Genomic DNA, 118,580 nt, shown 5'->3' with positions numbered 1-118,580 from the left:
CCCCTCGCCGCCCTGCCACCCACGCTGCTGCTGTCCCTGACCCGCTGCCATCGCCTCCAAGCCCTGCGAGCCTGGAACCGCTCCTGGCTCTGACCTGTGGCAGTAGTGACAGTGGCTGTGCCTCGGGGCTGGGCTTCAGAAGCACAGAGATGGAGGCAGGGGGGAAATCAAGCCGAGGCACCCAGCAGGGCTTTGTCTCAGCTCCACGCTGAGCTGTGATCACCTCCGAGCTCTCTCTGGGGGTTGAGCTCCTACCCCCGGCACTGTACGCCCGCCTAGGTCCCAGCCTAGCAAGGAAAATCAGTGGCTTTTTCTTTTTTTTTTTCCCCTTCCTTTTCTATTTAAACCTCATTTGCAAGCTCATTAAGAAACTCAGGAAATGTGGTGCTGGGAGCTCGTATGCAAACGAGCAATAAAGCCTTTGTCGAACAGCTGCTGGTGTGATGTGGCTCTGGTTACGTCTCAGGGCTGATGCCGTCCTAATGCCGAGCTCCAGCAGATTACATCAGCTCTGGGGCCGGAGGAAAAAGCGCTTCGGGAAGGGGGCTGTGGAGGGGCTGGGGGAGCAGAAATGTGGAGCTGAAGGGGTTGTGGCTGCCTCAAAGCCCCAGGAAGTGCTGGGCTGGCTCTTCCCTGGGGTTTTCTTCCCCACAGCCTTGGATGTCGATGTCAAGGTGCTTCTGTAGGCCTGCTCCAGGTCACGGTGCTTGCTCCGAGCACGGCAAAGGGCTGTTCCCCAGCAGGTGATGCTTCAGGGTAGGTTTGGGGCTGTGACGACAGATTGAAGGGTCCGTGCCTTTCTTTGCCGAGCCTGATGTCCTTGCTCAGTCCTAAACTCAGCCAATGCCCCGGGATTTGTGCTGGGCTGTGGGAAAGCCGTGGGCTGATCAAGGTCAGCGAAGGGCAGGGATGGAGATCGGAGCCCAACAGCCAGAGGAAGGGTAGCTGTGGTTCTGCAAATCCTTACTCAGCACCTTCAGCTCCCCCTTCCTCTGCCCCGGCTCCCCATCCCACCACCTCCCCATCCCCGTCGGGTGCCCTCTGCCCCTCTCCAGGGCCCTGGGCGCCTCCCCCTTCCCCATGAGGGTGTCATTAGGTGATGCTGGGAGGCTGGGAACGGGGAGCAAAGAGGTCCCCAAGGTTGGGGTCCCGCACCCCAGGGGTTTTCCAGCCGTCTGAGCAGCCCAGGCACCCTGCCAGGCTCCTGCGCACCCCTGGGTGCTGCTTTGGAGCAGAATTAACCAGGTGGGAGCGGGCACGGCCTGCCTGAGCACCCACGGCCCGAGGGAGCTGCCCGTGTGCTGGCACGGGGCAGCCTCCCCCTGGGCTTTTGCTCTCCCCAGCAGCGAGGAGGAGGAGCAGCAGCTCTGAAAGCACTTCAGGAGCCGGGAGGATGACGCTGCGGGTGACACCTGCCTGCTCTTGGAAGGAGGCCTGAAAAGCTGCCGGCATCGCTGCCAGCTCGTGACGTGGGCTTCCCTGCCCCGATGAGTTACGGCTCGGCTCAGCTTTGAGGAAACCGCACAGAGCTGCTGAGGCTGGCAGGGCTTGTTAGTGTGGGATGGCCTCGAGACCCGCTGGGCTGTCCCCTCCTGCAGCTCCCCCCGTGCCACCCTTGTCCCCAAGAGCTGGGGACGGAGCAGAGCCCGGTGCCGTGGGGTGCTTTGGCTGCACAGAGTGGGGTGCTCTGCTCTCGGGGCTTTGCACCCCCCGGTGTCCTCCAGGCACCCCCCGTGCTGCCCTGCCTCTGCCTCAGTTTCCCCATCCCTTAGAGCTGCGTGGCCCAATTCTGCTCCACCCGGGGCGGGCTGTGGGCAAGGGACCCTGCCTTGCACGGGCTCTGGGGCAGCTTGGAAGAGAAGATGGGGAAAAAAAAAACAAATCCAGGATGTGCCAGGGGCTCCTGGGGGTGCTGCACGCTGCAGATACACCTGCGAGGAGGGCAGGCTCTGGCTCTGCTACCAGGCCGAACCAGCCCTTAGGGCACGTGAGCCAGCAGGGTGCCGTGTCCTGGCGTAAGGGAAAAAGCTTGAGGCAGGTTTCTGGCCCAGCAGCGGAGAGGTGAGGGGCCATTTAGAAACCAGCTCACGCCACCAGAAAATTGGTTGAAAAAGGGTTTTCGGCGGCGTGGCTAATACACAATTTTGCAGGCACGCCGGCTCTGGAGGGGAGCAGAGGCGGTGCCCAGGCAGCCCCCAGCCACACACAGCTCCTCTTCCCCCATCCGTCTGTCCTCAGGCAGGGATGGGGAAGGGAAAGGGGATGAGGCTGGGGTACTACTCACTGGGGTTCCCAAATGCCCTTCCCTGCTGCCCCAAGGGAACCCATTCCCTCTCGGCACAACCTCATCCCCTCTCCAAAAGGATCCCAAACACATCCGTGGCTCCAGAACCCCACAGCCTCCCAATTTCCACTCCTGCCCTTAAAGCCCCGATCTTCCCAGTGCTCTGCACTACCCGAGTATTTTGGAGGCCCCAAACCACGACGGGGCTGAGATGCCTGGCTCCCCCAGGCACTGTGCCACTGAGCACACCGATGCCACAGTCACCAGGGACAGGCACCCGTGCCTCACGCTGCCCCATGGGAATGGGGCCGGAGGGTTCCCCCCTCGGGGTTCATTGTGGACATAGGGCTGTGAGCTGCTTTGCTGAGGCTGGGAGGAGAGCAGAGAGAAGTCACAGCAGCTGCTCCGAGGAGCTATTTAGGGAAAGGCGGTGAAAAAAGTTGTTGGAGGGACGCCCCAGGAGGAAACCATTTCCTCCCTCCCTGGGAAATTTCCATGTCCAGCCCCAGCTCCCACTGCCTCGGCTCCCCCACTCCAGGGCAGCCCTGCAGGCAGCTGCCACCGAGGGGAGGAATTATCCCTGCAGGGCCAAAAGCCTCCCCGTTTATTTCAGATCCCTGAATTACCCTGCAGGTGGGAAGCTGGGCAGAGCGGGGCCGTGCCACGCGTGCCCTGCTGCATCCACCCAAAGCCCCAAATGCTTTTCTGGGACGTGGCAGACAGCAGGGCTCCAACAAAGGCGATGTTCACCTGCATTTCGGTGTCTAACGAGACCTGGATGACAACACGTGGGCAGTTCCCAGTTCAGGCATGGATGGTCTCAGACCACAGTATTTTTGGCTAAGCCTGGAGGGGAAGGGAGGGAGGGAGACCCTGCAGTCAGGACCAGGGCGGTGCAGATCTGGGGCTAAATCTCTGCTCTCTGCCATGTGGCTCACCCACAAGGCTCAGCCAGCCCGATGAGAGGTTCAATTGGGGCTGGCATGGGGAGCCCCGGGTGCGCAGCATCCCCAGGAGGGTGGTGCCGAGGGACCAGGGAAATTGGAGGTGTTAAGGGTCGTCTTGGGGTGCAGCCAGTGCTTTCTTTTTTTTTTTTTTTTTTTTTTTTTTTTTTCCAGGCTGACCTTTGTAACGGCCAGGGCAGTGGTTCTGGCTGCAAACAGGATTTGTGTTGCCGACTTGTTGAAATTGGGCATTTCTGATGGCTGCAAGGCAGCTCCCGAAGCTGGGGCTGCGTTACGAAACCGTGCGGCACAGACCCGGGAGCAGGTTGCGTCGGGGGAAATCTGCATTTTTGCACGGGGAAAAAAAAAAAATGTGGGTTTTGTTCGTTTGTTTGTTTTTAAGACCCTGAAGGGCTTTGCCAGGAAAGCTGGAGACACACACAGGAGCTGGGGCTGCAGACAAGCCGTCAGCCGGCGCTGTGTCTCCTCGCCGCTGCAGCAGCGGAGCTGGATGCTTCCTCCAGCTGCTTGTGGCTCCCAGGGGACAGGAGCCGTGGCTGTGGGGGTGGCACGGGTGTCACCACCCCCTGAGCTGCTCGTCCCCGCTGCGAAGGCATCCGGCTGTGCACCGGGTCTGTCCGTCCGTCTGTCCGTCTGTCTGTCCCTCAGGTGGGGTCTGGGCTGGGAGCAGAGAGCCCCTGGGGGAGGAACATCCCATGGGGCTGGCCAAGGAGCACTTGGGGAGAGGGAGCGGATTGGGGATCCCATGCCAGCCCCAAAGGACCCAGGTCTCTGGAAAATCCCAGTCCAGGCCTCGGTGAGGGGGGATGAAGGGGTTAATCGCAGCCGAGGTGCTGCTTTCTCCTTCGGGCTGTTGAAACCTTTTTGTTTTCATGGCAAAAGGATCGGAGGCAGCAGTGACCTGTTGCTAACCCCTAAATCTCGTTTCCCTGGGCAGGGGAGAGGCCTCGCTGCCTGCACTGGGCAGGGCTGGGCAGGGGCTGAGCCCAGAGTCCCTGCACCACGTCCCCGAGCCTGCAAAACCCTGGTGCCGTGGGGATTTGGGCAAGCTCTCCTGCAGACGGCGAGGCTGCTGCTTGTAAATCTGTTAAAATAAAGGCTGGGAGCTAAATGCAGTTTCCATGCTCTGCGTTAGGGCACCTCCAGCACCCCCCAGGGCATTGGCAGCCCCTGGGCAGCACCCTGGGGACAGGCAGGTCCCGTGTTCCCAGCCCAGGGCTAGCTGCGAGCACGGGGGTCTGTAGGGTAAAACCTCTCTGGAAATGGGTTTTCCACACCCCGGCAGTGCTGCAGGTACGTCTGCCCTGGCCATTGAACCGTGGTGGGGAGGGACGTGGATGGGCACTGGGATCGTGGTTGGTGATGGTGGGGAGTTTGGTGGCACAGGGAAACGCTGCTGCTGCTGCTGGTGCTGCTGCTGGTGCTGCTGCTGGTGCCGCTGGTGCCACTGGTGCTGCAGGTGGCCACAGTGCCACCGTGGGTGGCAGCCACCCCCCTGCCCTAAAGGTTTTGCTCTGGGGTGGCCGTGGCCCCGTGCCGGGCACTGTCCCCTTCCCCTGGGGCACCGCATGCAGCCGGGGCTGGAGGAGGTGTGTGGGTGCTTTTGGGGACGATTTGTGGTGTTTTGGTGGCTCCAAGCCGGGGCACGCTGAGGGTTTGGAGCAGCTGCCCTGCTGGCAGAGCCCGAACTTGGCTCCAGCCCCACGGGGAGCTGCGGTCTCGCCACCAGCACCCCTGCAGAGCTCAGCCTGGTTTTGGGGCCGTGAGGCAGCAGCGCCCAGCCTGGGGGCAACGGGACCCCACCGGGGCCCCTGCCCATGTCCCCCTTCATTCCCTGGAGCCCCCCCTTTCCCCCCCCGGGCCTGGTTTGCTCTCAGGCAGTGCCGGGGATCAGCCGCTGCCTTAATGCTGCTCCTGCTGACAGCTGGAGGCTGCTGCTGCCTGCGGGGGCTTTGCTCTCTGCGCCCCCCCTGCCACCGATGGGGGCCCCGGGGCTGCTCTGTGCCCCTCTGGGGAGCACCGGGGGTTGGGGGTGGCCGACCAGTCCCCACCAGTTAAATCAGCAAAGGGGCTGGGAGGTACTGGTGGAAGTGGGGGGGACGGGAGCCGAGTGCAGCCCCAAGCCCTGCGCACCCACCGGGTGCCCCTGGGGGTGGGCTGCAGGGGGGCAGTGCCCGGCTGGGGACATGGGGGGGACACGGGACGGGGGGCTCTGCATGGGCTGTGCCGGTTCGTGGTGTTCCTGGTGTTGTTTTTCCCTCCTGGGGATGTCGGGGGGGGGAGCCGGGGGGGGGCTTTGCCCCCTGCGCACCCCAAGCCTGGGACCACCGCCGGCTGCAAAGGCGCAAAGCGGGGAGGGGGCTGCGGGCAGCCCCGAGGTGGCAGCAGGAGGGCAGGAGCCCGGAGGACATCTGTCTCGTCCTTCTGCCAAGCCTCCTCCTCCTCTTCCTCCTCCTCCTCCTCCTCCTCCTCCTCCGCCCCCCCCGGCCCCGGCCGTGCCCGCATCCCAGCCTCCGGCCCCCAGCACCGCCGGCTCCCCCCGGCCCGTCCCGGGGCATGGCTACGGGGGGGCGGCCGGCATGAAGCCGAGGGGAGGGGGGAGGGAGCCCGTCCCCTCTGTCCTCCCCATCCCCCCAAAAAAACCCAAAAAACACCTGCTGGCATCGGGCGAGCTCGGGCCCCCCCTCCCGTGCGCACCCACCCCTCTCCCGCTCCCTCCTTCCTCCGCTCCCATCCCTGCCGCAGCTGCAGAGCTTCCTCCTCCTCCTCCTCCTCCTCCTCTTCCAAGGACGAGTCCGGGACCGACGGGCGGCCGCTGGACCCCCCCCCGGACCCCCCGGACCCCCGGCTCCCCACCCTACATCCCACCCCATCCCTTCCCCTTCCCCTTCCCCCGCGCATCCCGCAGCCGGGCCGGGCGCACCGGGGACCGCTCCTGCCCCCGGGGGCTGCCCCGCGCCGGGGGGGGGGGGGGGCCCTGGGAGCCGTGCCCCGGCCCCGGGACGTGCAGCCCCCCCCGGAGGTGCGGGGCATGTAGGCAGCCGGAGCAGCGCTGGTCCCGTAAGTACCGGGCGGGTTGGGGGCGGCCGAGCCCCCCGACGGGCTCCGCTGCCACCGGGAGGAACTTTTGGGGGGGAGTCGGGTGGGATTTTATTCGGTGGGGGGGGGCTGCTTGGGTTGTTTCCTAACCCGTCCCCTCTGCTCCAGCATCCCCACGTCCCGGGGTGAGGATGAAAATTAAGCTTGGGTTGTTTTTAAGGAGGGTGGGAGGGTGGGAGGGAGCCCCCCACCCCAAAAAAAAAATAAATAAAGGGCCCCCCCTTGGTGCCCCCAGCCCCGTCCCCCCGGCACCTTGCGTAACGCAGCGGGAGGAGGACGCTGGGGGTTTATTTTGGGTTAATCCAGCTTCGACCTTTCCTAAGCTGCGTTTGGGTGCGTGCGGGTGCGGGGTCTGCCGGGACCCTGCCCGCAACTGGTGCCCGGTGAGGAGGAGGAGGAGGAAGGTGATGAGGAGGAAGGTGATGAGGAGGAAGGTGATGAGGGGGAAGGTGATGCTGGGTGCTGGAGGATGAAGGTTGAAAGGAGACGGCGCTCGCCGCTGGCTGCCGCCGCTTCTCCCCCCCCCAACAATCCCCAGGTCTCCAGCCAAGAGTTGGTTTTGGGGAGGTTTTGGGGAGGTTTTGGGGAGGTTTTGCTGCTTTTCCTCTTTCGGGGGGCTCCGTTGAGGTCCCTGGGCAGCACCAAGCCCGTTTCCCACCCCCAGCAGTTCCCCGAGCATCCATCCCCGCCAGGGTCCGCTTCCTTCTGTCCTTTCCATCCCCTCCCCTGCCCGCGCTGTCCCTTCCCCGTGGTTTTCAGGCTCGGAGGCTTTTTTTTTGGGATAAGGTTTCTCTTCCTCGGGAGGTGCTTTGCGTTTTGGGGTTTTATTTCTCCCCTCCCTGAGGTCAAAATATCTGCAGGAGCTCTGCCCTGGCTGCGCTGGGGCTCGGAGCTGGGGAGGGAGGGATGGGGGAAGGAGCTTTAAAACCAGGAGCAAACTTTCCCTGTTGCATTAAAATAACATTTCGGGAGGTGGAGGAAGGTGAGGGCTGGAGCAGTGCCTGGAGCAGGTTTCTGCGAGCGCTTGGCTTCTCGGGTGAAGCTGCGCAGAGGAAAGCTGCCAGAAACACCCCAAAAGCACCAAAAAGCCACGGAGCGGCCCCGTTGGTGTCCTGTCATCCCCGGGGAGGCTGCAGGGAGGTGGCATTGCTGTGCCCCAGCTGCACGGTGACCAGAGGAGCCAGCGGGGTTCAGCAAGTGTCCTGGGGCACCAAGCAGGATGTGCCAAGTCATCCTCCTCCTCCTCTGCCTCCAGCAGCCTTCCTGTGTTCTCCTTCTCCCCCCAAATCCCATTTTCCCACCCCCCCCAGAAGAAGAAGAAGCTGTGGGGCACCGTGCTGGCTGCTCCCCAGCTCCTCCCTGCGCTTCGCAGCCCAAACCCGGACATTTTGGAGCGGGGCTGGCCCTGACCCGAGCCCCACCAGCTGCCCGAGGGGCTCGGCCGGCCTCGAGCCCCCGCCAGCCTCCTCTGAAGCCACAGCGGGCTCGATGCTGCACCCCGCTGCTGCTCCGACCCCAGCCCCGCAGCCCCAGCCCCTCCACGCTGGCTCCCTGGCAAGGATGGGGATTTATTCCCCCGGTGATCTGAGCGGCGGCTCAACACGGTTCTGTGCCCGTGCCCACCTCCTGTCCCTGCAGTCATCACCGTGCTCTGGGAGCGCGAGCCAGGGGTTCGCTTTTGGTCCATTTTCCCTAAATCCGTCCCCATTCGGAGCCTGGCTGGGAGCAGCTCCTTCGCAGGCAGCACCTGGCTTTGCAGGAAGGGTTTTTTTGGAGTCTGTGTGTGGATAAACCAGTGCCGGAGGAGTCCCCCTGAGCCCAGGTGTGAGGAAGAGGAGGAGGATTTGCAACCCGGCCGTCCCGTGCTGGCCGGGGATGGGAGAAGCACCAGGGCTGGAGGAAGGAGCCTGATCAGCCACCGCGAGGGCCCGGGGTATATTTAAACGTCCTTGAGGAAGAATCAGCCGGGCAAAGCCGCTGGGAGGGCGGCTCTGTTTGTTTTGGGTGGCGTGCTGCTCCCCTTCCTCCCCGCTCGGGTAGCCGGTGCCGGATTCCCGATGAATTATTTATTTCGGGACTAAAAATACCTGGGAATGGCGGCGAGGAGCGGGCGGCGCGGGCCAGCCCGGCCGTGCCGTAGCGTGGGACGGTGCCAACATGAGTCACCAGCCGCCCTGCCTGGCCAAGGGGCCGCGGCCATCGCCTTGGCGTCGTGGCTGCCGCGGTGCGGGGCGGCGGGAGGAGGGCCGGGAGGGCAGGGAGCACCCCCGGGTGCCGTGGGGTGGGGTGCCGGGGGTGGCCGTGCCCCTGCCCCCAAGCTGATGCCCACACTGCGAAGCTGGGTCCTGGCATCAGGGCGCACTCCTTGGGGTCGTTTTGTGGGTTTCTGTCCCAAATGCCGGCGGTGTTTTTGGCAACGAGGGAGTTGTGTGCTGAGGGGCTGAGCATCGGCACGGCGCGGAGGGGTCCCCAGGGCAGCCCGCACCCCGAATCCAGCCCCAACCTTGGGCTGTGCTGAGGGCTCGTTAAGCAGCAGTGGCTTTTAATTGCCAGTGACGATTCCGAGCGCCAGCTGGCAGCTGGCACCTCGCTGCACGCAGTGACACCGGGCCATGGCCAGCGCCACCGTGGCCGGTGGTGGCCCTGGGGCAACAGGGCTTGGGGAGGGAACAGAGTCGGCGTTCCCTGCAGCTTTTAATTGTAGGGTGAGCTCCGGCACAGGGGAGCAGCACCGTGCACATCCCCGGGGGGACGTCACCCCCTGGCACAGGCTGGCGTGTTGGATGCGCTGGGGTGGCAGGCGCTGCAGAGCCCCGAGGCAGGGCTCCGTGTGGCTGAATCCTCCCACAAGGGCACCTTTCGGGTGGCTCCCAGCTCCCCTGGCTGCTCGGCCACCTCGCACAGCCCCGGGGCCAGGGGGAGAGAAGGGCACCTGCAGGGCACGCGTGCTGCAGGGGGGCTCCTGCCCCAGTGAAGCAGCTGTGGCTGGTGGGAAGGGGTCACTACCAGCCCTGGAGAGCCAAAAATCAGATATTGTATTGATGGCGGGCAGCTAAAGGTGATTTATTTTTTTTTCTCCCCTCTATACGCACTGCTCTCACCCTGCGTGCTCACCCTGGGTGCCAGCACGGCCGAAGCTGGCGGAGGAGGCGCTGATGGGGGAATTTGGTGCTTGCAGGCACCAGGCAGGCAGGCAGCCTCCCCGGCAGCAGCACGGAGCTGGTGGGGGCTTGGGGCAGGAGCCGAGGGGCTCTTTCTGCCCGTCCCCAGCCCCGCTGCACCTCGAACCCCTTTGGCTGGCCGGGGAGCTGCTCTGCGCTGCAGAGGAGGGTGCGGAGGGGGACGCCAGCTTTCAGCCCTTAAATATTTCAGGTGCCTGTCAGCTGCGGAGGGAGGCATGAAGGAGCATCCAGCTCCTCCTGCCACCTCTAGCTCCTGCCACCTCTTGCCAAGGGGGCAAGAAAAAGCACCCTGACAGTGGTAGCCTGCAGGGGAAGGAGGGCAGTGGGGCTGGAAGGGGACGGAGGTGGTGGGGTGGGGATGTTAGGGGGTGGGAAGCAGGGACCAGATGGGAAGGATTTGTGGGGATGTGGCACTGGGCACCAGCACCCCCAAAGGGGCTGAGCTGGGGGGTGCAGCCCTGTGCTCACCCCTGCACCGCATCCAGCCTCTAAAGGATGAGGGTCCCCTCGTTTATGGGGGTCACCCGCCCTGGGGTGGCGCACAGGGGGTGGGTCTGGGCGAGCGGGGGTCCTGGCGGAGGGCTGGATGCGAGGGGCTGTGTCCGTCCCCGCAGGGACGCGGCGGTGGACATGGGCAGAGCGCCGGCACCCGCTCTGCTACTGTCGCTGGTGCTGGGCTGCTCGGCCGCCTTCAGCGACGTCCTGCTGCCCGGCCCCGAGGAGCCGGTGGTCAACGTGGCCGTGGTGTTCGGGGGCACGTCCTACCCGCTGCACATCCGCTCCCGCCTGAGCCCCCAGAGCTTCCTGGACATGCCCCTGGAGATCCACCCCATCACCGTCATCGTCAACGACACCAACCCCAGCAGCCTCCTCACCCACATCTGCAGCGTCCTGGCCAGCCACAAGATCCACGGCATCGTCTTCGAGGACAACGTCGGCACGGAGGCGGTGGCGCAGATCCTTGACTTCGTCTCCTCCCAGACCCAGGTCCCCGTCATCAGCATCAGCGGGGGGTCTGCGGTGGTCCTCACCCCGAAGGTGAGGCTTTCACTGGGGTTGTTCCCCGGGGGGTGACTCCCTGGCTTTCCAGGCAGGATTTGGCTCATCCCCCTCTCATCCCCTCCCTGGGTGCTTGTCCTGTACCCGGCACTTGGGGGGGGGTCCTGGTGCTGGTTCCACCTGATGGTAGCAGCAACTCAGCGGGATCCCAGCTGTGCTCTTCAGGGCAGGGGCAAACATCTGGCCACCCCCCCCAAGCTGTTTAGGGGTTGCTTTTGTGCTCTGGGGTCTAAACCCCCTGGGTGTCCCCTCTGCACCTCTGCCTGCACCAGGCTCCCCAGGTAGGTGGCAGTACGTGACGTGGCTTTGCAGTAGGCTGGTGTCCTGCAGCTATCCTTGAGGGGGTTTAAGGGGTGGTGCCCCCACTCCCCAGCCCCCTCTGGGCACATCTGTGGCTTCAAAGGAAAAAAAAATCTGGAGGTGGAGGCGGTCTGCGTGGCGAAACGCTGCTGCCTGCTCGTGACCTTCTGCAAATGCCATTCGCTGCATCATTTAAGACAGAATCAGCTCAATTAAGATTTGCTAATGAGAGGCCAGATGGCCGCGGAGGTGGGGTGGGCGATGGGAGGTGACTGCAGGTAGCAGGGCGGGAGCTGCTCCCCGGCACGGTGCGGGAAGTGCCCGGCCTCTGCTGGACACCCCTGGATGGGTTTTGGCCAACAACCCGGGAAGACTTGGCCCTGAGCAGTGGGGTGGTGGTCACGGCTCGGCAGATCCCGTGGGGATGAACTGGTCCCATTTTGGGTGTCCCCATCCCACGGACCCACTGTCCCATAGTTCCTCCAGCTCTCCACAGGGGTCCACAAGGGTGCCATGATGCCAAGCACCCCCTGCCCCCTCCTCGTCCCGCAGGAGCCCGGCTCGGCCTTCCTGCAGCTGGGCGTCTCCATCGAGCAGCAGATCCAGGTGATCTTCAAGGTGCTGGAGGAATACGACTGGGGCTCCTTCGCCGTCATCACCAGCCTCTACCCGGGCTACAACATCTTCCTGGACGTCATCCGCGCCTTCACGGACGCCAGCTACTTCGGCTGGGAGCTGCAGGAGGTGCTCACCTTTGAGATGAGCCAGGAGCGCAGCGGCTCCAGGACGCAGCGGCTCCTGCGGCAGCTGGACGCCCAGGTGCTCATCGCCTACTGCTCGCGGGACGAGGCCGAGTTCCTCTTCTCCATGGCCGAGCAGGCCGGCCTCGTGGGGCCGGGCTACGTCTGGATCGTGCCCAGCCTGACGGTGGGCAACATGGAGCTGCCGCCCGCCTCCTTCCCCGTCGGCCTCATCAGCGTGGTGACGGAGAGCTGGAAGCTCAGCCTGCGGCAGAAGGTGCGGGACGGGGTGGCCATCATCGCCATGGGGGCGGCCGGCTTCTTCCGAGCCCACGGCTTCCTCCCGGACGTGGGGAGGGATTGCCGGGCGCCCGCTGGCACCGTGGCCAACAGCAGCTTCTACCGGTGAGGCCCGGGGGGCTCGGCGTGGTGGGGGGGGTGTGGGGAGATGGAGGAGGGGAGGGGAAGGGGAAGGGAGGGCGATGGAGCTGGCGGGCAGCGGGGTGGTGGTGGTGGTGCCTCTGGGCTTGGTGTCTTCTCCTGCGTCTTGGAGCAGCTCTTGGCTTCTCCTGTGCAGCTTCAGAAGCCCATGGGGCAGGGGGCCAGGAGGGGTTTAAAGCTCTTTGAGGGCTCCTTTGGGGGCTGCAGTGTCAGCAGCCGTGCTTCTGCCCCTCCTCACCCCGCAGCGGTCCGTCCTCATCGCCTCCTCGCAGGCAGGGCTGTCCCGGTCCCCCCCACTGCTCAGAGGCTAAAGCGGGGCTCCTCTCCCAGCCCTACATCTCCTCCTGGTGTTTTTGGGATCCAGGACCCCGGCATGAAGGCGGGGGGAGCCGGGGCCGTGGGGGCTGCGGGGCTCGGGCTCACCGTGCGCCGTGTCCCCACCAGGCACCTCCTCAACGTGACGTGGGAGCACCGCGACTTCTCCTTCAACGAGGGCGGCTACCTGGTGCGGCCCACCATGGTGGTCATCTCGCTCAACCAGCACCGGCTCTGGGAGATGGTAGGAGCCCGGGGGCCGGGAACGGGCCGGGACCCCCCCAAAACACACACCGGGTTGAACCATGCAAGCTCCAGGGCTGACACCAGGGCTCTTTTGGTGTTGTCCCTGCCAAACGGGGGCCCTGCAGATCCCCCAGCCCCGGCGCATGCCCCTGGCTTTGTCCCCGCGGTATTTTCCCCCTGCAGATGCATTTTCTCCCCCCCATGAGCCTCCCCGTGCAGCACCGTGCGCCCCGAGGTGCCCGGCACTTCCCAGCCCCCTGGCCCCCACCCCGCTGAGGTCCCTCAGTGCTCTGCCATGCCTGGTACCTCTGGCCATACAAATGCTTAGACCCAAAACAAACTTTCTACAGGTGTTTTATTTTCCAGTTTAAAACAGTTTTGGGTGAAATTTGGCCACTTTTGCGCTCTGGTGCTGATGTAACCCCAAGAAAAAAAACCCTCAGCCTGTGGACACCGGTGTAAAGAACCGGAGCAGAGGGGAGCTGGGCTTGGGCTCACCGTGGCTGAGCCCGAATTTAACGATGCTCTGGGGTGGGGGATGAGCCCTGAGGGCACGGGGACCCCCCCATGTCCCCCCTGGTGATGATGTCCTCTCGCCCGGGGCAGGTGGGGAAATGGGAGCACGGCATCATCCACATGAAGTACCCGGTGTGGCCCCGCTACGGCGCCTTCCTGCAGCCCGTGGTGGACAACCGGCACCTGACGGTGGCCACGCTGGAGGAGCGGCCCTTCGTCATCGTGGAGAACACCGACCCCAGCACCGGCGTCTGCGTGCGCAACACCGTGCCCTGCCGCAAGCAGACCAACACCTCCGCCAGGTGAGCTGGGCTGGTGGCCCTGTCCCCACCACCCCCCGGGACACGGGCAGGGGCTGGGAAGGTGCTGGCTTCAGCTGGGACAGGGCTGAAGGCAGGGCAGGAGGGGGCCCCGCTGCCTGCCTGGTGCTGGGAAAGGCTCCGTGCTTACCCACTGGGGGCTGGGGGAGACCATCAGTGTCTCCTCCTTCTCCTTCTCCTTCTCCTTCTCCTTCTCCTTCTCCTTCTCCTTCTCCTTCTCCTTCTCCTTCTCCTTCTCCTTCTCCTTCTCCTTCTCCTTCTCCTTCTCCTTCTCCTTCTCCTTCTCCTTCTCCTTCTCCTTCTCCTTCTCCTTCTCCTTCTCCTTCTCCTTCTCCTTCTCCTTCTCCTTCTCCTTCTCCTTCTCCTTCTCCTTCTCCTTCTCCTTCTCCTTCCCCTTCCCCTTCACATTCCCCTTCCCCTTCCCCGCTTGCTCCTGCTCCTCCTCTTCCCTGTTCCCCTTTCCCTGTTCCCCTTTCCCTGTTTCCCTTTCCCTGTTTCCCTGTTTCCCTTTCCCTTTTCCTCCTTCCCCTCTCCCTTCTTCTCCTTTCTCCCTTCCCCATTCCCCCTTTCCTATTCCCTTTCCCCTTTATCCCTTTTCTCTTTCTTCTCTCCCCTTTCTTTCTCTTCCCAATTCTTCTTTTCCCTTTCCACTTTTTTCTCCTTTCATCTTTTCCCCCTTTTGCTGCTTTCCCCTTATTCCCCTTTCCTCTTATTCCCCCTTCCCCTTTTCCCCTTTCTTCTTTTCCCCTTTTCCCCTTTCCCTTCCCATTTCTTCTTCCCCTTCCCCTCCCGTGCTGCCCCCCGCACTCCCTGCAGCGAGCCGAGCTCCCCAGCCCCGCGGTGCCTGCGAGGCCCCAGAGGATGTCCCGGGGACAGCTCAGGTCTCTGCACCCCCGTGGGGACCCGGACCCACATTTTCTCATTGCACTTTCAGCGGCGATGGCCTGGCGGACCCCTACACCAAGCTGTGCTGCAAGGGCTTCTGCATTGACATCCTGAAGAAGCTGGCCAAGGCGGTGAAGTTCTCCTACGACCTCTACCTGGTGACCAACGGCAAGCACGGCAAGATCGTCCGCGGGGTGTGGAACGGCATGATCGGGGAGGTAGGGGGGCACGGGGCATCTCCTCCTCCTCCTCCTCCTCCTCCTCCTCCTCCTCCTCCTCCTCCTCCTCCTCCTGCCCTGAGCTCTCCCTGCCCTCCCCAGGTGTATTACCGGCGTGCCGACATGGCCATCGGCTCCCTCACCATCAACGAGGAGCGCTCCGAGATCGTCGACTTCTCCGTGCCCTTCGTGGAGACCGGCATCAGCGTGATGGTGGCCAGGAGCAACGGCACCGTCTCGCCCTCCGCCTTCCTCGGTGAGCACAGGCGGCCTGACCCCAGCCCTCCCGCAGGGGTGGGTGGGAAATGTTGCTGAGTTTTAATCTTTTCGGAAAAAAAAATCCTGTTTGCGAGCCACAGGGGAAGGTTGCGGTGCTGCCGTTGGGGCTTTCTCCTCCTCTTGCCCAAGTAATCCCGTTAGTATGGAGATGGGGGCAGGGAGTGGGTTTTCCTTGTAGTTATTCACACGGCAGAGGAAGGATGAAGGTTTGGGGTCAGAGGAGCCGGGGGTTTGCTGGCAGAGCCCTGCTTGGGGACCCGAGCCCCCTGCTGCCCTTGCCAGAGCCAACCTAAACTGGGAAATCCCAGCCACTGGGGCTAAAACTTCCCGTGAGTTTTAAACGAGCAGAACTGCAGCCTAGGGAGGAGAGGAGAGCAGCCAAGGTCACCACGAAATTCAGGCTGGAAACCCAGGGGGGTCCTTGAGGCTTTCCATGGGGGCACAGAGACAAGAGCCCAGCCTGGCTGGAGCGGGGCCGGGCTCCTGCTGGGAACACGGCGGAGGACAGGGGTGGCCCTGAGCACGTGCCCCCCACATCCCCTGTTGAGCCTGGGGGCAGTGCAGGGGGTAGGTAACCTCTGATCCCATGGGAAACCCCCACGGATGGCCCCAGAGGTGAGCAGTATCCCACGAGCATCCCCCTGCCGACGGTATTCCAGCACGTCCCCCTCGCAGCATCCCCCGTCCCCCTCGGCTCACCGAGGATCTGCTCGGTGATATTTGGGAGATCGAGCCCAGGCTTTTGGGGAGGGCTCCAGGGTGTCCCTATGGGGATATGGGGACACGTCCCGGGACCGATGGGGACCCCGCTGCCCTTTGCAGAGCCCTACAGCCCGGCCGTGTGGGTGATGATGTTCGTGATGTGCCTCACCGTGGTGGCCGTCACCGTCTTCGTGTTCGAGTACTTCAGCCCCGTCGGCTACAACCAGAACCTCACCAGCGGCAAACGTGAGAGGGGAGGAGGCGGCCGTGGGGTGGGGGGGGGCGCGTCCCCGGCCGTGCTGACGCCTGTCCCCTCCGTCCCCCATCCCTGCCAGGGCCGGGCGGTCCCTCCTTCACCATCGGCAAGTCGGTGTGGCTGCTGTGGGCCCTGGTCTTCAACAACTCGGTGCCCATCGAGAACCCCAAGGGCACCACCAGCAAGATCATGGTGCTGGTCTGGGCCTTCTTCGCCGTCATCTTCCTCGCCAGCTACACGGCCAACCTGGCCGCCTTCATGATCCAGGAGCAGTACATCGACACCGTGTCGGGGCTGAGCGACAGGAAGGTGGGGGTGCACGCTTCTCCCCCCGGGTCCTCCCCCAAAAATTAAGGTTATCTGGGTGGGGACACCTTCCCCCGGGGAGGTGGGGGCGCATCGTTGCGCCAGCCTGGTTGTGCGTGGGTGGGAGGAGGGGTGGGTGGCTTTGGGGACCTGGTGGGGACACGGGGGGACCTGGTGGGGCCATGGGGGGACTTGGGGGGGACTGGGGGGACACGGTCCCCGTGTGACGGAGCTGCTGGGCTCCGTGCTGCAGTTCCAGAAGCCGCAGGAGCAGTACCCCCCCTTCCGCTTCGGCACCGTCCCCAACGGCAGCACGGAGAGGAACATCCGCAGCAACTACCCCGACATGCACACCCACATGGTGAAGTACAACCAGCGCTCCGTGGAGGACGCCCTCACCAGCCTCAAGATGGGGTACGGCCCCCCCCGGGCTGGGGTGGGGGTCCCAGGGTGAAGCACAGCTCCGTATGGCTCCCCGCAGCACGGGGCGATCCTCCCGGGGGGGGGGCATGGCTTCTGAAATGGGGTCGGCCCCTCCAAGGGAGCTCTCCAAGATGGGGTTTGGCTCCATAAAGCTTGCCCAAATGGGATATAACCCCCCCAAAAAAGTGTACAACCCCATGCAGAGGGCATAGAGCTCCCTACAGCCCCCCCCAAATAGGATGTGTCCACCCCAGATTGGGCTCCTCACCCCCAGATGGGTTTTTGGCTCCCCAAGCTGGGCTTAAGACCCCCCCAAAAAGTGCCCCATCCACTCCCGCTGGGTCACAGCCACCCGAAAGAGGCGCAGCTCCCCAAAAAGGGGTCTGCACCCCCCCTACGAGACCCCCCCTCACCCGTCCCTCCCGGCGGTGGGCAGGAAGCTGGACGCCTTCATCTACGACGCGGCCGTGCTCAACTACATGGCGGGCAAGGACGAGGGCTGCAAGCTGGTGACCATCGGCTCGGGGAAGGTTTTCGCCACCACCGGCTACGGCATCGCCCTGCAGAAGGACTCGCGCTGGAAGCGGGCCATCGACCTGGCCCTGCTGCAGTTCCTGGGAGATGGTGGGGTGCCCGGGGCAGCTTCTCGGGGGTCCCGTGCTCTGTGGGTCATTGGAGGGTGGTCCCAAGGGGCTGGGGGGAGGTGGGTTGCACCTTCGAGGTGGCTTTAAACCAGGCTGTGGTTCTGCAGTTGGGTGGGTGGGGGTTATCCCCTCGGGGGTCTTCTCGCAGGCTGGAAAATCCCAAATGGCCATATGCAAAATCGGAGGGGCTGGGATGTGGGGAGGGGACAGGGCACAGATGGCACAAGGGACAAATGAGATGGCAGAAATCCTGGAGGATTCAGGGGATGCTCAGGCTGAAAGCTGAGCTGAGAGCATCTCCAGTGGGTTGGGGGGGATTTTATCCTCCAGGGGCTGCGCTGGGTACCCGCGGTGGGTTTTCACCCCCCTGTGGCTCTGCCCGGCCTTAGGGGAGACCCAGAAGCTGGAGACGGTGTGGCTGTCGGGGATCTGCCAGAACGAGAAGAATGAGGTGATGAGCAGCAAGCTGGACATCGACAACATGGCCGGGGTCTTCTACATGCTGCTGGTGGCCATGGGGCTCAGCCTGCTGGTCTTCGCCTGGGAGCACCTCGTCTACTGGAAGCTGCGGCACAACGTCCCCAAATCCCACAAGCTCGACTTCCTCCTGGCCATCAGCAGGGTGCGTGCCCCCTGCCCCGGTGGTGCTGGGCATGGCAGGGAGGGGACATTGGAGAGGGGACGTTGGGGAGGGGACACCAGGGAGGGGATACCAGGGAGGGGACATCGCGTCGGGGCTTTGGTCTCTGCTGGCTTTTCGGTGCCTGGGGTGGTGCTGGGTGAGCGTTGGGGGACAGGAGCCACCCCGAGGTGGGGCAGGGGGCTCACATGGAGATCTTGGCTTTGCCTTCACCCAATCGACCCATCTCAGGCCAGCTCCTGGCTCTTCCCATCCCACCCAAACGACTTCTTGTGCTGGGGATGTTTGCATGGCTTGGAGGGCTGCTGACGGTGCGCGGTTGCTGCTCTCCCCGCAGGGCATTTACAGCTGCTTCAGCGGGGTGCAGACCCTGCCCAGCCCCGGGCGGGCGCCCACGCCCGACGTGACGGCGAGCTCGGCCCAAGCCAACGTGCTGAAGATGCTGCAGGCCGCCAAGGACATGGTGTCGACGGCCAGCGTGGGCGGCTCGCTGGAGCACGCCACGCGCACCATCGAGGACTGGAGCAGCCGCAGCGAGCACCTCCAGACCACCTTCTCGCTCAGGACACCCCAGCTCGTGGTGCAGAACAGCACCGGCACCCACCGGGGCCTCTCCTCCGGCCCGGCCCCCGCCGAGAGGCTGGGCAGAGCCCACGCTGCCAAGGGGGCCCCCCCGGGGCTCCCCCTGCCCATCCCCGTGGACTCGCGGCTGCCCGGGGAGGAGAAGCGGAGGGCAGCGAGCGAGCACGTCCCCCGTGTCCTTCACCCCCTGAAGTTTCGGGGGGGCTGTGCCGGGGACAAAGCCCCCCGGGGCTGCGTGGTGGGCAGCTTGCCTCATCTCCTGGCGAAGACGGCGCCGGAGGAGGATTTTGGGGAGCACACGGTGATGGGGAACCACATCGGCGCCCCCATCGGCACCCCGACACCGCCCAGGGAGCTCCCGCTGCCGGACATCTACAGGGAGCACAAGCGGGGGGACCGGCTGCCCAACACCCCCCTGCTCTACGCGGATGGGGGACACCAGGGCTCGGGGACAGTGCCCCGGCTGCTCCCCACCTTGGAGACGAGGAGGGAGGTGGGAAACCCTTCCCTGCCCCCCGCCTGTGCCCGCAGCTCCTTCCCGAAAGCCGCCAGGACTTGCAGAGCGGAGCGGGAGCATCCAAGCCACCGGGCGAGCTCGGCCAGGGCGTCCTGGGAGCGGGGCGAGAAGCACCGAGCCACGGCGCCGCGACGCTGCGGCACCCACCAACCCACCGCCCGCACCGACATCCCCGACCTCTTCCCCGAAGCCGAGGCCGCCCACAGCTGCGGCCCCCACTGCCCCGAGGCCGCCGGGCGGCTGGTGGGGCCAGGCCAGGCGCTGAGCTCGCCCGTGGCACGGCTGCCGTCGTACCGGGAAGCGTGCCGGCAAAAGCCCCGCGGCACCGCGTGCGCGCCCTACGCCTACGTGGACTCGTGCGCTCACCTGCCCCTCTATTTAGGGCACCTCTCCCGTGGGTCCCTGCCACCCCGCGAGCACCCTGGGGTGCTGGGGGGCGGCTGGGGCTTGGGGCGCTGGGACGGAGCCTGCAGAGGCTGGGGGAGGCGCGGGGAGCCGGGCTTTCTGCGGGCAGTGGGGCCGGAGAGGCTGGCGGCTCGCGGGGTGACGAGCCCCTGCGCCGGCGGGTCCTGGCGGCGGGTCTCCAGCCTGGAGTCGGAGGTGTGAGGGGGGACGCGGGGGCCGTGCTTGCTCCCCTCCTCTCCACGGGGAGGAAAGCAAAGTGCCCCTTGCTCGGCTTCCCCGCGGGTGAGCCGGTGGCTCCTGGCTGGGCTGCGGCACGGTGCTCCTCCCGGGGATGTGCTCGAGCACCTCGGGGTCCTCCACTGCTGGCAGCGGGATGCTCCAAGCCGGGTCCGTGCCCTCTGGGGGCTGGGGGAGCCTCCTCGGGGCCGCACTGGGTTGGCCCCGCAGGCAGGGCTGGCCGGGGACGCCGAACTCATCGCTGCCGCGTTTCCGTCATGTTTTGGCTCATCCAAGGGACTCAAAGCTCCACGTCTAGGTCATTAAAGAGACATTTTAAACCGGCTGGGGACCCTTCTTCCATTGCTGGCCGTGAGCCCCGTGCTGCCCTTGGCTTTGTCCCCCCAGCCTCAGCAATGCTCGAGGTCCTGAGCCCCAGCCCCGCTCGTGTCCCCGTGCCCGGCTGGCACCACTGCCCCCGGGCGCAGGCTGGGAGAGCACCCACAGAGCAAGATCTGGGGGAAATGTCCTTAATTCCGTTCCAACCTGCTGGTTTCAGCCCTCATTACCAGCACAGCGGGTCCAAGGTGTCCCACAGGGCCACCACCCCCCAGGCTCGCTCCTCCTTCCCTTGCCCCATCCCAACGCAGCCGGTCGGGTGGCTGCTGGGCAAGGGCACCAAAGGGGTGGCTGCCAAGCCCCACAGAGGTCAGGAGAGGCCTGAACGCTCCTTGCCCGGGGACAGAAGCATTGGCAAGGCCTGCCTGTCCGTCCATCTGTCCGTCCATCCATCCCTCCATCTGGCTGGGGCGAAACCCAGGCAGTGTCCCACCTCCCCCCCACCCCGCAGCCTGGCTGCCATCGCGCTCCGGCGCTGACACTTTAATTCCCGTTACTTATTTGTCACTGCAATTGTCTCTTAATTGCTTTGGCAGCCCCTCCGAGGGCCGCTCGGGGAGGGAGGAAGGTGGCGATGGAAAACTAAAGGTGATAAATGAATGAAGCTGGTGGGGGGAGCCTTCCCGTGCCACCCCTGCCCACGGCACCACTTTACATGGGGCAGCTCCGGCCAGGCTGCTCCCCACCCGGCTCCAAGTGCCCTGGGGAGTTTTCCCCCAAATTGTGGCTTTCTGGCCCAAAAATCCAGCAGAGAGCATGGCAACTTCAGCTGGGCTGAGCGGGGTCCGAGGCTGAGCCTGAGCAGAGTTTGGGGGCTGTAGGAAAAAAACAGAGCGGAAAAGGGGCTGGAAAAAAAAATCCTCAACCCACTTTTTATATTAATTAGTTATATCCCCGGTGACTCAGCAGAAGCCAAATGGATTCGCCTCATGTTTTATTGAAGGGCTTTGCTGCGGGAGGCGGAGGGCAGCGAGGGATGGGGCACCCCGGGGTGCTGCCAGGGGAGGTGGCCCGGGGGTGGGTGCCCACAGGGCTCACGGCTGGACCCGGGGTCGGGCAGTCAGGGCCAGGGGCTCCCCCATGTGCCCCCAGCACCCAGGTCCCCCCCCCCCCATGGTGGAGGTATTTGCATATCTAATTTAGATGCTAATTGGGATGGGAAGAGCTGCTTTTCTGGGGGTAATTCGGGGTGCTGATGGGAGAGGAGCAGCCCCAAGGTTGGTCGGCGGCGGCTCCGGGCTGTCCAAAGCAGAAGTTGGGTATTTAATGCTTAGCAGCCTCCGAGCCGTGCTATTTCTTCCCGGCGAGATGGGCTAATCAATCACTTTTTAATTTGGCCGCCTCTGGCACCCGCGCTGCCCCGGGCTGCCGTCCGTGTGCGCCCTGGGCGAGGAAACCGCTGCCGGCGGCGCTGCTGGCACCGCGCCCCCCGGCACCCACCCTGCTCAGCCCCTGCATCTGCCAGCCCCGGCATCGCCGTGTCCACGGGAGCTGCCCCAAGGCGCCCACCCCCAGCTATTCCATTAGGAATGGTTTTCCCTAAAATCGGGAATCTGCAGCCAGAAAAGGAGAAGGGGCTGGGAAGGTGTCGGTCCCACACGGGGATGGTGCAGCCACCACAGCCACCCCGAGGCGAGGTGCTGCGCCTCGGTGAGGTCGAAGCCCTGCCCCAGCCCCTTCTCAGCCTCCAGGTTTTTATTTCCCCGTCCGTGGCTGTCGCTCCCTGAAGTGCCACAAAAGCCCGACTCCATCCCCGCCGCCACTTTGGCTCCAGATTTACAGCCCGAGCCCCAAAATCCTCCGCTGCTTGTGAGGTCCTCGGAGAGAAGCACGGCAGAAAGCGTTTATTTCCATCATAAAGCTGCGTTTTAATATTTTAACATAAATCAAGCCGCGCTTTATGGCGATAATAAATTTGTTGGCAGAAACTGCCTTCGCCGCCCGAGGCAGCCGAGCGATTCAATTTGTTTGGTTTTAAGTGTGCGGAGATGTAATTGAGAAGGGGAAAGTGCAGATGTTTTAATTGAGTTTGCAGCCACCGGCCCGAGCGGCAGGAGGCTAATGGGGAAGCAGAGGTGAGGTCTCCATTAGCTTCTCCGCTTGCCATTTCTCCTTGGCTCGTGGCCCCATCCGTCACAGGAGCCCCCCCGGGAGCCGCTGCCCGGCGAGGAGGGGAAGGAAAGAGGCGAGGCAGAGCCGGGTGTAGTGTGTGCGTTTTATTGGGTTTAATCCCTTTTTTTTTCTGAAAACCGATTACAGTCGGGACGAGCACGGCGTGAGAACCTGCGAGGATGAATTGGTGGTGTCAGGAACAGGCAAATCAAACCAGGTTTGCTGCTGCTCGGTGAGAGGAGGGAGCTCGCGCCCGGCCCCCAGCCCCTCCTCTGCTGAGCCGCCCCCTGCCCGCTTCCCCCCCGTCGTTTTTAAGGCATTGCTGTCACATTTGGGGTGAAAAATTGAGTTTCTCTCCCTTCATCACCCCAATTCCTCGGACAGATGGGGTTTGCTGCTGCATGAGGGCTGCAGGCATCTGGGAATATTCTGGGTTATTGATCCAGGAACCTCTCGTGCGCCTCAGAGCTCTCCAGGCAAGGTGCCACGGCAGAGCAGAGCTGGTCACCTAGGCCAGGGCAGAGAAGGCACGTCTGGGCTCGTGAGACCATGAGATGGGATGACCAGCTCCTGGGAGGAGGCTAGGAGAGGGTGTGCAGGGCCGGGAGGTCTCAGCCCAGCCCCTGCACGTGGAGGCTGCTGGAAAAAGGGGCAGGAGGGAAGGGGAGGCTGCGGGCAGCCCTGAGCGGGGACAGGAGGATGAGTGGAGGCGCAGTAACAGCAGTGAGGGATGCGCCCCTGCTCTGGCTGGCACTGAAATGGGGCAGCAAGGACCTCAAACGGGCACTCGGAGGGCTGAGGCTGAGCTGAATGAAAGGACAGGAGGCTGAGGGGGGATAGGGAAAGCCTCGGCCCCCTGCACCAACCCACACCCGGTCTCCTTGGCATCACATCCCTCCCGCTGGCTGCGCCCACTGCAGCTGCACCAGGAGGAGCGGGGGGGCTCAGCTCAGCATGCCCCAGCCATCGGGGTGCCTGTGATGGGCTCAGATCCAGCAGCCGAGGCTCTGCAAGAGCAGGGGAGCGAGCAGGGGAAGGGGGCAGTGGCAGACGCCTGCCCCACGCCACGCAGGGTGCCCCCAGCCCAGCTGCCCCCTGGTTTTGCTCTCCAAACAGCCCAGGCGAGGCAGCAGCCACCTGTGAAGCTACGTGTCGTGGAGCCACGTGTTCATCTGGCAGCGAGGATGCCCCATCAGCCTCCCCGCAGCACCTGGGGATGTTTAAATTCGCCAGCAAGGGCTGCCAAGGGCTGTTTTGGATGGAGCTGGAGCAGAGAGAAGCAGGCCCCCTGCATCCTCTCCAAGCAGCTTGGCAAGGACACAGGCGCAGCGCTGGGGCTCGAGAGGCGGAGGGCTCTGCTGTAAAAAACCATCGAGTGTTTTTGTACAGCTCCAGGTACTTGCATAGTCCCCCGGGAGGAGCACTTCAGGTCATATGGAAAGGAGAAAGTCCTACTTGAAAACGGAGCTTGATTAAAAAGAGCTTAAGTTCAAAGCTTGCTCCTAGCTAGCGGTGACACTCAATGCTGCAGCAAGTGCAGAGGGCAGGAGGAGAGGATGTAAGGGACATGCACCTGGCTTTGAACCTGCTTTAAGAAGGGCAGAGGAGAAAAAAAGGATTTAAAATATTCCAGGTGAAAACTTTAAGTTCTTCCTTTTGTTACAAAACCCCCTCGGATCTTTGCCTGAGAGCCTCCCACCCCGAAGCGGTGCTGGCTGTGGCCGCGTGGTGCTGCAGTGACCGACAGAAGCCTCAGAAGTGCCTGGAAAGCTGCACTGATCACCTCCAGCACTGCCTGGCTAAGGAAAGGGGCAGCCCGACACACACACAGAGGCACCTGGGGGCTCAGCAAACCCAGCTAAGCCGAGCAGGACCAGCCAAAACCCACCCCAACCCCGTGCAGAAGAGAGATGGGATTTGGGACTGATTTAGGACCAGTTCATTTGCCCTCCCCTGTAAGGCCTGGGAGCTCAGCTCCCGCAGGGAGGAGGCAGAGCTGAGCCACGGCACTGCCTTCCCCTGCTGGCACCCGCCTGCTCCCTTGAGTTAACACCCACCTCGTTTCAGGGTTAATTACCCAGCACAGGAGGCTGGGAATGCAGCCGTGTGCACAGCCAGAGCTCTCGCAGGTAACGCCTGGCAGCACGGGGTAATTAGCACCTTCCCAGCCCGCACAAACCCTGACCACTGCCGTCAGGGTCTGGCCTCTTGCACCAGCCCGGTATGAAACGGGAAAAGGTTTTGCCAGCTGAAGTCAGCGGGCAGCAAGGCCGCGAAGCTGCCACAGCAAAGAGCAGGGTGAGAAGTGTGAGAGTAAACTCCCAGCCTGGAGAAATCCAGCTCTGAGAGATCCCAGATCCTGGGCAACTCGTGGTGTTCCTTCCCCGGAGCACAACCAGGTTAATGCCTCCGGAAAAAGAAAGTGTAACAGAGCATAGGGCCCTTCGCTTCAAGCTAGGGCTGTGCCCACCCTGATTTCCTTCCCCTCCCCTCAGCTCCCCGGGTTTTGGGGACTCCTCTCCCCCACCCTCCCGCTGGTTCTGAGCTAATGGCTGCAGCGAGCAGCCCCGGCTGCCTCTCCCCCCGTGCCGAAACCCGCAGCACCAGGGGAGCGCCCCCGGCGACGCTCAAACGGAGCCGAAGGCGGCGATGGGCTGAGAACCAGGGGGACGAGGCTGAGCCCTCTCCACCCACATGGGGGGAGGAAAAGGCCGTGTCCAGGCGGGACCCGCACCGCCACGCCGACAGCCTGGAGGAAAAGTTTCCCTCCACGCCACCTCTTCCCCTCCAGTCCCAGCGGGGTCGCGGTCTCTGGAAGCCGAGAGGGAGGGCGCCGACCCCCGTCAGAGCTTGGCCTCGCTCAGCACGATGTTGGCAGTCACAAAGACAAAGCAGGAGAAGCCCCAGATGAGCACGAAGACTATCCAGAAGGTGTGGCGGAACGGGGAGAGGTGCTTGTTCACCGTCCCGCTGCCGAAGACCAGCTGCGTGTCCTTGCGGCTGCAGTAGGCGAGGCAGGCGGGGATGAGGTACTGGATCCCGTTCCCGGCGTAGGCACCCGTGATCCCCACCAAGGACTCCAGGTCGTGGGTGCAGAAAGCCACCAGCACCGGGGGGAAGAGCGTGATGGCCGGGAAGACGATCCTGTCCACCACCCAGGGGTAGGTGCCCCCTTCCCGGTGGAAAAGGGTCTTCCAGTTGTTGCGCAGGGTGACGGCGATGATGGGGAAGTTGGTGCTGATGGTGAAGACGGGGAAGAGGCCCAGGAAGTAGCGGATGAAGGCGACGCCGACGATGTCGCAGTTGGTGAAGTTGAGGGTGTACATGTCCATCAGGGTGTCGTTGCGGAAGCAGTAAATGGCGGTGAAGGACAGGAGGCTGTAGAAAGCCAGGATCAGGACGTAGTCCAGCAGCACCAGCTTGTTGACGTGCCTCTTCTTGGAGATGGGCGTGACGAGGGAGGGCAGCGAGTGCTGGCACATGAAGGAGTAGACGCACACCCCGAAGAGGTTGCGGACGCCCGACAGCTGGGCCATGGAGGGGTGGCCTTCAGCCTGGCCTCGGCTGATGCGGATGAGGGCCAGAATGATCATGAGGATGAAGGCTGGAGAGACAGAGAGAAGATTTGGGGTCAAACCCGGCCCCGCGCTGCCCCCAGCCCTCCTCCCGGCAGCACCTCGGCCTTGGCCCCAGCTCTCGCCCTGCTCCTTGTGTCTGGGGAATGGGGGATAACAAAGGCAAAGAGCACAGGAACTGATCAGCACTTGCTGTCAGCACATCAGGGAACAGGCTCAGGGCTTTTGGCAGGCATCTCCCTCCTCCGGGACTCCCACTCCCCCCCCCAGCAGCAAATAATTGCTCGGGGTCCCTCAGATGTGTAACACGAACATTGCCGGGACCACTGCCCTCTTCCTCCACGACCCCAAGGGTGCTTTGCTCTGCACCTTGGCTAAATATCCCCGTTTAAAAGCGCCTGAGATGTCTGAGCTTTGACCTCTAAAGGAAGAGAAGGCTAAGCCTGGCTGCAGAGCCGAGCCCAGCAATATTTCTACACGCTTACAACCAGACCAACGCTTCCAAGCCCTCACCCACGAGCGCAGGCAGGTGCAGGGGAGCAGCAGCCATGCAGAGCTGTCCCGTCCCTGCGATCTGTCAGGCACGACAGCGCCAGAGCTAGCCAGCCATCGCCCAGGCAGGAGGAACAGGCTGGCTGCAGCTAATCCCAGGGTGGCACAGCCAGTCTGGAAGGGACTAAAACAGCACCGAAAAGCTGCTATTAAAATTCATCGCTTCTCGGCACGAAGTCTGCTCGTCTACCCTTCACTCGTGTCAGGGAAGAGCCTAACAGCGTTTCGCAGAGCTTATCACAAAAAGCTCCGTGCCAGGGGCACAACGAGTGGAGGTGGTTGGGCCGATACCCTGATTTACTCTGCTGCTGGGAACGCCAGCCAGCAGCAGTTATCGCTGGACCATTATCCCTAGCATGGCACATAAAACCCGCAGAAAGCCAATTCTGGCATCGGAGAAATCACATCCACCTGGGAAGGATGATCAGGGGCTGGAGTTAAAAAGGAGCAGGGGAGCAAGCTGCCTGGCAGGGCAGCAAGCAGCCAGATTTACAGCCCGACGCTGGCGCTGGATGGGCCAGGGTGGCTCGCGCAGAGCCGTCTGCTGCGCTGGGGTAAGGCCTCGGAGCCCGGCCATGAATTATCAGGTAATGAGAGAAATAACAAACTGCTGACACCGGTATTATGCATGGCTTTCAACATCATAAATAAAAACAGAGGAATTAAACGGAGCAGCAGGCAGCTGTGTGGCCATAGGAGGCAGGCCAGCGGTACCCAGCGCAGGGTGACAAGGACACGCGCTCCGTGCCCAGGAGCAGCCTGCCTGCTGCGGGCAGCTGAGGCAGGAAAACTCGCCAGGAACGGGGCTAGAAGTGAGTTACAGACCTGTTGGTGCTCGCTGCCTCCATCCCCTGCGAGGCCGGGTTCACCACAACCCAGCATCACCCCCCCAGCACCCCCACCCCTCGCTGGCTCCTCTCTCAGCAGTTCCCCTCCACCTTCCCACAGCAGCCCTGTGCTAAGCACTTACCAACCACCCCATTTCGTCTCTTACTGCCCAAGGAAACCTCTCACTTCCAGCTGTTTCCCAGCAGCAGGACAAGCCTCACCACTCTCCACAAACCCAGGGCTGGGGGATGACAGCCCACCCATTCCTTCACAGCTCCGGGAGAGCCAGCCCAGCCCAGGAGCGCTGAGCACCATTTCCAGCCCCAGCAGCAGGCACAGAGGGCTGCAGAGAGCAGCAATTCACTGCTCGGGGTGCCTGCGATTTCCCTCACCTTCACTCAAGGCAGCGAGAGGCACACCGTGGGCACAGGCAGGGCTGGTGTCTTCCCCTGCTCCCCATCGCCCTCACCAGAGGAGACTCGTGCCAGGCGCACCAGCCAGAGCAAGGCAGCCCTAAGAGACAAGGCACAGGCTCCGAGGAAGGGAAGGTGCCCTGAGAAGAAGGCAAAGCGGGCTGGGCAGCTCTGGATGCACGCTGACACCTCCCTCTCCCCACCTGGGAGGCTCCTCTCAGAGCTCCCCTCTGCCCCGGCATGGTTTTGGTACGAAGCACTGACAGACGGGGTTCCCAGTGGATTCCCCAAATGATGAGCTGAAACCTATCCCTCCAGAAGCTAGAACTCCCATACACTTTGGTTTTATTTCCTTACAGACTTCTTCCAGAGATAAAACCCATCAGAAATTAAAGTTCTGAGGAGCGACAAGCCAACACTGAGATCCCAGCCAGTGCTGTTTCCAGCGAGGCAAGCTGTGCTCCCCCTGCCCACTGCTGCTCTGCAGATGCACTGCCCTTCAGAAAGATGGTGCTGGGAGGACTGGATGTGTCCCCCGTCCGATTGCAGCCCCGTGCTGGCAGCAGCCCTGCCCTGGGGGCTGTTTTCTCGCTGCCTGCAGCAGGTGAGCCTCTCGCCTCGCTCCTGGAACCAGAGAGTTAAAGCATTTGCATGCTAGATTTATCTGCCTGTCCCTGGGAGGAGGCAAGCCCAAAATGAAACTCTGAAACCTAGTTATGCCGGATGATAAATCAGGATGAAAAGAAGCTGGCAGGCTGTGACTGACAGGCAGCTCTGAGCGGACAAGAGGCAGCGCAGGACCCTGCGGGCACACAAAGCTCCCGCTCCCATCCTCCTCTACCCGCACAGCGGGCTGAAGGACTCACACCACAATATTTCGTGGCACCTGCAGGTGCCACATCAACTGTCCAGCAGCTGCTTTGCCAGCAAGAACCCCTGCGAAGACAGACACGGGGTCATCAAAGAGCCTCAGCCTGCTCCGTACGCACAGAAGGGAGCGGGCGAGCACCACGCCGCAGGGATGAGCCCTTCAGGCACCGCGGCCACCAGCAGCCAGGGCCACAAAGCAAGGCTGCTACGGACTGCTAGGAGGTTCCACAAAAGCTTTGTTTTGATCCACGTTTTGTACAGTCCCTAAAAAGCAATCGAGGGCTTTGCCTGCCCTGATTTACAAGGTGTTAGACCCGCTCCAAGCCCACGCACCGCGGAGAAGCTCTGCAGCCAGCAAGGCTCAGAGGACACCGCTCGTCTCATCTGCCCTCCCCTGGAGCTCTGAGCATCCTTTGAGCTGAAGGATGAAAATGAGACTGTGGGTGGAAAAAAAAGGGGGACACAAAGCAAAAACTGTGATGCATCTCATCACCACTGACCAGTCACATCCCCTGCAGCCCCCTGCTCTAGCTGTAAGGAGATGTTGTCTTTTCCTCCGAGATGAGCAGCCCTTGCAGACTGCTACTGCCACCTGTCCTGCTTGACTCAGGAGATGATTCAGAGACAGGGCAGCTCTGCCATGGTTCTTGCAGGTGGAAGAATGAATATGAATGAGAACACATCCAAATACCAGCACGCCGAGAAAATATGGGAGCCTGGGGATATTAAAAATACAGTTTGGTGAGCTTTGACAGAAGCATAACAGAGCTCAGAGAGAAGCAGTGGAGGTAATCTGCCCATTCCACGTTTATGGATAGTTTTGCAGAGTCAGAACAAACAGCTTTGTAAATGCTAAGTGCTGTCTCATAGATGAGCTTCATCTCTCTGTAGAAAGGCTACTGCAAGAGAAAAAACCTCCAAGAATAAAACAGTTCCCACCCCGGTAGGTTCCTGAGGAACTGGTGCTCAAGATGAGTTTCTGGCTTAGCTCTCCCTACACCCCAGGCAAAACACGATGCTCTGGAGATGTTTCAGCTGGTGGCCCACCTCTGCCTCTCCATTAGCACGCAGAAGTAATGAAGATGCCAAATTGAGCCACGCTGGGAAGCGTGGAAGGGAAACGTGCTGCCGGGGAATTCAGGGGGCCACTTGGTAAGGTGGAAACAAGCACAGGAGCGAGGTCCTGCAGAACTCGGGATCCTCTGGGATCACACCGTGTGCTCAGAGCCAGAAGAATGACCTTGCCCCAGCTCGAGCCACATCCTCTCCAGCACCGTCCCCTCTCAATCCTGCACCAGCAAGCCCAGCACAAGCACCCCAGTACCACCAGCTGTCCCTAGGGAGAGGCAGTGCCGTGCAGCCCCCCCGGCTGGCTGCTCCCCCACCCCAGGCAGGGCCATTTGTTGGAGCAGGCGCCGTGCTGCTGACACATCTGCGGCAGGGCCATCCGTCACCGCTGCCTGTCGGTGTGACAGAGTTTTTTTTTTTGTCGGAGCGGAGAATCAATATGCCAGGAAATAATGATAATGAATCGCCCTTCCCCAACGTGCGCCACTCGATTCCCTTTGCGCACATCAGCCGGCACGATGGATCCCGAGAGGAGGGCATCGCCCCGATCCCACTGCCCCTTCTCTTTGAAAGGATTGAAGGGGAGGAAGGAGCTCACTCCTCGTCACAGCCTTGGTCTTGAACCTTCATCGGGCTGAAAACAGGAGACCGCTCTTGAAGAGGATGATATTAAGCAGACCCCACTTAGTTTAACAGCAGGCAGCTTTCAGGAGAGGAGGAGTAAAAAAGCAAGAGCACCCGCTCCGTATACACCCAGCACAGCCTCTGTGAAGACACAGGCACCTTCCACGTCCCTAATTAAGACCTGTGCTGCCCACCCTGCAGCCGATGCCTTTCCATGATGCCGTTCCCCCAGCTCAGTGCCAGCCGCCTGCCTGCGGTGCTTTGGGCAGGCGTAAGAGCCCACGGGAGCCCTGGAAGTGCCAGGCATTAGGGATGCTGTGGCATTTCCAGTATCCGAGTACAGCTGGAGCTCACCACGCTGGCGGAACAGAGGATCTGAAATTCAGATGCCGATTCTTAAAAGCCAGTTACCCCACGTCTCCTGCAGAAGCCCTATCCTGCCACTTGCTAACGACCTGCAGCTCTTGGAGAAACCCGGAGCACCAACTGATAAATTTCTGCAGCCTTCAGAGGAGGTTTCTACACAAAATGATGGTGAAGAGATAAGAGGGGAACCGGATTTACTCCCTCCGATGTGGGAGCTGGAGTAGTTAAGGATCAGACTTGGCACCGAGCCTAAAGCAGTCTCTGGGAAGATGAAGGATTTATGAGAGCAGAGACCGTGGGGAAACACGATGGATCTCTTCGTTGAAGACAGCAACTCTCTTGGGAAACGTCAGAAGGAGAAGAGGAGGGAAATGCCTTTCCAGAAGAAAGGTACGAGCAAAAGCTGTGGGACATGAGTGTGGCTCCTTCCTCTGCTGGGCAGCGGGGACCTGCAGGGGTAACTTCACCTCCCTGCTGCAAAGCCTGAGGCGCAGCCCAGGTGGCAGGGGACTGCTGCTCACACAGCAGGGGACACACAGCCACACGTGGGATGTGTGAAGAGCCCAGAAGTGTGATGCAGCTTACCCCAAAGCCAAGAAAAAGGTGCTCTGAGAAGTGGAAGCAGTGGGTCTCCGGCACCTCCGCCCTGCCACCTCACCGGGCTGTGCCGGCTCCTGCTGCAACCACCTCGGGTGCTGCTGCTGCTGCCCTGGTCTTGGGCCAGGAAGAACTCATTTTGTAAAGGAATAAAACCTTTAGACATCACCTCGCTGCTTTATCTTGGTCCTCCGGGGTAGCATTTGCTAGGCTCTGAGGTTACCAGGCAGCCCCCCAGGTACCAGCAGCTGCTGGGGGCCCCGTGGAGCTGCCCCCAGCCCCAGACACCTGCACGCCAGCAGCCGTGCACAGGGAGAAAAAAAACTGCTCTGCACTCCGGCGTTTATCACGGATGCTTTATCTCAACATATGGGAAGGGAAGAGCAGCCAAGGCGTTTGTTTGCTTCTGGTGGAAAATTACCCGCGTTGTTTATTGTCCTCTCTCCTCTGGTCACCTCCGGCAGCAGCACCATAAAGCCGCAGAATTTGGGGTTGTTCTGAGCTCTGCTCCTGGCTTGGCCTTACTGTTAGCTTTGACAGCCGCTTCTCCCCACATGACAAGTTACTTTTTTATGAGAAAGGAGTATTGCACACTTGGGTGTCACCATGAACCCGAGTTAGGGTCTGGCATGCTTTGGAAGGCACTGGGGGCACAGCACCCGTGTCCCACGAACTCCAGGTACTCTGCAGCCTCAGCCACACGCTCCCCTTCTTGCCTTGAGCCTTACCCAGCACAATTCCTATCCTCTTGTCCCAACAGCACACCCTTTCACCTGCTGAACAGCAGAAAGCAGCTCTGTGTGCCACACACCCACCCTGAAATCACCTGGACCCTCACAGCACGGGGACGTAGGGCTAAATGCATCCTGCAGCTCCCCTTCTCCAGCTCTCAGACCCGTCGGCTCATCTCCTGCTGCCTGGATGAAGTGCTCTTTTCAGGAACGTCAGCTCCTCAGGCAGGATCTCAGCGGTCCCGTCCAGCACCGCCCGTCACTCTCCATCTGCATCTGAAGCCAAGGAGGCTCCTGCACTGCCATCAGCCCCGCTTCGCCCCGCTGCCCCCACAAATACCACTGAGATGAGCTCCTCAAGCGACAGCTCCGAGAGCGAGCATGACAGAAGCACTGCCTTTTAGCTACCTCTTCATAAATATATTCACTTCTTAGTGAATTATTTACCCTGGGCTCCGGCAGCAGCTTTCTCTGCTCCAAAAAGGATGCAAGAACACGAAGTTACTTGGGTGAAGGAGCTTGCCTGAATCCCTAAAACAACCGAACATGCAACAGCGTCCTGGCTCACAGTAACTCCCTCTTCCTTGTCCCTACCATACGCCCTGCTCTGGGAAAGGGGCAGAGCTGGGATGCTCCCTCCCCTGCCTGCTGCTCGGAGCAGCGAGGAGGCCACCCTGAGGGCTGCAGCCCCTGGTGGTAGGGAAGGAGCTACCAAAGAACTGAACAGACTGGGGGAGTCAGCAGCATGCCTCCGGAGAGCCCTTTCCTGGTTTCTTCCCTAGGAAGCCTTCAACCAAGCACCCTGGAAGGGAACAGGGGGTAGCAGGGGAATATTTAACACACCTGCCGGCTGTTCTTGTCCTTTGTCTCTCCACCTTACTGGCCAGAGGAAGGAGATTTAATTTCTGGGCATATAATCGTGAGATCATTACCTGGGCAGGGTTGGGAGCAATCTGTCTCTGGGGCTGCAGTTAGGAGAATGGATGTGGCACCATCCAGCTGTGCTACAGCGCAGGGAAGGAGCCTGCAGCCAGCAAACCCCGAAGCTTCTTCCTCCATAAAAGGGCTTTTTATTAAAATAAAATACTTCTGCTAACTACGATACGGCACCGAGAGCAGTCCATAAAGCAAACCTCCCACGTGGGAGCTGTCTGGGAGCATTTGCCACAGACTACTCAGTAACAGCAGCAATAAGCACGCCACCAATAACTCCGAAGCCAGCAGCCCCCACCTACAGAGCCGGGCATCCCGGGCTGTAACAGGCTGCAATTAATCGGGTTAGCTGCTTAACACACAATAGCCCAGTGTTTGCTGCTGAGCTCCGCCGAGCCCTGTCCCCTTTTGTTATCTGTCTTAATCCACGTCCTTTCCCATGCCACCGCCAGGCAGTTATTGTCCGGTTATAAAGAGCCAGGGCCGGGCCCCTCTGCTGCCAGAAGTGCATCGGCTTGGCTGGGTCACCGTCTCCAGCACAAATTTAAAGCCTTTAGGAAAAAGAGCCTGAAGTCCAAACAAAATTGAAAATATTATTAATGGTTTAGCCTTCTGCAGGCAAACTCCTGCGCCAAGAATCCTGTACAGGACCTGGGGAAAACTCCACAACCACCACGGGACTTGGGCTACCAAGAGCTCTGCACTCCACAGGGCTGAGGTAGAAGGGAGCTGGCAGGAGGGAGGAAATTACAGGCTGGGGAAGGAATCCTCCCCGCCCCAAGGGGACGGCTGCCACTGCTGATGTGCTTACAGGGTCCCTGTGTGCTCTTGGCAACATACCTCCAGAAGTGGGTGAGCCAACGAGGTTTTAGCCCCAGGTCAAATCCAGGCTTCACCTCAAGCACCTTTACCAGGATTTTAAACGAGTGATTTTTCCTCATTTTTCCCCACAGCTGACTGGGGCCAGGGTGCCTGTGCTCTGACCACTGACACCTCCCCAGGCAGTTCTGGCACAAGCAGGAGCGGGCTGTCCAAGCAGGGCCAGCAGCTCTTGCCACTGGAAAAGGCACCATTCACACACCAGCCAACTCCAGGAAAAGCAAGATCTTTCAGCACGGGTAAGAGCAGCAACGTGAGCACCACGCTGAATTTCACCAGGGGCACTCGCCCTGCAGCGAGCAGTCGGCTCTGCGGCCAGGTGTGTGAGCTGCTTCTCCAGGAGGCTGCCAACAGCTCCGTGCCTCTGGCAGCCCGCTCCCTGCCCCAGGCCACCTGCAGCTGCAGATCCACCCTCGGTGCTCCTACGGTCCTGAGAGGAGAGCACTCACCGTGCCAGCCTTGTTGCTAGATGAGCTGGTCCTTACCTGGGATGAGCGCTAGTCCCTCACCTGGGGTGAGGAACACCTCCAGACACAGGGCTCACCCCTGCTGCACCTCCACATTGTTCAGACCGGCCCGTTTTTTCCTCCCAGTTCAGGTCGTTTAAGACTCAATTTTTCAGGATTTTTTTTTTTCCTGTCCACCAGGTGCGGACAGAGACGCCTGCAGGCTTTGCTAGCGGACGCGCCGCCTGCGACGAGCACGAGGAGCCCGGTGACATCTGATTAGTGCTCAGATCAGGGGAGAGAGGGGAAGCGGCTTCCAAAGGCAGCGCTGCCGCCGTCGCAGCCACCAGCAGCAGTGACCTTCACACGCAGCGAGCTCTGCCCGCTGCCAGGAGCCAGCCTCAGCCGCTGCCAGCTCTGCCATGCGGCACCTGGGGCGCTGTGTCCGCACGGCAGGCAGTGCTGCTCTGAAATCTGGGGCGTTTTCATGGGGTCGGGGAAAAAGGTGCACGGCAGGACTCGTGGTAAGCATGTTACAGAGCCTTACTGGCCTCCCGGCTCTACCAGGCTTGGTTTTAAAAATCCTAATGCAGAGTATGGGTTGGCTTCCCACCCGTACCGACCTGTGGGCTTGGGTGAGCTGAGCCAGCCCCTGCCCCTGGGGAAGTTTGCACCCAGCAGAACAAAAGCGAGGCCGGCAGCTCCGGCATTCATGCTGCTGATCTAAGACAGAACCACGTTCAGAGCCACGAGGCTAACCACAACCAAAGGAAGTCAAAGAAAAGGCAGACACCAGGACAGGAGTCCCCATCTGGCCACTGGCATCCAGGCAGGACAAGTTCAAGAGACCCCAAGGCACCAAACAACTCCATTTTTTAGGATCTAAGTGCCAACAGAAAGCTACACCTAACTCAACGTCCTGCTTTTGGAGGAGAAGGACAGCAGGTGACGTGAGGACATGGGAGAAGCCAGCTTGATAAATCTGAACAGTATGGGATCCATCCTTATCCCAGAACCTGCAGCAAGAGCTTTTCTGTTCCCTGCATCACATGGCTGCTTGATAAATCGTCCCTCCCAACAAACCTATCCCTCATCGCGTGCATACGGAATCTGTTGCTCTAAGTAGGCACCGAGGTGCTGTCAGGGTCATTAAATATCATTATCTGGGGCAGCTGTTCTCCAGCAGGCTGACGCAGGAATCAATCAGGCTGGAGCACGAGTTTCCCCTACACCTCTCCAACCAGTGCCTTTGTCCCTCTCCATCACGGGAGGGAAGAGGCAGCTCTGCCTTTACACCAAGGCTCAGCAATCACCGAACCGAAGGCAGCTGGCTGCAGGGAAAGCAAAGGCAGGCCAGGCAGGTTGTCACAGGGACAGGGTGAGTGAGGTCTGACTGATGTCTTTACTGGGAAAGAGGAGGCTGAGTCATTGGAAGCAGGCCAGTGAGCTGAAGGGATTACACTTTAAAAAAATAAAATAAAAAACCTTCCTTTAATACCCCCTTAATGAGATAACCTCTCTCTGCGAAGGACATGGTGGGGGGGCTTTCAAACCTTTCATGTGCTCAGACAGCAACATGGAAAAATGGGAGTTGAGGATTTTCACACCAACTGAGGTCAGCTTGCGTTAACTCAGCCGCTCAGCATCTGAGACTCGAGGGCTTAAGATCCAGCCTCATTTTCCTGGGTGATGGCTGCTTAACCCCATCTGAGGTGTTCTCTGGAACAGAGGCTCTCTGTTCCTCTGCAGCAACTGCCAGCCACCTCCAGACAGGATCACAGGCCTTTGATCTCCTGGAGAAGGGATATTATCTCCAGCTGAAGTCAGGTCAAACGTGTGCGTGGTGGGAAAATAGTCTGAGAGTCATCTTTTTGTCCTGTTCTAGGTCGGTGATGGGTATAAGCAAAGAGTTCTGTGCTCAAATGGTCTGGGCCCACGAACGAGGAGATTTTTAACCTGCCAAAATGCCACTGGTGCTGGAAAACTGCTAGCCCTGAATAGCAGTCACCCTGTGTAGGTTACACAACCCAAGACAAGTCTCAGTGTAAGCCTCTGTCGCACACTCCCACCTCTCACCCTTTTAAGTGCATGTACACACACAAGCCAGGTGTGAGGCAGCTGCACCTTTGGATGACACCAGTGCTGCAAACACTGATGGCTCACCTCCTTTAAGAGAAATACCTGTCCTTCCAGAAGAGCTTAGCAGTAAGATTTTGGGAGAGCTCATGCTTCCCAAGGGCAACATGTGTTAATTTAAGGGTTTTCAATGAGCACATTCTATCAAGACCCAGGGAAAACATGCAAACATGGTAAAAAGGACAGAAAGTCTCAGATGAAGACACCTTCATCTACCAGATTGTCTGATTGAGAATATTTTGTTTCAATCAGAAACTTTATCCTAAAACCACATTCTTTTTCTTCACCACAGATAGCAGGCCTGGCCAGTCCTCCTGAAAGAGGCTGTTTTTACAAGCACGCACTTACAAACACAAATATCTTGCCAAAAAAAATGCATCCGTGGCATGAGTCAGGTTCCATCTATGGCGAAGAGGTGGGGGCTTGCCAAGACTCACCTATCCATCTCATCAGAGACGTCATGATTTGAAGATACTTGGTCTTCTGCACATTGAAGAAGGTAAAAGGACCCAGGAGTAGAGTGAACGCTGCCTGGAAGGACAACAAAAACACCCAGGTTAAAAAACAAGTTCTGCTAGGAAGACAAATTTATCAGTAAAGCAAAGCTTGCCTTGCAAGTTCACCTCCAGACATGTCTGTCAGAGCCTTCTTTGTTGCTTAATTTTACAGCTAGGTTGGCTGAGACACACCAGGGGTCAAGCAAGCTGCTCGTTATCAGAAGTTGCCTTGGGCAGGAGCAGAGCACAGGATCCTCTTGGCTCTCAGCCACTCGCTATCACTGCTCCAGCCTGGCTTTACTGACACGTTTCAGAACAGGCTCTCACAGCAGCTTTATGAAACATTAAACACTAAACAGTAGCCTCTTTGTCCAGGTACGTGCTCAGTTTAGGCCCGGGCAGCAATAGCTGGGAGCAGTCTGCTCACGTTAACACTGATGGCTGGCTTTGAGGCTGAACAGCGACAGAACCAGGGCTGCCCAGGACATTTTAATTCACACCGAGTTGCACGTTTTCGAGCAGGAAGCTCAAAACTGAACAGTTACACTGCTGACTTGGATGCTGGTCTCCTCACTGCCCCCTTAGGTGTACGCTGAGAGAGCAGCGGGTCGCAGCCACCTAACCTGGGAACGCCGCGGCACCCGCCTGCTGCTCCTCTTCCAGCAGGGTTGCAAAATCTATCCACCAAAACAGAAAAAGCATTAAGGCTGCTGTTTCCTACGCGTTTCCTCTAGCTCTCTCGTGCAGCACAACACAAACCTGCTGTCAGCCCATGCCTGGAGCAGCAGTGCCCTGTGCAGCACCATCACAGCTGGCTGGGGCACGGGGCAGCACGCAGAGCACCGCCTCGTCCAGGCGGAGAAGAACTGCTGCAGGAAGACAACAGACCTTGATGGAGGTCTGAACGTGAACTGGGAGAAGATATTTCTGCCAGGGACACAAATTGGTGCTACCGAAGAGGTTTGCCTGCAGTCCACGGGGCAGCACAGGCTCTCAGCTGCCAGCGGTGGGGTAGCAATGCACCAGCAGGTCCACGAGCAGCACGGAAGCATCGAGGAGGCTGCAGAGCACGCCGTCAGGATTTGTTCAGAATCCCAACAGGATGTGAAAGACAAATACTCAACATTAATATTTACACGCTGCTCTTTTCCATGACTTCTTAAAGCAGTTCCCAAGTAAAGGTGTCACCAGAAGGGAAGAACTGAGACTCAAAAGGGCAGGCGGCGGAGCCTCCGGGTCTCTGTCGACCCCAGAGTCGGTGACAGAGCAGGAACCAAGCTATTTTAAGACAAGTACAACGCCAAGAAACCTTTTTTGAGACTGTTTCAGAATATCTGCAAGGCAAATTGGAAGTGCCTCACACTGCAAGTATTCTCAGACGACCAAAGTAAATCCAGCAAGGGGACCAGAGGAGAGAGCCCCTGGGTTTCACACGCTGCTCGGTCAAGACACTACGACCTCGGGGCCACCATTCACGCTAGATCTTGTGTTTTTTTTTCTTTGCAAGCAGAAAAAACAAGAGAGAAAGCATACAGAGAATTCAGATTTGCAAAACAATTCAGGATGCTTGGAGGAAGTGCTGAAATGACACAGAATACAGCATCGCAGGCATAACTGACAAGACTACGAGCTAAAACAGCCTTAACTATTAAGACACTTTCCATTTTAACACAAGCAAATCAGCCAGTTACAAATCTTTTTTGTTCTTCCCCCTCTTGTTCCTCTCTTCTAGTCATCTTAACTCCCTCTCCTACCCTTTACAGATTGTCATTCAGTCCTAGGACAGGGCACAAACCTCAGAGGACTAAAACTTTAGCCTAAAGAGTAGGTCAAAGATCCAGAGAAACCAAAGTAGACACCAACTCTATTGCTGGAAATTATTCTGGAGTTTGACACTGATTTGTCTCAGCCCCCTCCCAAAACACGCGCTGCTCAGCACAGCCTCCCTTCAGGTCCCGTTATTAGCTCCTGCAGCAGGGAGAGCTGAAACAAAGGAAACAGGGGAAGGATGGTGCTAATTAAGGAACAGGTGTCCTCTGCTAATTGGGATGCAACGGAACCAATTGGCAGAACAGCACCTCAAACCGTACCAAGGATTGACACGAGATCACTGAGCACCAAACAGCTGGCTCTGAAACCTGGATTCCTCTACATCACTGAAGAGCTGCTTTAGGGTGGATTTGGGGCTCTGCTGCTGAAGAGCACAAAAAGCAGTGTCAGCTGCTGGAAGGACCTGGGGCTCCTGTACGTTCCTCCAACTGCTAATGAAGCACAAGGAACTCTTCTGGATTTTACACTCCATTTTCTGCGGGCAGTCTCCAGTGCTTAAGGCATATCACACACCTCAATCCATCGAGCAACTCTTCCAATTCTGCAGGCTTTACTGAAGTCACGGTGCAGGGCAAGGGGTTTGTGGCCGAGCGGTCGGGATCCCCTCCTTTAAGGCAAGCAGCGCCTTCTGTGCCTAACAAGATCCTGGAAGCGGTCCAGAGAAACCAAGTGGGAAATGAATTCAAGTGCAATAGAAATATATTACCTCTTCCACTCGATTTCTGTTAGGGAATGGAGATGGGTATCCACGGATTGATAGGAGCGATGCTCAGGCCTGGAGGGAGGTGAGGTGGTGCTGCTCCACAGAGATTTGTGCCAGCTGCTTTGAGGGAAGTCACAGCACACACTGAGCAGCTTGGGGGGAGATGGGCAGGGCAGGGGAGGACGTCGAACCGCAAGATTAACATCCCTGAGGGGTGAAACAGCTCTGCAGGATGCAGCACAGGTCAGGGACGAGGGCCAGCTCCTCAGCAACACCAGGACATGAGGGGTGAGGGCTCAGTCCCTGCATTAGGCCCGAGCCCCTCAAACCTCAGGAGTGTCCCACAGCCAGGAAGGCTGCTTAAAAATCACACCCCAAAAATATGAGACCACAAGGCTCAGAACGAGGATGTCTAACTTCTCAGCCTCCCTGTGCCAGACACCTCAATGTTCCTCCTACCCACGGAGCTAATTAGTTTCATAGCCCTCCCCGAGGAGAACGCAAGCCCAAAGCAGCGCCTCAGACACACACCAACCCTTCCACCTGATGTTTTCCAAGCTCAAGCTTTCCCCAGAGGGATATCATTCACAGAGTGCTTCATTACGTGTGCAGTTCAAACAGCCTGAAACCTCCACAGAAAACTGAAGTTGGCCCTGCCAGAAGTCGAGCTCTTAGAGATGAAAAAGCTCTCCCAACTTCTCCAGTTCACCTCTCGAGCTCGCTCAGGCAGCTAAGAGCTTATAATTCTCTTCCTGAACTTCAGCAAATTAACCTGAGGCAGAACAAGCACAGTCTGCATTGATTAAAGATTTCTCTTCTAGCAAGAAGAATCTTCCCTGGTAGGAAGCATCAGGCGTACGAGGATGATTCATTTCCAGCTTAAACAGGGGAAGGGAATCCTCCCCTCAGCTAAGGAGCACCAGATCCATCAAACCCCGTTTCCATGCAGAGGATGGCAGAGAGAAGCCTTCCTGCCGTGTTTTTACGCAGTGACCTGGCTGCAAAGAGCAGTTCCCTGATCTCTGCCCACCCTTCCCCACCCAACGGGGAGGACCAGGCAAGCGGCAGATAAATGCAACAGGGGCACAAGAGCTGACTTCTCCTTATGCTGGAGGACAGGGGGGGAAAAAACCCAGCACGTTACTAACCAAACCCCACTTTTTCTCGCTTTTACTGACATTTCCAGGCAGAAAAGTAAAAATGCAGAGCAGAAGAAGGAAGAGCAGCTTGTCACCCTGAGTTACACCCTGCCCGGCAGACCTGCTGGGTGCCCCGGGAGGCTCTGCAGACCCAATGCTGCCATGCCAGGAGCACACCGAGGGCTGGGAGCTGCTCTTCACCCACATCTCAGCTGCTGCCACCTTCCCAGCCTCCGTACCTGTCAGCCCTTCGCATTTCAGCACGAGCAGCAGGCTGGCACACTTGTGTCTTCTTGCCACGGGGGAAGCCGGCTGGGGTGTACTGTATTTTCATAAATATTTCTAAAAGTGCACATTATTAAAGCTCTTATGTTAAAGATTAAAGGTTATGTTGCTTACATAACCTTATTTATTGGCTTATCTTAAAAAAGCAGGAGTAAGATCAAGCGTTAATAGGACATCTGGCTGCTGGAATCAGCTTAGTCTCAGCCAGGACCACCACCAAGGGAGCTCCCGGCCGCTAAGCGACGGCCAGCGAACACCAGCAGCCCTCCAGACTCCACAAATACGCCTTATGCCACAGCCAGAGGGCTGCATTGACTAAACAGCTTCTTTATTGACCTGAAGGGTGCATATATCACTCCCAACCAGCGCAGGTCAATAGCTTTCATCTGCTTCCCGGCGCGTGGCTTTTCCACCACGAGCCCGTGCCGCTCAGGAAGCGCAATCAGCAGCCCCAGCCCGGCTGATTCACACACTAGCTGCAGCCCTCACGGCGTGACGGCCCGCGTACATCTGCGAGAGGATCAACTGACAGCCAGCTTCCTTCGTGACCGTCATCAGAGCTCGCTTGTTTTCTTGTTTTCAGGCTCATCTGTAGCAGCAGCATCTGCGCTCGGTGCTCTGAGCACTGCTTTTAAGAAAAGCAGCCGCCGCTTCCTGCTGATTCAGGACCTGGGCACTTCCAGGCAGGTCGGGTGTTTACCTGAGGGAAGCGTAACAACGACGACTGAGTTGATCAAACCAAGCAAATACTGCCAGAGTAGAGTAAAATGTTTGAGTTTTTTTGGATAAATGCAGAGGGGCACGAGGCTGTCACACCACCACAACCGAACAATCCCAGCTATCAGGCCATCAGTTTTAACACCGAGATAATGAGGCAAGCTTGACTGAACGAGCACCTCCTGGAGCAAGCTCCGATTCAGCGCCCAGACAAGGAAAGTCTCCTTGAGCGTGGCAGCAGAAAGCAGGCAGCGCATACACGCTGCCAGGGCAGCAGCTCCCACACCCCTCCTGCTCCTGCAAGGCATCCCTGAGCTCAGAGCTGCTGCAAAACCCAGGTGAGTGCTGCGAGGGACAGGCAGAAAATACAGCAAACCAGCCCGAATACGTACAGGGAGTACAAGGTGTCAGGAGAACAAGATACCATGAGTGCCAGGGCCTGGCTGCTCTCCGTGTTAGCTAACCACGTTGGCTTCTCTCCTCTAGACTATGTCAAAAGGGACATCTGGGGGAAAAACACACCAAAACAAGGGATTTACCTGCACTGACACAGATTAGGGGTTTTTATCCCTGGGTGGAAGCCTGAACCAGACTGCTGCTTACCGGGGACAATCTGTTCCGTATGCACTGGTGTCACTACTCACGCCCTCGGGGAGTACTTTAGGGCTGACTTCGGACAAAAGCGTTAAATTTGCACTGCCTTCCCCACTCCTATTTGAAATGTTTGTCCCTGAAATAAAGGAAGCAGAGCTTGGAAACACTCAAGCTACTTCCAGCTTCTCCCACCAGCCCCGGGAGCTGCTTTGCTCCCAGCGCAGACTGCAGCGGCCGCAACCCTCCCAGCAGCACTCCGGCTGCTCCCACCTGGGCTCTGATTTCCTAAAATCCATCTGGGGGACAGGGTCTCGAGCAACGTGTCCCCTCTGCCATCTCTCCTCCCCTTTGCTGCCGTGACAGGGCCACGTTTCTCTTCGCATGAGCTCATATCTCCGGCTAAAGAGCCAGATGGCACATTGCTGAGGGCTGCCGTCCAAGCCTGCCTTGCTATGGCTTTACCCCTTGCAGCGGGCAGTACAAATATAAACACACGGAAAGGGGCTGACTGGTCAGGAAGGAGCTTTTCAGAGGGCTGAATAAATAAAAAGCTGAAGATGCACAGCCACTCAAAGCTGGAGGCAGGGCTGCGGCAGGGGCCGTGCTGATAGGCAGCAAGATATCGGCCGACCAGTGATTAGGGAGCTCTTAAAGTTGGCTGAAAACAGATTAAAAAAAGATAACCCGGCAACACAACACGGATTGCTCAAAAGTGAGGAGCCTCAGAAGCGGGAAGCAAGAGGGATTTTAACCTGCAGGTCCCCCACGGAGTAATCAAGTCGTGATGGAGGGAGGATGCAGCCACCAACCATCCCCCAGGAGTTATTTATTGCATTTCTTGCTGAGGAAGGAGGGCAGGTCACAGGAGAGCAGCAGGCCCCTGCTGCCACAGCAGCTCTGGTAATGAACGTGCCACTCCCGGGACAGCTGGCAGCAGGTCACATAACCCACATGGAGCACGCATCCCCCAGAACGAAGGCTTCAGCTGCTGTCCTAACAGCTTTTGGTATTGAAGCGAGTGGCATTTCGCCCCTAAAGTGCCCTCAAAGCTGGGTGCTGCCTCTCGTGGTCCCTGTGACAGCACCCTGAGCACCTCCAGAAAGGAAGACCTTTGGCAGGACACGGAGAGAAGTGCCTGCACCCTCACAGCTACGTAGCTGAGTGGGTCTGAGCACAGCCTAGAGGTTTAAAGAAGCTTTAGGCCAGCAGCAGCTGACACAGCTCGCATTTGCCCACCCAGAAAATGAGCATATGTGTCGTGCTGTCGTCACTGCAAGCCGTGATCCTGCTGGGCATCCTACACCAAGGACCAAGTGGCAATCAGCCTTCACGTGCAGCAGACAGCAGCACTGGGAGGTGCTGCCCTCCTCTCCCCACCCCGATGCGGGGCAGCAGCCTGTTTCTGAAGCTGGCCCCTCTTGGGAAGGGCTCCGAACTTCCCACTTTGGAAAGAACGCCCTAGAAAACCACTTCTTCCTCCTAAACTGAAAAAAATATCAGCAAAGTGTCTTCAGAAAGTCATTCGGCGCAAGGATCCTGGCACACCTGGGTGTGCAGGACCACAGCCAGCAGCAGGCTTGCACTCTGGGGTAGGCGCACTCCCATCATCATTTTTCACACCAAGAGAAAGTTGGAGGCCGGCAGCAACCCCGAGGTGACCGGCGTCTCATTTTTCATCACCGGAGTATTTATGGCACCACCATTTGCAGCATCTTGTAATCACTTTAGCGCCTCCTTGACCCCTGGCTCCCCCTTACTCTGCATCTCCTAATTGCATCTGAGCAAGCAGGAGGGAGGCAGCAAAGTGGATGGATGCAGGAGCAGCACGCTGGTGGTTTGTGACACTGGGAAGGACGGCAGGGTGGCTGCAGAGCCCTCTGCAGTGCCCCTACCTGCTTGCTGTGACCTCCCCCAGGCTACAAAACAGGGTCCTCTTCCTTGCCGACACCTGGAGTCGTTGCTGGCCCTCCTCACCGTGCAGTTTGTTAGCACTCTACAAGAAATTAATGAGGTCCTGCCAATAAAGTGTGAGGACAATCATTCGTACACAGACACTGCCCCCAATTCTTGCATATTCACAGCCTCTCAAGGCAGAGTATTGGCAACCAAAACTATATTTCTATCGCCTGCAGAGGCCCCTGAGTTAGGCAGCACGGAGAAAAGGAGCCCAGCGTGCCACCAGGGCCCTGCAAACAAAGCACCAGGGGTAGGAGGCTCTCGGGCTCTGCCAGGACTGCTCCTGAAGGCCACCGACCCCTTGTCTGCCACAACACAAACCTCCACCACTCCTCCATCACGTTCCCTCTCCACTTTTTCCCCCTGTGAATACCTCACCTGAGATTTCAGTTTCACACCACTCTTCAGCTGCCTACGAGCTGCAGTTTCAGGGACAGCATCATCCCATTCTGTGCATTGTCAGGCAGGAGTTGCCTGGAGGGGAAGGAAACGTCCCAGCCCTTAGCTATTTTGCAGCAGCACAAAAGCAAGAAAAAAGCCCCATTGCCCGGGGCGAGCAGGGAGCCTGCTTGCTCCCAGCCTCTGCCTGCACAGCACACACCGAGCTGGTGCAACAGGCTTCGGAGATCAGCTCTGCCTGAGAGCATTACACTGACTTCAACTTACAAGATAAATCCCAGCTGCATTATTTGTATTTATAGTCCTGCTTACAGAAGCATGAGCCACGTGTGGGATTTGCTGATGTAGTCCAAAAATCCACATTTTTGGACACGCACGTCAGTGATCTCACCCAGACAAAGTGCAATTTAGAAGGATGTTAAGAAGTTGCAGACTTATTTCGGAGCCTGAAGAGATGCCGTTCTGGCCAGAGCTCTTCCCTCCGCAGCCTCCGGTGATGTTCAGGGTGGCACAACCATGCCATTGCGCAGCCCTGGTGCTTTTCCTGTCTGTATATGAAGGAATTAATGAAAATTTCAGGGGAAGAAAGATCAGGAGCGCTGCCTTACTTGATGAAAACGTTGATGAAGTCAGGCAGGCAGCAAGGTCGGAGCTCTGTTTAGAAACAAGCCTGGTGTTAAAGCCCTGAACAAAACACTGGAAAATACACCGCTGAGAAAAAGGCTTGCATTGAATCTCCCAGGGGAGTGCTTAGCTGACTTCCCAGGCCGCCTCCAACTCTGCTTTCCCCATTGCTGTCACCACTATTGCACAGAATAACACCGCACAGGGGAAATGTGTTTATAACTTATTTTCTACAAAAGCATTCCAAAACCAACAGATCAATGAATCTCCCCGAACAGCCTCGCCCGGGAAGGAAATTTAAGCGGCCCTTTTTCAATTTTCCCAAGTCTGGCAGCGAGCTGCTGATCAAACAGCCATCGGTTCTGACACCTGCCCCATTTAGCAGAGCCTGGGCTCCAGTCCCCAGAGAGCAGTGTCACTTCGGTGCCTTGCTGCCCGAAGCGAGCTTACTCCGAAGGACAGCTTCCCTTGGGAAGGAGGCAGCGTGGCCAGGGACCTCTGCCGGGCAGCAGGGGCTGTGGTTTGAGCCCAAAAAGCAGCTTTGGGGGGCTCAGAGCTGCAGGACGTGCACAAAAGCAGAGCTACCTAGAGCTGCGTCTTTGCCCAATGTGTTTGGAGGGTTTCCCAGCCCGTAAGCCCACCAGGCACTGAAGTGTGCGAGAGGCTGGTGTGCAGAAGGCACACGGGGCACGGGGCTCCTCCTGGGGCTGGCGGTGCCTGCAGCGTGTCCGAGCTGCAGGAAGGGAGCAGCCCAGCACCTCCACCTCGCACACAGCCCCTGGCAGGCAGCTGGAGGCGGGGAGGGGACCAGCCCCTGGTAGGCAGCCTCTGGGACAGCTCGGTGTCCAAGTGACAGCATAACTCAAGCCCCATTTAAGAAAAAAAAACGCTTCTCACCACGAAGCGAGCTGACGGCTCTGTGCAGAAAACACATTCCAGTCCCCTGCACTATCGATTTTCCTGTGAAAAAGAGACAAGCTAATCCGTCAAAGTTAGTTGCTTCAATCCACGCTCTTGCGGTTTCTTTCCCTGTTGCACCAGCCCCAGCAGCAGGAGGCGAGCCTCCTGCCCAATATTTCTTTTATTCCAAATGCAGTCAGTTACAAGGCAAGAGGAAAAAAAAAAAAAATCACATCAGCAGCTGAACAGCAGCTCTTGTGTCACCAGCACAAGTTTATGCTCTGTTTTCACAACACCACGCTCCTTTCCACCACTCCTGCCAGCCCAGGAAAGCCTCTTCCCTCCAAGGCCAGTTATTATCTGAAGTTCCCCCTGCATTAGGGAACATGAGGGATGTGGGAAACTCTCTGAAACAGCCAGTTTGTCTGTCGCAGGTGCATGATGAGTGGGCAATTGAGAGAATTTATTGACAAGTCCACAGAAGAAGAATGGACCGGGATGAAGGAGACAGGATTTATGCCATATTAACAAGGCCGTGTGCCAATTTCAACCTTATTAGTTCCACAATAAAGCAGCTAAGAATTGCCTTCCTGTCCCACACCCAGACACCATTTATTTTAAACGAACTTGGCTCCTGTCCTTCTTCAGCTACTTCAAAGCAAAGCAGCAACTTAATTGACCTCAGCTTTTGGAAGCAGACTAGATGGGAGGCATGAGAAGACTCCAATCAGCTCCTGAGACTGGGCTTTTAGCCAGCCAGAGCTGTAATTTTTGAGGCACCTGTAACAAACAGTGAGGGCTCTTGATATCTGTGCTTAATGCAGTATTAATTCCTCTCCTAGCACAGCAACAGCTCGAAGCTCAGGTGCCTGTACCTGCAGCAACAGCACGGCACTCGGGGTGCTTCGGAGGCGCTTCCCTGTGCTCAGGGCTTCCAGAGCTGGATTTATGCACGGCAGAAACAAGTGCACAACCAGGAGTGTGACTGCCATTTCTGTATCAGTACCATAATAAAAAAAATATTAGTGTTTGTGGTAGGGAACATAATGCAGTAAATCTGGCCAGGCCTTACCACAAATAACTTCTCAGGTGACGGGTTCATAGCGCCCCAGTCCTGCTGCATCCTCACTGTAAGCTCTGGTAGCCCAGATCACAACAATGCTACAGCTCAAGCGATTTGTTTAGCCAAGATGACTTCCTACCAGCAGGGAAACTTCCATCAGCCTTCCTTCCCTTCCCCCACCTCACCGGGGGAGCCCAAGGCAAAAGCCCCAAACCTGATTGATGTGCTGTGAAATCAACCCTCAATGCTCCAGACACCTCACCTGGTGCCGAAGCAGCTACCTGCACCTCCACCGGCTCTCAAGGTCTCTAGACAGCGAGACCTGTAAGAATAAATATCCAGGAGAGAGCAGCTGTGACCCATTTATTGCCGGATGCTGCTGCAGGGCACAGCTGAGGAAGGCAGGACAGGAAAAGCACTTGCTGCAGAGGGAACATGTGGATCAAGCCCAGGTGTCCTTGAAGAAGTACTCCACTTGCAGCACGGCTCCAGCTCTGTTTCTCCAGCTCCCAACTGGCCAGAGAGAGCTTAGATCAAGCAGGGGTGTTCAAGGACCGCCATGAGGGGTCCTCTCCTAACTGCTGGGAGGTAAAAATTAAAGAAAAAACAAAGAGCAGAGGCCAAAAGGCGATGTGGAGCTGGAGACGTGGAAAGAGAGGCTATGAGCCTCATGTGCACTAGGGAGGTTTTATAAAGAAATAACTGGTTAGACAATACAAATCAGGGGTACCTTCGCACAGTGCAGGGGAGCTAGCACTGGGTGCAGCGGAGCACGCACACCGGAGGTGCAGAGCAAGGAGCTGCAGCCGGAGGGGGCCCAGGAAGGCAGCACCACGCCGAGGCAGACGGAGACAGACCTGCAGCCACACTTAGCAGTTCAGCCTTCCCCTTTGCCGATTAAGTTCTGCTGGCACCGAGCAATTGCCCGTGTCCTCAGGCTACCTCTCGTCCCCCCTGCCTGCCTCCCGCAGCCCGGCCCCGCTCGGATCAGAGCGTCAGGCTGGGCTGACATTGTCCCCCCCGCTCCGAAGAGGGCCGGTAAGCGCCCGCGAGCCCGCTCGTTTTATTCACTGCACAAGCACGTTTCCAACTGGGATAATCTCCATTAAACCATCTGCGCTCCCATCCTCGCTCGGCCCGCACCCGCTGGGCCGCCTGCGACACTGCAGCATCTGCGAGCCCGGCCGTGCCGATGCCGCGGCCCTTCCTTCCCCAGCACATGCACCCGGGGGCTCCGACACGCTGCCGAAGCCGTGCCTCTCCCCCCCGAAAGGCGTACAGCTTCCCCCGAGAATTAAAACCATCTCCTTTCCGCTCAGGGAAGACGCCGTGCCCCGAGCTGCCAGCAAAGCAGGGCTGGGAGGAGAGGAGGTTTTGGCTTCCGCGGCTGCCCTGGTGCCGAAGAGGAGCCCCACACTTGCCAGGCTTGGATGCGTTTTGGATCAGACACCGCACGGCCGCCGGTCCCCAGGATTTAATGGCTTATTTATCTCAGTGTCTGCTTTCTAGAAACAGGGACTGCGGTGTCAGGGTTCTGCCTCGGTGTGACACGGGAGCAGGAAGACCGGGCAGTGTCCTGAAGGGAGATCTGGTGCCTAAACCTGCCCCTTCCCTCAGCCTACACGGGACATCCAGCTCACCTCACAGGGGCCGTGCCAAAGCCACTGCTTTCAGGTGTGAAGGCAGCACAGCCAACTCAAAATCCCAAACCCTGTCCTCAGCACTGCCACCGGAACAGCCAGGGGACTCGGGACTCACTCTGTCGAGGACATGACAGCGCCGTGACTGATCTGCAAAGACAGAAAGCCATCGATCTGCTTGAGCTGTAATCAGTGCTCGCCTTCAACAAGGTCGCTGGGCCGGCTGACACAAGCTCTCCTCCCGGCCGATTCGCCCCGTGAGGGCTCTGCCTTGCAAAGCCTCCCAGGCTCCGGCTGCCCAAAACGAGAAGGCAAACATGAGCAGCAAGCGATGGGACACGAGCAAACACCTAGCTCAGTATTTCCTGCACTTCTTTACTTTGCAAGCCCTTGTTTTCCAAGGCAATTTACAAACAAGAGGCGAGATGGCCATTTGTTCAGACACAGGTTAATAGGGGCCCAGCAGTCCCCCAGGACTCTGCAGTCACACGTAGGTGAGGGAATCTGGAGCAGCAATAAAGACGCTGCGCAGACGAGCAGGTCTCAAGAGGAGGATTTAATCCGTCTAAATATTCTCATTATGTTCGTAGTCTTCAGCTCCCATTAACGGTGATCAGAGCCGAGACAGCTTGCAGAGGCTTTTTGGGACAACAAACCATGAAATAGGATTTATACATCAGTCATTCTTCCTCTTGCCCCTAGCTGAAGGGTCAATGCTTTTTGTTGAAAAGACGACAGCACCGGGAGAGAAAGAGTCAACAGGATGAGGGCAGGACCAGCCCTTGGCAGACTGGTGGCACTTGGCACAGGAGAGCTCCCATTGGCACCGTTTTCTCCAAAAACCTCAAATAGACTGTGCTCACCCTGCTAGTCCAAAAAAGGCCTTCTGTGGGGCCACGCACAGAGGAAGAGCTACAGCTACATCCAGTGACCTGCTTCACGGGGAACAGGGACAAGATTCTGGTTATGTTCCTCCATCGTGCTCCTAAAAAGCACTCAAAACCTAAATAGCGTCCCAAGACAAGGTGAGAGGACTAGAGGCAGACATCTAGGACACAAGGACTGACCCGAAACCTCAGCTGCTTTCTTTTGGGATCGCAGTGTCCATCTGTCCCCTTGCCACAGGGGAACTTCGCCGGCAGAATGAGACCTTGCTTGTCCACTGACACGTGGAACCAGAACTATTCCAACAGGAAAGAATTTAAACAGAAGAAAATTTGAGAAGAAAAACAAGAAAACAGAGCAACCCTTCTAAAGGGTAAAATGCATCTCACCCCTCCTCAATCTTCTGAGGTCTTTTCCCTTTCAGACAGGCACATTCTAGCTTTTCCTGCGCGTCCACGACCCCACATACACAAGAAGCTAAGACAAAATTCATAGAGCTACACTTCCCAAGGCTGAGAGTGCTCCAGAGCCTTGGTGATAGGTCCAGGAAATACCAAGAAATACCTGCCAGACCCCTGCCACTGCAACGGAGCAGCCAACGCTTCCCATACCTGGGTTGCGTTACACCATTCAGATTAAGCTTCAAATAAATGCTCCGTAATTCTGGCAGCATCGTGTTCGATAACCAGAAGCTTGATGACCCTGTAGCCTGGTCCAGGGAAAGATGAGCAAATTAGAAATAATCTGGTACAGAGACAGCACCCCATGCCCTGCACGGTGCTTTTCTGGAAGCGGAGGCTGACATTTACGTCTGACTGCATCAAGTCCTCTGGTTTATGCAAGCCTCCTAAAGGGGGGTGAATCTTTCTACAGCATAAAGCTTCGGTACTTATCAAGTGCTTAAGCCACAACAACCTAGCAAATTACAAAGTCTCTTCACTCCTAAAATATCTCAACTGCAACTTCAAGAGAAGCTTATGTTTCCTATGATAGCTATAGCAAAACATTTGTAACAATTTGGTGGACAACATAAAAGCTGTTTTGCTATTAATTTTTCACTCAAAAATCAAGATGCTTCCTACCCATCCTAATCCCACGCTTCTCTTCAAGAATTTATGATTTGTAACGACTGGTCATTAGTTTTCCACATTACAAATAGGACAGGAGGGGAAAAGCATTAACTGGCATAATCCCTTCAGAGGCAGTCCAAAGGCGAAGGCAGTGCCAGTGCTGTGGGTCTTAATGTCTCGTAAACGATTACATCTCCTCTCCCTCCCTAGGGAAACCGTCACAATTTTTGTTTTCTAGAGAAAAAGGCGCACAGATCAAGCAGGGAGTAGGACCAGGGCTGGATGTTGGACAAGCCCCAGTTTGCTCCTGTATTAATGGAACATCAGAGGCCTCATAAAGCCACAACTCAGAGGTAATGCTGACACTCAGGAGTCTCCTGAACATGACTGCGGGACGCTTCCTTCCCCCAGTAATCCACCACAGACACGTGTCTTCCCACAAACAATCCCTCCCTGCTTGTAGGGAGGAGGGCAGGAAAGCACTGAAACCCTCCTCTCAATTACCAGGCAGGGCAGGATTAACCACTACCGAAGACTTTGCAGATATTTATTCTCCAGATCCACGAGAGACAAGCAGAGGGAAAAAGCACCTCTAAGGGTTGTATACACAGACAGCAAGTCTAACGCTTACAGTTTTGTGGTTTTTTTTTTCCCCTCAAGTCCTAACAATTATCTTCATGAATTATAGACACAATATCCGAGAGACACAGGCAGTAATTAATGCATGTCTGCTGTTCTGACTAGCTCCTTCTGCTGGGTAAGGCAGAGTTATTGAAATTCAGGGAAGAAGTCCTCAATCTTGTGGAAATTTTAAAGAAACAGACCAAGACAATTTAATAAAACAATAATATTTCTCTTAAATAATTAACTAGGTGTTGACATTCACTAATATTCCTGAGGCCCAGCTCTTTCTTTTGCAGTAATGGAACAAACACCCTCAGATGTGATCTCCTGCACAACCAGGACGTACCAACCACAAAATGACTTCAAGCAGGCTTTACTCATGGGTTTCTCCACTCACACATGGGCACCTCCAGAGCCTCATCACTTTTTTTCTTAAAACTCACCGAGATCTTTACTATCACTGCCCAAAATCCCCACGATGCAGTACTTACATACCTCCTCGTTTTGCCCTGCTAACAGTTACCTCCAGGTACAAGTGCTTGACTCTCACCAAGCTCAGGAGCAGCAGTGTTTATCATCCCATGAGGAAACCTTGGTTTCACAGCAGAACCAAAGCACACTAATAGATGCAATAGACAATCACAAAGTAGACAGCAAGCTATTACTAAAGCAGCGTACAGCGCTGGTGTTAAGCGGTCTGTTTCCATCATCTTTCAAAAAAGCAGATTCTACTGTAGCATAAACAATTTTATTCACATAAAGAACGCACTCAAGAGAGCTTAATATGCTTGAGTGTATTGAGAACAATTATCTCCAAGTGACAACTACTTCAGCCAAACACTAGACAAAACCTGTCATGGACCCATCACCTGCTTAAGTAAAATAGAACTATGCAACAAGGACAGATCTACTTAAACTTGAGATCAGGATTATTCTGATGGCCACCAAACTGAAACAAAGACATGTCACCAGTGCTGGAAAACAGGCATTTGGCTAACAAGGTCAGACTGAATTGAAAGCTTCACATCCCCGTTTTTCACTTACACCGCATTACCTCTACAGGGAAAAACTCCTCCTCACCAGAAGGCAGGGCAAGTAAAATAAAGGTCATTCCAGCCTGAGAAACTCACCAGATACAGTCTGTAAGCATCAATCCTTCGAATGGGCCCCCAGCACTTGTCTGTATCGTTGTACTTCGTGCCATCTCCAACGCTGCAAGAATGGTTGCCAATAGCACTGCTAGGAAAGAAGGAGAGAGAAAGAGAAGACAGCGATCAGCTCCCAGCAGATGCCTTCCCCTCTCCTGTGTTCACGGAAGAGCAATGGTCAGAGGCTGTTTAACAGAGCAAGTCACTGAAGACCATGCATTTGAAGACAAATTATTTGATTACCCAGTTACAATCTGGTCATTAGACTAGCAAGTTTAGAGTCATACATGGAACACCGCAGTTCTCCATTCTGAAGCTTTGAGCACCAGTGCAGCCCAGCCCAGCCCCAAGCAAACCAGTCTTTCACTATTTCTTTAGGAAGGAACTTGTCTCAAGCCCAGAGCTCATCAGGTAAACACAAAGTAGTGTCACCACTCGCAGGTCACAAGCTTGATAAGCACCACACCTCCCAGCTCTTATCTAGAGATAGAAGCTAAGATACTGCACAGGGGATGGCATTCAAACCAGTGAGCAACGAGCCCCATGCCTGCAAGGTGAAGCTGAAGTATTTTACACCCAGGGACTTACCTGAAATCAGGTCAGGTACTTTTCAGGCATCCAACAACAGCTTAGCCTGCAGCAGGCACTTGGGTGGGGAATACAGAACAACTTCACCTTCCCACGCACAAGCATTGAGATGTCCTTGAGTCATTTCTCCGCTTGTCTTCAGGAAGGAGAGCTGAACCCAGTCAGACTTATCACCCCATCAAGCCCCAAAACCTGCCCTTGTCCCTGTTAGCACGTAACTGCCCACCAGTAAGCACACTTACCAGGTCACTTGCATGAGAGAGACTGGCACAGCTGCTGCGTAGATTGCCAGGTCCCCATAGAGGTAGATAATTATGCAGAAGTAGAAGAGGTTGACACCCACTGCAAGAAAAAGAAATATTAGGGATTCTTGAACTCTGCACTCTAACTCAAAAATTCACAAAAGTTTTTCAACATCTTAAAAAAAAAACAAAAAAAAAAAACAAAAAAAAACACAACAAAACACACCATTTCTTTCCATAGTTTACATTTTCTGCAGAAAACTGCACAGAAGGGTCACACCAGCAGGTTAGGAGACAGTTACAGCACGGGAAGCGATGGGACACGAGGCCTCAGAGCTCAGCTCTGCCTCCTGAAATCCCTGGCCTTCACACCAGGCACTCGAGCTTACACCCATCCTCCAGTCGCTGCTCCAGGCCCACAGCTCTCCCGTAATTGAACTATCAGATGAAGCTGACAACCTGGAAGAGTCACAGGCACGCTAGCTGGTGGTGACAGACCTGGTGTGAACACAGCTTGATGAACAGTGCAGTGAAGAAACAAGAGCTGTTAGTACTCTGCCAATTCGAACCTGCAGGACCTTCGCAGTGAGAATTTAGCCCTGCAGAGATCCAGTTCCACACGGCTGAGGTGGAGCCATTTGGGATATTCCTAAACATCAGCATCCCGAGGCAAGATTCAAACTTGCAAAGCTTTAAAACTGTTTCTGCAGCCCTACTACACCCTAGTGCCACAATGAATGCTGTTTCTGTCCCCAAATGTTTTCTTCTGTGGTTTGTTTATTTCTTAAGTTTGCTCTGCCTTCAGCTATGAGATTAGAAATGTCTTACTCAAGCAGTCTGGGTGCACAAAACAGCCTTTCTTGGGCTCAGGAAGACACTGCTGCAGAGGGCTGAAACCAGCAGGAATAAAGAGATGATTGATGAGACCCTGGGATTCTTGTCTTCCCAGAGAGCTGGCATAAATCTCACCAACAAAAACCAAACTGGAACATATTTCAGTTCAGAAACAGGTGAGCTACAAAAAGAAGCCTCGAATTTGTTTCATTTAGGAAGTAGATACTGAAGGAAAGCTGCTCAAGGAACCTGTCCATACTTTCCAGTTGTGATACCACTTGATGCTTAATCCTAATGCAGCTTGGGCAAATCAATTCACCTCTCTGAGACTCATATGACAGCTATCAAATAAAAACGTCATTACTGCAGGAACAGGGATTAATATTTCCACAGCACTTGGTTGCCCTCAAGTTTCACCATCACATTGTCCCTGGATCCCTGCATGTCAGGAGACGTTAACAGGCATTCCACTCGTCTTAAATAAATTACTCAATGTGCTCAGCCTACTTAGCAGAAAACGTTTCTACAAAAAGGGCTGGATGAGGAAGCAGCACAGAGACTTCCCTGCTCCTATAAAGCACTAAGCCAATACACGAGGGTTGTTCCTGGTTTGTTTGAATAGATAAATGGAGAACGTCAGCCCCTCCAGAAATAGCCTGAAAATTTCTTATAGGTCCCTTATTTTTCCCCCCCTCTGTGAAAGATTTGAGATGACCACACAGCTAAGGAGGCTGCATCATTCTGAAGACAACAGCAAACTCCCTAGCAGTTTTCTCCACTTCCCTATTAAAAAGGGTTGAGTATTATAACAAATATCTGATGTAGGACAGAAGCTGCAAAATCCACTAAGCACTAGACAGACTTAGATGTAGATCCCCAAACCAGAACCTACTGCTGCCAGTTCTTTTACAAGCTGCTACTGATCCTCCCTGATCAATATTTTCATTACTGGACAAAAATGGGAAAATCAATGGCTTCCTGTGGGGGGACAGCATGACAGATGTGCCCAGACTCCATTACTGCAACAAATGACTGCTTGGTCCCAAAAGAAAGCACCCAACATTGCAAATTAAAAAAAAAAAGCAGCTCTTCAAAGCCAGCTTTTTTGAAAGAGCATACAGGCCTACCACAGCCTAAGCCTAAGACACCTCCCTTTAAGAAAGCAGACAGTCTGAGATGGAGATTTATCCTCAGCTTACCTCCCAGGACTGCAGATTCAACTCCTGTCAGATTGTTTAAGTAAAAAAAAAAAAAAAAAAAGTTAAGAGAAAAGAGCAGAGAACTCCCTAGGTCTCCGAGGCTTTAAGGTCTATTACAAAGCCTTCACCAGCCCTCCCTCTGAAGGCTGTAAAGAGCTCAGACATCTTGGTTTTGGATCCACACTTCATATAGCGTGAGCAAAACCCACCCAGACACTTGCTAGCTGTGAAACAGCAGAGGGTGGTGCTTGGAGCCAGGACTTCCCTAGCATGACCCAGTTTCTCAGCCCCAGGCTGCAGGAAGGGGTCACTGAGCAACTGCCCTCAGCCAAGGCCTCTCTGTGTATCTGTCAGCACGAGAACTTCAGCCGGGATCTGCAGGAGGCACCTCACCTGCTCTCTGCAAGTGCTCAGCAGACCTGAGCGTGTCTGAAGGAGGACTCAGCACCAGCTCCTTGCTGCTGAGTACAGAGCAGGGGAAAGCAGCAGGTGAGCTACAGCTGCCCCAGCCCCTTTGCTCTGCGTTACCTTTCGGCTCATCTCTCAGCAGTTGTTTCAAGCCTGCAGCTGTTCCCGCTGACTCCCCGCAGATTTATCCCTTGGCACTGGCTTGAGTCAGCCCGGGGGAGGATCCCTGACACAGAAATCAGATAACTCTGGCTAAAACAACATTAAGAAGGGGGATTAAGATTCAGAATGCTAAGCAGTTAATATCACTTCGCTGGGAAACCTCCCATAAGCACCAGAGGAGCTGTATTTCCAGCACCCTCTACTGGCTGAGCAGCAGCTGGCACCGAGGCAGAGAAGCTTTCTAGAAGGCAACTGCTCAACACCTGGCTCACCTGAGGGGTTATCACCACCTTCCTGGGAAGTACACGAAAAAGATGCCTTCCGAGACTTGTCTGCACGTTCCCCCAGCCCACATGCAGCAGAACAGGACTCCATGCCTAAATCCTCAATGATGGTGCTAAGCCACGGTGTCCAGGGCTTGCTGTCAAAGCAACATCCTAGTATTACTCCTCAGAGGAATACTGAGAGCTAAGGAAGCATCCACAGTGTGTTACAGACGGCAAAGAACACGGACAAAAAGCTTGCCTAAAGTCAGAGCATCTCAAAGCAACAGACGAGAGTAGGAACAAGATGTTTCTGGGTCTCCAGCACACAGCCAAGTCACCTCTCCTCTTCTGACTCGGAAAAGTGGCCGCCTGATTCAATGTGGATTTAGACACCCCTGAAATGTTTTACGTCTACAAAGACCCACACGGGGCATATAGGGAAATCAAGTTTTTTTTTTTTTCCCCAACTGGACTTTAAAATCAGCAATAATACAGTTGAAACAATCTTCACTCTTTAAGCCCAGCTGTCCTTCAGAGGCAGTCTCAGAATGGCATAAAGCTGATGTAATGTAGTGGAAAAAAACAGCCCATCACATCTTCGTAAGGTGGCTAGCGAACAAGAGAAAATGTCGCTGTCCACAAGAAATGGGGCCTGACAGGCTCAAAATTGCACAACCATGGTGTCTGATGATTTTCTGGCTCTGCTCAGCATTTCAAATGTACTCCTCACCCAGCTTCAGAATGCCTAACATCAGAACTTGTGTTTCTATTGTATTCAGCAATGGCTTTATTGCAGTATAGCTACAGGCTCATTCCCTGACATACAACAAAAGACACTTAACCGCAAAAAGATAAAACATCTGCCTACCAGATGCTCACCAGGGACCCTTTTTCATTCAGTAGTTTCATGTCCTAGCAGCTGACTCCCACCCCGACACATACAGCTCTCAGGAACTCTCCCCAAAGCCTCTCTCCTTCAGACTGCCACTTATAGGGTTCAGGAAAAAACAAATGTTTTATTCTCAAATGCTGCCAAGGTGGAACCAGTAAACTCCACAGCTGGGCTCCAACACTGCAAAGAGCAGAGGTCAGAGGATAGACTCAGTACAGGGTTGGGTTAAAAACAGTCAGAAGGGGCACTGACTTAAACTTACCTGTGTCAGCCAATACCCACAGTTGGTAGTTTTGGCCACACTACCACAGCACCCCCCCTTCATGCAGGTTCTGGCCCACAAATATTCTGCTTTAGAGAAACACTACACAGAGGGATGGATACTTGGATGGAACCATCACAAACTCAGGATGTAAACCCACACTGAGAAGCACTCAGACTTACCAACAGACATACACACAGTATGCAGCAGGACTGTGAGGGACCTTTAAACGCATGAATCTCTTACCTTTATTGAAGAACATGGAAGCCATCTGGCCCATTTCCACCCTTTCAGTGATTTCAAAGATATTGGGTGAGCCACGTCTCTCTGCAAATTGAAAACAAGGAGGTTTCAACCAGTGCCTTGAGTAAAGCCGAAGGCCAGACTATCTGAAGACACCCACGAAGCTCCAGCAGCAGCCTGAAGGACACTATGTACTATCTACCACTCCACAGCTGCAGCGTCACGGGTCCAATCACTCTGCTGAAGTTAGTTTAAAATGTTTTCAAAATAAGGTATTCTCATCTTAGTGACCTAGAGGGAAGAGATCTTTATCAGCCTGCAGAAGGTAAACTGAATTCTCAATGAGCCTTATCTCGCAAGTGCTAAGGTCTTCGGGATGCAAATGTGAAATTAAGGGCAAAATGGACAGCAGAGTCCTGCTCTGCTTACTGGGGCTCACAGGAATGCTGCCTGCAGAGAAAAAGTCTCAGTGAAAGCTGAGATACTTACGAACTGACAGGATAGGTCGCGTCTCTGCTCGCTCATAGCCATCTTGGAGGAGAACATCACTGTCAGATACTCCAGAGGAAGAATCCTCATCCTCATCATCCTCCTGGAAGAAAAGGCAAGACCACTGCTCAGACTTCCACTACCTACAGCACCACCAGCGTCACGGTCTCACTTCCAGCACCTCAGAGGTAGATCCCATGCAGGGCTGGGCAGAACAGGCTACCAAGCAGGGGCAATACCGGGAGCCCTTGGCCCAGGCTTGAGACACTGGAGAGCAGAAAAGGGCACCAGCAGAGCAGACTGAGGTGAGTGCCAGGCTCTGCTCTTAGCAGGTCATACAGCAAGTGTCCGATTCACACAGGGATACCTGGCACAAGAAAATTGTGGCTCAAGTGTCTGGTAGATCTACAGGGTTACAGAACTGGAAAAAGAAATCTTAGTGTTTTTATTGGCCATTTCTTCTCTGTCTGGCTATGGGATCTCGTAGCTCCAGCCCAATAACATACAGGCAGGGATCTAAATCAGTGCAAACAACCATACCTCACACTGATCCAGAAAAGCCACTGAAGCCAGGATCCAAAAAAGCCACAAGCAAATTTTCCAGCAAGGACATACTTCAGGACTGTCCACTCCCCGGGACACATCCTGACCGGCAGCAAGGACGTTCCTGCCTGTCCCAGTTAAGTGACCTGAGATCAGAGAGGATTTATAGAACCTGGCACACTCCAAATGGCACCGATCTATTGCCTGCTACCTCTCCACACTTGCTGAGCAATGCTTCAGGGCAAGGAGAGCACATCCAGTAAAATAAAATGTAAGCAGCACAAGAGATTTTTCAAAGCTGAAGCAGAAAATCTAGTCTTTAATGAGCAACCCCACATGGAACTAAAAGTCATATTTTACGCAGCCAAGTTCCGTAGAGTAGAAATCTATTCCTTTATTAGAGTTATTAATGAGGCGAGGCACAGACAGAAATCTCAGGTGAGCCTCGTGTGATAAAAGCAGCAGAAAATGGAAAACGAAATCCCACACAAACCTTGCGTTTCTCCATTCTCTTCCATCGCAGCTGGGCATTTGCAGCAGCCATGGCCTCCACCACAAACGTGGTAGTCATATAGCTTGGGAGAGAAATCCAGTTAGTATCAACAACAGTCAAGCATCGTTGCTTAAGATACATGGAGAATTATCCTCACTATTTGTAGGGGCAAACACCAAACAAACAGAACTGCTTTCACCAACTTTGCACCCTCCCCCTCGCCTATTTCATAGTTTCTGCTCAGCACACTGCTGCCTTCTTCTGCTCCTGAGACGGAGGTGTTCAAGCAGAGAACAAAATGCAGTAAAAACACACATGCCTTCAGAGATGAGGAGACATTAGGTAGCTGGAAAACACCTTGCTAGTAGTTTGGATGGTTTGGGAAGACAAGAGGAGTTTCCCCCTTGTTAGAAAGCTGGGCCCTGAAAGGGAGAAGGAAGCCTGGACTAGCACAGTCCTGTTATGAAGTTTATCCATTACAGCCTGTGGCAAAGGTACTCTGCTGCCCTAAAGACTCTTACAAATGGTATTAGAAACAAACCAATACAAGGCAGAGGGGCAGATCACATCTATATGCAAACACGCTTTGCTGGAGGCCATGGGAAAAGCTGGCCAGGGGACAGGTACAGTCACTGATGCTTCTATGGAAAGCACATCGTTATCTCAGCTAAACAGTCCTGTAATTAAAAAAAAACACCTTCAAATCAATCTTAGTTAAGGCATTAGAGTGGCTTCCCTGTCTCAGGAATTGGGCTCATTTATCAAGCTCAAGCAAGAGATTAATTTTGCCGGAATAAAAGCAAGCAGCCCTGTTCTGAGCCCCACGTAGCAATTCCTGCACGGATTCTTATTGAAGGGTCACTGCCCAGAGGGCAGGAGGAAGCCAAGCACCAGGGCTGAGACAAAAACAACGCAGCTCCCGGGGCACTGAATACTTCAGGCTCTGTTTTCAGTTGGGTCTGGTTGCTGAACCCAGGTTTGGAAACTTGTGCTCCTCTGCTGACCTTGACAGACTCCCTGCTGGTGCTGCATCTCACGTGCTACATTTGTGTTTTGAAACATATCTAGGACTGCTCACAAAGCTCCGTTACTGGTGCTGCCACAATTGGTAATTCAATCAAGCCTCTGAAGCACACGGCTTCAAGGTGGGGAATTTAGAAGCATCACTACAGTCAGTGCTGAGCACGGCTACCCCTGTTCAGCAGCACCTAACAGGTCTGAAAAGCACTGCCTTCACATCAAAGGCACGTTCAGAACTAGTTACCTGCAAGAAAACATCTAAATTCTGTTCTTACCAACAGCAGGAGGGGAGTTTTATTCTTATTTATTTGCAAACCAAGTGAGAAACGAGCAGGGATACACAGCTTGTCGGGAAGATGACAATTCTGTCAGTACCTGGAGAATCTCAGGCTGCCTGGACATCGCTGCGCTATCGGCAGCCTTCAGCTCCACCTGCTGCTCCAGCAGGGGCACAGGCAGCTGAGCAGGAGCTCGTGGCAAACCAGCTCTGAAGTCATGAGACCTGCCCCAAGGTCTCAAGCAGCAAAGGGCAGGCAGCAGCCCAAGTCCCAGCACTGATCATAGGGCTCCTGAACTGAGCACCCCCCTCTCCTGAAGGCACGTACCCACAGCCTACCTCATAAAGCCCAGGAACATGAGGAGAACGAGGCTGACCAGCCACCCCGCTGTCGCAAACGCCTTGGGCATGGTTAGAGCTCCTGTCCCGACGATGAGGTTGAACATGTAAACCAGACCCACCTGCAACATCCACAGAATCCAACCTGAGTTCGCAGCTTTGCCAGAGATCACCCAAACCCCCTCACGTGCACGCTAATTCGAATGGAGAGAGCAACCTTTGTGAGCAAGCAGGGTGGGAGCAAGCCCACGTTAGGGACAAAATTCCTGGGAGACTGATAACCAGAGAACAAAGCAAGTTACAGCTCATTTTTCATGACAAAAATGTAATCCCTTCCCCATTTTTCCAATTATTTAAAAATATTGTTTCCTTCTAACTTTCAAAGTTAAGAAGGACGTGAGCTTTGTGTGCTTTAACATCCATTCACTTCTATCAGAATTGTTTACAATGTGCGTTTGGGTCTCCCGTTATTTTCTGACCTAAGTGCTTAGGACTACATACAGGAGTTCCCTTCCAGGATGTCTCACCCTTCATTATTCTGAAGCAAGCAGGAAACATCCAAAGAGAACTGGAATCCAAAGCCTGCTTGCCATTCTACCAGGAAGCAACTCAGCACTCTGGAAAAGCTATTTTACTTCAGGAAGGGGAAGGATTTTATCCTTTAAAGCAACCACATTTTTTTTTTTTTGGCCCAGGGCAAAGAGCTAATTGTGCACCTGGACAGCACCCCCAGACTGCAAATTTTGCTGAACTCACAAAGACTGCCCCAAAGTTCATTGTTGCTGCTGTTTTCTATCTTTTTTTTCTCTAATATAGGTCAGTCTCTCTCTAGAGGAGAGTCAGTAAGAGCTATGTCTGAGTACATTTTTCTGAGTGTGAAGGAATTGATACCAGAACTATTCCCCAGAGCCCCCGCACGCTGTCCCGCCCTACATTCACTAACATAAGCAGAGCAATTTCATCTTCTGATGGTTCTCCCAGGACAAGTCAGCCACCGCAGCTCGCAGGAAAGTTCTTTTCACTCGGCTGGCACAGCTGCCATTCCCCGAGCACACCTCCTGCTCGAGTGCCCAGGGCCATGACTCACTTCAGTGAAGGACTCTTCAAAATAAAGCACTCAAGTGATTTTCCTTGGCTGTGGTCAAGTAGGCTGAGATGAGAACGGTGCTCGTGTGTTCAGCCTGGCTGGACATCTTCAGGCAAAGAGGAGAGAGCGCTCTAGACTTTGAGATGAGACTCTAGGGTATTCCTGCCACACCAACAGAAATGTGACACTAATTCTGTAGGGCCCAGAACCCCCCAGTTACTGACTTATTCTCTGTTTTCTCAGTCGTGGCCCATTTCTGGGGTCTGAGATCCAGTTAGTCGAAATTCAGTCATTAACAGGGGGATGAAAGTTTCTGACCATCTGAAAGCTGACCCATAGAATTCAGTTCTGGGTCTTTATTTAGTCATCTGCGGGGTTTTGGGGGAATATTGTTTGCAAAGCACTGATCTAAGAGCTGACGCTTTATGAACACTTGTGGCTATCAAAACCAGGTTAAAATAAAGGTTAAAGGTTAAAATAAATAACTGAAGATTACTTATTTGTAGCTTTTCTTTTATATATTATTTTCCTCTGAATTTCTTAAAAGAAAAAAAAAAAAAGCCCAATTTCCACATTGCAATTTTCCCTGTTTAAGTGAGCTTCACGTGACAATTTGTGCTGATGAAAACGCTGAAGTTTAAGAGCAACAGGTAGAAGGATGCGAGAGCTGGTATCGGACACGAAGCTTTTCTTAGCACATTTTAAGGAACTATACCTTAAGCAGACGCCATCCTTCCCAGCACATAAAGGAACGTGCAATGTGAAAAGAAAGAGCTACAAGCACGAAGCATTTTGAAGTAGCCTCTGACCTACGGCAACTCTTGAAACACTGCGGTTACGTGCAAGGGGAAGTGGGAAATGACAACACGTGCTGAAAGAAGAGGATTTTGAGAAGACTTCTGAGTAAAGACAGCCAGGCGCTGAGCCCGAAGGACTTACGTAAGGCGAGTAGAGCTCCCCCGTGTCGGTAATGCCGCCGGCCATGGTGAAGGGAGCAGCACGAGGAGGGCGTTCTCAGCTTCTGTTACCTTTTACCTAGGGGAAAAAAGAAAACAAAGCACACAGTTGGGTCACCTTTGCCAGAAGGAGGGGAACTCACGAGGCAATTTCGGCACTCTTGTCTTCCGACACAGGGCAGCCACAGCCGGCCCAGCACCACGAGGAGCTCCCTGCCCCGTTAAACCAGTAAAAAGGAACACCCAAGGGCCCTGCCCTGCCCCAGCACGCGATGTCCCGAGTGGCCAGAGGGAGGTTTCAGACCGCAGGAGGAAGCACGCCTGCCCCCAGGACGCTCTCAGACCTCTCCTCTCCCACAGCTGCTGCTCCTCAGGGACACGGGGCTGCTTGGGGCAGGCTCGGGCAGCCCCCGGCCTCCCCGAACGACCCCGGGGGCAGAAAAAAAACAGCAGGCGGCCGGCAGCAGCCCCACAGACACGGGGCACCGAGCTACCTGCACCGGGGCTTTTAATGCCCGAGTGTTTGGGGAGCCTGCACCGCCCGGCAGAGCCCCGGGAGCGAGGCAGCAACACACACACCGAGGGGGGGGCTGGGAATGCCACCAGCCCCCAGCAGTCCCACGCAGGGAGCCCAGACCCCAAAGAGACCCCAATAGTCCCACACAGGGACCCCAACTCCCCCAGGGGTCCCACACAGGGACCCCAATCCCCCCACCCCAGAGACCCCCAGTGGCCCCACAGGGACCCCCAGTGGTCCCATACAGAGACCCCAGACCCCACAGGGACCCCACACAGGAACGCTGCACATGGTTCCCAGACCCTGCAGGGACCCCCGGGGAACCCATACAGGGACCCCTGGTGGCATAATACAGGGACCCGAGACCCCTGGCCCCCCAGAGACCCCACCAGGGCCCCACACAGGGACCCCATACTCCCCCTGGGACCCCCCACAGGAAACCCAGACCCCACAGGTCCCCCAGTGGCCCCATACTGGGACCCCAGACCCTCCAGGAACCCCCAGGACCCTCACGCAGGGACCTCAGACCCCACAAGGACCCCACACAGCACCCCAGACCTCCTGGGGACCCACAGTGGCCCTATACTGGGACCTCAGACCATACAGGGACCCCCAGGAACCCAATACAGGGACCCCAAACCCCCCAGGGACTCCCGGGGACCCTAGACTCTACAGAGACCCCACACCGTGACTCCAAAGCCCCCAGGCCCCCCCAGACCCCACCGCGGCCCCCCACAGAGACTCCAAACCCCTCAAGAGCCTGACACAGGGACCCCAGACCCCCCCCAGTACCCCCATACTGGGACCCCAGACCCTCCAGGAGCCCCCATGACCCCCACACATGGACCTCAGACCCCACAAGGACCCCACACAGCACCCCAGACCCCCCGGGGACCCCCGTGGGCCCCAGTCTGGGACCTCAGACCATACCGGGACCCCCGGGGACCCCATACAGGGACCCTAAACCCCCCAGAGACCCCACACCGAGACTCCAAACCCCACAGGGACCCCACACAGGACCCCAAGCCCCCCACAGACCCCACCGGGGCCCCACACAGGGACCCCAAACCCCCCCCGAGACCCCCCGGGACCCCTCGTGTCCCCCCACAGGGACCCCCCGGGACCCCCAAACCCTTCCCGGGACACCCAAACCCTTCCCAGGACCCCCTGACCGGCCGTACCGCAGCCCCCAGGCCCACCGGCCCCTTACCGGCCGCGGCGCCCTCCCCTCCCCTCCGCCCGCCCCCTCCTCCCGGCCCTGCCCCGGGGCCGCCCCCCGGGCCCCTCACTGCGCACGCGCGGCGCGGGGAGCGGGGGGCGTGGAGCGGCGGCGGGGAGGGGGAAAGGCTTCCGCGCACGTGACCGGGCCCCGCTCCTTCGCCCGCGGATTGGAGGGGAGGGGGGGTCACGTGGGAAGGAGGCGGGCGGGGAAAAAAGGGAGGGGGAAGGGGGCGGGGCCGCAGCGCCACGCCGGGGTGGGAGGGGGGAGTGGGGAGAGAGGGGCTGTGCGCATGCGCGGAGGGAGGCGGCCCAGGTAGGGGCGGGGGGGGGGGGGGGGGCCTAGACACGGAGCCCCTCACAGCCCCCGATCCCAAACCCAGATCCCCCCAAAACTCCAGATCCCAGCCCCAGATCCCCCACAGCCCCCAGTCCCAGCCCCAGATCCCCCCCCAGCCCCCGATCCTATCCCCGGATCCCCCCAAAGCTCCGGATCCCAAACCCAAATTACCCCACAGCCCCAGATCCCAGCCCTGGATCCCCCCCCCAGCCCCCAATCCCAGCCCCAGCTCTTCCTGTAGCTCTGGATCCCAGCCCCAGATCCCTCTGTAGCTGATCCATCCCGGCCCTGGATCCCCCCACAGCCCCCAGTCCCATCCCCAGATTCCCCCATAGCTCCAGATCCCAGCCCCAGATCCCCCTACAGCCCTGGATCCCAGCCCCAGATCCCAGCCCCAGATCCCCCCCCGGCCCCCAATCCCAAAACCAAATCCCCCTATAGCCCCAGATCCCATCCCCAAATCCCCCCATAGCCCCAGATCCCCCCCAGATCCCCCAATCCCAGCCCCAGATCCCCCCCAGATCCCCCAATCCCAGCCCCAGATCCCCCCATAGCTCCAGATCCCATCCCCAAATCCCCCCATAGCCCCAGATCCCCCCCAGATCCCCCAGTCCCAGCCCCAGATCCCCCCCCAGCCCCCAATCCCAGCCCCAGATCCCCCCATAGCCCCAGATCCCAGCCCCAGGCATTGGTCTGAGCCCCGTGCAGAGCTGGGGCTGCCACTGCTGCCTTGCAGGGGGCTGCGAGCGCTGTGCCCCCCCTCGGCTGCGCGGTGGGCACACGGCCACGTCTCGGGGCCATGAGGATTAACCAGGACACCGTGCTGCAGGGGAGCAGGGCGACCCTGGTGCCGTACACCACGGCACACGTGCCCCGGTACGTGGCTCGAGTCCTCCGGTCTGGTTTCACTTCCCTCTTTTAGCGTGTTGTTCAGAAAGGGTGCTGGCTCGGCAGCTGCAGGGGCCTCTTCCCCATGGGAACAGCACAGAAATTAAAAAACGAAAGCTGTAGGAAGGCAGCGAGTTGTGCCCACCCTGCTCACAGCGGTCATCCCTGAGGTCTGTGCTTTGTGCCGGGACTGTGGATTCACAGGGAGGGAAATACCTGGCCGTGGGAGAACAGCCAGCACTTCTGGTGTTCCTTGGAATCTTTCTGTAAAGGCCAGGGAGGAGCAGGACTGCAGCGTGTGACCCCAGGCAGCCAAACCTCTGATCAAGGCGCTTTGTAAAGCGCTGCCCCGGGCAGCTGCCGGCTCTGCACAAAGGTGGCAGTGTTTGTCAAGTTGTCAGTGGCACAGTGAGGCTGTATCAAAAGCAGACAGGCTGAAATCCCGACCCTTGGTGCTGCTGGGTCAGAACTCTTAAAAACTTCCAGTTCGTATCGTGGCACTTCACACAAAGCCGCAGGATGCACAAATTTTGCTGCATGTCCAAGGAGATCGCTGGTTCCTGTTTCACATCCAGCAAGAGGCTTGCAGATACTTCCGAGTTGCTGTGAACGCCAGGCTAATATTTCCAGACACGACAGGGCACAGGCACGTCCTTGGAGCACTCGTGGCCACCGTCCTGCGGTGCTGCTGCTAAGCCAGGGGTCTGCCCCGCTCTCTTTGTCAGGTACCACGCGTGGATGCAGTCGGAGGAGCTGCAGCGCCTGACCGCCTCCGAGCCGCTGAGCCTGGAGCAGGAGTACGAGATGCAGCGCAGCTGGCGGGACGACGCAGACAGTGAGGGTCTTAAACACCTGCTAGGAGTGGGTGGCAGGGGGGAGTGGGTCCCTCTCTGTCCCGTAAAGGACACAGAGTGGGCTGAGGGCACCTGGTGAGTGGGATTTACTGAGCCCGAGGGGGTGTGAGGCTGGTTTTCAGTTCCACCAGCTTTGCCTGAGCACCACAGCACGTTGCCTGCCCCAGCCCAGCTGACATCTTTCTGGTTTCTGTACTTCCTGGGGCTCTGGGGTTCTTCGTCTCCAGTATTTGGAGGCAGATGAACAGTGATAGTTTGAAGCAAGGGGAGTATGGACACAGTAACTTTCTAGGGAGATCCGTGCGTGTTTGTAGCTGATACATGCTCAGCTACAAACTGTAGCTGGGAAGCTCCTGGGAAGCAGAGAACACCCAGGGCTGTTGGTGTCCTTTTCGTGCAGTTTTTCAAAGGTAAGGATGATTTAATTCGCACAGCATTATCTGCTGAGCTTCTCCAGCACCATCACCACTCCCCAGGACTGATCATCGTCAAAAGGTGGAAGGGAGTTGTATTTTTCCTTAGGATTCGAATTACTTTATAATTACCTGGTCGAGATTAGTTGACTGAATTGGTTCCCTGGCTCTATTACAGGTAATGAATCAGTGCTCATAAAAGCCTCATAGAAATACAGGGAGCTGCAAAATGCCGAGGCTGGCAAAGATCTCAGTCTGGAGATCTTAGCTGGCATTAAAAGCTTTGTTGAGAGCAGCAGTAAAGCGGACCGGGTGAATCACTGGGTGATCCTTGTGCACCAAACAATTCCTCGCCCGAACTTGCTGCAGAGACAAAGCAGTGAGACCTCAGTCGGGGAATGAAAGTTTTCGCGCTCCTTTTTACACAGGCTGTTCCTAGTCTCAGTGTCTGCATGATCCTTTGTGCTCACAACGGGTTTTTCAGAGCATTTCTTATGTTTCTAGGGACGGGAGCAGGCATGCTTGGCGTGGGAGGTGCAATTATTACCTCTTCCTCACTGCTAACATGTGGAAACTGCTGTTCCTTTGCCCGTTGCATGCCTTTGATTTCATCCTTCAGTACTTTGTGAATAATTCGTGCCGTGAGAATGTTGCTTCTTGTCTGTTCTCCACAGAGTGCACCTTCATCGTGCTGGACACGGAGCGCTGGGCTGGGCAGGCACGTGGGGAGGAGGACTGCATGGTGGGGGACGTGAACCTCTTCCTCACCGACACCGAGGATCCGACTTTGGGGGAGATTGAAATTATGATCGCAGGTGAGGTTCTGCTTGCTAGCTTGGGCCTTTGTCTGGCTAAAGCCAGACAGATGTTACTGAGGGCAGATTTTTATTGTCATTGCTTTACCTTGGCTGTTCAGATCTGATCAGCATCTGTTGCTGGCTTGGGACACAGCCTCTTCTGAAAAGTACCCAGCACTGAAAAGTGCCCCTGCTGACTTGTCTCGCCTAACAGGGTGCTGATTTCTGTGGCTCTCCCTTTCAGAGCCCAGCTACCGTGGCAGAGGATTTGGCAAGGAGGCGACTCTGATGATGATGTCCTACGGTAAGGATAGCCCAGGGCACGGGGATGGGAGCAGAGCTGTGATGTGATCCAGAAGCACGTATTCCTGCTGAGGTAGAGGGTAGTAAGAGGTGCACCCGCCTCAGAAATTGGAGTCCTGTGTCTTTGTAGATGTGGCAGCCCAGCAGGGAACAGGAATGCTTGTCTTTCTGGTTTCTTCTGTAGGAGTGACAGACCTGGGCATCACCAAATTTGAGGCTAAGATCGGTCAGGAAAACGAAGCCAGCATTTGCATGTTCAAGAAGCTTCATTTTAAGGAGGTGTGGTAACTGCCCAACGTCTGCCCAGAGAACACGAGCAGCACTTGTGTTATGACTGGGGCTCAGCTTTTTTCATTCTGCGTGCTCCAGGTTGCTGTGAACAGCGTTTTCCGGGAGGTGACGCTGAGGCTGGACGTCAGCGATGAAGAGAAACGATGGCTCCTGGACCAGACAAGCCACGTGGAGAAGAAAACCTACAGTGAAGTGAAGCTGCCAGCCGGAGAGCTGGAGACCTGACGGATACAGCCAGGCACAGGCCTGGGCTCCAGGGAGGAGATGACCCTGGTGGGAGGTCTGAGCGTGGCTGACACCTCCGCGTTGTTTTGGTCTGTCTCCTTTGGTTACGTTGTCAGCTGGTCACCTTTGCACTTTCTTGCAACAGCCCGAAATACTGAAATTTGGACCTGGCGAACAGCCACCAGCTGACAGACCTGGTTGGGAATGACTCCGTAACTTTAACGTGCTGTTCCAGCACAGCCTAAATCACCAGCAGTTAATTGATTCCCGGTGCAACCTGTTTGTGGACAGGCAGTACCCAGTGTTCCTGCTTCCCTTGGAGCAGGATTCCTCAGTGCGACGGAAGTCTGAGAACTCTGGTGGCTCTGCTCTTTTTTGAATAATAATTAAAAAAAGGATAAAAATCTGAGGTTCCTGAGCGTGATCTAGGAGCAGTGGGGCTTTCTTTGGGTGGTGAAAGGGTGGTGAGGCCAACAGAGCCTCCCTTCTGGGACTCTGAACCCTATTTTATGGGGTGCGGTGGGCGCTGCTGGAAATGAGAGAGGCCTGGGTGTGGGTGAGCACAGCCAAAGGGAAATGCTGGCCCCCTTTCAACTCTGGGGCTGGGTTGGTAAGGGAATTAGTGAGGTGAGGAATTCCTGGCTGATTGCTCTGCTCAAAGAGAGCCAGGATAGCGTTTTCTTACAAGGAAAGATGGCACAGACCAGTGGGATACCACAGCTCCTCTGAGTCCCCCGAAACACTACTGATTCACAAAAAAAATTACAAAGATTGAAGGAGTCAACCTGTTAACGTGATTAAAACCACCAGGATCAGCCAAGCAAGACCAGAGCACAGCCTCTCTGTGCTCTTTATGTGACCAGGGGAACTGGCAGCTGCAGGAGGCTGCCGAGACAAAACCCTGCTCTGCTCAGCCCTGGGCCTGGGCACACGGGTGTCTGGTATGAGCGTGGACCTGGAAACCTCAGGCCATCAGCTGGGAAGTGATATTTCACTTCATTTTATCTGCTGTTACCACAGCAAGAAGGAAAACACGAGTAAAGGAAGACAGAAAAGTGATATCCCTCTTCAAGGCAGCTCAGGCTGCGAGCATCACTCACCAGGGCAGAAACCTTTAGGGTAAGAGTCTGCCCGTGGTACACCCGAGGTCTGTTGCTGACAAAGAGCCATTTGTCTGACTCATTCTGGACGGAGTTTTTAGTGCAGTTATTTAACCTGACCTGCCCTGCCCGACTCAGCGCGCTCTCCTTGGCAGGGAAGATGGCTCAAAGAAGAGGTGGGGAGGATAACTCATGGGGTGTTCCCCCACTGTAAGGGCAGCTGTAATGGCTAATTGGAGACCAGAAATGATTTGTTCCAGTTAGGAAGTTATCAGATAATAGCTTGCAGATCCGCACAGGGCTGTTGTTATCGGAGACTGGTAGGCTCTGGAAATTTTAGTGCCGCTTTGGCAGTATTTTTAGGGCCTGGGAGTCGGAGTTTTCCAATTTTAGTTCAGTTAAATAAATTGGCACTATGAATAATATCACAACCAGGCGTAGGAACCAAGTGCGTATCATGGTATTTTAAACAAGTCTTTCATGGGGATTTTGTTGTAGCAGAAGCTGTGTGCAGCGATCAGTTGAAGAGCGGCTCTGCTTCCAGCTGGGGTCAAAGTTACAGGGCCTCGGGCTCCTCAACACCGGCTGGGTGGGGGTGGATTTTGTTCTCCAGGACAGCATTTGCAGAACCTGACAGCATCACGCTCCTTTCTTTGACTTCTGTGGGTTCCTGACACCAGGCTGTCCTGATCCAGAGCCCCTAGGGCCGAGGCCTTGGGGGAAACACAGGGAAAGCGGCCTGGTGCTGGAGGGGTGCAGCAGCTCCATTTGGGTGGCTGTAGGGTCTGGGTTTAGGGTCTGGGATGATCGGGGACACGGTGACGAGCACCCCACGGTCCCCAAACCCCCTGCCCCCAGCTGGGGCTCCCCCTGCTCTCACCCCCCTCTGGGAGCCCCCTTGGCCCCTTCCCAGGCTCTCCCCAAGCTGGGGTGCACCCAGCACTGCCTGGAGGGGACAGGATAAATGCTCGCCCTTCTCCCATCGCCCAGCCTGGCCCAGGGATGTGCTGGTCCCTGCTCTCACGGGACAGCCCCGCTTGGCCCCCAGGCAGCCACCAGAGCCTGGGTGCTGCTGCGCTCCCGCGGTTGCTCCGGCACCGCCGAGCTCCCTGCCTGGCATCCCTGGTGCCCAGGCAACGCCGAGCCCGGGCAAAACCTTCACCCTGGCAACCCGAAACAAGGTTGGGTCTGTCCCCGAGCCCCCCCACGTGAGAACCGGCCCTCAGGCTGCTTGGATGAGGAGAAGAGGCGATGCACAGCCCAGGGCTGTGGGCAGGAGATGCTCCCGGAGCCCACCAGGTGCCCCCCAGGCCTGCCCCTGTCCCCCCAGGGGTGTTCTAAACCTGCAGCACACATCAACGCCCCTGTGCCCAAAGGGGTTCACAGCTCAGATGCTTATTTTAATCCAACTGCAAAGCTGGTGATTTTTCAGGAAACCCACACAAAACGGAGGCTCCCAGGATTGCCCCAGCCACACTCCTAGTCCAGGATCCAGCCCCAAGCTACCTTGCAGCACCCCGGAGGGGTCCCAAGGGGGGTCCCAGCCTTGGAGGCGCTGGCTGGCACAAATGGGGCGCCTCCTGAAGCCCCCATCCCCTTCCCAGAGCGGTCACTGCTGAGCCCCCCTGTGCCCTCCCGCTGCAGGAGGGCTTAGCTCCAACCCGGTAAGCTGCACAGGGCTTAAAAATAGCCCCGGGACGCCAGCCCAGCACCCCCACCTGCAGCCTCCATCCTCTCGAGGAAGGGGTCAGCCCCCCACCCAGGGAATCCCCCCAAAGTCCCACCTGGGACAAGCAGCCCCCTGCCCTCCTCCAGCCTGTATGGGGGCTCAGGGGCACCCCAAACCCCACTGGAGGGGCTGGGGGCAGTTTGGGGCTGCCCCCCTCCCACCCAGCCGGCAGCCACATCCCTCAGGGCAGATTAGAGCAGGGCAGCCTGGCACTGCCCCCCCTCTGTGGGATTTAAACCCATTAATCCCCCTGAGGCATTAACACATGCTGGAACCAGCCCCACCCATCCCAATCCCCCCAGCCCAGCACCCAAACTGGGCCCAGTGTGGGCCCATCACAGCCTAACCCCCCAGCAGGGGGGGGTTAAATCAGAAAACCAGGCTGTGCCAAAGCAGCTCGGAGGGGCTCCATGGCTGGAAATTTAAAATAAAACCCACAAAATCATCCAAAGCATAACCATTCCCCAAATAGACAGCCCCAGCCCGGTTGTAGGACCCCCAAGGGGACACGGGGATCCCCACGGCACCAAGTCCTGGGGCCGGGGACACGCAGCTCCGGAAGGATTTGTCCTGCAGCTGGGCTCGTGAAGTCAGGAAGATTTATTCCAGTCAACAGAATTTCTCTCGAGCTCGACAGCACGGCACCCGACCGCGACACACGGAAACAAAACGTCCACAGGAAGAATTTCCACAAAATACGTTTTTTAAAAAAAAACAAACAAACAACAAAACAAACGGTGTGATTGGAAAACCTCTTATTTGGGAAAAAAAAAGACAGGCTATTGAGAACCCTTTAAATTAAACAGTGTAAGATGCAAACCCCGATCGTCTCTGCCTCCAGGAGGGAGCAGTAGCACAGGAGGTGATTATTGCTTGCTCCAGACACCCTCTTTTCTCCCAAAACAGCCCCGGGGCAAGGTGCCATGGGATGTCCCTGTCCCTGTGGGGGTCCAGGGCAAAGGGATGGGGTCATGGTGGACGGACACTGCCAGGCAGGGGGGAAGAGCACCGACCTGGGAGGAATCGTGTGGTCGGGGGCTGGGCAGAGGTCACCAAAAGCCTCGGGTTTGGAAGAAAAAAAGGGAGATTTGGGAGGGGGGGCAGGAGATTTGGGGGTTGGGGTGGGAGAAGAGCTGGTAGAGGGGACCAGAAGCGTTGGGCATCGAACCTGGCCACCTCAAGTCACCAACCCCCCCAAATCTCCCCTTTATGCCTAGCCACGGGCACAGGACTTCAAGCTGGGGCTGGGGGAGCACCCAGGGGCCAGGCTGGAAGTGGGGGGCACCCCCAGCACCCCTCCGCTCGCCCTCCTGGGGACGGTCACTGGCCACCAAACCCCGTCCTCCACGGCGGGGTGGCAGGGACGAGAGGGACGAAGGAGAGGCCGGGGAGAGAAAAGGGGGGACAGGAGCCCTGGCCCCCGCCCCGAGGCGGTTTCACAGGTTGCTGAACAGTTCGTTTTTCTTGCTCCAGTCCATCTGGGGCGCCCGCTTGCTGGTGCGCTTCTGGTGGGCCCGCTCCTTGGCCACGGCCAGCGGGATGTCGAGGTCCAGGAGGGAGCCGGACGCCGAGCTGCGCTTGTCCCCCTCCGGCACGCCGGGCTGCGGGGCGAGAGGACGCTCAGTGCCACGGTGGGGGGCTTCTCACCCCGGTCCCCCCCCTCTCTTTTTCCTGCTCCCATCCCTACCTCGCTGCGGGTCTCGCTGCCGTCGGGCGACGTGGCCAGCACGGGGCTGGGGGACCTCTCAGACGCCGAGTTGGAGCGCAGCTCCTCGCTGTTCTCCTGGGGGGAGCAGAGTGAGGGTGAAGAGGTGGGAATGGGGTTTGGGAATCGCCCCCAGGGCTGCTGCAGGTCCTGGGGGTGGAGGGGAGCTGACTGAAATCCTTCCTCCCAGCTCGTAATCCGCTGAGAGCTCCAGCATAATAAATACCTCCAGTGCTGCCTGAGTGGGGCTGGGAGGATTAAAGGCTGGCCTGGCTGCAGGAGGAGGAGGAGGAGGAGGAGGAAGGCTGCAGGACTGGCTGCACAAGGGCCCCTGGCCATGCAGCATCGTGAGGACGGACACGAGGCATCGCAGACACCTCCGTGATGCTCAGCCCCACAGGAGACCCTGTCCCTGGGAGGCACCAGCAGTCCCTGGGGGCATCACCCACCCACGGGCAGAGGGTGGAGGGACTCCTAAACCGTGCCCAGAGCTTGGTAAAAGAGCTTGTTTTTAATTTAAAAATTAAATACATGAAAACCACTCTTACCTTCTCTATATCACCGTTGGCAACAGGTTCTGGCAGGGGACCTGTGGGGAGAGGACACAGGTCCTGATGGATGGGCTCGCCCTGCCCTCTCCCACCCTGCCCTGTGCCACCCCTTGCACCCAGCCCCGAACCCTCAAGCTCCCTTCACCCCCAAATTCTCCCAGCGGCCACCCCATGGGGCAGGGAGGGGGCCAAGGCCAAGCTGAGGAGAGCGAAGAGCACCCGCGTGCCCTCCCTGAGCCATAAAACCTGTCAAAGAGTAACCGGCAGGGCCATAAACCCTCCTCCCCGCACGCCCCACAGCCACGTGCCTCGCACGAGGCCTTTATCTGGGCGTGGAGCTGGGGCTGCTCTGAACAAAATCCCCTCTCCCAGCGCTCGGGGGCTGCCCCCAAGCAGATCCCCAGGGCCTGGGGCCGAGGTGACCCCGCAGCGCTGGCACCGGACCCACCTGTCAGGTGCGCCTCCGAGGGCACCACCTTGCACTTCTTGAAGAACTCATCCGTGAGGACGTCCACCACCAGCAGCTTGGTCTCGTCGCCACCCTCCTTGATGGCGGCCACCACGCTCGCGTGCTGCTTGCCCTCCACCGAGACCCCGTTCACCTGCGGGCGTCAGCGCGCCGTCACCGCGGGGCAGCGGGGACACCGCTCCTCCCGGCACCGCGCACGGCCCCGCCACAGCCCCCCACCGACCTCCGGGATGTGTGGGGATTAGCGGGCAGGAAAACCTCATTAAAAGCAGATTTTCTCGGAGTGATTAGCACGGGATTGCACCGGCCGTGCTGGCAGGAGTGCGGGGCATGTGCCGGGATGGGGCTCCTCCAGGTGGTCCCCAAGGAGCCCAAAGCTTCGTCCCCACCCTGGTCACCGAGCACAGCCCAGGACCCACGGGGTGCACTGATGCCCTCCCCAGCCCGTCCCACCCGGGGACAGCCCAGGGAGAGCCGTGCCCCGTGTGGGTGACGGTGACAACCTGGGTGACAGCAGCTTATCTCCCAGGGGGTGAATCAGGGCTCGGCTGCACCCCTGGGTGGGAACAGCTCTGCCCTGAGTCACCGTGCCCCAAAAGGGCAGCTCCCGGGCACCGCCACGCTGAGTGGCCCCATCAGTGACGTCCCGAGTTTTGGGGAGCCCCATCCCAAGTTTCGGGGAGCCCAGGCAGCCCCCACCCCGTCACCCACCTCGACGATGCGGTCCTGGGGACGCAGCCCCGCTGCATCGGCCGGCGAGTCGGGGTCGACGGCGCGGATGTACTGCCCCGGGCGGCTCTTGTCGCTGTGCAGGTTGAAGCCGTAGCCATTGGGGCCCTTCTTGATGTGGCACAGCCGGGGACGCAGCTCCTGTGAGGGGACAGCGAGGGGACAGCTGTAGGATGGCCGCTCCCGGCCCCTTTCCTCCGTGGGCAGGGCCACAGACCCGCACCCACAGCCGGGACACCGGGTCCTGGAACACCCCATGAACCCTGGCCCTCGTTAATTGGGCGCAGGGCACGCTAATTGCGGTGAAATATTATGGCAGGCTGTTATTACGTGCGTCCTGAGACCAGGCCCTTCCTTTTGGGATCAGGCTTGCAATCGCCAGTTGCAGGTGGAAGAGGAAGCAGTTTGGGCTGGTGGCAGGCACCCACATCCCACCCCACCCAGGAACCTGCGGGGACCCTCCCCGTTCCCCCAGCACCCCGCAAGGAAGGGACACGTGGAGCTGCTGCTCCCCGGGGACAGGGAGCAGGACCCACAGCACCCCGGTGCCGAGGTGCACCCCGATGCCCGGCCACGACCCTCAGCGATTGCAAAACCCCAAACCTGCCAGACTGGGGTGCTGACACGTGGGACCTTCACCTGCCCGGGAGGCACCACCCAGCCCGCCCACGATGCGCCCCGACCTGCCCTGTCCCGGGGAAACCGAGCAGGGCAGCCACCCGCTCCCAGATAAAACCCTTTAAGGGTGGGGGTCCCTACTGCTAACCCCGAGCAAGAGGGAAATAGGAACAGCCCAGCAGTGTGGTGTACGTGAGCTGCACTCGCTGCCCAGCTGAGACAACTTTTATAGATTTACACGGAGAGGCTTGAGCCATATTTATATTAAATACGTAAAAGTTGCCTGTGGTTGCTGATAACCTTGATCGTTACCTCCCGATCTTGGGTAGGGATTCCCCGGCAGCCGAGCCGTGCTCGAGTCCCCACAGCATTCCCCACTAGGGCTTTTATTGCTCGTTAACACCATCTCTTGTCCTCTGGCACCCGTAACACCCCAGGGACGTGTGTGCACAGCAGGAATTCCCCGACACATTCGCCCCGTGCTGCCCTGAACCCGGCGCATCCACATCACGCCGCGAAGCTCCCCTTGCTAACCTCAGTCCTTGGGGCCAGCACCAAGGACGGTCACGGGGAGCCTCAGCCCGTGCGGGTGACACATTTACGACGGGCACCGGATCAGCCCAGCCTGGGTGACAGCCCTGCTGCCACGATAACCCCGCTCCTCTTGCACAACGCCTTCCTGCAGGGCCAAGGCTGGCTGCCACGGCTCGCCAACGCCCAGCCGGGCCCACGGGGGACCGAAGGTGACAGGGGGACCGTGCCAGCAGCCAGAAGGAGCCAGCGGTGCCCGCATCCTGCCCCAGCCACGGGAGCCCGTGGTGATGCTCGCAGCCCCCCCAGAGCGGGTGGGATTGCAGCACCCAGTCCTGAGGGGGGGGGGTCCTTTTCCCAAAAGCATGAGGTGGAGGAAGGTGGAGGAAGCGGTGATGCTGCGTGTCCCTGCCACTGCCTGCGTTTGGGATTCGCTGCCCTTGGCAGAGCCGCGGGGTTGCTCCACGCCGATAGCTCGGGACAAAGCCCGAGGGAGCACCCTGCGAGCGGGCACTGGCAGCGCGCCCGGGAGAGGAGGAGGAGGAGGAGGAGGATTTGGAGAGCAGAGCGCTGGCACCTCGGGGCAGGGGGACGCAGCTGCTCAGCTCCACCGGCGAGGCACCGAGCCCTAAAATGCAGCCAGGAAAGGCAGGAGCAGCTGGGGACAAGGATGAGAGGGTTTGGGGTGGGCACCCAGGGTGTGGGGCAGGATCCGGCAGTGCGACTGCACGAGGAGCTGGGCAGGAGGATAATGGAAATGGCCCTAATTTCTCTAAGCTGCCTTGCCCTCGAGCACCGGCAGCCCTTGCGCTGCTCTCGGGGGTGGATTAACCACACAGCCTCATCACGAGCTCTCCTGTACCTCCCGCGGGGATGGCGCTGGGTGAAGCTGGGCTCAGCACGGGACACGCGGCCATCAGGGTCCCATCCACGGCCACAGGGGGGTCCCCAGGCAGGGCACAACCCCCCTGTGCCAAAAGGACACCCACATTGCTCCAAGAGCCTGCGTGGGACTGGAGCACCCTGCCCCGGGGAGGGAATTTGGGGCTGGTTCTTCCCATCCCAGGGGGATGGAGAACCCGAACAGCCGCCGTGCTCGCGGCCTGCTGAGAGATCTCAGGGCAGCTTTTGAAGGCCCAGCTTCCAGGAAGCTCCCTGCAGCCCTGCGAGAAGCACCGAGCCCGTAGGCGGCCCCGAGCAGCTGCGTTTTGGGGTTACTCAGAGAGAAACACGCCGGCTCTGAGGACGCCCAGGCCAGCAAATTCACACGGGTCCTGAAATCTGGCACATACATTCGGGCCTCATACAAAGGGGATGCAAAGCAGCCTCTTGCAGCATCCCCGTCACGTAGCGCTGGACTGGAGCTGCTTTTCATGCAGCCCACTCCTGCTCCCAAACGCTGCTGGCTCGGGAGGAAATTTCATTCATTTCCTCGTTCAACTCCAGCTACCCCAGCGCAATGCTCCCAGCTGGGAACTGCCCCTCTCTCCACCCCCAGGACCCCAAAAACCCAGCTCCGGGAGGCTCAGCTCGGTTTCCCAGGGGGAAGCAAGCACTACATTTAGTGATTGAGGACTGAATCTGCAAGAGGGAGGCTGAAGGCGCCGGGCAGGGCTGGCACTCGGCAGCAGGAGCCTTGCCCTGGTGGCAGCAGCCCCAGCCCGTGCCAGGGCAGCGGTTGGCAGCCACCGGAGCTCCGCGAGCACGAAACTTTCTCAAGACGCTCCCCAGGCAGCTGGAGCCTCCGGAAACCCAGACGGGGGGAGGACACGGCGAGCTGCCACCGCCCCCAGCCCAGCACCGGGGACGGTTCCCTGCCCTACAGAGGGGCCAGACCCCGAGTTCAGCCACCTGGCACCGGCCATGCAAAACCGCCCTCGGCCCGGCGTGGGTGCGCTGCTGCCGGCTCCCAGCCCCTCGTGGGTGTCCCTGGATCCCTTTGGTAGGGGTGCAGCTGCCTTCAGCCCGCACCCAGCTGCAGGGCAGGGAGCTGTGGGGCTGGCCCCTGCTATGGGGGGAGCTGGGGGGTCGCGGAGGGCAAGCGGGGACAGCTCCTGCCCCGACACGGGAGGGTTTAAATCCTCGGGGGGAGAGCGGTGCCGTGCAGGAAGCCTGACAGCCAGCTCTCCTGGCAGCGAGCGTCTCCGGGCTTGCTAAGCAAATAAAGGCAAGTCCAGCCCAACAAAGCAAACAGGACTCTGACACATGCAAACCTCCCGCTCCCCGCCGGGACCGGCGCTGGGAGAATCCCCACGGCCGCCGCGGGGAAGGGCAGGGCTCGGGGGCCGCGGGACAGGCACACGGCGTGCCCGGTGTCCCACGGGGCAGCTTCCCAGCACGGCCGGGAGCAGGGCGAGCGCCCAACCGAGGCAACGTCTCCAAAGCTTTGTTTTTTCCCCAGCTTGGGGCCAGGCCCTGCCCTCCCCCCAGCCACAGGGTTTTTCCTGCTACCTGTTGAGAAACCGTCTGGGGCTGCGGGCGGGCGAGCAGCAGTGTCAGCCGCTGTCACCAGCGCCACCGACTTCCTGCTCTCGTGCAGAGAGAAACCGTCGGTGCTAATGGTGCACCCTGAGCTCACCCCAAGCCTTTGGGTACACTGAGATGACCCCAAGCCTTCGGGCACCTCCAGGATCACGTAGCCAACCTGCTTCTCTGGCCGATGGTGCTGGGGTCTCATATCCGTGGGGAGCCGCACGTCCTCAAAGCGCCCTCAGCCCCACGAGCAGGGCAGGGAGCTCACCCAAGCAGCGTTAGATAAGGCCCTTTTATTTTTTTCCAGCTCGTGGAGGGATGTCTGGGCTGAAGGCATGCACAGAAGGTCTCGCTAGCCCGGGGGGAGCGCTGGCACCGCGACATATGGGAGGCGGGCACGCGCCCCCTGCACGGGGAGGGAGCACAGCCTGGCCGGGAGGATGCTGCAGGAGCAGAGGCCGCGTGTTCCTACCCAGAGCATCCTGCCCTGCTCCCCCAGACGGGAGAGATTTGTACCCCCACGGCCACCAGACCCCCATCGCCGGGCAAGGGCGTGCCGGAGGGGTGCCTTAGCCAGGCAGGGACCAGACGGGTGTCCCACCGTGTGCCAGCGGGGCTGGGGGAACACGCAGCTGGCACCGAGCTAAAGTCCAACGGGGACACGATGAGCAAAAACACCTGATCCTCAGCAAAACCCCGCAGGACGACAGCTCTGCCAGGCACCAAAGTCCATCCGGGACCAACCCTGCGTTGGTGCCCGTCCCAGAGCTGCAGCAAAGCGCCGTGCTGGCACCGGGGGTAGCGGGGAGGTCAGGCACCTGCGTCAGTCCCCGGGACTGTCCCCAGCTTGGGGACACCACACTGGCCCTGCCCGCTTCCCTGGAAGCCCATCCCCATCTGTGTTGGGACAACAAACACTCATTTTCACCGGGTAAACAAGAAGCTGTATTATCTTCGGCAGCCCCGAGCGTCTCTTAGAAACCGCTGCGGGCAGGAAAGGTCAGAAATTTCTCAATTCCTCACCTCTACATCGCTTTGTTTGTGCAACCGCTGACTCCTACGCGCTGTTAGGGCCGACATTCCTGACCTGCTGTCCGTCCCCCGGGACCCACCGACCCCGCTCCAGGCTCCCCCATCCCTGCCGTGCACAGAGACCCGGCACGCTCAGGGCACGAGTGGCTGCTGCCAGCTCCTGGAGCCACAGCCCCAAATCTTCGCTCGACCGAGGCTTTTTGCTGCTTTTTGGAGCTGCTCAATACCAAAAAAAAAAAAACCTCATAGCAGCCCAGGCTGGGGCTCCCCGGTGCTTTGAAGGCAAAAACACACAGCGGGGCCGGATGCTGCTGGCGGGGCGGGGGGAGCAGAGCTGCTCAGCCCCCGTGCAAACACCGTGGGCAGCAGCAAAGCGAAACCCTGCTTCCAAACCACAGCCCCGCAGGGGTCAAGGCGGCGGGATGGAGCCAGCAGCTCCCCAGGTGCCGCTGTGCCCACTCGTGGTCCTCAGCCTCACGCCCCCGCAGCTTCCCGGGGGGGTTTGACCCCGTTTTGCTCATCCCGCAGCACGGGGATGGGGCGGGCAGGGAGCCCACGATGGGGCTGCTCCTGCTGAGGGTGCAGAGCCCGGTGAACCCTCAACACCCCCAAAACGCCTTCAACACCCCAAAATCGACCAGCAGCGAGCACAAACCAGGACAGCACGCAGCAGCCCTGGCTGGCTGCCTCCTTCGGCGGCCGGGCCGGGGCTGTTGGCGGTGTAAGCGCCTCGCAAACCAGCAAACAAAGGACGAAGCCGGCAGCCGAGCGGCGCACCGAGGCCGGCCGGGCGGCAGCGCTCCCCGCCGGGCACCGCGGCACCACCGGCCCGAGGGGGGGGCGAGAAAATTTCTCTAGGGGTGTAAAACGCCGCCTGGCCCCCCCCTTCTACCCCTTGCCCCCCAAATTACCCGCTCGCTGCCGCCGCTGCTCCTCTCCTGCAGCGCGGGCTCCGCCGTCGGGGGGTCCCGCTGAGCCTCGCCGCCGTCGGGGGGGCTCGGGGGTTTGTGCGGGGGCTCCTCGGGCTGCTGCGGCTGCACGACGAGGAGCCGCACGGAGCCGGAGGCGGCCCGGATCCGCTCCACCACCTGCTGGTGGCTCTCCCGCTCCACGTTCGCCCCGTCCACCTCCAGCAGGCGGTCCCCGGCGAGCAGCCCGGAGCGCTCGGCCGGCGAGCCGGCTTCCACCAGGCGGATGAACTGGCCCGGCTTGCCCTTCTCGCCGTGCAGGTGGAAGCCGTAACCGTCCGGGCCCTTCTCCAGGCAGCAGAGCCGCGGAGCCGCCGCCGCCGCGGGCCCCGTCGGGGCGCTGCTCATGGCGCCGCCTGCACCGCGCCCGCTCTGCGCCGCCCCGCGCCCCGCCGACGGCTTTTATAGCGAGGGGCGGGGCCGCCGGGGGGCGGCGGCCAATCGGAGGGAGAGGGGGGCGTGGCCTCCGCCCGGCTAGGAAAGAAGGAGGGCGGGGATATGGAAATAAAGCGCGGGTGGGCGGGGCTATGGAAATGAGGCCCCGCCCCCGTGGCGCGCCCCGGCCCCGAGGGCGCGGGGGTTGGGGGGGCACCCCGGGTCCCTGTGGGGTCGCCCCCGACCCCCTCTGCAGCCCCACTGCCCTGTGGGGCCGCCCCCTGACCCCCATGGGGTTGCCCACGACCCCCCTGTTTAGCCCCATTCCCCCATGCGGGCGCCCCCAGTTCCCTGTGGGGTCACCCCTTCCCCCTGCTGCAGCCTCAGTCCCCCATAGGGTCCCCCCTGCTCCCCCGTGGGGTTCCCTCCAACCCCCTCTGCCAACCCTTTGCCCCATGGGGCCACCCCCAGTGTCCCCTGGGGCCACCCCAGCTCCCCACTGCAGCCCCACTCCCCGCGTGGGGTCACCCCGGCCCCCCATGGGGTTGCCCCTGCCCCCTGCTGCAGCCCTGCTCCCCTATGGGGCCGCCCCAACTCCCCTGTGGGATCACCCCTAAACCTCTCTGCAGCTCTGCTCCCCTGTGGAGTCACCCCCAGCCCCCAGTGGGGCTTTGCAGGGTGCGCGGGGTGCAGAGAAGTGAAAGGAGCAGAGAGAAGCTGCCTGGCACGGGAAAGGGGAAAAGCTGCAGGGGAGGCCGTGCACACTGCCGACCCGCTGGGTGCTGGGAATGGGAGCGCAGCCCCCGAACCGTCCCCAAACCCTGCTCAGCACCCGGCTCCGCTGGCACGGGGCGCTCCCCGGCTGGATGACCCCCGGGGCTCGGCTGTGCCACGGCCCTGCCCTGCTCCGCGCCCTCCTGGAAAGCAGAAGCGGCCCCAGGAGGCTGTGGAAGTGGGGAGCGCCGGCTTTGGGGTCAGCCTGGGCTGCGGGGGCAGGTCTCACTGCCGGGCTCCGCAGCCTCAGCTGGAGTTCAGCCCGGCCAAAGGTCCTCGGGGCCGCTTAATTAAGCATAGTTAATTGAGCCCCAGCCAGCTGGGGAGGACGGGAGGCTCTGCTCCGGCCCCGTGGGGCTGCAGAGGGCTGGGAAGTGCCGGGGGAAGGCAACGACACCGGGAGGGATGAGGAGCAGGGGGGGCCGCCCGTCTCCTCGCCCCGCTGAGCATCACCCCGCTGCCGCTCGGCCCTGAGAACGGCAGCCGGGAGGAATCCCACGGTGGGCAGCAGAGGAGGAAACCAGCGGGAGAAAACCAGGCCAAGCGCCCCGTGTGCCCGGCCGGCCTCGGCACGGCCCCGCAGCGCAGGGGCTGCGAGCAGCAAAACCCCCCCCGGCTGTCCTCATCCGAGGCGGGGAGCAGCGGGCGCGCTTTTCGGGGAACGCTCCTCGAATTCAGGAAACAAAACCCGGCCCTGGCAGGGCTGCTGTGAGCCTGCAGCCCCGATAAGGAGGGGAGGAAACAGCCGGCACCGCGCTCGGGTCCCCGGTGGAGCCCAGGGTGCTGGGGGCACTGCTGGGGACAGCTCCAGCAGCCCCGGGACGCTGGCACAGCTCGTGCCAGAGGGTGGGGAACAGAAAAGCGCCGACGTCTGCTTGTGCTGCAGCTCTCCAGCATTATTTTTTTTTTTTTTTTTGCCGACCTCAGCCAAGAGGCGGATGCCATTGGTGGGAAGCCGGAGTTATTTGGGGAATGCTGAACTCCGCACCGCCGGAGCAGCAGGGGAGGAGGTTGGTTTTAATTTAACCGGCCGCGCTTAGCCCTCCCCTCTCACCTTTGGACTGGCTGAAACGTGCGGGCTGAGCCCTGGCGAGGAGCAGGGGGCTGCGGGGGCTTCTCCCACCCCGAGGCGCCGCGGGGGTCCTGGGGGTCCCCGTCCCGCTCCCCTGCAGCCTGGCCGCAGCAGCCTCCCACGTCGCAGGCCCGGGGCAGGGATTTCTCAGGCAGAGAAAAAAGAAAAACAGGCGGATGCAAAGCCTCAAAAATACCCAGCTTTAATCTGTAAACTTGCACAGAGACACCCGGCAGGACAGCGGGGACAAAGGGGGCACCAGGGCGGGGGGGGTGCTGAGGGGGTGCTGTGCCCGGCAGCCCCCCTGTGCATGGGGGTCGTGTGCCCTGCAGCTGCCCTGGGCACCTCCAGCAGCACCCCAAATATTCCCCATCCCAAATATTCCCTGTCCCAAATATTCCCCATCCCAAATATTCCCTGTCCCAAATATTCCCTGTCCCGGTGCCCTACATGGCACAGGGTGCTGGGGGGGGGTGATGCTGAGCACTGGAGCCGCAGCCCCGCGGTGCCTGAGCCTCGCTGCCCGCACCCCGCACCCCGCCGAGCTCATTTTGGGACACGCACGAGTGCCCCCGACCCACTACGGGCCCAGGGACCCTGCAGAAGGTCTCCAGACCACCAAGGGCCGCTTGAGCCCCGTCCCCAGCCTGCGTGAGGCCGCAGCTGGTTTGGTCCGGGGGGGGCGGAAACGCAAAAAGCTTTTCCCTTAAATAAAGAAAAATAAAAATCTCCAAACCCCACAGCTGCACCAGGGGGGAAATGAAGGTTTTTCAAACTGCCGCGTGTGCTCGAAGTCACCGGGGGCTCCTTTATCTCTTGCTCCAGCTGTGGCGGGCGGGGGGCAGGCGGGGACACCCCCGGAGGTGCCGGCGAGGAGCCGCGGCCAGGGCTGGGCACCAGCACGGGGATGGGTCCGGCGGCTCCCCGGGGGGAAGCAGCGGGGAAGCGGGGCAGGATCCGGCCCTCCCAGCTGGATGGGAGCACAGCGAGGCCACGAGCGGCCGCAGGGGAGGAGAGGCCGGGTGCTGGGGCCGTATCCTGAGTCCTGCTGGGGTGACGGTGGCACCGCCACGTCCCTCGGGCTGGCAGGCACCGCGCCGTGGTTGGGGCGCACGGCGAGCCCCCGGCACCACCCCGCAGGGTGGCAGGATCCGGGCCCTGCTCAGCACCACGCCTGGAATAACGTCCCTCCTCCTGCACCCTCTGCTTCGGCACACCCGTGGGTGCCGGGGGCAGGATTGGGCCCCGCTCTGCCCCAGCCCTGCCTGCGCCCGGGTCCCTGCCCGCCGCTCTCAGGCGAAGGCGCAGCAGCCGGATTTCTTCTGCTGCGCCTCGATGTAGTCGTGGATCTGGAAGCGGGGCTCGTCCGGCGGCTGCAGCGCTCGCTGCTTCAGCTCCCTGGGGGCGGCAGGGCCCCGTTACCCCCGGGGGACACCCCCTGCTCCCCCCACCCCGGCCCCGTGCACTCACTTGGCGATGGCGAGGAAGGCCAGCTCCACGTTCATCCCCGTCTTGGCGCTCGTCTCCATGAAGGGCACCCCGTACTCCTGCGAGGGCGGCATGGCCCCATCAGGGGGCAGTCCCAGACCCCCTCCTGCCCCCCCAGAAATCACCCCCTTTGGCTGGGTGGGGTTTGGGAACGGGGTCACATCCCCTCCCTGCTGTGCCACCTGTGCCATGCAGGTCTGGGCACCGTGCGGAGTGGGTGGCACAGCCACACGGGGTCCCTAAATGAAGCGCCCGTGCCTGGGGTGCTGTGGGGGTGTAGCAGGGGGTGCAGACTCGGGCACGGCTCACCCTGGCCAGCGAGGCTCCGTCCTCTGTCCTCACGGCCCGCTCGCTGCTCACGTCAGCCTGCAGAAAAAGGGAGAGCGTCGCCCAGCCGGGGGCACCCCGCAAGCAGGCAGGTGGGCGCACGGGGGGGCTCCCAGGATCTGTGGGGTTCAGGGAACCAGGAATGCCCATTGCCCAGAGGAGAACCTGCTGAGCACCCGGCACCCAGCACCCGGCACCCACACCGGGATCACCCCATACCAGGAACCTCAGCCTCGTGCTGCCCTCCTCTGGCTGCCAGGGACGCGGCTCCCCGGCCCCCCCAGCCCTCTGGGGTCACCTCCAGCCTGGATTCCCCTGGAGGGCAGGGACCCCCCCAGCCCCAGCCCTCCTCGGAGGCACGGCCAGGGCAGGGACAGCCTCGGGGTGAGGGGAACGGGGGCCCTACACGCACCTTATTGCCCAGCAGCATGATGACCACGTCCTTCTGCGCGTACTCGTGGATCTCCGTCAGCCAGGCCTGCGGGGACAGCGGGGCTGCGTCGGGGGGGAGCACCCCTCACCCTGCACAGCCCCCCGGGAGGGCTGGGAAAACCTTTTTAAATTTAATTTTATTTTTTTTTTCCCAGTGGGAACCATTCCAGAATGAGGTGGAGAGCTCTGTGAACACCCCTTCTCCTCCTCAGCCCTACAGGTGACTCGCCCCCACCCCAAGCTTTCCCCATTCGCCATGCCCCTAAACAAAACGTGCCCAAGGGGACGAGCTCCGAGCTGCCCGGGTCTGCCCAAAACAAGCGGTGCTTGTTGCAAAACAGGCTTAAAATCCCCACTCCCCATCCCCAAAAAAAACACAGGTGTCCCCGATCCCTGGGGACGAACACGGGGCGGGGGCACTCACGCGGATGTTGTCGAAGGACATCTTGCTGGTGATGTCGTAGAGCAGGAGCAAGGCTGGAAGGGAAGGGGCCGAGGGCGTTGGTGCTGCGGGGAGAGGTCCCGGGGGGCTCGCCCACACCCCCGGCCCCCGACCCACCTTGGGCATCCCTGTAGTAGGCGTGGGTCACGCTGCGGAAACGCTCCTGCCCCGCCGTGTCCCAAATCTGCCAGAAATCGTCCCAATGAGAGCAGGCAGCGCCCCGCCGGCTGGGGACCCCCCTGCAGCCCTGTGGGACCACGGTGCCGAGCCCATTTCACGCGGCAGCAGGGCCGGGAATTGCTCCCCCCCCAAAAAAACCCCAACCCTCACCTGCAGCTTCACCTTCACGCCATCCACGGCCACCACCTTGTTCTGCGGGGGAGAAGGAGAGGACGAGGCGGTGAGCACAGAGCCCCGCGGGTGGAGCTGGGGCTGCAGGATGGAGCCCCCTTGCTACAAAACCCCGTGCTCCCGGGGGGCACAGGGTCACGGGGGGGCTGTAGGGCTGTCCTCGGGCAGCCTCCCCTGGTGCTTGCCCGGCATAAAGCCGCCCTGTGTCCTCGCTGGGCGTTGCGAGGAATTTGGCTCCGCGCTCGTGCCCCTGGCAAAGACAAGGAGAGCCTTCAGGGCCAGCAGACGCTGTGGGATCGGCCAAACGCCGTCCCCGTGGAGCTCTCTGAGGGCATCTTGGGGGGGTCCTGCTGGGGGCTGCCCCTGCTCCAGCCCCCGTGGCGGGGAGGCGAGCGGCTCGGGGCACCGAGCCATGGCTGAGCCAAACCCCGGAGCCCGGGGCCTTCCCTCTAGAAAAAGTAAAAAGAAAAGCGTGGGTTGCTCGGAGGGTGTTGCAAGAGTCTTCTGAAGGCTCGTGCTCGGGGGTGGGTCTGGAAACGGAAGGCGCGTATAAATAATTGGGTTTCCTGGAACTGTTTGAGGTAGAAAGTCAGCTTCTGCGATGACAAAAACGGGGGGGGGGGGGGGGGGGTTAGCTTGCGATGTGGGATGAGTGAAAGAAAAAAGCACCATCAGCGCGCTGCTGGGGGGCAGGAAGCCACACAGCAGCTGGTGGGACACCAACGTGGGGCCGAGGGGGTGCCCACAAGCCGGCAGCACCCCCAAGGCCACGCGGCGCTGGGCACGGGGGGGTTTCTTCCCCTAGGGCGCGGAGGAAGCGCCACGATAACACGGCCCAGGGCTCCCCCCCGGCACCCAACCCACTGAAAGGGTTTTAATTCGTGCTGCAAGCGGCTCTTCCTGGCGGAAGGCGAGCTGCTTGAACGCTGCCTCCACAGAGAGGTGAGGGCCCGGCTGTGGTTTGGTTGCAGAAAGCGGCCGGAGGGGAGGGCAGCGGGGCCGGGTGGCACGGGGCTGCACGGGGTAACTCCATGGGAGCATCGCTCGCCCCCCGAGGTGTCTGCCCCGGCCAGGTGAAGCTCCCAAGCACCCCACAGGACGGATTGTAGGTGTAAAATGAGCACAAACGAAGTTCAGTTTTGCTAATTGAAGGGGAAGTGCCTGCGCTCCACTCGCTCTTCCGCCCGCAGCTGCTGGTGCGGCCCTGCCGCGGAGAGGTGCAGGAGCTTCAGCAGCCACCAACAACCACATTTGGTACTGGTGGGAGACAGTTTGGGGTTCGGAGGCCCTAAAAGCCCCGAAGCCCCTATCCATCCGTCCATCTGTCCGTCCGTCCCCCCAGCCTGTCCCCAGGGCCCCGGGGGAGCCAGGGCCGCCCGTCCCCTGGGCAGCGAGGGCAGGCGGCCGCGGTGCTCTCACCCGGAAATCTATGCCCACGGTGGCTATGAACGTCCCGGAGAGAAAGGCCCCGTCTCTGAACTGCAGCAGGAAGCAGGTTTTCCCCACGCCCGAGTCTCCGAGTAACATCACCTGCAAGGCAGGCGCAGGGGAGGTGTCGGCGGGGGTGTCCCCAGCAGCACCGGGCTCCCCGCTGTCCCCTCTTGTCCCCCCCCCGTCCCCAGGGCTTGTCCTGCGGGGAGCCCCGTGAGAGCCGGGGGGGGGGACACCAGTGGTGCAGCTCTGCCGTCCCCCCGAGGAAGGGAGGTGCTGGGAACTCAGCACCAAAGGCATCTCCTGGCCACCCCGGAGCATCGCCAGACCCGGGAGTGCTCCTGGGGAGCCGGCCACAGGAGCAGCCCCGGTGCCCCCCCTGGGTGTGCCCCTCACGGGGGTTGGTGCACGGCTGGGGCAAACCCTGCCGCTGCCTCCCAGGGCCCTGCCGGCTGCAGACAGCAAAGCAAACAGGGCTCTCGTCCCCTCCTGCAAAGCAAACAGGCCCCAGCCCAGGCGCTGCCCCGCTGCCCGCCGGCACGGCGCGTACCCGCTGCTGCCCCGCTCCCCTCCCACGCTGCCCTTTCCCTGCCCGGCAATGGGATCGTGCCAGGAGGGATCCCGAGCTTCAAGAAGGCAACGAGCACACTGCCGGGGCTGGCACCCACACAGCGAGCACCCCCCTGCCACCCCTTGTCACCCCCTGTCACCCCCTGTCACCCCTTGTCACCTCCTGTCACCCCCCGCCACCCTCTGCCCCTTCCCGTCCCCGCTCGCTCCCTCTGCAGCGGGAGGCAGCCGGCTCCCAGAGCAGCCTCCGCCAAGCCCCAGCCTCCATGGAGCCCCAGCCTCCATCCCCTGGTCCCCCGCAAACCGCCCCGCACCTTGCCGGCCACCTCGTAGTCCTGCGGCGGTGCCGGGGGGGCCCCGCTGCCCCCCACCCTGCTCATGGTGCGGCCGAGAGGAGCCGTGCGTCCCGGCACGCCTTCCTCTTCCTCCTCCTCCTCCTCCTCCTCCTCCAGGAACCCTGCCCTTGCCCCCCCCCCGAGCAGCACCGAGCCCTGCCACCTCCGTGCGGGTGCACACATGGGGGGGGGGACGGACACAATGATGGGGCCACCCCCACACTTAGCAGCCCCCCAAAAACCCCTTGGGCTGCAAGGATGAAGACCCCCGGCGCTGCAGCATCACCGAGGGGCGGCTGCTTGCAGGGGGACGGGCTCACCCCAGTTACACCAGTTACACCCCCAGCACCCCCCCCAGGAGCCGTTAGCAGGAAGCTGCGGCCAGGCGCTGCAGCGGTGCCGTGCTCAGCCGGAGGGGTGCTGGGGCTCCCTCTGCCCCCCCCTGCTGGGTGCTGGGGCTCCCACTCCCCCTGCCGGGACCCTCGCCCAGCCCCCAGCCCCCTCCATCCACCTTTGGGGCTTTGTGCGTCTCCCGACTCATTTGGGATAAGCCCAGGTGTGGGAACGCAGGAGAGGTCCCGCGGAGAGAGCCGGGGGCGTTGCATCACCCCAAAACCTCTCCACGAAGCCAGACCCACACCTTAGGGCTGCTGGGGGCTTCGGCCTCACAGGGGCCACGGGCATCTCACCCTGGTGCCTTCAGCCCCTGATTTATTTCCCCCGGGACCCCAGCGGATCCTCACGGGACACAGATCCCTGCCCCCTGCTCCGGCACCGCCACCCGTTCCGTGCTGCAGCCACCCCCTCGCTGCCCCTGGGGACGTGGAAATGGCAGCAGGATTTCCAGTCCCAGCCGGGGCATTCGGAGTTCCTGCAGGCTCTGTGGCCAGCACAGTGCCCGGAGCTGAGGACCGGGGCACGTGGAGCTGCTGGATGAGGCCGAGCCCTGCTGCGGTGTGCTGGGAGGGAGGATGGGGGGCATCCGGCCCCGTGGGGGCTCCCCGGGCTGGCTGCTGCTTGCTCCGAGCTGTGAGCGGATGGGGACAGGGAAGGGGACAGCGTGACACAGGGCTGGACACAGGGGGCTGGCCAGGAGCCCCCCATCGCTGCCAGAGCCCCGGGGCCAAGCTGAGCTCACTGCATGGGGGGAGAGCTGGGGATAAGGGGTAGGAGCCCGGCCCAGCATCGCCTGCCTGCGCTGCCTCTTGGAGTGGGAAAAATAAAACATCCAGGAGCTGGGGAGGGTGGGGAGGGCGGCTGAGCCTCCTCAGCCCCCCCAGGGGCACAGCAGCATGTTTCCCTGCTTCCTTGGCCTGAACCAGGGAGCGAACCTGCTGTGTGGGGCTGGCCTTGCTGTGTGTGGGGTCCCAGACTTGGGTCTCCGATCCGGGCTCCCCGGCAGTGGGGACACGCTCCAGAGCCGCTGCCAGCCCCGTGGCGACTCTACAAATAGCTCTGGATGGCAGCCTGGGGCTTTTGGCAGCTCTGCCACCATCTGCTTGAGTTTTGTACGGGCAGGACCCGCGCTGGCTGCTGAAGGAGACTCCCCAGGAGCGATGCAGGGGCACGGCCTTGCCATGGGGTCACCGCACGGCGCCTCCTCCAGCCCCAGCAGCGCGCAGCCAAAGGCGGCTCCGAATCCCCCCAGCCCTCTGCCGGGTTCCCCCAGCCCCAGCCCCGAGGACCGGGCTCTTACCGTAAAGCCAATGCCCACGGTGGCGGAGAAGGAGCCTGGGATGAACTTGCCCTGGTCAAACTGGACCAGCAGAGACGTCTTCCCCACGCCGCTGTCTCCAACCAGGATGGTCTGCAAGGGGCGCGCCAAGGAACATCAGCGCACGGGGGCTGGCGATACCCCAGTGTGCCCCCAGGGTGCTCGTTTTGGGGGAAGGAGGAGAAGGGAAGGGGTCTCGGGGGTGGCAGCAGCAGGAGCAGGGGGGCAGCCCGGCCCCATGAGCAGCCCCGCTGGGCAGCAGATTGTCCCCGCAGGCTGCCGGGCACCACGGCCAGATGGCTCGAGCCATGGTGCCCTGTCCTTCGCCCTCACCTTTGGTCCTGCTGCCTGCCTGGGGAGGGATTCCCACCCCTTGGAGCATTCCTAATCCATGGCCCTGCCCCAGGCTAAGCTTTGGGGGAGAGGCAGCCTCGGTCTGTGCCTCCACGTCCCCTCCTGCAGAGCCCCAGAGCCCTCCTGCAAGGGGCACGAGTTTCCTGGACCCCAGCAGAAGAGACCAGGGGGCTGCGGGTCCATGGCCCCGTGTCCCAGTGGAGCCCGTCCTCCTCCCAGCCCTTTCCCTTCTGCTCGGTGCCTGCCCTGGTTCCTCCCCGTCTCCGGCCCGAGGTACGAGCACGAGGCTCTCCCTCCCCTCCCTGCCAGCTCTGGGATTTGTTTGCAAAGCCCCCGGGTGCAAACGTTTCCGTCCCGCCAGGAAACCGAGGCCCTTGGAGCCCCGTCCCAGCGCCACGAGGAGGAATAAACACTCCGCTAGCAGACGGCTCGCCCAGAAGTGCTTCTGGCCCCGTCCTTCAGGACGTGGGCGTTCCTATAGACGCAGCTCTGCCGAGCACGGGAGCTGTGCTGCCACCTCTGCCCGTGCCCACGTTATTTTGCTGCCCCCGCTTTCCCCGTGGGGTTCAGACCCTGCAGCTCCTGCAGCCCTGCTCCATCCTGGGCTCCGCACCTCGCCCCTGCCCCAGCAGATTTCATGCCCTGGGGGATCCCCCCTCTCACACCGCCCAGCCCCGTGGCTCCTGGCACCCACAGATCCCACAGAAAACGCAGTGAATCTGCGTTTTCCCTCAGAAGAAACCATCCCAAACCCCAAACCTCCTGCAGTCTGAGAGGCAGCAGCCTGCAGCCAGGTCCACAACCCCAAATTTCCCCCCCTTTCCCAACTGCACACCGGGCTGCTTGCAGGTCACTGGAGCTGGGGAGCCTGCGTGGGAGCTGGGTGGGCTCCGGGAGGCACAAAGTCCCCAGGGGAAGCCCTCGTGCAGTGGGGTGAGGTCCCAGAAGAGGCTGAGCTCAGTCCTGGGGGATTTTCCCTGCCAGCACCCGGTGCTATTTTAGGGCCACACACTATTTCCAGTAAAACACCAGTGCCCCAAGGTGCAGCAAAGCTCTGGGCACGGTTAATGCAGGGGATGGCATTAATTATGGAGGGGGGGGGAGCTGGGCTGAGCTCCAGGAAGCCTCCAGGGCCTGGGATTTAGGGAACTTGTACAAAAGGCAGGCTCCCCATCAATAATTTAACCGGGATTTCTAGCAGAGACGACTCAGGAGCTGCTTCATGACTTAATCATGGTAGAAATCTGGATCTGCTGGGGAGAGGCAGCGGCTCAGCACCGCTGAGCAGGCGCAGGAGCGGCAGCAGGGGACGGGGACGTGCTGGTGGTGGCTTCGGGAAAAGCTCGGGGCTTTGTGGGGTACAGCACGGAGGAAACCCCTTTGCTCACCAGCCATCGAGAGCTCAACTCGGGCATCCCAGAGCTGTGATAACACCAAGGCTGCCACCTGGGAAGCTCCAAATCCTCCCTGCCTCCCTCCAGCCCCCCTCTCCCGCAGCCTGCCCGCCCCAGCATGCCCTCAGCCCCACTGTTTTCCCACGGGAATGCTTTTGCCTGGAAAATGGGAAATAAAAAGCACTCAGCACAACATGCCAGGGCCCACAACCCAGAGGAGGGCACCGTGAGTGCAGGCTGGGGAAGCCGTCCCCGTGCCCTGCGTGGGCAGAGGCAGCTTCAGCCCCCGCCACCACCCCTGCAGGGAGCCAGGCGGAGCTGCCCAACCCCAAAAAATCCTGCCTGCAGCTTTTGGGCTAGGGACTTCTCCGGACCTAGAGAAGTGCCCTCGCTTCAAAACCACTGCCAGCTCCAGGCAGAGACAAAGCAGAGCCATCGATGGGTGCTGGGGGTGAACCCAAGCAGGAGACGTGCTGGGATCTCTCTCCTGGCAGCGCATGAGCAGAGATTTGGGGCTAGAGCGCCTGGAGAAGAGAGGTTTTGCACGGCTGTCAAGGCAGCTTAGGGAGGTGCATTTCCAGTGCCAGCCGAGCAGTAGGAGAGCTGGGATGGCGCACGTGGGCTGAGGTTACTTTTTTGGTTTGTTTTTTTGAGCTTTAGCATGTGGCAGCTGGACCTGAGCTAAAATTGCAGCGCCTGGGAGCCCAGCAGGTGAAAAAAAAACAGTCCTGGTAAGGGAGGGCAGGGAAGGGAGAGGCACTCTGTGCGTGGGCTGCTCCCTGAGCTGCTGGAGCCCAGCCCCACAGGTTTGCTCCTGGGTCAGCAGAACCTGTCACTTGTTTTTACCTGCTCTATGGAGCCACCCCGCTGCAGGCAGGTGGGTGTCTGAGCCCCTCTCATTGAGCCCAGGACCCTCCCCAGCCTCAGCCCCAGCAGGGGCTGCACTGCAGTGCTGAGACAGCAGCCCTAGGGCTGGGCACCAACCCAAAACCCACCCAGGAGATCCCTGATCGATCCCCCCCCAGCACCGTGGCTCAGCGGGGACATCGCTCTCCTCCCCTGTGGCTTGTTCCAGCTGAGTGGATCCGAGCATCCTCCGGAAGGAAGAACAATTTGGCAACGGGTCACATCACCTGAAAGCAGAGTCTGTCATCCCGTGCCAAGTGAAAGTTTTCTGGAACAGCCCAGAACAAACCTCTGCCGTCCCTGCTTCGATTTCCACCTTGCTTCTCTCCCCCCTCAGACCTGCTTTTAGCCCCCGACCAGCAACCAGTTAACCTTTGCTTCCAGAGCGAGCTCTCCGGGGCTTTCTCAGCTCATCTGCAATGTGATTCCTCGGGCAGGAACCGGATCTGTTGAGGTATTTGCTGCCTCATGGCCCCGGAGCTTTCTTGTTTCTGCATGACAAGCAACCCAGCCAGCAGCGGCAGCAAAACACCCAGGGAAAAGGCAGAGAACGAGGGGCTGGATGGTGATCTGCCCGGGCAGCTCTTCTGCCTGGAAACTCATCTCCAGCAGCATCGACCCCAGCTGCAGCAGCGTGCTGCTGGAGATGAGGGAGTTAATTAAGACTTTGCGAAGATTCAGAGTTTCTCGAGTCATCCCCAGGGACACGTCCTCTCTTCTCGGTGTGCAGCAGGAATGAGAGTCGGTAGTAATTGATATTTTCCTGCTAATCAAGGGCTGGGCACGCTGCCCTGAGTAAAGTGGGATGTCAGACAGGCTGGGGTTTGCGAGGGGAAACCCTCCGGGCTCCAGCCCTTGCCCTGCCTCCCCCCAGCCCCCTGCTTTGCTCTGGTCCCCAGAAGTGCAAGCCCTGCACGGGCACATTCGGGACTGCAGAAAAACAGCGTGAGGACAGAAAAAAAAAAAGAAAAAGGGAGATATGTGGCAGAGATCAGCATCTCCCCCTGCTTCCCGGAGTTGCAGGGCAGTGCCTGGGCGCAGGGAGCCGGGGCCGTGCTCCAGCAGAGCCTGCAGCAGATCCTGAGCCAGCCGGGGGCAGCGGCAGCCCCAGCACCCCCCCGGCCATGCGGGGTTACGAAACGGCCCCAGGGCCAAGGAGAAGGACTTGAAAAGCAGGAGGGCAGCGGTGTCCCGGCTCCTTCAGCTGCCTCCTGCAAGCGGGGCACGGGCTGCGGCTGCCCCTCAGCCCCCGGGGCAGGCACAGAGCTGCTGCGGGCAGCACGGCGGGGCTGGCCCCTCTCCGGCTCCGCTTTGCACCCACGTCCGAGCCCCCCGGGACCCCCCCACCGTCCCCCGGCATCGGAACCGACCCCCCCAAACCTCCCCAAACCGGGATGGGGGCTGCAAACGGAGCCCAGAGGAGCAGGAGGGGCGAGGAGGGGAAGGGCACGGAGTTAGCGGGGGAACTTCGGGCCGCCCCCTGCCCCCGGCCGGTGGTCCCGCATCTCCCCAGCATCCCCCCCCGGGTCCCTCACAGCCCCCCAGCCCTCCTGCGCCCCCCCAGCTGCCTGCCCCAGCCCTACCTTGTGCAGCAGCGCCTCGTTGTAGCCGGCCCCCGCCGGGCCTGCGGGCTCCATGGCCGGGCTGCAGGGGCCGGATCCGGCTGCGGGGGGGGGAGCCGGCAGGGGGCCGGGCCGTGCCGGGCCAAGGAGGGGCCGAACCGGGCCAAGGGGGGGCCGTGCCGGGCAGAGCCGCTCCCTGCAGCACGGCGGACAGCGCCCCGCTCGCCTTCAAGCACCGCGGACAGCGCCCCGGCACGGCACGGCCCGGCACGGCTCGGCTCGGCTCGGCACGGCTCGGCACGGCTCTGTCCCCGTTGGATAGCGGAGCAGAGCCTGCCCGGGGCTGGCAGCCCTCCTGCTCCTGCTCCTGCTCCTGCTCCTGCTCCTGCTCCAGTCCCTCTCCGGGGGTTCCCTTTCCTCCATCCTCACCACCGGGAGGTGCTGCCCTCCTGCCTCCTTCCCTCCTTCCCCTTTCCTCCTTCCCTCCGTCCTTTCCCTTTTTCCCTTCCTCCATCCCTCCTCCTCCTCCTCCTCCTCTCTCCATCTCCATCCCTCCACCGCAGCCGATGCTCTTAGCCCTGGGCTCCGGCCAGCTGCCGAGCTGGGAGCACGAACCCATCTCAGCCACGGGCACTGAGCCGTGCTTCATGTCCTGCTCACCCTAAAACCCTGATTTTAGGGCTCCTCACCCTGCCCTGGGGCTGTGCTGTGCCGGCACAGCGAGGGTTTGTGCCAGCCGGGACCCCTTGGCACCCTTAGGACCCCCAGCAGCTCCCTCTGGGCACACCCTGCACTCAGCCCTGCTGGGATCCTGCTCAGGGCCACAGCCAGGAACAAGGCAGAGCTGTGCCTACACCCTGAGTGAGGGATCTCGCTCAGACCCTTTTACTCCCAGATCCCTTAGAGCAACCCGGTGCTTTGGATCAGGAGGGCACGAAGCAAACCTGCCCTGGGAGAGCTCTTTCAGAGGACTCAGCTCAGCCTCCAGTCCCCCTGCAGCTCGGCAGACGGCCCCGAGCAGAGCAGGTGCCAGGAGCCATCTGCACCCCCCCCCCCCCGCCGGCTTTCTGCCTGTGCCTGACATTGCTAATTACATCTGCCCGTTAATTCCTCCGACGGCAGACACGGTTCTGCCAGGGCAGAGGATGGGTCAGGGCAACGACAGCCAGAAATGAGGAAAACCAGCCCAGGATGGGGGACGGGGACTCGCCCGAGGCTGGGGAGCTGTACCCACAGCCAGACCCAGCACGGAGCACCCTACACCCCAAACCCCCAGGTCTGGGGCACCCAGAGCCGATCGCCAGCACAGAAATGAGCAGCAACACGAGCCGTGTCTGGATCAGGTCATTCATAAGTGGCGAGGCCGGCCCTGAGGTCCAGCATGAGGCCAGGGAAGAGGAGAGCATCTCCCAACCCCGGGTCCTGTTATTGAATGGGGGGGGGTCTGAAAAATAACCTGTGAATTTCACCCAGAGAGACTTCAGCACAACCAGGGGGATCCTGCCCCCGCTGCCCGAGCTGTGCTGAGTGTGCTGGTGCTCAGCCGAGCCCCTCGAGGGGCCAGGATGAATTTTACCCCCCTACAAAGAGGAGCTGCAGCTCCCTGTGCACCCCTGCCCAAGGCTGCAGCTCTGGGGGCTCCCGGCTCAGCCCTGCTGTGGGAATGGCTTGGGGAGCATCCTCCAAGTGGCCTCAGCTCCAGAAACGTTCATTTTCCTTTTCCAAGCCATGACAGAGAGCTACAGGGAGCTGCTGCCAGGCCAGCAGGATGGAGACCCCCATAAAGAGCAGCTCACCTGCCCTGCTGCAGGCACTGGGGTTACACCAGAGCCATGCTCAGCCCCGCAGGGTTAGCAGCAGGAATTTTCCTAACTCATCATGACGATGCCAAGCCTGAGGCAGCTCTGTCCTTGCCCAGCCAGGATTGTCCTCCCCCACCACCAGAAGAAAACCAGCGGCTTCCCCAGCAGGGGGATTTATGGCCCCCAGCAGGTGCATGGCCCCGAAAGCAGGGATGAAATGGGAGAAAATGACCTATTGGCAGGAGAGATTGCAAAGAAGCCCGCAATTCACCCCATTGTTTGGCCTCGCCTGCCAGTAGGTTGTACCTCTGATCTTCCTCTGAGCTTCTCTCCTTGTCTGTTGGTCTGCCTGGGGGAGCCCTGGGAGGTTCGCACCCAGCAGGGGCGTTCTGCTTCACTGCGGTCCTGCTCCTTCTCAGCAGCCTGACCCCGCCAGCTGCCCCTGGACTGCTTGTGTAGGACCCCAAACCTGGGGTTCGGCTCAGTGTTCCGGTCAGGGTTACGTTTAGGGTTGTTTGGAAAGAGCGAAGACACAGAGTCCAGTTACATGTGGGGCTGCATAAAGGCTCCCCTGGGGAGTTCAGGTGTACCCAAAGGCATCCCTTGGGGGCACTTTTGGGGGTTAGGGTTAGTGTTAGGGTAACAGTGAGGGTTAGGGTTAGATCCGCCGTTAGGGTTAGGGTTAGGTTTAGGGTTGGGGTTAGGGTTATGGGTTAGGGTTAGGTTTAGGGTTGGGGTTAGGGTTATGGGTTAGGGTTAGGGTTTAAATTTAGGTTTAGTGTTATGGTTAGTGTTAGGTTTAGGGTTATGTTTAGGGTTAGTGTTACTGTTAGGGTTACTGTTAGGGTTTGGGTTTAGGTTTAGGATTAGGTTTAGGGTTAGAGTTAGGGTTAGAGGTTATGGTTATGGTTAGGGTTAGGTTTGTTGTTAGGGTTAGTGTTTAGAGTTACGATTAGGGTTAGGGTTAGGGTTCTGGTTAGGGTTAGGTTTAGGGTTAGGGTTTGGTTAGTATTAGGGTTAGGATTAGGGTTAGGATTAGAATTAGCATTAGGTTTCGGGTTAGCGTTAGGGTTAGGGTGAGGTACGGGTAGGGTTAGGGTTAGGGTTTGGGTTAGGGTTAGGGTTATGATTAGGGTTAATGTTAGGGATTATGTTTAGTTTTAGTTTTAGGTTTAGGGTTAGGGATAGGGATGGGCTTAGGGGAACCTTTAGAGTTACGTTTATGGTTGTTCAGAAAGATTAAATACAGATAGTCTGGTTGCATGTGGGGTTGCATAAAGGCTTCCCTGGGGGGTTCAGGTGTAACCAAATGCTTCCATTGGGAGGCCTCTTTGACGGGAGAAAGTGGCTCCATACATGTTTTCTAGGGTCCTCTTAAAATTTGGCTCAGTGTTCCACTTAGGGTAACGTTTAGGGTTGCTTATAAAGAGCAAAGGCAAAGTGTCCAGTTGCATGTGCAGTTCTGTAAATGCTCACCAGGGGAGTCCACATGTTCCCAAAGGCTTCCGTTGGCAACATGTTTTGATGGGAGAAAGTGTCACCGTATGTGTTTTCTGGGGTCCTATTTTAAATTTGGCTCAGTGTTCCGGTTAGGGTTTCGTTTAGTGTCGTTCGGAAAGAGCGAAGACACAATATGGGAGTTTAGTTTGGAAGCCTGTGGAATCTGCTAGACACAGAAATAAAGGAGCTAGTAGAAAAATGCAAGATAAGGTACAAGACAAGTAGCACAAAGTCGAAGAAGAGGTAACAATTGAGGAGTTTAGAAAACAACCAGCACGAGCAGTCCGCATGACAACAAATCAATGAGCAGAATAAGAGCACGATAGTCACGTGAACACTAGTATAGCCACCGATGAGCGAGTTCTCCTGGTAGCATAACTGGCACGTGCAGAGATGCTGAGGGTATAAATGCAAGAATGTATACTCAATAAATGCTTCAGTTGCACACCAGCCTGGAGCAGTGTGATAAATTCCCTTCAAATGGTGACCCTGACGTGATGGGTGATTCGGGACGAGCAACGCAGGCATAGTGACCGAAGGGAACCCCGCTGAATGAATCGAGCTGACAGCAGGACTGCAGCTTCCACCCTGGGACCACACCTAACCCCAGGTGAGCAGCGGGCAGAAGTATGGGGGCGAACCTATCGGCTGAGGAGGAGGTAATAGTGAAATTGTTGAGCAAACTCTTAGAGAAAAGAGGGATAAAGTATGATCCATATAAACTGAAACTAGAATTAAAGTTTTTGCAAAAAAACAGTGCCCCATCAACTGTATTGGCGGTGTTTGATGTAACTACTTGGGAACATGCAGGGACTATTGCTTGGGATGCTGCTTCTCGGGGAAATACCACAGCAGTGGAGGTCATGACAACTTGGTGTTTAGTAACTGAAACGTTAAGAGCTTGGTGGGCAGAAAGAAAAGGTACAAACTGCAGTGGAACAGGCAAGCGAAGCACAAGATGCTGCTTGTGCACCGACAGAAAAGAGCAATGTCATTGATTTTGTAAAGGAGGCAGAAACAAGCCCTAGCCCGTTTCCTCCACCTTTGTCACCATTGGCACCCCTGATAGGGGATATTTCTATGCCCCCCATCTCTCCCCAAAGCGAGACCCCTCGATCAAGTAAAGATTTTGACCCTTGCAAGTATTGGGATGATATACACCGAGAGGCACTGAGAGATGGGGACCCGATGGGCATGGCCTTTCCAGTAACAGTACGGAATAATGGGCCAAATGAGTACAATGCTTTTCAGTGGGACTTGATAAAGGAACTGAGAAAAACAGTCACGACCTATGGATTGCATGTGCCTTTCACCCAATCATGATTAGAAAAAGTGATGACAGGTCAGTTGCTGGTTCTGTATGATTGTCACCAAATAGCTGCTATGATCCTCACCCCGACCCAAAAATTGTTATGGGAACAGAAATGGAGAGAACTGTGTGAGACAGCGGCAATGCTGAATTTAGAAAGGACATTAGGGGACCCTCTTATAGGTGCAGGGCTTCCTCAGCTTATGGGGACGGAGCCGTTAATAGACCCACGATTACAAGCTCGGCTCAACGATGCCATCTTGCGCCAGTCAGCCCAACTAGCATTACAGGCCCTGCTGAAACTGGCAGAATGAACCCTATATGTAATTTATAGACAGATTGAGGAATTCACTGGACAAGCAAATAGATAATCATGAAGCTAAAGAGGCTCTCACGTTGAAACCGGTGATTGAAAATGCTAACACAGATTGTAAAAAGATTCTGCAATCCATGCCTAATGGGACAACCTTGGTACAAATAATAGAGGCTTGCAATTGCGTGGGGTCTGTTGAACACCATACGACCGCACTAGCCAGTGTGTTCGCTGCAGCATTAGCAATGGGCAATGATAAGTGATGTTTTCAGTGTCAAGAGATAGGACATTTTGTCACTAATTGCCCTCAGAAAGGAGGGGTCTCTGTGGCGGCGAGTAGTTCGGCTCCTCCTGGTGTCTGTCCTCGCTGCAAAAAGGGATGGCACTGGGCCAGCCAGTGCTGCTCAGAGTATAATGCAGAGGGCCAAACCTTACAACTGCGAAAGGGAAATGGGAAGCCGAGCATGGGGTGGGGACGCGCGATGACACAAGTACCCTGTGGGGGCTGGCCAACTCCAAATGCTATGTGAGCCACCTCTCGAGTCATGATGACATCCGTAGCGGCTCCCTCACAACCCCCCCCAGTGTGTCTCCGTGGGGTCCCTCTCCGCCAAAACCCGAGGAAGTGCCGGAGTGGATCTCTCCACAAAAGTAGCTTGCACTGTGTGGGACAGCAAGGTCCAAAAAATACCATTGAATGTCAAGGGACTGATAGGGGAAGGATGCAGTGCTATATTATTGGGATGATCCAGCACCACTCTGACGGGACTTTTTATGCTACTGGGGGTGATCGACTCCGATTATGAAGGCATAATACACGCAATGGTTTGGACACCCTCCCCTCCAGTACATATCCCTGCTGGGACATGGCTAGCTCAACTGATACTGTTTAAAGCTATAGTGCCCCGTACAGAAACTAATACATGGGGTGATGCAGGGTTTGGATCAACAGGACAACCAGAAGTCCTCTGGGCAACCACTCGCACCACCTCAAGGCCTATGATGACTTTAACATTTTATTATCCAAAACTGGCACAGACTACCCAGGTGGTTATTTCTGTGTTGGTGGACACTGGGGCTGATGTCACGGTTATAGCCATGAAGGACTGGCCAAAAGACTGGCCTTTAGAATCGACCATGAAGGGACTTGTAGGAGTAGGAGGATCACCACAAACCTATCAGTCCAAATACATGCTAACAATCAAAACACAAGAAGGCTCTACCTTTTCTATACGTCCGTATGCCGCTCTCTTCCCAGTTAGGCTTCTTGGCAGAGACGTGATGGCACAAGGAAACTTCACCGTGAGATGCCCTGAAAATTTTCGGTAGCAGCCATTGAAAAGTGACTGATAATGAAACTCACCTGGAAAACTGAAAAACCAGTGTGGGTGGATCAGTGGCCGATCCCTGCAGAAAAGGTCGCAGTGTTACAAGAACTTGTTCAGGAGCAATTGAAAGCAGGGCACATAGTCCCAACCACCAGTCCATGGAACTCGCCCGTGCTCGTAATTAAAAAGAAGAGTGGGAAATGGAGATTACTACACGACTTAAGAAAAATAAATGAGGTCATGGAAGAAATGGGATCTCTCCAACCAGGTTTGCCTTCTCCCACCATGATTCCACGTAACTGGAATATTATTATTGTTGACCTCAAGGACTGTTTTTTTTACCGTTCCACTCCACCCTAAGGATGCACCACGATTTGTATTTTCGGTACCAAAAATAAACAAAAGCGAACCCATGGATAGATATCACTGGACGGTTCTTCCACAAGGGATGAAGAATTCTCCAACCATATGCCAAATACATGTTGCTAAAGCTCTGGCCCCTGTTAGAAAACAATATCCCAAGACCTATATTTTTCATTACATGGATGATATATTGGTAGCAGTGCCTACAGAATCATTAACCCATGAAATAATTCAGAGGCTGAGACAAGAACTGCAAACATGGGGGTTGCAGATAGCCCCCAAGAAAATCCAAGTAGAAGCACCATGGAAATACTTGGGCTGGAAAATCTTACAACAAACCATTCAACCCCAAGCCATTACCATCACACAAGAAGTTAAGACATTGAATGATCTACAGAAGCTTATTGGTAATATTAATTGGATACAAAACTACTGTGGAATTAATAATCAAATACTATCACCATTGTTCGATCTCCTGAAAGGTGACAATGATATCAACGTGCCTCATCAACTGACAAAGGAAGCAAAGACAGCACTGAGTCACATAGAAAGAGAACTCATGAAGCAGCAATGTCACCGATGAGCAGAAGGATTGCCTATTCAACTTTATTTGTGTAACCAGGACCCACAACCCCTAGCTCTTCTAGCGCAATGGGATCCAAATGCCCCGATCCATTACTCTTGTTGGAATGGATATTTCTGCCACACCAACCCACAAAGACACTAGCAACAAGAGTGGAGATGTTTGCAGCCTTAATAAAAAGAGGCAGGGAAAGAATTGTAGAAATGGCCGGAATTGAGCCTGAAACCATCGTAATACCCATTGTGAAGGAATATCTTGATTGGGAGAAAAATGGACAATAGCAGCACACGATCAATATGGTACAGGGCTCCCCCCAAATCGTAGAACTGCATGCTATTATTATGGCTTTTAAAAATTGGTCCAATGAACCACTAAACATTGTGGCAGATTCACAATATGCTGTAGGAGAAGTACAATGAATAGAAAGGGCACAAATACCCCCCATTCAGAACGAGATGCTGTTTTTAAAATTCAAAGAGCTCCTATTCCTTGTTGAGAGATGTCTGTACCCATATTGTGTGATACATGTTCACAGTCATACTGTGCTACCAGGCGTTTTCACTGAGGGCAACGCTCGAGCCGATCTTTTAACCAATTTGGCCATACAACCCCCAGTCCCTAATAAACTACTTCAAGCTTGCACCTCCATTCAATTCTTTCACCAGCCTGCTAGACCATTGGCCAAGCAATTCTCTATTCTGCTAGAAGATGCAAAACTTATTGTACAAACTTGCCCTGACAGCCAACAGCTACAGGGACCTTCACAGGAAGTGAACCCTAAAGGTCTTAGCTCACTACAACTTTGGCAAACTGATGTGACACATGTTCCTGAATTTGGCAGATTGAAATATGTCCATATATCTACAGATACTTTCTCACATGCTGTATGGGCAACTCCCCTGCGTGGGGAAACAAGCAGACATGTTCAGGCACACTTTTGCCTTGCCTTTGCAGCTTTAGGCATTCCCCTAGAGATCAAAACTAACGGACCCGCATACGTCAGTAGCTCCACGAAAAAGTTTTTTCACACATGGGGTATAACCCACAAAACGGCAATCCCCCACTCTCTGACAGGACAAGTTATAGTAGAACGCACACACAGAACAGTTAAGTCTTTGTTAGAAAAAAAAAAAAAAAAAAATAAAAAAAAAGAGGGAAAAAATGGAAACACCACAAAAGAGATTAGAAAAAGTGTTATACGTGATGAATCACCTAACCATGCCTTTCTCACACGAAGAGGTATCCCCGACAGTAAAGCATTTTGGGGCACAAAAAACAGGCCTCACCTCATTATATGAAGAAAGACCATTAGTCGAAAAACCTAATCTCAATACTGGGGTGTGGGAGGGACCATACTCTTTAATAACTTGGGGCCGAGGGTATGCTTGTGTTTCCACAGAAGGAGGACCAAAATGGATTCCAGCGCGAGCAGTATGACCCTTGTTAGAACCATCATCCTCTTCAGACTCTGGGGCCTTGGAAGATCCTGGGTCTCCACCCAGCCTCGACAAAACATCTGGGTCACCCTCGCCAACATGACAGGGCAAGAGCATATCTGCCTGTCCATGGCGACTGCATATAACCCGTTTCTGACGTGCTTAGTCAGCATACCACTAAGAGAGGAGCATCCAAGTGACATCAACAACACCAGTAGTGGAAGCCTTCTCATCCACAGTTGGAACAGCTCCAGTCCAGGGAACATCAGCAAGGAAACGATGAATAATTGGGATGGCTGGGCACCATACCTTCCTCAAACAACACTGGAACCACAAGAACTCAACATTTTAGGTTGTGTTAATGCACCAGCCTGTGTAAGGTTTAACTATATGGGTAGTAACCTCACAGCAATCGATGTCACACCTGGACTAGGAATATACCGCAATGAATCAATGTGGTGCAACTACACTTCTCCTGATGTGTCTAGATCCTCAAATGCCCCGCTAGCACTGTCACCTGGGGAGTTCAGGTGTACCCAAAGGCTTCCGCTGGGGGCACTTTTTGATGGGAGAAAGGGGCTCCGGTTCGGAGCAGGGTTCGATCCCACAGCAGGTGCCTGTTGCCAGAGAATGGTTTAACAACAAGACCTCTGGTGCTCGGCAGGTGCAGGGCTGCTGCTGGTGCTGTGCAGAGGGTGCCCAGTGCTGTGCTGCCAGCCCCGAGAGCTCTGCTGGCATGTGGGGACCAGGGTGCAAGGCCGGGGCTCCTGAGGGACCTTGCCCACGCAGGGAGCTCTCTTGTCCTGTTTTGGGCACCCAGTATGAGATGTTACAGAGCAGCTTGGCAGGGCTGGGATGTGACATCCATCCCTGGGGCCATATCCTGACTGCTCAGCAGCTCTTCCTCTGTCCCTTTCCAGTTTGCAGTCTGGATTGTGGGTTTGGGTCTTTCCAGGCTGCTTTACACGGCTCTTCCAGCAGTGTTTTAAAGCACTGATTGCATCCTATGAGCACATCACCTGCGTTCGCTTAGTAATAGAAGTTTTACCTTGTGCTGCTGGCAGAGGGCTTGCTCAGGCTTTGAGAGGGGATACAGGTGATGTCTTCAAAAGGTGCAGTGTCCAAGCTAGATGTGACCTGATCCATCCTACAGAAGAGGTCCAGCTCTGGGCACCTGGCACCTACTGCAGGACTTGGTGAGTTTCCTCTTCTGAGCCCAGACGCTGGGATGGTGCTGGTCTGTTCGCAGGGTGAGCTTCTTCAGACCCATGTGGTGGACGACTGGAAGCCAAAATGTCCACAGAAAGCAATTCTCAAACTGCAGAATAGCACCTGGTCTACCGCAGTAAAGCAGCACAGAGCTGGGTTTGCTCCCAGGCTGCTGCTGGTCTTCCTGCAAAATGATGGGAGTCCCATTTCTGACCCATTTCTGCCAGCTGGCTCCTGGGGGACATCAGGCAGAGCTCCTGGAGGAGAACAGGGCTTGGTCCGTTGTGAGGGAGACTTCGCATTAGGATGGCTTTTCAGGAGAAACTTGTAGCAGGGATTGCCTGGATGATTTCTTGTGGTTCAGTCTGTGTTCATCAAAGCCAAGGCAGCCAGGAAAGAGCTGGTCTAAAGCCCACAAATTGGGTTGTTGTTGGAAGGATGAAGCCAGGGTGAGATGCTGTGGTGCTAATTAAAGACCCAGGGTGTGCTGGGCTCTTACCCAGCATGGATTTGGCTCTCAGGTGGCTCTGTGACACACTCCAGGCTGCTGCTGGAGGTGGTGGGAGGCAGCGGTCCCACCGCAGGAGGAGCATGTGGCCATGAAAAACCTCAGTGGGATAAATGTAATCCTGGAGCACGAGCAGGCCCACATCGAGGAGAATAACCCTGAGCTGGAGAAAATGGCTGCTCTCACCAACACGTGCCTCTTCCTAAAAGCAGGGTGGTCTGGGGGTCCCACCATGGTGGCTGGAGGGACAGGGAGCTGGGGGAGCAGCGCCTAAACTGGGTGAGTTTCCACTTGTGGTCTGGAGCCTGTTGGCTCCCCAGAATCATCACAAAGTAGAAACTGGGGTTTCCACTGCATTATGAAGGGTATTTTATTTTTTTCCTTTCTGTTCTTGAACTCTATGGGGATTTTGCATATAGCTGTGCTAAGCTGGTGAACATAGGTGGAATAGATGGATGCTAATGGGAGTTATTTTGTGGCTAGGCATACTGCTGATTTGGGAAGAGCTCCAGGGTGGATGAACGTCCCTGCGTCCCTGCATTTGCATTGGACTGAAGGACAGCCTGCCTGGAGTGACCACGGAGTCAACAGATCCTTTAATGCAGCTTCTCCAAACACTTTATAATGAAAAGGAAAAAAAAAACAAAAAAAAAACCTGCGTGCTGGTTAGGTTGGAGCCCCCCATAGCCACCCCCTCTCTGCGACATGGTCATCGGTTCAGACCTGTGGCGTTACGCTGCCTGCTCTGACAGCAAACACAGCACACCAGGGACTTCCTAATTTTTATTTTATTTTTTATTTTTTGGATTTGCAGAGACTGGAACTTCTCAGAAGATTGCTCCGGTCCCAATAAAACTTTCCTTAAGAACGTGTTTCAAATCTCGGGAAGCCTCTCCTGTCAGAGCTGGTTCCTTGAGCTGCCAGATAACGAGGGCATGAACTCGCTGTGAGCGCCGCGGGGCCCGATCCTGCCTGAGCCCAGCACCCGGCGGCCAGGAGCTGCCTCTGCCTTATCTGTCGGTGGAAACGTCGGGGTCTCATCATGACAGGGAGTGGGAAAATGTTGGTGAGAGCAATGCATTTCCCGAGCTGACGGTGCTGCTTCTTGCCTGGCTTTAGGGACGGGTGGCGGTGAGGTGTCTGCGGGTGCTGGGGTGATCAAAGGGAGAGGGGGGGCAGGAGGCGAGCCGGACCCTGCTGCGGTGCCACCGTGGGGCAGAGGGCAGGGAGGGCCTTTCTGCCTCCCCCAGCATTCCCCCTTTGAGCTTTGTGCTGGTCTTTCTTCAAGATGATGAAGAGCAGCAGTCAGCAGGTGATGATTTAGCATGTGGGAAGCCTGAGCGTTATCGGCGTCCCTGTCCCAGCTCCTTTTAAACCCACGGTAGGAATCTCCCGAGCAGGAAGATGTAAAGTGGCTGACTTTGTACCCATGCGAGGTAACGTGATCGAGCCTCATAAATCCCCCCGGTTCTCATGTATCAGCCCAGTTTCCTCAGGAAAATGAAAACTGCCCAGTCCCATCAGCCAGGAAGGGAAGGACTCATGTGGGCTGGGGTCAGCCTCAAAACCTTCACACCCCAAATGCCATCAGTGATTTGGGCTCGAGTTTTGGCCCCGCAGTGTGTATGGGATGCTGAGCCGATCTCACTCCTGTTTTCAGGAATAAATTCTCAGAAAAATGCTCGGAGGCAGCCCTGCAAGGCAACATGGATGCCTCTAGGTGGCACGAGAGTGTGTCAGATCACACCCAGCCCGCTGCCCTCGCTGCTTGTCCGGCTCTGCCTGAACATTTAGGGTCCCCCTCCTGCTGTGGGGGCTGGTATGGGGCAGCACGGGTGCTGTGCAGGGCACCCCAGCCCCACCTCATGTCCCAAAGAGCAGAGATGTTGATGCGGGGTTGCCCGATGGGAGCTGGGCCCCACACCTCGTGCTGGGACAAAACCTCTGCAGCACTGCCTGGCAGCTCCCCATCCTCCAGTCCTGCTGGGGACCATTGCCCATCCCCATAAGGTGAGACCCCAAGTGCAAGGGCCCGTGGTCAGTGCTGGGTGACCTTTTTTTCTCACAGCTTTCATCTCTGCAGAGAGCTGTGGGATCGAAGTTCTGGCATCTGCAGCTGGGCCTCCCACCCGCAGCATCTCTGGGAGGCGATGGAGGGAGCTCCCCAGGTGTCAGCCCTGCGTTCGGTGGGCTTCCCGCTGCTCGGCCCCAAAGGGCGAGGTGGAGGTGGGTGAGACATTTCTGGAGGTGGGGCGAAATCCATCTCACCTGCTGGGGGTGGTGGGGAGTCCGTCTTCCTCCACTGACACCAGACAGAGCCTGTGGTTGAGACTCATCAGGACGCTTAGGAAAGAAAATCCAAATTACATCAGGGTTTATGGATTAGACTCCTCGATAGGAGACTCTTACAAGGAATTCAGTTTATTTTCTTTCATTTAATGAGAACAAGACTCAGTCATGGTCATTTTATTTCTGCTAAAAATTGTACAAAGAAATTTAACGTGGCTTATCTTAATCCACTTGAAAAATCAATTCAGATTAATTTTCTTGAGTGCCTTGCATGGTTTGCCTTTGATTTTTTACATGTTAATTAGTTTTATTGTGTGTGGCTGAAACATAGCATGACCGTAGCTTCCATCAGTCACACAAAATGCTCCCGTGGTTATGCACAGACTTGAAATACCAAGCTCTTGTGTTGGGTAAGCAGGGAAGAGGATGCTCCTGGATGGGTCCTGTTAACCATTTCATGGGATGGCTGTGGTGGGCAGGGACCTCTGGAGGTCCTGGGTCCAAGTCCCTGCTGGGTGGGCTGCTCGGGGCCATGTCCACTTGGGTTTGAATTTCTCCAAAACCTCTTCAGTGTGAAACCTCTTCCAGTGTTTGATCACCTTTGTGGTAAAGAAAGCTTTCATATGTTTCAAACCCTCTGTTTTCTGTTCTTCTGTAGACATGTCCCTTAGTGCTTGATCCAGAGCCAGACAACCACGAAGTGACCAGCAGTGCTCCTTTGGGAACACCCAGACCCCGACCATCCTGCAAGATCTGGACACCAGCTCCACGTGCTGTCTGACGAGGGTTTCTGTGTTGGCTGCTAACATTTCGAGGCTGAGATATCCAGGGCTGGTGCCTACCTTGGCATGATGTACAGAAACGTGGACTGGATGGGTTCAGAAAGCAACTGCTGCATCTCGGGGAATGACTTCTGGAGCAACCTGTGGAATAGGAAAGGGTTTTCTGTGTGGCACAGAGACGTAGAGACACCTCTTAAAACATAGGAGAGTTTGTCCTGAACTACACCAGCAGGACCTCGTCCTTTTACAGGGTCGCCTCTGATGACAAGACCTTGATACACTGGATTGATTGTGAATTTGTTGAGTCCCTCTACTTCATCTTTTGGGTTTCGGGGAAAGAAAACTCTGTCAGGTCTGTGCAGCTGGGGCAGGTCCCACCTCCTTGCCTTCCCTGTGGCGGCTGCTCCCTTGAAAGCATCTGAGTCAGACCTGACCAGGGCTTAGGTTATGGTGTGATGCCGGTGCTGGTGTGGCAGGTAGCTGGCAAACAAGGGAGACATCTCAATAAAAGCTCTTGTAATCAGGTGTGCCTCTGAGCACATTTCGGAGGTGCACATGGCTTGGGAGTTCGCAGAGTATCTTGTCCAGGGGTCAGCGCAGATTGTTTCCAGCACTGTGTCCCTTAATATTCTGTTTTGTATGAGGCAAAGCCATTATATTTATTTTATTTTATTTTATTTTATTTTATTTTATTTTATTTTATTTTATTTTATTTTATTTTATTTTATTTTATTTTATTTTATTTTATTTTATTTTATTTTATTTTATTTTATTTTATTTCTCCCCCAGTGATGGTTTTGTGCCACTGCCCTGAGATATTGGCTTCACCATGCCTGGTGTACGTGGGCAGGCCAAGGTTTTGTTGCCATTTCCCCTGCTGCACCTGGATAAATGGTCCCAGCCCCCAACTCAGTTCTCAGCCAGCTTCAGGGTCAGGGTGGCCCTGGGGTGATGAGAGGTCCCTCTTGGTCCTGCTGTGCCCAGGTCTGCCCGAGAGCAAAGAGCTGCGGTCGTGCTTTGCTCCAGGCAGAGGGAGCACACAGAGACCCCAGGAACACCCCAAAACCCCCTTCCTTCTCCCAGGGTAAGTGGGGAGCAGGACGGAAGCGCTGGGGGTGAGCAGAGAGCACTGGGGGCTGCCAAACTGTGGAAACACGAGGATGGGAGGGCGCACGGGCCCTGTGCTGGGAGGGAAGGCGAGCAGGGAGCAGCAGTGGAGCCGGCACCCACAGGAGGGTGCTCTCAGCCCGCTGCTCGTATCGCTGCCTGCAGAAAGGGGCCTGGAAAGCGGCTGCTGCCTCTCCCTCCTCTCCCCTTGTCTCTCTCTTCTTCCTCCCAGCCTTCATCTCCCCCTCCTCTCCCTCCTCGCCTTTGTCTCCCTCCTCTCCCTCCTCTTCCTCCTCCTCGTCCACCCTCCCTTCCCCTTGGTGAGTCGCTTTCGAGTGCAGCTTTCAGAGCACTGTGGGGGCAAAGGCGACTGCGGTGAGGGGGTCCCATCGTGGGCTAATTTAGGAGTGAGAAGCACGGAAGTTTCCCTGCATGCAGGTGCTCCTCCACAGGCTGGGTCAGGCTGCAGGCTCAGCAGCATGGGCTGCTGATAAACTCAAGCTTTGCCCCCTCCAGAAGCCAGCAGAGGGAGAGAAGCTGGTACAAAGCACCTTGTGGAGGAGGGGAGTCCGTCTTGCCCCGTTCTGCAGGTGGGGAAACTGAGGCAGGCGTTGGGGAAGCTGTTTGCCAGCGGCCCCCTGGCAGAGACACAGCTGGGTCTCAGGGTGCCTGGCCAGCACTGGGCCAAAAGCAGTGCTGGAAGCAGGTGATGCTCTTTGTCCCAGGTACTTTCGGCCTTGGGGCTGAGATGGATAAATCTGTTCATTGTGCTCTCTGTACAAAACAGAAACAGAAGTGGAAAGGTGGGATTGAACGAAAGGGAACGGCATCAAGGCATGGGAATCTGCGCATGGTTCCTCTAATGCTCACTAAAGGGTTGGCCAGAAGCCAGGCTTCAATTTCTGAAAGTTGTCTTTGGGAGAAAAAGACAAATAAAATGTCAAACAAGGCCAAACCAAAGCCATTGACTGTTGAAATCAAATGGTTTGAGTTTATTCTCATTTGACCTCTATAAAAATATGTGAAACAGAAAAAAAATCTGCTTTCTTATGACCCGATATGCCAAGAATTATTGTTTCATAAAATGATTAAACAAAATCCAGTGACTTGGAGATGAAGCTCTTTGTGGCATCTGGAGGGAAGATGCCCATACCCGTGGTGAGGGCAGTAACAGGCAGGTTCCCCCAGCAGGTCCAGGGTGGCCTCTCCGCCGCCGAAGTGAGTGGATGCGCGTCTAAAAGAAAGGTTGTGCTGGTGCTGGGTGTGTAACAGCTGGTGCTCAGGGAGGCCCTTTGGTCTGTGTTATGAGAAATGTCAAATTAGACAATTAAATCAGTCCCTGTTGGTTTTAAGCCTCATGGATCCGTAGCCCTCAGGGTACACTGACAGATTTACTGCCATTTCACTGGTACTCGTTACACGAGTATTTTGCTCCAAGACACTAAGTAGAGCAAAGGGGCTGTAAATCACATCAATACATCAGCCCCGGCAGAAGGGGATCTGATACTGAAGAGGGTCCAAAGGGGACAGCGTGGCCAAAGCAGAGGCTTCCCACTGCTCTTGGGCCTTGGAGGAATTTGAAATGAAGAGCTGAGAAGCACTGGGGCTGCAGTGAGTCCCCAGTGGTCCCAGGGACAGCGTGGAGCATCGCCTCTCCTCTCCTTGCAGGCTGTTTCCTCTCTCCCGGCAGCGCTCTGCACCCACACCTGGAGTGTTTATGGCCGTGTCCTGCCCTTCTCCTGCCAGAATTAAGACTGCACGTAGGGGAGACAGGCTCCCACTTCACCCTGACATTGACAGAGGGAGGAGCAGCCACAAAACACGCTCACCTCAAGCTGCTACAGAGCTGGGTCCAGCCCTGAACCCAGACCCCGTATCCAGGCTCAGTCCTGCTCCCTGCTCATCCTGGGCGTAGACTCTCCAAAACTCACCTCCCAGCACCGGCTGGCACAGGCAGGGATGTTGGTGGTGGCACCGCTTAGCCCCATGTCCCTGCACCCCTGCTGAGGTTTGTGCTGGAGAAACCTGCACCCAAAGCCAGCTCTGCTGCTCGGCTCAGCTCTCGTTTTAGCTTGGCAGCCTGTGCCTGGGAGTTACATATTTTATCCTCAGAGTGCCAAGCTGCTCCATCCCCAGGCTGCGTTCAGGGATTGGCATGCAAATAAGCCTGTTGCTGCCTCAGACTGTGATAATTAAAAGTGAAGTTGTAAAACAAGCAGCATCAATTTTGGTGCACGTCCCCAGCAACACATGGTGATTGGACTGAGTTAGGAGGCATTTCCAGCTACGCAGCAATCTCTAAATAGCCTGGAGAGAATACATGGGAATTTAGCTTGTGCAGCTATTTCAGATGTCAAAACAAGTTTTCTTGTTAATATGAAACTCTTTGGACTTTGCATTTTTAATTAAAGCTTTTAATTATCCAACTGTATTATATTAGCTTTTATGAAGACAGCTGCTTTAAGCGCTATAAGCCAAATCTGTGCTCTGAAGCACTGCTTGTCCGAGTCAGGATTTCAGTTGTGAACAGCCTTCATTGTGAGTAAATGGGGTTGTTTAATTTAGACTGAAATTACTGTCCCAGCTTGATTGAAACTCTTTTATGGCAGAGACAACAAACAACCTCGGTGGGAGCATTTGTGCGCCCACGGCTGGGCGGGATGCTGCGCTGGCAGCACGGGGGCTCCGTGCCAGCCCCTACCAGGGCGAGCATCAGCTGCCGCTGGCGAGGGCTTCTCTGCCCACCACACCTCTCTTCTCACATTGCTTTGCCTTTGAGCACTAGGCTGAGACTGGAAGCCGCTGGGTGGAAGCCTCTTGCCCCCTCGTGATGGGTTCTGAGGTGCTGGGGCTGTGTGGATGAAGCTGGCGCTGCTGATGGGTCCCTGCGGGGCACTGGGGCTGCCCTGGCTGTGCAGGAATCTCGCTGGGCTCTGGTTTGGAGGGGGCCAGCCTTCACAACTGGTCTTCTGCCCTGCCTGCTCTTCAGTGCTGTGATCACAGACCATCTTTATCGTGCTACAGCTAATGCCTGTGGGCCTGTTCACAACACAGATGACTTATTCACTGGGATCATGTTATTTACATCTGCAGTGTGGTCTCTCTCTCAGTCTGCAGCAGGCCAGGAGTTTAGCAGCTTGTAGAAGCCTTTATGTCCTGCCTGTGCAGGAGGAGAGGCGAAGAGGAACAGACTATTGAACAGAAGTGCAAGGGAAGAGCTGACAACCAGAATGGGGTTGTGCTGAGCTCAGCGCTGTGTTCGGGGGGAGCTCTCTGGTTCAAGACCTTACTCTTCATCACTGTCAAATATTCTGCAAAACATACTAAATCATCTGTAATTTGGTGAGAAGAAAGGTAAAGTGGGCAGCTTTTAAACACTGATGCAGGTCAGTTCACAGCTGGTGAGACCGAGCAGGATCACAGGATGAAGCAGCAGCAGCAGCGCATGGAGCTGGGCAGGCAGCTCGGGAGCCCTTGTGCTTGTTTCTTTGGTAGAGGACAGATCAAAAGCCTCGGGCTGGGCAGGACTGAGCTCTCTAGACCTGCGTGTAGCTGCTGGCCATGAACTTTCTTCTGTCCTCTTTTATGTTGCAAGGGAGCTTCAGGTGGGATTGATGTCGGTATGGCACGTGCAGGTCAGGAGCACAGCAGTGCACACGCTGTTACTGAGCGTGTCTCTGTGCTGCTGAAAGAGCAGTAAAGTGACTGTCTCCTGGCTTACCTCGGGTCGATGCCCACGCTGATGATTTGTACCCGTGGAGCATTGCATTGCAGATGAGAGCTGAATTTCTCCAACAGGTGCATTCCCAAGTGCCTCCCACTTATCCAGTCCCCAGTGAAAGCTGCTGTATGCACTAGGGCTGTCCTGTGCTTGGGGATGTTTCTGCTCTGATGGTAGCACCTGCGTCCTGCAGTGTGCTGGAAGGGCTCTGACACCCAGGGGCATGTCCCAGGACACCTCCAGGTGGAGATGATGGGCAGTGATGGGAGTCGTGCCCAGCTGGGGGGTGACAGGGACAGAGCATCAGAGAATAAGGGCTTCGTTGGGCTGCGGCTACGGCAGAGCCCAAAGAGGCTCCAAAGGCTGACCTGAGTCCTGGGGAAAGTCCAGTTGTTTGGTCTGTAGCAGAGACCTGGTGGCTACATGGTGGTGCTGTCCTCACCAGGCTTCTGGTTGTCCCTGGACAGTGGGATATAAAAAGGGCAGAGAAGGTTGAAAGGAGAAATATGAAAGCTAATGAACTTAAGAAATAAGAATAAGAAAGGTAATGAATGGATGCAAGAAGGGAGTCAGAGCGGAGCTGGCAGGGAACAGGCTTATTGTCACTTAATAAACCTGTTCCAGCGGCTGACAGTGTCACCCTTTGGGGTTGTAGGTTGGGTTTTTAGAGCAAGGCAAGCACCAGGCTGCGGCTGTGGGGATGTCCCAGGAGTGGGGGGCTGACACCACCAGGTCACCTTGCTGGGGGTGGGCAGGACACCCAACAGATGGGGCTGGAGCAGGGACTCTGACTTCACCTGCTGCTAACCATGGAGCTGCAGCAGCCACCAGTCGGAGCCTGGCAGCCCCACGTGCGTCCCTTGCACCAGCCCCACCTGCAGAAAGCAGGGGAAGCATTGCTGTCCAGGGACACTTTTTTCCCTGGAGGTTTTAGAGACCACAGGACTGAGGCATCAAGGTGCACAGAGGGATTTCTCTGCCCTTTTTTTGGTGCAGAAATGCAGAGAAACCCCTCTGTGCACCTTGATGCCTCAGGGGTCCAGTGGTGCCATGCTGCGCACAGCATCAGGGTGGGGGCTACAAACCTGCCCTGCTTCTGCCTGGAGAGCAGCACGGGGGGCTCCTGCACAATCAGAGATAATTAATAAATGGCCTTGAACCTGCTGCCAGGTTTCCTGGTGCTGAGGGATGCAGCAGCAGGCTGAGTACCTCTGCTATGCAGGGCTCAGAAACAGGTGAGAAACAGCCAGTTTTGATACACAGCACAGCAGGGCATAGCAGGGGCTCCCGTGTCTTCTGCAGGGGGAGAACATTTTTAGGGTGCTTTCATGGCTTTTGATCAAAAGGAGCTGGCCTGCAGGAGCAGCCTGTGATGCCCTGTGCAGGATGCAGGGACAGGACACTGTGCACACCCGAGGATAAGGGCATTTACCGAGTGCTTGAGGCCAAACAGGGGTGGGAGAGCAAGGTACCAGTGCTCATAAAAAAATAATAATAAAAAAAGCCTTGTGTCTATTCAATACCAAGAAGTGTCATGTTTTTTTCTTCTTCCTCTGTCCTTTTTTTGTGTCTTTTTTTTTTTTTTTTTTAAATCCCCCTTGGAATCTTTAAGGGGAGCTTTCCCGAAAAAGATGCAGTATTCTGTGTCAGGATCTGGGCCTTGCTGCAGCTGAGAGCTCATAACGATGAAGATTTAATGCAAATCAAATGGACTTTTCATCTTAGCAGAGAAGTATTTACAGCCCATTAAGTAGATGGGAAAACTGGTCATTTTTTTTGGAGGGGAGCAGAGAAAAAAAAAAAAAAAAAAAAAGAAGTGCTGCCTAAAAAAGTGGCCACAAAAGGCTCTTAGCTTGAGAAATTTAGCCTGAGAAATTTATCAGCTTTTGGGGATGGAAAACTCATCATTTATATATAAAAATATATCACTTTTAATTACATGGCCAACTTCAGCTTTACTCATTAGCTACTTGCGCTGCTCTGCCAAGTTACACAGTGGTGAGCTGGCTGGGATATTTTATCTGGCATTTTACCCTGGATCAGAAAAGCCAGCGTATGGCTTCATCGGCCTCTGCTTTCCTGGGTCAGAGGGTAGGGAAATAGATGCAAAAAGTGGAGAAAAGCAGGAATTAGGGGATGGGGAGGGGAAGGTATTGATGCATACATCTGGGGTGAGGGGCTCTGGCATGTGTGGTGCCTTTGGGGCTGCAGCTCTTTGTCTCCTTGCCCTGCTCCAAGGCCGATAGTGAGGTGTTGGAGATGGGAGCATCTAAACGGCCCTTTTGGGGTCACCTTCCTGGAGTCTGGCCCCTCTTTTTCACCTGGGTCACATCCCTCTCTCCTCCTGGCTTATGCTTGTGTCGTCTTTAAATACCTCTGATAAGGCCCTGACCTGTCACTGGGATAACCAATTTCTTCACCTAATCACTCACTTCTAAGACAGTTTTTCTTAATGTCTTGCCTGAAATATTTCCATTTTCAGCTTCAGGCCCCAGCACTCCTTGTTTTACCGATTCCAGATCATTTAAATAATCCCCCTTCCTCCTTTGATGGTATTTCCCTGAAGGTATTTATAGCGTTATCATGCTCCCCATTTAATCTCCTTTCTTCCAGACTGTATAAAATTAAACTCCCCCTTCTCCTCTCCTTCGCCTGCTTTGTGTGTTTGTGGCAGCTCCTTCTGAGCTCTCTCCAGCTGCTGGGACCCCTCTGGGCCCTGTGGCCATCCCGGTGCCATGGCACAGGCATTGCACAGTCCCTTGGGGGAGGGTTGCAAAAGACCCTGCGTAGTTTAGAGCATCTGTCAGCATTTCCCCAGGTCAGAGCTTTGCTGGGGAGCCTGGTGTGGTTTCAGCAGCTGGTCCATGTTGTTTGGCATGCACAGTGCTAAGATGACCCTAAGATATGCCTGGCGTGCCAGCTGGCTGTGTTTGCAGGGGGTTGGTGGCCTGTGGGGTGTGATGAATCCTGTTTGTTCAGCCTGGAGAGAGCCTCCAGCAGCAAGAGGCTTCAGAGAGGATTTTCTTTTAAGCTTTGGGGTACTTTCTGAGCACAAAAACCCCAGCAGTGTGAGCTGCTCTGGGCACTGGGGCACTGCAAAGGCACCTGGCACTCTCCTGGGGTGTTGTAGCTGCAAAACCAGGTGAACCAAACACAGCCAAACCAATATTCTGCTGTTTTTGCCCATGGAAAAGGTCAGAAGTAAGCATTTATAGCAGAGCAGAGTGCTTTAGAGAAGACCCTGTTTGGTCTCCTGCTCCAGCCCTTCCACCTGGCTGCTGCTGCCTCCTTCTGCCCCTGCGTCGTATCCCTGGGAGCAGAAGAGCTGTGTCTGCTCCTAGATTGCCTCTGGCTCCTGTGGGTGGGGAGCAGAGGGTAGTGCAAATAGAAAACTGAAGCTCTTTTCCAGGAGCAAACGGTGTCTCTGGAAGCAAAAGTCCTGCAGGAAATTAATGTGTTTTTTTTTTTTTTTAATTATTTTTATTTTTTATTTTTTTTTTCCTACATCAGAACCTGAAATGTACATTTTCTGCATTTTGGAAGAAAAGCAAAAAACAAAACAAAACAAAACAAAACAAAAACTTCCAATGGAAATGGAAAACATTGATGTTTTAGAACTTACCCCAAAGGAGGGAGATGTCCCCTGCTTTTCTTTGGTTTCCCAGCCCAAGCTGCAGGATTGCACAGAGCTGCATCAAGTCTGCAGAACCTGGATTAGAAATATGTGGCTTTACTCTGCAATGTGCCGGCTGCAGACACCTCATTTCTTCACATTTGAGTCATGACGTGGCCAAAGTTTGTTGGGAGCTGCCTGGTTTTGTAGATGTCCCCGTCACTGCAGCCGCATGTTTCCCCCCTTGGGAAGAGCTCTCACAGGGCTGCCGTGGCACCGGGGTCTGCAGGGGACAGGGGGCTGAGAGCGCTGCCTCCTGCTCCTTTCTGGCTCATAGCACCCACACCTTGCGTCACCCAGCAAACTGGAATTAATGGGCAAGGTTCACAGTAGCATCATTGTTTTGCGTGTGTGGGATCCTGAAGGCAGCCCTCCCTTCTTGCAGTCACCTAACTGGCAAGAAATCAAGGGATGCTGAGAGCAAAATAAAATAAATAAATAAATAAATCTACTCCCCCCCCCCCCATTCAAGTCTTCTGTCAAACCATAAGTCATATGACGGAGCAGTAAATAATGGATCTTGTGACCTAGACCTGCAAATATTTACATTCCCTTGGCTTGGCTGATAGCAGGGGTTCGTCTTACCACGTCTCACCTAATTAGCAGAGGGCTACAAGAATCCAGTGGTGGGTTCTGGTTTCTTTTCCACCTTGTTTGTAAGGCATGCCACTCTCCCTCTTGCCATGCCGTTTGCACACTGGTACATGTCAGCAGCAGCACGCAGGCAAGGTGTGCGGTTACGCACGGGGACTGGCAGGACTCGAATGCATCAGCAGCTCAGAGGCCAAGAACAAGTTCCTGCAGCCACCCAAGAAGGTGCTGGCCTTGATCCCCCGTTAATCTTGATTGCATAACCTATCCAAGGGCTGCCAGAGATACAAAGCTCCCAGTGGACTGCGAGCTCCCTGGTTTCGGACTCCTCCACGTGGCTCAGCTGGCTGTGTTGGTGCTGGTGGTAAAGCCTCACTGTCCTGCTGCCGGGGGAGAGCTCCTGGCCCGTGCCCAGGCACAGTTTGGGAGGGTGCTGGTTGGCACGGGTCACAACCTGCGCTCAGGAATGTCACAAGAAGTGATTGTGAGCTCATGGTCAGGCTGTGCCCTGGGTCGGCTAAGTTTACGTGGGCAGGGGGAGCTTGCTGGGGGCAGGACGGTTTTGTGCAGGTGTGCTAGGAGACATTTCTTTGATAAGAAAATAAGAAAAAATTTTGGGGGAGGGAGGGAGAAAAAAAGAAAAGAACTGTAACTGGCTGTGGCTGGCCCAGCTGCAGTGCAGTGAGAGGGCAGAGGATGTCCAAGGCAGCTCCAGCCCGCTGGTCCTGCCGGGGGTGCAGCGGGGGCTGGCTGGGGGTGAGCTCCCTGTGGCTGCAGCAGCAGTGCCTGTGGAGATGGGACAAGATTGTCCATGCTACAAACCTGGCAGCAGAGAAGCAAAGGCAGAACCAGCTCCAGACCAGGGATACCCACTCAGTGAAATGTTTTCTGAAACTGGAAATTTCAATTTAACTCTCCTTTAGGTGTAAACCTCACTCTGTTCTTTCTTTTTTCTTCCTTACACAGAAATGCGGATAGATGGGGAGCAGAGTGAAGCAATGTCATTTCAAAGCTAAACACCAGCTTTTAGAACAAATGGTTCTGAAATAAAGTTAAGTGATGAAATAGTTAAAATGGCACATAATGGCAGCTTGTGAGTAAAGGTGAAGCCTTCCTTATTCCAACACACAAGTTTTTGGCATCACAAGCTCTCAAGGCCCGAGGTAGGAAATGTCAAATCAGCAAAGAGGAATTTTTGTTTGGTAGGTTTGTTTTGTTTTTCCATGGCATAGCCTTATTCCTCATTCACCCACGTCTCTGCTTCAGGCAGTGCCCCAGAAATTCTCAGCTTTTTAAAGGATCACGTAACCCTGCAGTGGGAGGGGGGAAGGAAAAAACCATAACTGATGCCTTGGAAATGGGGTGATAAAGTACTTAACACTTTGGTAAATATGTTTCCATTGTTCTATTAAACCATAATTTACTCTTTATAATGGCAAACACTTTAATTGGGCACAGAAAGCAACTAGGAACAGACCCTTCCTTTCCATTGCACAAGAGGAAGTGTGTGGCTTGGCAGTTGTGTGAGCTTTGAGGGCCATTTGATGCTGGTGGACCAGCTGCAGAACACGGCTGAGCCCTGCTTCAAGCCCTCATGCTGTGGGTGACTTGTAGCTGTCCAGGAGTCTGTCTGCCTCAAGAAATGTCAACTAGGGATACTTGGACCTGCGAGGTGACATCTTCCCTGCCTGCTCACAGCTCCTGTATAAGATATGGAGATATGTCAGAGCATGTGTGCCTTCGGGGCAGGCTGGAAAATCCCCCAAGTGACTGCAGGCTGGAGGGCTTTGGCCACAGGTGGTGCAGTTAGGTGACAGAAGAGGAGCCAAGGGGTCCCAAACTGAGCCTGGGTTCAGTGAGGGCTGTTAGATGGGGAGCTGGGTGCTTTCCCTGAGCTCCTGATGTGCTTTAAATGCCACGAAGTCTGTTTAAAATGACCTCACTTTGTTGGTTGGACCATTTCATTCAGCAGATGCACAGCTCCAGCTTCGCTGACAGCCACGCTGGTGGAGCTTCTACTTTCTTAGCCCTGCTCCCAGTGACTAATCAAACAAATCTGTCTCATTTCCATCACTCAGTCACTTCACCTCCAGTAACAGTGCCTAAGGAAACCTGGAGGCATGGAGCATCCCTTGGAGCATGCACAGACACTCACTGTCCTCTCCCAGCTGCAGCTGTGCTGAGACGAGCCCTGGCCCTTTGTCACTCCCTTCCTGCTGCTGCCAAGCTACTCTCTTGCCAATTTTCTGGTAGTGACAAACTGAACCCGGCTAGTTTGGTTGTTTTGGCTGGAAATGAGTGGCACAGCCCTTCCTGGGAAGGCAGACTGGTAGGAGGGCACATGCA

At 57.4% G+C, this 118,580-nt stretch overlaps 5 protein-coding genes across 8 annotated transcripts; 2 read left to right on the top strand and 3 right to left on the bottom strand.

The window, feature by feature from the left end:
* The first annotated feature begins 10,160 nt into the window (after positions 1-10,160).
* On the top strand, positions 10,161-19,525 carry GRIN2C (glutamate ionotropic receptor NMDA type subunit 2C). Its single transcript, XM_032199754.1, has 12 exons — positions 10,161-10,568; positions 11,442-12,034; positions 12,515-12,629; positions 13,238-13,449; positions 14,402-14,570; positions 14,673-14,826; positions 15,672-15,797; positions 15,887-16,116; positions 16,367-16,527; positions 16,973-17,160; positions 17,570-17,802; positions 18,158-19,525. The coding sequence occupies exons 1-12, from the start codon at positions 10,161-10,163 to the stop codon at positions 19,523-19,525; spliced, it is 3,957 nt and encodes a 1,318-aa protein (XP_032055645.1).
* Positions 19,526-24,594: 5,069 nt separating this feature from the next.
* On the bottom strand, positions 24,595-64,197 carry TMEM104 (transmembrane protein 104). Of its 3 annotated transcripts, none has more exons than XM_032199894.1 (10): positions 64,171-64,197; positions 62,427-62,522; positions 60,401-60,522; positions 58,765-58,846; positions 57,729-57,831; positions 57,243-57,323; positions 52,974-53,073; positions 52,126-52,234; positions 36,507-36,600; positions 24,595-25,655 (listed from the first exon to the last, which is right to left on the bottom strand). In XM_032199894.1, the coding sequence occupies exons 2-10, from the start codon at positions 62,469-62,471 to the stop codon at positions 24,895-24,897; spliced, it is 1,497 nt and encodes a 498-aa protein (XP_032055785.1). In that variant the 5' UTR covers positions 62,472-62,522; positions 64,171-64,197; the 3' UTR covers positions 24,595-24,894. The 3 variants fall into 3 exon arrangements, with proteins under 3 accessions (XP_032055785.1, XP_032055788.1, XP_032055787.1); XM_032199897.1 differs by having other exon boundaries at positions 52,126-52,231; XM_032199896.1 differs by lacking the exon at positions 64,171-64,197 and having other exon boundaries at positions 62,427-62,786.
* A 1,051-nt stretch (positions 64,198-65,248) lies between these two features.
* On the top strand, positions 65,249-68,669 carry NAT9 (N-acetyltransferase 9 (putative)). The gene is made up of 6 exons (XM_032199708.1): positions 65,249-65,394; positions 66,132-66,241; positions 67,348-67,488; positions 67,715-67,774; positions 67,958-68,052; positions 68,143-68,669. Exons 1-6 carry the CDS (start codon positions 65,318-65,320, stop codon positions 68,287-68,289), a joined length of 630 nt encoding a protein of 209 aa, XP_032055599.1. The 5' UTR covers positions 65,249-65,317; the 3' UTR covers positions 68,290-68,669.
* A 3,190-nt stretch (positions 68,670-71,859) lies between these two features.
* On the bottom strand, positions 71,860-80,541 carry SLC9A3R1 (SLC9A3 regulator 1). The gene is made up of 6 exons (XM_032199663.1): positions 80,137-80,541; positions 74,555-74,713; positions 73,823-73,976; positions 73,372-73,412; positions 72,806-72,901; positions 71,860-72,719 (listed from the first exon to the last, which is right to left on the bottom strand). Exons 1-6 carry the CDS (start codon positions 80,539-80,541, stop codon positions 72,555-72,557), a joined length of 1,020 nt encoding a protein of 339 aa, XP_032055554.1. The 3' UTR covers positions 71,860-72,554.
* Positions 80,542-82,591: 2,050 nt separating this feature from the next.
* On the bottom strand, positions 82,592-94,091 carry RAB37 (RAB37, member RAS oncogene family). 2 transcript variants are annotated; one of them, XM_032199985.1, is made up of 10 exons: positions 93,742-94,091; positions 89,487-89,597; positions 86,874-86,984; positions 85,434-85,475; positions 85,221-85,287; positions 85,086-85,138; positions 84,642-84,707; positions 84,212-84,268; positions 83,885-83,961; positions 82,592-83,812 (listed from the first exon to the last, which is right to left on the bottom strand). In XM_032199985.1, exons 1-10 carry the CDS (start codon positions 93,793-93,795, stop codon positions 83,707-83,709), a joined length of 744 nt encoding a protein of 247 aa, XP_032055876.1. In that variant the 5' UTR covers positions 93,796-94,091; the 3' UTR covers positions 82,592-83,706. The 2 variants fall into 2 exon arrangements, with proteins under 2 accessions (XP_032055876.1, XP_032055877.1); XM_032199986.1 differs by lacking the exon at positions 86,874-86,984 and having other exon boundaries at positions 93,742-94,087.
* Between the last annotated feature and the right edge of the window lie 24,489 nt (positions 94,092-118,580).

The sequence above is a fragment of the Aythya fuligula genome, chromosome 18 (assembly GCF_009819795.1).
Source record: "Aythya fuligula isolate bAytFul2 chromosome 18, bAytFul2.pri, whole genome shotgun sequence".
Taxonomy (NCBI): Eukaryota; Metazoa; Chordata; class Aves; order Anseriformes; family Anatidae; genus Aythya; species Aythya fuligula.
This window is presented reverse-complemented; position numbering and strand designations above follow the sequence as displayed.

Coding starts and splice junctions, on each gene's coding strand:
- TMEM104 (XM_032199894.1), bottom strand. CDS start 62,471: ATGGCCGGCGGCATTACCGACACGGGGGAGCTCTACTCGCCTTAC. Junction 52,235..52,973: donor TCTCTCATGCAAGTGACCTG/GTAAGTGTGCTT, acceptor CTTCTTTCCTAG/CAGTGCTATTGGCAACCATT. Junction 25,656..36,506: donor GTCTCTGATGAGATGGATAG/GTGAGTCTTGGC, acceptor CTGTCTCTCCAG/CCTTCATCCTCATGATCATT.
- SLC9A3R1 (XM_032199663.1), bottom strand. CDS start 80,541: ATGAGCAGCGCCCCGACGGGGCCCGCGGCGGCGGCGGCTCCGCGGCTC. Junction 74,714..80,136: donor GCAGCGGCGGCAGCGAGCGG/GTAATTTGGGGG, acceptor GTCCCCTCACAG/GAGCTGCGTCCCCGGCTGTG. Junction 73,413..73,822: donor CTCGGAGGCGCACCTGACAG/GTGGGTCCGGTG, acceptor CTCTCCCCACAG/GTCCCCTGCCAGAACCTGTT.
- RAB37 (XM_032199985.1), bottom strand. CDS start 93,795: ATGGAGCCCGCAGGCCCGGCGGGGGCCGGCTACAACGAGGCGCTGCTG. Junction 89,598..93,741: donor ACGAGGCGCTGCTGCACAAG/GTAGGGCTGGGG, acceptor CGCCCCTTGCAG/ACCATCCTGGTTGGAGACAG. Junction 85,476..86,873: donor CCGTGGGCATAGATTTCCGG/GTGAGAGCACCG, acceptor TCTCCCCCGCAG/AACAAGGTGGTGGCCGTGGA.
- GRIN2C (XM_032199754.1), top strand. CDS start 10,161: ATGGGCAGAGCGCCGGCACCCGCTCTGCTACTGTCGCTGGTGCTGGGC. Junction 14,827..15,671: donor CTCGCCCTCCGCCTTCCTCG/GTGAGCACAGGC, acceptor TGCCCTTTGCAG/AGCCCTACAGCCCGGCCGTG. Junction 16,117..16,366: donor CGGGGCTGAGCGACAGGAAG/GTGGGGGTGCAC, acceptor TCCGTGCTGCAG/TTCCAGAAGCCGCAGGAGCA.
- NAT9 (XM_032199708.1), top strand. CDS start 65,318: ATGAGGATTAACCAGGACACCGTGCTGCAGGGGAGCAGGGCGACCCTG. Junction 66,242..67,347: donor CTGGCGGGACGACGCAGACA/GTGAGGGTCTTA, acceptor TGTTCTCCACAG/AGTGCACCTTCATCGTGCTG. Junction 67,775..67,957: donor TCTGATGATGATGTCCTACG/GTAAGGATAGCC, acceptor TTTCTTCTGTAG/GAGTGACAGACCTGGGCATC.